The 102,879-nt window shown below is 45.8% G+C and overlaps 11 protein-coding genes across 19 annotated transcripts; 4 read left to right on the top strand and 7 right to left on the bottom strand.

The window, feature by feature from the left end:
• Positions 1-4,690: 4,690 nt before the first annotated feature.
• Positions 4,691-19,910, bottom strand: NDC1 (NDC1 transmembrane nucleoporin). 2 transcript variants are annotated; one of them, XM_039556174.1, is made up of 18 exons: positions 19,828-19,910; positions 19,035-19,155; positions 18,023-18,124; positions 17,639-17,813; positions 17,050-17,188; positions 15,531-15,639; positions 14,638-14,689; positions 13,874-14,006; positions 12,293-12,385; positions 10,976-11,057; positions 9,991-10,146; positions 8,780-9,034; positions 8,524-8,642; positions 8,249-8,299; positions 7,762-7,825; positions 6,822-6,922; positions 5,769-5,929; positions 4,691-4,942 (listed from the first exon to the last, which is right to left on the bottom strand). In XM_039556174.1, the coding sequence occupies exons 3-18, from the start codon at positions 18,072-18,074 to the stop codon at positions 4,879-4,881; spliced, it is 1,806 nt and encodes a 601-aa protein (XP_039412108.1). In that variant the 5' UTR covers positions 18,075-18,124; positions 19,035-19,155; positions 19,828-19,910; the 3' UTR covers positions 4,691-4,878. The 2 variants fall into 2 exon arrangements, with proteins under 2 accessions (XP_039412108.1, XP_039412107.1); XM_039556173.1 differs by lacking the exon at positions 19,828-19,910 and adding an exon at positions 19,474-19,549.
• Positions 19,911-19,953: 43 nt separating this feature from the next.
• On the bottom strand, positions 19,954-26,179 carry YIPF1 (Yip1 domain family member 1). Of its 2 annotated transcripts, none has more exons than XM_010408809.4 (10): positions 26,086-26,179; positions 25,903-25,976; positions 25,048-25,211; positions 24,538-24,618; positions 24,344-24,431; positions 24,105-24,221; positions 22,922-23,088; positions 22,229-22,411; positions 21,263-21,357; positions 19,954-20,299 (listed from the first exon to the last, which is right to left on the bottom strand). In XM_010408809.4, exons 2-9 carry the CDS (start codon positions 25,931-25,933, stop codon positions 21,268-21,270), a joined length of 921 nt encoding a protein of 306 aa, XP_010407111.2. In that variant the 5' UTR covers positions 25,934-25,976; positions 26,086-26,179; the 3' UTR covers positions 19,954-20,299; positions 21,263-21,267. The 2 variants fall into 2 exon arrangements, with proteins under 2 accessions (XP_010407111.2, XP_010407112.2); XM_010408810.4 differs by having other exon boundaries at positions 25,048-25,181.
• A 1,181-nt stretch (positions 26,180-27,360) lies between these two features.
• Positions 27,361-31,755, top strand: DIO1 (iodothyronine deiodinase 1). 2 transcript variants are annotated; one of them, XM_010408807.3, is made up of 4 exons: positions 27,424-27,754; positions 29,172-29,315; positions 30,412-30,611; positions 31,089-31,755. In XM_010408807.3, the coding sequence occupies exons 1-4, from the start codon at positions 27,424-27,426 to the stop codon at positions 31,152-31,154; spliced, it is 741 nt and encodes a 246-aa protein (XP_010407109.2). In that variant the 3' UTR covers positions 31,155-31,755. The 2 variants fall into 2 exon arrangements, with proteins under 2 accessions (XP_019147421.1, XP_010407109.2); XM_019291876.2 differs by lacking the exon at positions 31,089-31,755 and having other exon boundaries at positions 27,361-27,754; positions 30,412-30,716.
• On the bottom strand, positions 31,273-39,323 carry HSPB11 (heat shock protein family B (small) member 11). Its single transcript, XM_039556224.1, has 5 exons — positions 39,119-39,323; positions 38,575-38,681; positions 38,196-38,264; positions 32,926-32,969; positions 31,273-32,462 (listed from the first exon to the last, which is right to left on the bottom strand). The coding sequence occupies exons 1-5, from the start codon at positions 39,214-39,216 to the stop codon at positions 32,355-32,357; spliced, it is 426 nt and encodes a 141-aa protein (XP_039412158.1). The 5' UTR covers positions 39,217-39,323; the 3' UTR covers positions 31,273-32,354.
• An 80-nt stretch (positions 39,324-39,403) lies between these two features.
• LRRC42 (leucine rich repeat containing 42) lies at positions 39,404-45,997 on the top strand. Its single transcript, XM_039555767.1, has 8 exons — positions 39,404-39,479; positions 40,355-40,842; positions 42,963-43,094; positions 44,135-44,253; positions 44,608-44,696; positions 44,779-44,892; positions 45,038-45,122; positions 45,512-45,997. Exons 2-8 carry the CDS (start codon positions 40,370-40,372, stop codon positions 45,766-45,768), a joined length of 1,269 nt encoding a protein of 422 aa, XP_039411701.1. The 5' UTR covers positions 39,404-39,479; positions 40,355-40,369; the 3' UTR covers positions 45,769-45,997.
• On the bottom strand, positions 45,487-54,072 carry LDLRAD1 (low density lipoprotein receptor class A domain containing 1). Its single transcript, XM_019291711.3, has 6 exons — positions 52,905-54,072; positions 52,470-52,524; positions 50,768-50,899; positions 50,208-50,345; positions 49,581-49,709; positions 45,487-48,859 (listed from the first exon to the last, which is right to left on the bottom strand). The coding sequence occupies exons 1-6, from the start codon at positions 52,923-52,925 to the stop codon at positions 48,714-48,716; spliced, it is 621 nt and encodes a 206-aa protein (XP_019147256.3). The 5' UTR covers positions 52,926-54,072; the 3' UTR covers positions 45,487-48,713.
• A 2,314-nt stretch (positions 54,073-56,386) lies between these two features.
• On the bottom strand, positions 56,387-64,892 carry TMEM59 (transmembrane protein 59). Its single transcript, XM_039555768.1, has 8 exons — positions 64,458-64,892; positions 62,230-62,335; positions 59,997-60,091; positions 59,643-59,795; positions 59,298-59,382; positions 58,905-58,989; positions 58,079-58,187; positions 56,387-57,361 (listed from the first exon to the last, which is right to left on the bottom strand). Exons 1-8 carry the CDS (start codon positions 64,875-64,877, stop codon positions 57,206-57,208), a joined length of 1,209 nt encoding a protein of 402 aa, XP_039411702.1. The 5' UTR covers positions 64,878-64,892; the 3' UTR covers positions 56,387-57,205.
• Positions 64,846-70,301, top strand: TCEANC2 (transcription elongation factor A N-terminal and central domain containing 2). The gene is made up of 4 exons (XM_039555769.1): positions 64,846-65,060; positions 66,076-66,217; positions 67,442-67,635; positions 69,365-70,301. Exons 1-4 carry the CDS (start codon positions 64,959-64,961, stop codon positions 69,551-69,553), a joined length of 627 nt encoding a protein of 208 aa, XP_039411703.1. The 5' UTR covers positions 64,846-64,958; the 3' UTR covers positions 69,554-70,301.
• A 3,628-nt stretch (positions 70,302-73,929) lies between these two features.
• Positions 73,930-84,582, bottom strand: CDCP2 (CUB domain containing protein 2). 4 transcript variants are annotated; one of them, XR_005602542.1, is made up of 8 exons: positions 83,512-83,782; positions 83,032-83,165; positions 81,024-81,371; positions 80,595-80,939; positions 79,771-80,124; positions 77,701-77,879; positions 76,311-77,533; positions 73,930-74,194 (listed from the first exon to the last, which is right to left on the bottom strand). XR_005602542.1 is itself a non-coding variant. In XM_010408800.4 (8 exons), the coding sequence occupies exons 3-8, from the start codon at positions 83,105-83,107 to the stop codon at positions 77,219-77,221; spliced, it is 1,617 nt and encodes a 538-aa protein (XP_010407102.1). In that variant the 5' UTR covers positions 83,108-83,165; positions 83,512-83,586; positions 83,798-84,582; the 3' UTR covers positions 75,563-77,218. The 4 variants fall into 4 exon arrangements, 3 of the variants coding, with proteins under 3 accessions (XP_010407102.1, XP_010407104.1, XP_010407101.1); XM_010408800.4 differs by lacking the exon at positions 73,930-74,194 and adding an exon at positions 83,798-84,582 and having other exon boundaries at positions 75,563-77,533; positions 83,512-83,586; XM_010408802.4 differs by lacking the exons at positions 73,930-74,194; positions 83,512-83,782 and adding an exon at positions 83,798-84,582 and having other exon boundaries at positions 75,563-77,533.
• A 2,817-nt stretch (positions 84,583-87,399) lies between these two features.
• On the bottom strand, positions 87,400-98,299 carry LOC104695174 (NADH-cytochrome b5 reductase-like). Of its 3 annotated transcripts, none has more exons than XM_039556307.1 (7): positions 98,172-98,299; positions 96,695-96,874; positions 95,714-95,862; positions 94,502-94,589; positions 91,363-91,467; positions 90,055-90,258; positions 87,400-88,434 (listed from the first exon to the last, which is right to left on the bottom strand). In XM_039556307.1, the coding sequence occupies exons 2-7, from the start codon at positions 96,869-96,871 to the stop codon at positions 88,231-88,233; spliced, it is 927 nt and encodes a 308-aa protein (XP_039412241.1). In that variant the 5' UTR covers positions 96,872-96,874; positions 98,172-98,299; the 3' UTR covers positions 87,400-88,230. The 3 variants fall into 3 exon arrangements, with proteins under 3 accessions (XP_039412241.1, XP_039412243.1, XP_010407099.2); XM_039556309.1 differs by lacking the exon at positions 98,172-98,299 and adding an exon at positions 97,951-98,045; XM_010408797.4 differs by lacking the exon at positions 98,172-98,299 and adding an exon at positions 97,606-97,937.
• Positions 98,300-98,306: 7 nt separating this feature from the next.
• On the top strand, positions 98,307-102,284 carry MRPL37 (mitochondrial ribosomal protein L37). Its single transcript, XM_019291413.2, has 7 exons — positions 98,307-98,696; positions 98,921-99,104; positions 99,574-99,689; positions 100,184-100,369; positions 100,663-100,820; positions 101,290-101,493; positions 102,061-102,284. Exons 1-7 carry the CDS (start codon positions 98,321-98,323, stop codon positions 102,136-102,138), a joined length of 1,302 nt encoding a protein of 433 aa, XP_019146958.2. The 5' UTR covers positions 98,307-98,320; the 3' UTR covers positions 102,139-102,284.
• The last annotated feature ends 595 nt before the right edge of the window (positions 102,285-102,879 follow it).

The raw sequence follows: 102,879 nt of genomic DNA, 5'->3' as shown, positions 1-102,879 counted from the left end.
CCAGAATTGCTGGTACAAACTCTACTCATGCCTACTCTAAATGACTTACAGAACTGGAGTTATAACATGACCCCCAGTTATTTTGCCTGGAGTTCCATATATTCAATGCACTGAAGACAGTGATTGCTGAAAGAGCAGCTAGTTACTCTTCTTTCTGTTTTCTCTTCATTGGCACAGTGTCCGGGCCACACAGTGAATGTATTTACTGAATACCAGCCAAGCCCTGTGCAGAATACAGAATTATTCATTTACTCCAGGGCACTTCTTTGCTTTCCATTACTGTAGCAGCCTACTGATTTGGACACAGATGTTTCGTTATCATCACTGGAGGTGAGAGAGGGTGGGGTTAGGCTAAACCATTTTACAACAGGGGCCCAGAAGCCAAAATCTTCAGTTTGAGTGCTAAACTTGTGACAAAGATCGACTGTTTCCCTCACCCTTCGCTCCAGGTTATTTAGCATTTCCCATCATTGTCTATGGTAAAACTCATTTCCAGTTCCATCGGTTAAATTCAACCCTTAGTGTCCCAAACAGAGCATGCAGAATGTGGGAGACTTGCAAAGTGGCCACCTGTCAAGAGCTGAAGTGCTGCACACGATGTCTGTGCAAAGCACAAAGAGGACAAACCCATTTCTCCCTGGCAGTTTTCAGCTTGCACTAATTACAAGAGTGGACTTTCTCTTCCTAAAACACACCATGGTTGCTGATAAAGCTTTCCCAGAACTGATTGCCAGTGTCTGCAAAGACAAAAGCCCCTCAGTACCCAAATTTGAGATGCAGCCGTGCTCAACCCAAAACTTTGTACCACCCCTGACAAGGTCTTCAGCCTGGACCTGCTCCAAGCAATGACCTCTGCCAGTGAACAGACAGGGAACCCAGTGCTTTACAGAGCTGCTGTCCCATCTCCCTGGTGCTCAAAGCTTGCCCTGGAGGTAGGCACGCAGCCTGTCTCTTGAGCTGGAACTTCAAACACTAGTAAGCCCACAACTGGAACTTGCTGAGCAAGAGCAGAGAATGATGCTTACACATAACCCTCAACAATCTTTGACTCACAGGCAGCTATATATTCCCATTCCTAATTCCTGCAAAATTCCCTCCAGAGCTCTTGTCATACCTTTTCAGACCAGATGCAGTTATATACAACAGCCCATCTCAGCCCTGTGTTTTCAGAGTCAGATTTAAAAGCAGAGTTATTCAAGAAGTGAAAGGCAAAGCCTGTAATTTTTTGTGTGTTTTGGGCAGGGGCAGGAGAGGAACTGACAATACACCCAGCACTGGTTCCTTTGATGATTGCATGAGCACATACATGTGCTTAGGCCACAGTTTTCTCTGAAATTCTTCTTACTGTAGGAACTGACTCTTTAGGGAGATAGAAAAGGAAAATAAAAAAGGAGGAAATTCCTGTGCCATCACCAGTTATTCAAAGAATCAGCTTGCATAGCCAGCAGGGAACTATTCCCACTTGAATTTGTGTTTTGTTCTCATGGCAGGCTCCAGAGATACCATGTTTATCTGTCTCCTAACTGACTAGCTCTACTGTAGCTCAAAGATTTTTTTAAGGACAGAAAGATGAGGTCTTCTCTAGGTTATGTTTTTGTCCTCTGAAGTCAGAACATGGTGCAGGTTTTGCTCTCTCAAGCTGTTTTCTCAGACATGAGGGAGCTGTGCCATTTGTTTACTCTACAGGTTTGTCCAAAGCCAATCTGCCAGATGCAAATCTCTACCATGAGTCTGCAGCAAGGGAAAGCAACATTCTACATCCCCTTACAGCACAAGAGCGTGGCAAACCACATTCCAGGCATGTCCACAGCACCCAAATGCATTTAATCCACACAGCAAATACATTAACACAGTACTGGTGATGGAAAATATAAAAGACCACAGAGGGAGGAGGGTGTGTGGGTCATGGGGAAGATTCTCAACTTGCAGTGTCTGTGATGATTCCACACAGACCTTCACTGTTTTATTGCATCTTTGTGGAGAGGTGGTGATGGGCGTGGTGGGAGTGGCTGCCATCAGCATATGAAGCCCTGCAGCTACAACACACCTGCTTGAACACGGAAAGCACTGCAAGCTGCCATCATTCATCCCATGGGGAAGGGGGACAGCACTGTGTAAGGCGGGCACCTCCACAGCCGAGGAGGCTGTGTGCTCCTGGGGCCATCTCTTATGGATTCCATACACCCATGCTCCCAGTGCATCAGGCCCTCCCCAGGCAGGGCACCCATCCCACAGCTGGCCACATCCAGGAGGAGCTGGGAGAGGCCTGGCAAGCACAGAGCCTGCAGACTGCACCACTTGCCTGTGACTGAACAGGTACCAGAACATTCATCAGCAAGAGCCTGGCACTGCCCTAGCTGCCCTGGGAGCTGGAGGAGCATGGTGGGAGGTGGGAAGATGGCTGCTGCAGGCCTCAGGACACCGAGCACAGCATGCACAATGCGGCCTCTGTTCAAAGCACACAGTAACAGAATCAAAACCACTTCATTTCAAGGGGCATTCAGGCCCAGAGCCGCAACTGGCACTGGGACAATTCTCCAAAGTGGCAGTGCTCCTGTTGAGGGAACGAGTCCTGCCTGGCTCCTGTAGATACAGCAGTGTGCAAGAGCTTCAAGGACCAGGGCCTCTGCATTTGTCCACCCAGTCTGAATTTTCAAAGCTGTGTCTCAGAAAATGAAGCAGGATAGGGTTCTTTCAGATTTATAACTGATTGCTTAAGAACTTAAGCCTCTATTTCATTACTCCACTGTAACAGGAACACAGATCTGAACCATCAACCATGTACCTCTCCACAGCTGCAGTGGATATTATTTCAGGTACTCCTGACTGCAGCTCACCTGTGGGAGAGGCAGGTTGTTCACAGCGTTACCAGAATGCTGTTTCACTTGTGCATGCAGCAGGCAATCCAGCAACAAGATGCAGCTCAGCTTTGAGATGATTAAACAGATGAGAAGTACTATCAGCCTTGAGGGATCCAGTTTAGCTGCAGCTACAGAAACCAACAGTCAAAAGGCTTTTTTCATTACCCAGAATGCAGAATTGAACTCAAGAGATTCTTCCCCTACATCACAGAGGCTTCACAGACTGATTCTTTTTATGTTAAGACAAAAGTATACAAAGGGACTTGAAATACCAGCACAGTTTGCCAGGGGAATAGAATTATTCCCAAAGCCAAAACTAGAGTAAGATGTTATCCTTGCTGCAACACAAGGACAGACCTCAGCCACTTTGCCATCAAAAAGTTATCTACATTTTAAGCCTGTTGTTCACAACTGTAACACTTACTTACAAATTGCAGTTTATAGCTGCAAGAGTGTTGCAGAAAATACCACAGCAATAAAAATAAAAAAAATACTGCATCTGTTTAAAATCATGAAAAATTTATTTGAAACTTTCATCTGCAGTATTTGGGTCACCAGTTACACCTGAGGTACCAGCTAAAGCACCATTTAACTCCAGGTGCACATTGCAATGCCAAAAAATATGCAAATTAAATTATTTAATAAGTCAGGCAGGCAAGAGGCTTCTACCTGTGGTAGAAGTCAAGCTAGGGGAAGCTTTAGCTTAACCTTTAAACATTATGAAAGGCTATCTATCACCTTACCATGTTTGCTATGGGCCATCCCAAAGCAAAAAGAACAATATCATTCTCATTTCCACTACCAAATCTAACATCTGCAGTGTCTGCATTACAAAAAAATTACCTCTGTCTGTACTGAAGAAAGCAATATGCAGGTCTCACTGGAGATTCAGGGTTTTCTCTCTTACCCAAACCTTACAGACACCCTATTACTACACAGCCACATCACTCCAACATAACTAACACTATGGCCATCCTCAAATCTTGGGTCCTCTGTTAAAAAAAACCAAAAAACCCAACACAACAAAAACCATAGGATTAACAGCACTGAAGGAAAATTACAGTTTTGTTTCCCCTTATCAAACTAAATTCATTTGCAGAACCATTTAGCTTACTGTTCTTATCTTCATATTCCACACGTTTTTCACTATAGGTATCACAGTAACTGGAGTCTGTTTAAAAATTGAGTAGGTAATTTTTAAATTATTTAGACAGGTTTTCAGATAAAAAGCTTTAAAAAAAGTAGTATTTTTCACCAGAAGCTACCAATAATGTATATAATTTTGAAAAATTTGGATGTGCTGCAAACATCCTACCCCCGGAACAGAAAGCTGTTGATCTAAACTTTAATTCCCAGTATCTTTATTTGGGAGTTTTACTAAATGCAGTAAGGTTTCCTGTATGTTTCTGTATAGATCAGAACTTGGTTTCCTAAGTCACCTTAAAGATAAAATCTGAGCTGCTCACTTTCCAGGCAGTATTTGTGTGCTAATAATGCCTTTCTGCACACCCATTGTACTCTGAAGGAATATTTCCAGCTTACAGAGGGAGCAGCATGTTTTACTCCTGGGCACATCTGTTTCCTACACTTAAACTGCACTCTCAATCTAAAAATGTTATCGACTAAATTTATGAAGCACTTAAGCACTAAGTATCTACGTGAATCTCTCCTCAGCCCCTTAACAGAAGAGAGTAGGGAAAGAACACAGTCTGAAAAATAATGAAAGATCTGAGTGTCAAAGTAACTCTGACAACCTTAAATGTCATAGTCTTACCTAGAAGAAGAACTGGCACTTTCTCATTTGTAAGTGACATTAAAAGAAGGCAAGATGAATTTTACAAGTTTTATTATACAAAGATGATTCAAACCCATAAGGACTCTTCTACAGTTCTAAAAGTTTTGTTCTGCAACTTGTACTTCCATATGCTTTTCCAAAAAGCAAAGGTAAAAAGCCTCATTAGTCCCACTTTCTTCTTAGCAAGAGTCTAGAAAAAACCAACCGTAGCTGCATCACAATTTATTCTTTGTACTCCAGGAATTGCTGAAGTCTTTTCTTGTGTTCTGTAGCCACTTGTACAGCACTAGAAACAAATGCAGAACATTTTACATTAAAAGTAATATAGCACAAAACTAAAGTCTCATGCCAAAATTGAGTGTACATTGAAATCAATTACACTGAAGCTAAATTTTATGAAAAACCATCTATGTTCCAAGACAAAGAAGTATATTAACCCTTAAAACTGTCAATTCTTACCCTCAACAGCTTCTAAAAAATACCTATACCAGGAACCCTTGCCCATTTCCTTACCTTTAAACAGCAACTGATTAACTTACAAGGATGATTTAGGTAAGAAAGAACCTCTTAAAATGATCCCTTCTGTATACTGAGCACTTTTAAACCAAGGGACATTTCATCCCCAGAGGGAGAGATGGGCAGATACTACAGGATGTTTCAGTCCCACATATTCTGAGGCCAAGTATGGAAGTTTGCCTGCTGGGAGAGTGGTTGAGGAAGAGCTGTTGGACAACCAAGCAGCAATGGAATTTCATTATTTGGACCCTTCACAGGATTCTCTCTCTGCAGAACCATTGTCTCTAGTTGATTTATTTTCTTTTCAGCAGCTGAGATCTATTAAACAAGTGGTATTCATGAACTGCTTCTAAAGAGTTCGTGAAAAGTCACTAAGAAAAATTGCCTAGGAATCTATGAATAATAAATTTCTAAGGGGGACCATATATCTACACAGGAACTTTTTAAGGTTCCACAAATCAAAAAATACTAAAATACCAAGTTATAATAATGACCAGAAGCGATTTTTTTCCCCCAAAACTTCCCTTTTCACAAGTCCTAAAATAACATTAATTAGACTAAATTTAACAAGCAAGCAATCATGAGGAAATTCTTACTTCAAGTGTTCTCCAAAGACAGTAGTTATCCGGTATAAGGCTGTTTTCAGAGATGCTCTAAGTGCAAATCGTAGTGTTTTGTAGGATGTGTCCACCAGACTCCCTGAAATCCGGGGAGGTTTGCTAGAAACATGTGGTAGTTTGAAATGTCTGTCTACAACCTGATTGAGAAAAACAAACAGATTCCTGTCATATGTTCAATTATTTCATAATGTAACTAGTGACATGTTTGTGTCAAATAAAGCAAAAACAAAGTGCAAATTCAGAGATTCCACCAAAAATGTTTTGGAGACTGAGCATTTCCCAGCCATCAATAGGAATACAGAACCAGGCTCTGTGACATAAGATTCTCTGTTACTGAGTCTTAAGCTAAGGAGAAACACAATTCTATCCTGTATTATGACTTGTTTCTTTCACAAACAAGGGTATTGGCTTTATTTCCCTGCTGGTGCCTGTTCTTGGAATAGATGACTTACACTGAAGAACTTTAATAACCTCTAAATTCTTTCCAAGAATCTCCATTAGGGCAGTGTAAAATGGTAATGTTAAAAGGACACACATAGCCTTGGAAATAAATCTGGATTTTTTAAAACACACATTACACAAACATCAGTAATTTGAGAGTAGTGTGTTAGTATTAGCAGAGACACAGATTTTATCTCCTGAGATTTGCAATGTGTCCAAGTGCTCCGTGTTGCACCAGGAATTATGTGCAACCAAATAAAGATTAAGTTCTAACTCTGCAAAAGATACTGTATTAGAATTGCAGCATCCCTAAAATAAACTCTTCAACTGAGCACACAGTAGCCTTTATTTAAAATTAAACATTCCATATTTTCTCCTTCTACATTTTAAAACACCAACAGGGTTTTTATTCAGCTGTTTCATAGTGTACATAGTGGCAACCAGCTGTTTTGGTTAGATTAACTGCAGAAGAGCTGTTTTAGTGGCAACAACTTCAATGTTATGACTAGTCAGTAAGGTCATTACATAAAATCAGTAAGACTCCTCTTCTAAACTTGCCTTGCAGCAAGGCAAAGTTAATAGTTTTACCTCCTGAAGAGTCAGTAACGTGTTCAGGATAGCTGGCAGTGTAGTTTGGACAACTCCAAATTGGTCTTCAGTAAAGGAGGCTGCTACCAAGTGAGACAGACCTTAAAAAAAAAAGAAATCTGTTGTAATTAATGCTTCAAAAGGTGAGAATTCAATAACAAAGATCGTGGAATCTTCAGGCAACACCATTAGTGTGGTGGAATTCCTCAGGACTTGCTGCAGCCAGCTGACAGTCACCTCAGCTCTGGCTCAAGGACTAAACCACTCACTGGTTTGACAGGTGTTTAATAGCTTGATGTTGGTAAAGCAAGAGAGATTATACAAAAATTATGTGTGATTCCCATCTCCAAACTCTGTACATCCCAAGCCATCACCTTCAATCTGACACAGCATGGCACATCTGCCCATAAAACACATCACCAAGGAAACTGATACACTTTGCACAGACAAATGTAATAAAAGATTCTATCAATACTGGTATTTACTCATGGCTTTGAAAGAAACAAGAAAATCCAGAATGTAACTTCATACTGTCATTGTTCTTCTAATTCTCTGCAGACCATCTTTTTTGTTTATTTGCTGAGTTACTACCTGAGTATCTCCCTCAGCTCTCTGATGAACAGAGAAAGACCCAGAGCCTTTAGTCAGAAAAGCTGCTGTAAAAATAAATCTGTCACAAGAAAAAATGTAAAAGTGATATGTAGGTTCAAATGAGAGAGAACCACCAGAAATCAAGTTTAGGAATCTGTACAGAACATAAAGGAAGAGATCTCACGTGGGATCTCAAAACAAACAAGTGAATTAGACTTTAGTCATGTTGGTGTCTGAAATGCAGCTGGGTTTTTATCAAAAGCATTTCAAAGATTTTTTTCTGTTACATTTATAAAACAACAGAGCCCAGAGAGTTTTCCATGAATGGAATCACCTGGAAACCACTTACCTTCCAAAGCCCAGATGTGCATTTGGGCGTCAGAGAAAACAGCCTGGATGGAGGCCTCTGGGTGCTGAGAAGAAAGCAAAGTGTTGCAAGGGCACTTTGTAAATAATATCACCAAGCTTGCAGGTTTCAGAACAGACTTTCAAGGCCAAAGGATCTTGGGAAATAGCCAGAAAAATCTGATCTAAAGTAGTAAAATTCTTTTTGGACAGGAGCTGCCCACAATGCTACAGCTGTAACCGGGGAGGAAAAAAAGGGGAAGAAAAGGATATACCCAAGCTAGTTTTCAAGGGCTAAGAATGCTTTAAGCAAAATGCAGTTTCTAATAAGATGAGTTTAAACAAGCATTGATATTCTTATTTTCTGCAGGTATGGGACAATCCTGCTGTGAAACTCACAGCAAGCAAGAAGTTGTACTTATGGAAAGCCTTAGACGAAAATACAGGTTTTAGAACCGTAACCTGTGTCTCAAACACAGGAGCACCCTTACCTTGCTGAAGAAATACATTATCAGTGCCCGTTTGGACAAGAAGTTTTTCATCTGAAAAGAAACAAAAGATTAAACACATCATCTGCATTTAAGGCATGCACAGTTGGCCCTCCTAAACCCTACTATCTTCACACAGCATAGGGATAGAGAGTGGAGGGAAGGATTTGTTATATAAGCTAAGTGGACAAGGAAGTATTCATTCCATAAAGTGGAAAATTCTTCCAGAGAGATACCACCTAAGCTGCACCCCCCTATGCACTGCAATTTTACTCCACCTGTTCTTGCTTGTTCTGAAGCCACGTGTAAATAAATCTTGGCTGCACTGCCTCACTGCCAGTTCTTGCAGCAGAGACCACTGGGAAGGATTCATGATGGGAACCATTCATTTGCTGATCTGCAAGAAAAAAAAAATACAGTACCTTCAGAAAAACTGGTTGCTGCCACTTTAATCCTCACAATGCACTCTCCATTGACATTGTTACTACACTTATGGCTGCGAGGCTCAAGACAGTGCTGTGGAAAAATCTCTACCTGGAACTGATGTCCACAGCTTTGGTCCTCTTCTCATGACATGGGGACTTTGAACTGGTCCGTGCCAAGGGGACTTTACATCCACAACTCCCATCTTGTAACTTAAAGCAGGGGAGCTGAAAGGTGAACCAACATCAGAGCCAGGAGATGTCTTCACAGGCAGCAGGGATGGCTTAACCAGTGGAGACATGGAGGCTCTGAGAACAATGTTGGACCTCTGTGACTGGAATGCCATGTCTTCTATCCCAACAGCTCCTAGTGACAAAGAACACACTGCATGAAGACAACAGGCTGGCACAATGAAATAGGAGATGGGTTTGTTATTTGATTGCTATTTCAACAACTTCTGTATCAGAGCTTTTATTAAATGTCAAGATTAGCACTGTGGTCTTGCACATCAGCATAAGCATGGAGTGTTTTCAAAGTTCATCAGCTTAAAACCAGCAAGTGATGAGAAGGATCCTTGTGGATTTATTTCTTTTACTCCTTCTGCTAGCCAACATTACTACACCCTGTAAGTATGAGAAAAAAGGCTGCCTACAGAAGAATGAAAAGTTATTCTGATTGTGTGAGAAAAGGCATGTCCATCTCAAAAGCCAAGGATCAGCAGCACTAGAAGAAATTCACCTGTGACACACCAACAGTCCCTGCTGTTGCCAGGGCACTGCCTCCTAAGGGATTCCATTACCTGGCAGCCTTGTGATAACACAGCTGTGCTGCCAGGAATGATGCCCAAGTCTGGCATGTAAAACACTCGAAATGCCTGGAGGCTGCTCACAGCTCAGGAGTCAGACTGGGCTCTCCTCACTCTACAGTGATATTAGTGAATCACACAAACATAAACAAAACCTAATTTTACCATCTTACACTAATCATAAGAGCAGTTATGCAATTTACAGAGCATCTCTTGGCAAGACTTAAATTCTCCCTGTGCTATGTTGAACCACTTACTGAAACTGTGATAACCACTTTTTTTATTCATGCAAGTATGGAAAAAATACTGTATTGAACATAATATCATGCAAGTAAACAAACTCAGTAAACATGATAACCGCAAGTTTTCTAGCTATTTTGGGATTATTTCAACAAAAAGATCTTTTTTGTTTGGATTTATTTGCAGAAATGCCTCATTTTCCTCATAAAATTTGAGACTAAGGTATCTATTGGTACCTTCATGCTTTACAGACCTTTATGAGCATTTCCTCACATACCTGGAGTCTGTGGAGGTACCTTCAGCTCTCCCACTGGTGGCTTTGCTCTCCCATTTGCTGCTGCTGCTTCCTGCTGTGCCATCAGCCTCTGGGTAAGGTCACTCAGGAGACTCAAACACTCCCGGGATATTGCAGTCCAGTTGTGTGGGTGCCCACCTGGCAGTGCACACAAAGAGCAGGGTTTAACCCAGCTGCTCCTCCCTGTATCTGTTCTGACAATGCCCACGTGCTCTCAGCAGGAGCTTCACTGTGACAGGGCCACTCAGCTTCCGAAACGCCACAGGGCATTTCTACTGTGACAGCTTGTTTGTACTGAGAGAAGATGAAAACATGGACAGATTCTATGGATAACTCAGTGAAACCTGCTAAGCAAGCAGGAAACACAAGCAGTTCAGCCCATCAGATCTGAAATCACTGAACGGCCAAAATGAACAAATATCAGTGGTGATGGCAAAACAGTTTTGAAATAGTACAAATACTAGAATTTCTGGTAAGGTGCTACAAAAAGTTCCTGAAGGCTTCTAAGTAGTTTTAATTGACCTCCTCTGCCATATCTTTGAAAACAGCAAAAAGGCTGTGCACTAATTGAAGTTACAGCCACTGTTTGCTCTCATAGCTGCAGTGGTGATTCAGTATTTGTGCCTGATTTTCCCCCACTCCCACCTCAACATTCAGCTTCCATACATATCTGTTAGATTTTCCAGTCTGGACTATCTGACTGGTGGTGTGAAGTGGGCCCTGCTTTCAAAATCCTAAACTTGTGTTTCCTTTTGGCTGTCATTTAAATCCAACAGACACCAGAACTGGTTGAGTTTAGCAGGTGAAACAACATGATTATAGGTAATTGAGCATCCTTTTGGAAAAGGCACCACAGGCTAGAGGCTCCTGGCTTTGGTAGCATGCCTCACAGCATTACATAATTTCTAAGAGCATTTGACTGACAATTTTAAAAAAGGAATCAACAGAAAATAAATTTTATAATTACCTGGCTGGCTAAGGCTAAAGACTTCCTGTCGTCGAACAGGAGAATACTGGGAAAGTAACATCAAGTCTTGTAAGGCTAAAAACTACAAAGAAAGGAAAATGCTTTAGTGCATGCGAAGTCCAATGTATTTGCTTAAAAAATATGTAGTTATCCATACAAAATCAATCCCTGCCAGAGAATGAGATCACACAGGCTAAAACCAGCCATGTAACAGAAAGAGAATGGAGGCAGATCCCTAGAACCACTCTGGATGGAGCTGCTGAGCTATTAAGAGCTTTACTGATATGTCAGTTCTCTGCAGTTCAAGATCTAACACTGTTTTTTTTATTCTAACAGCTCAGGCAGAAAGATCTTAAGACACAAAAAAGTCTAAGAAGAGAAATGTTTTTGCAAACCAGATCTCAACTACAGCTTTAGGGTCAGTGCCTTATGGGACCAACCTACCACTGTTTTTTCATGGGATTAAGCAATTCGTGTGGCAAACTAAAAATAACCAGATTTTTCACAATATTCAAATCCTATTATAAATAGGACATTTTAATCACATCTGAGATCATAAATTAGATTTCCTGTTCCTTTAACTGTTCGTGGTCAACTCTTCCCCACTTATCCTCAGATAATGCAGCAAAGCTTAAAAAGGTATCTCCAGCCTTATCAGAAATCTGTAAAATCAGTAAAGGTAGATTTTGCATGTGCAAGAGAATATTCTTATCTTTATTTACATATTACCTCTTAAATAAGGTCTCCAATTTCTAAGTATTGTAATCAGTAAGTCCTATTAATGACTACCATAGACCAAAATTCCTCTTCTTTACTCACAGGTTCTAAGTAGCTTTTTACTATTGCCTTTTATAAAAAAGAAACCCAACTTCCAACGTAAATACAGATGTATTTTTAATTTCAAGAGAGAACACACATGTTAAGAGCTCAAATATATTTAGCAGGGACAAGATGTTGAGAGTACAAAGGTTTGAGAAAACACCTGCTTATGTGACAAGACTCAAAGTTGAGTTACAAAAACCTGAATGCCACTAAGCTGCTGTTTTTGCATCAGTACACACTATCACACTTCTGCTGCACACAGATCTTACCTTTGACTAAATGAATCTTCAGCTGAAAGTAACCGTGGTGAGCACCAGCAGATGTCACTACTAAACAAATTTTCACCATACAGTGTAACAGCCTGTGAGTGCTCTGAGGCAGCTTTTCAAGGAACACCTCAGTGAACAGAACTGGTACCTGTAAGATGTGACTGATTGCTCTGAAAAACATCTTTTTAGTACACACCTATCAGGGAAGAGGTAGGAGTTCAATTACCTTTATAAGGAGGGGAGGATTGCTGTTTAAGATTTTAGGCAGGCACTGGTCTGTCTCCTGAGCAAATGTTGGTTGAATGGGAAAATGATGACTCTAAATACAAACATCAAAAGTTGTATTATACAGAGGGAAGCACAAGAAAATCTTATGAAAGACCAGTAAACTGGCCTGGAATTTCTAACATAGAAACAAAAAGAGTTTACTCCTTTCATTTAAAATTGAGAAATCTTAGAAAATTCAGATATCTTTATCTTCAAATAAATGTGCTCATATAATTTGTGGCTAGGGGCATCACATCTTTATGTAAGAAATTCCTCTAACCACGTATCTGGGAAAAACTAATAACACCATATTCCAAAAAAAGACTGAAACCTAAACTGCAGTGCCTGTCTTTACACCTGGGTAACAACTCTAGTGAAGAACTGAGGGCTCTTTTAGCAAATAAGAAAATATTTTTGAAATTCTTCTTTTGTGCTGCTCCACTTCTAAACAGAAGAATTCTTATTTTTATCATCATGATATTCATATCCTGTGTTTTAATAGAATTTCTGTGGCTACAACATTTAAAATGTAAATAGCACTGCTTGAATTGTATCAAGCATTCCATTGTTTTAATGCTATTTCACATGGTTCAATTTGGGAACAGATTACCTGTTAGTTTTGTGTTACTGCACTTGTTTTACACATCATAGCCTTATTCTCCTGTTTCCAACTGCAACATTGAAACCTGAGGTAGCAATTGCTTTCAAGGGGTTAATAAATGAACTTCATGTGGCCTAATTTTACAATTTCTTTCCTGACTTTTCACTTAACACTATGCAAATATTTAAAAGCAGCTTAATGAACTTTTTAGCTCATTAAGAAAAACAAAATCATGTGAATAAAAAAATATTTTTCATCAGCCAAAAGGGCAAAGTCCATTTCATACTTTCACAGATGGATGTTTCTTTTGTCTTCCACAGTTTCATAAGCAATATAGTAATTAGAGATGTTGACACAGTGTTCACTGGTGCTTGTTATTATCCTTTGAGACAGGTTGCTCACACCTCAGAGCTGTTGTCATGCTTGACTCATTGTTGATCTTTTGTCCACATAGTCACAACAACTACACCTTTCTAATTAAAGCTAATTAAACACCCCAACACTGAATTTGCTGTTTAATTCCATGAGTACTTTGCACCAATACATTGACCCAGGATTTAAACCTAACTTTTCTTCTCTTTTATCAAGAGTCTCGTAGTGTTTTAATTTAAAAAAATTAAAATCAAGTTAGATGAACAATTTTTTCCTCTCTATTCTTACAAGGAAATATCTGGAAACAGAAGCAGAGGAGTAAGAGGAGGAGGTGGCAGTAACAAAACATTTTTTGTAAGGAGCACAGGTCTTGCTATGAGAAGAAAGGGAAAGGCAGTTAACGCCAGGCCTCTCTTCACTACTCAGTTATCAGTTACTATCTGTAGTGCATGCTGTGAAAATTCAAGAACTCACAGTGAGTTATTTCCTAGTAGAACTTCTTTTGAAATGAAAGAATCATCTGTGCCACGCTGATGTTCTAACTTGAGCACTGTCACAAGTACTGACCTCTGTGGCATAGATTTTGAAGAGCAGCCAAGCAATGTACCAGGTCATCAGGAGAAACACACCACTCAGCCAGGTATGGTAAAACAAGGAGAGATCCAGTAAGCCACTCAGAGTGTCAAGAGGATGTAATTTACTGCAGATAAAATAACCAAGAGGATATAAGTATTTTAGTATTTGTATTATGAAAGATGTCTGTAGCAAGCTGTTAAAGTAGCAACAATTGCAGAAATAAAGCTGCTCTTTTTTTTTTTTTTTAACAAAAAAAGTTTAAGTGTGTTTAAGATACCAGCTCTTTGATTTTTCAGTAACTGAGGAAATAAAGTTAAGAAAAATTAATGAAATTAAGGAGTAAGAAATATGAAATAAGTAATAATGACTACAGTTTTAGTCAATTAAGATATTAAGACTCCAGCTTCCCTATTTTAAAACAGCCATATAAAAATAAAGATTCCCCCCACCAAAAAAAAACCCCACCATAGAAAATCAGATAAAACTCATAGATGCAATTTGGAGGAATTAGCCTTTCTAATATTCTAAAGACTTACAGAGATGAAAAAAAAGGTAATTTCTTAATTACTATCTTAATGACAAGATGGTTCCTACAAGGGGACACTGGTTCCTTTAGGATTCATTGCAGAAGTGGCCAAAGCTCCCCATGTTCTATGTGGGGAGGCAAAGAACTGAGTCCTGCTAGCAAGCTGGATTTCCCCAGCAAGGCAGCTGTCAGCCACGATTCCAAGTTTCCAGCACAATGTCCTACCTACCTGTCTGTATGGAGATCCATCGTGGTACATATCCATACCTTTGGGATATAACCTAGGGAGTCAAAAAGAAACTCTGAAACAAATACAACACTACAAAACACACACACAGTAGGCCAAGAAGACGACAAAAAAAATAGAATTCATGCAGAGACAAGAGACAGGTCTTGTAACTCACATGGACAAGGAAACAATCTGCCTTTGGGGTTATTTTGTTTTAAGAAATAGAAAAAAGAGAAGGAAAAAAGGCTTCAGGCCAGCAGCTATGCACTGAGAGATGTAGACCTTCTCTTTTATTGCTGCTTCTCAGCAGTGAGTTAATTGTGTTTCCTCACTAACAAAAGAGGGTTAATAGTAATTTAATATTAATTTTCACTACAGCCCAGGCAGCAGCAAAGTGCTTTTAAAGACTTAATGGAATCTGATATAGAAGCACTATACTTCCAATTTATCCCCTGATGTAAATAAAGGGATAATAATTCTTGCATATTTTGACATCATCTAGGAGGATAATTACAACCCTAACAAAGCATTCCTGATTTTTAGAAAGTCTAGAGCAATTATCTTAATCAGCAGAGATTTTTTTTGCACCACAGACCAAACTCCATTTTCTTATGGGAGGGAGCCATCCTACCTTTGTTTCCCAAGCTCCCTCCAAATAATATACAGGGCACTTGAGAATAAAGCCAAAGTGCTAATCTTTGCCTAAAAAATAGGGAAGATAGAGAACATTACACACAGTGAAGTCCTGCCCACCGCTGGTGTGTCAAGTTCAGCTCTGGGACACTACATTTCCACTACCAGGCAGTGGAAGCAACAGTCCAAAGCCTGACTGATCAAAGTTTTCAAAATACAGGAATTACAAATTAAAGAGAGAGAATTTCAGGAGCCCTTACCAAAAAAGTAATATGTGACACAGAAGTTTCTAACAAAATATAACGATTCCACACAACTGTGTTTTATCAGGAGAGGCAAAGACCTTCTGAAACGTAAATACTTGTATTGCTAAAACCAAACAAAAGAAATAGTTTAGTATTCCACATTCAGAACAAATCAATGAAACAGTTAATAAAAATAATACAACAAAAAAAGGACAATGTACTTGGAAGCCTGTAGTCTAGATCAATTAAAAACTTAATTTAAGGTAATTCCAGGTGTTGCATTTATTATTTATGCTCCCAGTCTTTCCTGATATTTTATACTCATGTCTAGTTCTTATCCTTTTTCCTAGTTGTAGCAGTGAAAATTGAAGATGGGGTAGATTGACTCCATACACAAGAGAACAAAATAGAGTAGCTCTGTCTAATGCAAAATAAAGAAGAAAAAAAAAGGCATCTTTAATCTACTAGATTTCATTTAGATTCTCAATGTTCAATTAAAATACAGGGAAAATTTAGACAAGCCTGAGTTCCAGAGTCAGTAATCCTCCAGGCAGTGAAACCAACATAATACTGATGCTTTCCTCCAAATAAATGAACTCTATGCTTCCAAATGACAAAAGCAACCCAGCTGGCCATGAAACTATGAAAATGAAACTATGCAAATGTAACCAAAGTGATTTATTTTTTTATTTGACTAAGTTGCACTAGGAAAAAAAAAACAAAAAACAACAAAACAAAAAAAAGGAGAATTAACAACATTGGAATAGATTTTTTTTTTTTTTAATATTTCAGCTACAAAATGTTGCTTGGTTTGCTGATGAACTGAATGGTCAGCATAATGCAGCAAACATGTTTTTCACTAATACGACCAACCTTGTTTAAAGACAACTCTTGCCAAATTGGTTGGACTGTGTCAATCTGGGAATCAGGCAAAATTAATGGCTGCTGTGAGGCTGCAGCAACAGAAGTATTTTTAAGATGATGTTTCACACTGGTACAGATTTCTACAGGACTCCTCCAGAGGAATTAATGGAATTTCAGTTTCCATAGCGCTACGCACACAAAAAGGCTTTAGATGTTGAGCTCTAAGCAAGATTTAAGGTGCTATTTAGACTTGAACTGAGCTGGTACAGCTGGAGCTCAGTTATGACTGATAATATGCTGCCTTTTTTTTTTTTAACTGTCAAGATTTTCAGCTTTTAGGTGACCCTTGTTGTCAGTTCCAGGAACTGATACCCAGTTTGTGCACATTGTCCTGTAGTTCACCTGCCACCTCAGCCAGCTTTTAACACGCATCAGAGCAGTGTAGTCTAAATGCTAAAGAGTCACAGCATCCCAATTTCTGTGTCCATTTAAAAGGAGCTGAGCAGGAAGGAAGAGGATGAAGCCTGCTGGCATTTAAAGCTGTGTGTACACTTTATCTATCAGTGAAAGCAGCTGCCCACAGGCAACTCCTACTGCCACACTCAAATTATCCAGGCTATTTCACTGTTTAACTTATGTGTCTTTCTACAAAGGTGCTTAAACCTCTTACCTGTATGATTGGAAATGGCAAATAATTCATGTTGTTAATAAGATAGAAAAGACTGTAACTGTATCCCAAGAAAGCTCCAGAAAGTAGAAAGAAGAGGTGATACTCGTTTAGGCACATCTGAGGAACAGCATCTTCTAGGCTAAAATAGAAAACTTAGAATCAATTCTGAGTTCAAAACAAAAAGCTGTTCAAGCCTTAGGAAACTCAAATCAGAAGTTTGATTTTACTTTCCTGATCAGTACATCTGATGATATCTCAGTAAGTTTTTGCTAAAGTAGGAATCCCACCACCTGTTTTTGTAATTTATGCATGAAATATGTCCCATTAACCACAAGACCAAGACTTAGTTCAAGCGACAACTTTCCATTAAGAATCCTGGCAATTTAGTTTTTCTGGTCCAGTTATTTCTCTGTGCATTGTAACATTTACAAATGGGGGTATTTTTTGTCCTTTAATAAAGGAAATCAACATACAATTGCTGATTTTTGAGAAAACCCAAATTCCAGGGATTCCTTTTGAAAGAAACAATCAATAAATACTTTTTACAATAAAAGTTCTTTCTTTATCTTTGACACACACACACAATTACCTTTCTGAAGGTGTGCAGGACACAGCAAGAAACTGGAACCTGCCTTTTGTCATGACTGTAGCACACCAAGCAACCAGCATTCCCATGATAGCATGAACAAAGGAATGGATGACTTGATGAGGGTGAATAATTTTTCCTATCAGTGCTAATCGAGAGCATGGTATCGATGGCACAACTGTAAAAAAAAAAAAAGCAGAAAATTCATTTTCACTTACTACTAAAAAAACCTTTCATTAAAAAAAAAAAAAAAAAAAAAGAGAGAGAGAGAAAAACCCACCATTGTCAACAAAGAATTTTTCACAGTCAGGATCAGTCACTAAATTGTAAATGATCATCTTATTTAATACAGGTATCAAAGACAGTTCAACAGTTTACACAACCCACCTGCATAAAATTCAACATTGAAGATGCTTATTACTATTATCACCACAGACATCAGGAAGATACAAAAGATGACATAGGAAGTATACAAGTCATTGAAAGAATCTAAAAAAAAAAAAATATATATATATAGTTCAGAAAATTGCAATAACACAGCAGCGACACATTAAGTAACAGAAAAGAGCACTTAAGCAATTGACAATAATCCTCTAAGAGTTTAAAGAGAAGTAATGGTCAATGGACTCTAATCCCACATGAGGTCTGCCCAGCTACACAAAAGCATATGGAAGCTCCATAGAAACTATTTTACACCCTTATAGCTGATTTTCTTGTAAGTGAACACTCAGAAGTTTAAAACATTTTTTTTTCAAAGTGAATTAAACTATGGCTCAAATATCACATTTCTCTTCATTTAAGAAAAGCTGCAGCCATCCAGCCACACCAAAAAGGGAAGAAATTTCTTACAGAGTGGTTCTCTTGGGCTTTTCTGTTTTCAAAGGAGGAAGGAAGTCAACTCTCTCTGCCTGAAGCAGCTCAGTGACCACAGGCATTGAGCTTCCAGCTAAACACCTCTCAATTTTCATTGTAGGCACTCAGGGGAAGGTTATTCTCACCTGCAGAGTGGCTGCTTCAGGAATTTCTCTTAGGATTCAGTGCACCATAGAGAAAACTGAAGCTGTTTATGGAAACAACAGCTGCCCAGGGTGGAAGAGGAAGGGTGTCCAAGTACTCAGAACACATAACTAAAGCACTTAACCTGGTTTTTGTTCTTCTGTGAGGGATATACTCACATGAACTTGCAACACTTATTCCTGCCTAGGGTGCACCGTGGCTGCTGTGATTGTAACACAGAAACATTTCAAAGGCCAAAGACCATTCAAAACACTAGTGTAACACGATGCCACCGTCAGTTCCCGCTATCTGGGACTGGGCCCAAAACAACAGAATGGAGAAAAAAGCCCCAAAACCACAAACACGTGAGGGCAAAACCAGGAGAACACGGCCGGGCACCTACTCGAGATCCAGCGCACCGGGTGGAACAGGTCGAGGCCGCTGAGGACGATGAAGGCCGCGGTGCAGATGGGCAGCAGCAGCACGGACCAGGTGACGGCGGCGGCCACTCGCCAGCCCAGAACCTGCGGGGACACAGCGTGAGGGGACCAGGACCCGCCAACCCAGCGCCTGCACGGTGACAACAGGAGGGGACCCGGAGGGGGGACCGGGACCCGCCAGCCTAGCGCCTGAGGGGTGCACAGGGTGAGGGGACCAGGGCTTATCACCCCAGAACCTGAGGGAAGACAGCGTGAGGGGGCCGGGGACCGACACCATCCGCCAGCCCAGCACCTGCGGGGAGACAGCGTGATGGAACCGGGACCGGGGGGAGATGCGCCGCCACCCGCCAGCCCAGCGTCTGAGGAAGCGCAGCCTGAGGGGAGCGCAGCCCGAGGACCGACCTGCCGGAGCAGCGCCCGCTGCCCGCCCGCCGCCGCTGCTGCCGCCTCCATGGCCGCGGCCCGGCCGCCCGTTCAAAGCCGCCGCCCAACGGCCCCACGTGCCGGGCGCGCGACACTTCCGCCGCGCGCCCCGGCAGAAGCCAATGGGAAGGCGCGCACGCCGCTCTCCCCGCCCCCCGGGGGTGCGCACTGACGTCACGCGCACCGGGAACTACAAGTCCCGGCGTGCCCCGCGCGGCCACGGCCGCCTGAGGGAGCCAGGGGCGGCCTCCGCGTCTAACGGGGCAGAGCGCGGCCCGGGGCGGCGAAGAAATAAAATTATCACATTAGTCCACATTAAGTCTGTTTACTAACACTTTGAAAGCCTCGCTGGCGGCTCGAGGGGGTTCAGTCCTGTCACAACTCCACCATGCCTTGGACCAAACCCTCGCCCACAGCTTTAGAGCATTAAGATGCTTTGTGCACAAAATATGGATCACATCGCCTTCAGAACGCTTTATTCAGAGGCAAAACAGTGTAGTGAGCATAGACTGAATTAAAGAAAAAACCAAAATAAATTCCCTCCCCCCCCCAAAAAAAAAAAAAAAAAACAAAACATAAAAAAATCCCAACCAAACATAAAAACCCTTTCTGTTCTGGACTGGGATCAATGGTTCACTCTCCTCATGGAACCAGTCAGTATCCAGTGAGCATGGAGATGTCCATGGGACATCACTGTCCATCCTGCTGCAAAACACAGCCCCCGTCCTTGAAGTTTCCATGGTCTTCAGTGAAAAAAATCATCTAAACAAAACTACTGTATAGATGGAGGAAGTGGTGCTGTCATCTGAAAGAGACAAATAACTCCCGTGAATACTTCAGCTCCTCACCAGAGGACACAACAGCACACATATTTAGGTCTCAATACTAAAATTCATTACTGTCATATTGATTCTTATTAGGTATCTAGAATTAAAAACTGATTTTGCAGAAGGAAATGCCACTGAAGTTGACCTGGGTGACTGGATTGTGTAATTTTTTATGTGCCTTTTGCTAGGCACATTTGGCTATTTTTTGTATTATTTGTTTATTTTAAATCGAATATAGCTTCTATTCAGTAAATACCCTGATTTTCACAAACACACTTGTGGCTGGTGTACTTGGAGTGGCCTGGCCTTTACATGTCTATTAGCCTGCTTCTGGACCTGCTCCACAGAACTATCCAACAGAATTCAGATGTCATCTCCTGCTGGCAGCAGTCCCAGATACCAGGAAGCAAATCCTCAAGCTATCCCACAGAAGGAATGCAGTCCAGAGGGATGGATGGCTCAGGCTCTGAGTCAGCCCTGCCCAGAGCCCACATGGATGTCCCCACACACAGCCACTGCTCTGGAACGCTGTCTCAAACAGCAAGGGGAAAAATCCAATCTGCTTTTTACATTAAAAGGAAAGAAAAACTGGAGTGTAACAGTTTATTGCTTAAGTTTCACTCGTGCAGAATTCAAATAAATGCTTTCGGGTTTTTGTAAGGGGCTGAGTATATTATTTATTTAACTATGAGTCTCTTCACCAAGAGTAAACCTCAAAGAAAAGAAAGATAACCTATCTTTGCTCCTCAGTCTTCTCAGTCTTTACATCTGTACTTAAAACTTACAACTGAAACAAAGTTAATAGATGTTATTTATACATAGACCCCATTTAGCAAAATTAATCCGTTAAACCCCTTTCCATTCAACCACAGTGATGGAGAAAAGTTTCAAGATGTCTGTGATGACTGCAGAAAAAAACCACATTTAGATTGGGTTCTTACCTTATTTAGTGACTCTTTGCTATTACTGTGGTTCCATTGTGAGCAGGGATAATAGGTGCAGGAATATCCAGTTCAGGGGCATCAAAAAAGTATGCCTACATTATCAGAGGAGAAAAAAAATTAGAGAGAAACATACTGTGCTGCCTTATCCCAGCTCCTTCTTTCCATACCCACCAAACACAGCTACAAACACAGCACTGAAATGGCAAATTTGAATCTTTTTTTGTTTTTATCAATTAGAAAGAGTCAATTAAAACAGTACTCTGAACTGTACTTTTAAATTTAACTGTTAGCAGCCAAGGCCTTTGAAAAAGACCTGTAGTGGAAAGGGTTGGATTGCAGATCCAAGGACAGTTTTGTTTTGCTGTTGCCTCCCTGCACACTGAGCTGTGGGGAACCAAATCTGTCTACCCTGGAAGCTGTGGAAGCTGAGGCCTGGCTGATACCCTTCTACCTAGTGCAACAAGGAAACAAATAATTTAAGTGCTCATTGTGTATTTCAGTGGCATCAGGGTCTTCTGTTTCCTAACACTTACTGTGTATGAAAACATAAACCTGCCAAAGCCCATAAGCACATGCTTTATATTGAACATTTAATCCTTCTAAAGGACTAAGCATAGTACTCATTGGAATAAAGTGCCACTGGATACTATAAAGATTAATGCTTTGCTGATACTATGATGAATTCCAGGTACATTCAAGAGTGTTCTGTGGGGGTTGGACTCAATGACCATGATGGGTCCCCTCCATCTTGGGAGATGTTCTATGATTCCATAATTGATTACTGAATTTATTACCAGCATTGTCAGGGTCACATTGGCATCAATTTTTCGCTACATTTAAAATAACTGGAATTTTTACATCAGCGGTTTTCCAGTGACCAGCCAATCCTTCCTCCCCTGTCCCATAACATGCCACCTGTCCTAGGAAATAGGAGATTAGGGGAAAGGAATGGCAGTGTCCCACCAAACAGCCAACAGCCAGCAGGGCGTGAAGCAGCAGGATGGTGGCCACAGTGGCCACTGCGATCCTGCGGTTGTCGTCTCGGACCGCGGGCCAGAAGGTCATCACCAACACGGACCCCGAGAGGCACAGCGAGAACACCACCAGCACCCAGCGCACCACCTTCTGCGGAATGATCCACAAAATCTGGAAAAGGCAGGGAAAGGGCTGTCAAAGGGGCCGTGTGTTCTGTGACACGTCATCCCTTCCAGCTGATTCGTGCACAAATTAACTCATGCCTTTATCTGACACATCTCTGTTACTGGAGGAAAGAGTAAGAGCTTCATTCCCAGACACAACAAGAGCGAATCCCAAGTTATGCCACTCCCTCCAAGGCCTGTCCCCAGCCAGGGAAACTTGTCTTTGGAGCCATCAACATTGCCTATCTGTTCCCTGGGGACACACACATCCCAGTTCTTGAGGCTGTCTTCTGGGCTCACCAGCAGCACCTTGTTTGGGTTTGCTGCCTCTGGGGAAATGACCTGTCCTGGGCTTTTCCAGCACCCACAAGACACATTTACATTAGACAAGCTTCAAGAAAAAGAGCAAAAGATTCTCCCAGTCCCTGAAATTTCAACAAATATCAAAAATATTTTAAGAAACAGCAAATCTTCTCAAGCAGGACAGGTGAGAGGTGCACTCTTTAGCCATACGTACCGCGGTGGGAATGTAAATGAAGAGGGAGTAGCCATATACACAAACTATCTCCAGGAACGAGTAGGAGACAATGTTCATGACTTTACTGTTCCTCCACATCAGGAATCCCCAGAGAGCAAGGGGAACAAGCCAAGCGTATGCATAAATCGTTGTAGCTGCTATGGACACTGGAAACACAACAAAAGATTTAATTTTCTACTTTGAATCCTGTCAGAATCAAAGGTGTAGAAGCATTCAGCGTGAAAACTAAAAAGCTACCTGTGAAGATACTTCCAAAAGATGGAAGCCCGAATTATTAATAAACTGAGAACTTTGCATTTATATCTAGTTTACACTCACTACTCTGCCAGCACTTCAAGTTAGTTTAAAAGTAAAAACTTCAGAAAAAAAATCTCTTGGTATTTTCAATTTCTTTATTACACCTGTGTACAAAATGCTGTTGGTTTCAGTTGGAAAGGAAAAACCACAGAGGCAGGAAAAACTTCGTTAAAAATAGAAATTCAGCTACTAGCAGCTAGTGTCAAATCTGAAATTATTCAAGTGACTGCATTCCCAAGTGGCAGCGTTCTTCCCAGTACATTAAGGATTTTGGAAACAAAGAGAAGCTGTGTTCCTTTGGAGGGACAGCAGCCTCCCTCATAACACAAAGACAGATATCGAAAAACGGGCTCCTCACTCTGAGTTCTTTGGGGAACAGATCAGTGGAACATCTTTTGTTTATTTCTGCATTTGCCACAAGGTAACAACTTCCAGCCCTTGGCAGGTGGTATGAGTGATAATCTGATCTGGTAATTTTCTGCCTAAGGCCTGCAAGTTCCTGGGAGGCCACAGATCCAGGGAAGCACCCAGCAAAGCACCACGGTGGCCAGTGCTGGGCTTTCACTCTCTGTACAAGGAGACATTCACTAAGGCTAAAAAATAACTAATTATTCCTGCTTGCTCTTCTAAAACCCTGGAACTACTTTATGCTCTGGAGAAACAGGGTTCTGCCAGTGACAGCCCACCTTAAGGACTTGTTTCACATCTCTAAAAATTCAAAAACAGTAATCAATCAAAAGACTCTGCTAAATCAAAGGCGTGACCTGGTTTTATATTACTTCATTTGCACATTAAAAAAAAAAGCAAAAAACACCCCACAACAAAAAACCCAACCAAAAACCCCCACAAATGACTACTTGCAAACCTTTTCTGAACTCAGGCACGTAGTGGTACGTTGGTTTGCCCAGATGGATGAAGAAATTCGAGAGGTTGCCACTAACAGCAATGGTGAACACGAGTGTGGCACATATCCAAAATGGACCTTAAAAGGAAACAAAACCAATAGCACACCCTCTGCTCTCCTTTTTTAAGGCTAGCAAGTAAGAAGAAATATAAACTCAGAATATTTAGCACAGAAAATAACTTCTCACACCTCCTACCTACCATAAAGGTCGGGATTGCTGCGGATATACAGCCTTACAAAGTTCTTCCCTGGTACTGGGAACACTGACCCTTTGATTCTGTCCAGGACCTATGAAACGTAAGGATTTGTCTGACTGACAATGCAAGAAGGTAAAAAACCTCAATGGATAAGGCATAATTCAGACAACAGCTCTCCTCTGGAGCAGAGTATTAACCTGGTATGTGTCCACATCGAAGAAGGTCTGGTAGTACTCAAAAGTCCAGAAAGGGGCACTTTTCTTCTGTCCTGCAAGCAGCTGGGTGGTGGGAAAGGCAACATGGAAAGTGTTACAAGCAGACAATTTATACATTACTAGCTCATTTACACTGTAGTCACATGATTTTGGCACCAAAACAGCAAACAAACTTAACTGGGTGGTACTTCCTATGAATTATGTAATGGTTTCCTTTCCCCCTCCAGTATCTGTTAGCAGTCAGTCTCTTATCTCCCTGTAAGCAGAATTGTGGCCTGGGATTCTAAAGAGCAGCCTGTTACTACCTGCTGCCACATCATCTGTAACACACACCCTCAACACCATGACACGTTCCTTTTGCTGTCAGAATCACAATCTAAACCTCTTCTCTTTTAAAATCCATTCCTCCTTGTCCTGTTCTCTGCATGCTCTTGTAAGAAGTCCCTCTCCATCTTTCTCACAGGCCTCCACCAGCAGGTGTGAGAGCATTACCTCTGTTTTATCGGAGTCGTCAGTGCCCAGTAACTCATCATCCTCTTCCCTTCCTGGCTCCTGCAGGCGGCTGTGCTGATTCTTGGGGATTTCGACCGGCTCATCGATGCTTATGGTGGTGGCATCAGGATTTGCTGCAAGCAAATTAGCTGCATCATCAAATTCTGCAAATAAGTACATCACAAAACAGGCGATGATCAAAACACTAAAATTTTTGTTGTCATGGCTCAAAAAACCATATAAAGACCCTGAGACAGTGTAATCGCTAGCTTAGGCATGTTGGGTACGATCTGTTTCCTAAAGCCCAAACTGACACGGATCAAGCTGAACCTTTACTCACTTAATGAAGTGTGAGGCCACCTTTCCTGCCAGTCTGCCTGCAGGATGTTCCAATGGCCCCACCGGAGCCTGCCCTCCTTCCCTGCCAACAGCCCCGGCCCGAGGACAGCAGGTCTCTGCAAGGGGAGGGAAAAGCTGCCTCTCTGAAGAAATGGGCACTTTTAATATTCTCCAAAAACCGACAAGAAATTTTTTATCAAAAACTAAGGAAGTCTGAAACCGGGGCCTTTTGCAGGTTACAGAGCGCTCTGCCCCTTTCCAGCTGTCACTTTCCACCACACAGGATTTCAGTCCACGATTTCAGTCAACGCCGGTTGCATTTTTTAGCTCGCCAGCAGCACAATTTCACCTCAGAAAATTCAGGACACCTGACTCCCCATTCCTGACCCCACCTGCAAAACTCCCAGGACGTTTTTATTCTGCGAACGCTCAGAATCGCTGCCAAAGCCTCCAGCGCCTGACGGCTCCCCGAGCCGGGCCCCAGCCCCGCGTCCGCACCTGCGACATCGCCTTTACCTTGAAATTTGAGGTCGTCCGCCGTCGCCATTCATCCGTCTGGATGAGGATCAGCTCCCCGGGGCCCGACCCTCCTGCAAGAGGACAGGGACAGCGCTGGCACGAGTCCTGTCCCCCGCGCTGTGCCAGCGCTGCTGTGCCCCGCGGCCGCGCCCCCCGCCCGTGCCCCCGTCCCCGCCGCACCTCGGCTCCGCCACGGCCCCGCACCGCCGCTCCGCTCCCTTAAAGGGGCCGCGTCCGCCGCGCAGCCGCAGCCAATCAGCGGCGCCGCCGGGCGCCTCTGCCCCCCGCCCCTCGGGGCGCGACAGCCTCGACGGCGACGCGGCCAGCACCGGCCAATCAGAGCCCGCGCGGCGCTTCCGCGTGCGCGCTCGCCCGCCCCCTTAAAGGGCTCGCCGCGGCCCCAGCGCGGCTGGTCAGGGGTGGCGGGGGCTGGTGCTGCTGCTGCGTGCCACCGTCTGTGCACAAATACACACTGGGGCTGTAGCTAAGCATACGCTTATACATCTACGTACACTGCATGTTCTGATAACTGAGAGTTTTATCAGAGAGTCACGGAATGCTTTGGGTTGGAAGGGACATTAAAGATCATCCCGTTCATCCCCTGCCGTGGTGGACACCTCCCACCAGACCGGGTTGCTCCAAGCCCCGTCCAACCTGGCCTTGGACACTGCTGGGGATGGGGCAGCCACAGCTCCTCTGGGCACCCTGTGCCAGGGCCTCACCACCCTCACAGGAAAGAATTTCTTCTTCATACTTAATCTGAACCTGCTCTCTCTTTGTTTGAAGCATTTCCCCTTGACCTGTCACTCCAGGCCCGTGCCAATGGCCTCTCTCCATCTGTCCTGTCTCCCTTCAGGTGCCAGAAGGCCACAATTAGGTCACCACAAAGCCTTCTCCAGGCTGAACAATCCCAGTTGTCCCTGCATTTCCTGCTCCATCCCGCTGATCTTGGTGGCCTCTCGAGGCCTCACTCCCAACGGATCCACATCCTTCCTTTGCTGGGGGCCAGCTGGCTATTATATATAATGGAGTTGTTTGTTTGTTTGTTTGTTGGGGTTTTTTTATCTTTCAGCCCCAAAATGCCAAACCCTGGAGTGCAGCAGAGCCCCAGACCAGGCAGAGCAGGAGGAGCAGGACACTGTTTGCACAGCATCTGCATCACCCCAAGGCCTCAAGCATCAGCACCTTAGTCTTTAGTCCGGGATTCGGGGAGAACACCCTGATCCCGCTCCTCTCATTAGTAAAACACAGACCACATTTGTGGATGAGCCTCACAGCTCTGCAGTGAGCACCACACATCCACGCTGGCTGCAGAGGATGCCTTTTGGTGCAGCTGGAGGGAGCACAGCTGACAGGATCCTTGCTCACACAGCGACTGAAGTGCAGGCAGGGGACAGTGTGCAAGGCAAGGCAGAAACTCAACCAAACACGTGAACGTTTTCCCTCCCCCTCACCCTCTACCTTTGCCCCTACCTCGCATTGTGCTCCCATCGGGAGCAGCCAGACCTCTCCACCACGATGTTTGGCCCCAGGGTATTCCTACAGAAAATCCTGATTCTTCTGCAGGTTACTCTGTCTGTTGTTGTTGGCAAAACACTGATGATACTGTTCCCTAACGCCATGAAAAGGTACATCCTAAAGATGGGCGAGAAGAGCAGAATGAACCAGAATCCAAAGTTCAGCTACGAAAACTGGGGCCCAACCTTTTTCAGCTTCAAGTATTTGCTGTTTGTGCTGAAGGTGAAGTGGAAGAGGCTGGAGGATGAAGCCCATGAGGGACACCCAGCACCCAACACGCCGGTGGTGACCCTCGGCGGGGAAGTTCGTCACCTCCTGGATTTCATGGCAGGTCAGTACTTGAGCCGTGTAGCTGGGTTTGGTTTGCTGAGAGCATAAATGAGGAGATTCTGCTGAGGGAACAGGGACAGGCAGCTGGCACCTGAGTGCATCACGTGCACACCACCAGCACTCACTTCATGGAGAAGATGCAGCACATTTACTCCAGCTGCCTCTTGATTTTCTGCTGAAAGCCAAGGTAATAATTTGCTTTCAGGAGAGAAGGCCCAGAATTGAACCGTTTGCAATGATTCACAAGTGTTGGCTGTCGTTCCCTGTCCATACAGAAAATTCCACACCAACTCCCTTAGCCAGCCTAAAGCCTAGAAAGCACAGGGTGGGTTTTTCCAGATCCAAAGTGGCTGGGAATAAAGCAGAAGTAGCTGCTTTGTACTTTGTCCACTGCCTCCCACTGAGATCTCAGCAGAACATGGAATTAATAATTAAGCTGCAGCCTCCATCCCCATGGGAGGAATTACATCCTTCTCTCACTCTGCTTTCCTAATTATATAGAGATATTTATGTAGGAGATGGGACGCAAAATGGAAGAGAGATACACAGATCTACATGAAGGTACCACTGTTATTTAATTCTTTAGGATGTGGATCTGTGTTAGCAGCAGCTTTTAAGTTAACCCCAGCCAGAAAGATCTTGAACAAATTTCATGTAATTTAGCATAACCAGACTAAAAGAGGTGCTTAAAAATCCTGCAAGCTCTCTTACATCAAGGTCTTGCAAACAGATGCCAACACCAACACAATACTGTGTTAATTTGTAAGCAACTGCAGATACTTTTGCCAGTGTAAGGTTAGTTTAATAATAATATATAACCAGAGTTCTGTTTGGACAGGAAATTGCAGAAATACATTGAAAGCATGAAAGCCTGTGATGCATGACTGAAAAGTCTGCAGCTTCCCCTCAGCTCAGCTTGAACTGACACATCTAAAAAAATCTGGACATGAAAAGGCACTGGGACTCTGTCCTTAATGCCCACCCCTGAACCACTGTCCCTGGATAACCTTGCAGAAGGCCATGTTTAGTATTTTTGAAGTTGCTCCATACTAAAGATCCCTGGGAGGCTGAGATTTTGGATCAGTTCCCTATCCCAAAAACGTTGGTAGCTTGAAAATTGGCCCTTGTGATGAGGAAAAGAGAAGCTGTGTGACTGCAGGGTGCCTGCTGCCTGTACTGGGCAGGGCTCCTTGCTGGATGCGGCACAGATCAGAGCCAGGCTAGGAAAAGCACCTTTAAGCCTGCTTTGCAGAGATGCAGAGGTTCTGCTGCTGATTTTAATGACCTAGGAGAGGTTTATGGAATCAGTGACTTAGTGTTGCCCAGGAATCTCTGCACCAGAGGCTCAGTTCAGTGTATTTAGTTCTGTCCTTCCTCCCTTCGCTTAACCACAATTTTTTTTTTTTTTTCCCCCCCAGATAACCGACCTTTAATCCTGAATTTTGGAAGTTGCACCTGACCTTCATTTATGCTAAAATTTGATGAGTTCAACAAGCTCATCAAAGATTTCAGCTCAGTAGCAGATTTCCTTATCATCTACATTGAGGAAGCTCACGCAGTAGGTACAGTACAAACGCCACAGTGATGCCAACCACAGCTTCAGATGTGTCATTTCCTCTAGAAAAAAAAAGCGTGTTAGCAAAGGAGGGGGCTGAAAACAGGAGAGAAACCTTCAAATCAAGTGGCAACACCACATCGAGGGCCCAGTTTGTGTCCCTAATTCTCCTAAGATTTTACTCACACATCTGACTTTACACTGAGTTACTCCTGCTGAAGACACCCAGCTCTGTGAAGGACAGAGTTATATGTTTTAAAAATTGCATCTAAGTGTTAGTGCAGCTCCTTTTGGAAAGAGGAAGAAAAGACATTTCATAGAACAAAAGTTAAGTGTACAATGCCAGCATGTTATGTGTTAACAGAAAAATACCCTAGTTTTTAACATTTTGCAAGGACAAGACACAGACTCCAATTTGAAAAATTTAGCAAGCCAACAATGCACCCTTGTTTATCTACGCTGGATTCTAAGTAACACATTGGCACTGCTTTTATCCCAGGATTAAATGTTTTTCTAAAACCTAACATTTATAGTTTTCTAGCAATATGTCATTTTCAGCAGCTGAGAATCAGGTAATGACTAAGTCAGTCATCAAACCCTTTTAACTAGTTTTTACTTTATTAGGAGGAGTTGTGTGTAAATGTTTGTTTGCGTAGTTCTGAAAAACAAAGGTGTGTCCTGGCTCATGTGTTTAACTTCTCACAGACCTATAATTTTGGTTTATAGGCTTAATGAGTACAATCAAGTAGAATGAACAACACTGACAAAGCTTGCCCAAATAGAACATATATTCCCCTCCTGGTGTATTTCTATGGTCGATTTATGTGGGAAAATTTCAGCTAAAATCCATCAAATATTTCTGAATCCGGGGCAAGGGGAAAATACAGTTTGATGAAATGAAAAGGAAAAAAAAGTAGATCTTGGGACCACTTATTTGAAAAGCTCTAGTGCTCCCATAGTCTTTCATTTCATGGCAGGTTTTGGTATTAAGAATAAACTGCAAGATTCTTTTAACCTAGTTTTGGGATATGACACACAGTATATCTCCACCCTTGCACCTATTCAAAATGTTCCTTGCTAAATCCCTCCCTCATTTGTTTTAGATGGATGGGCTTTTAAAAACAATGTTGTTATTAAAAATCACAGAAGCCTTGAAGATCGAAAAATTGCAGCCCAATTTCTTCAGAAAAATCACCCTCTATGTCCAGTGGTTTTAGACACCATGGAAAACCTGAGCAGTTCAAAATATGCTGCGCTGCCAGAACGACTCTACCTGCTCCAAGGAGGGAAGGTCATCTACAAGGTAAAAAATATCCACAGCAATGAGCAGAATATAGAGATTTTAAAATTTCAAGGTAACTTGAGACTGCTTTACATTTAACAGTCAGTATTTCATTCTGTTTGAGAGCTAAACATTTCACAATGCACTGTAACTGTGGAGAGAAATGAACATGCAGCACAACCAGTCTGAGCCTTTATAATGTACATATTTGATGTACACCCCAGTCTTACTCAAACATTTATCTTTTGGCTCACTACTAACCCGAGGTACATCTAAGCTGTGAGATCCAGGAACACTTCCCACCTGCAGGATCCAGACACTGGCTCTGTCCCAGTGACACAGCAGGGTGTAACCAGTGCATAATCATCTCCAAGGGATGGCTCCAGTGGAAAGGGAGCCCAGGCACACCTGCCCACAGTTCTGGTGCAGCTGCTGTGCTCTGAAGGACTTCTGCTCTGTCTGCCTGAGCATCACTGTGTCATTTTATTGCCTTTGCAGGGAGGAGTGGGGCCTTGGAATTACCACCCCCAGGAGATACGTGCCATCCTGGAAAAACTGAAATAGAGAAAGAAGAGGACTTCGGAGTAAAGACTATTTGGATAAAGAAGTTCAAGAATAATTTTTCACAAACATAAGACTAAGGAATAAATAAAGAATTAAAAAACAGCCATAGAGACAAGAAGAAAAAAAAGAATGCTTTATGGCATCTAAGGAGCATCTGTAATGAGGTCCATTATGTCTGTCTAGAGGCTTTCAAGTGTCATCCTTGCAACACCAATTTCTGTTCTGTAGTAACTTACTACTCTTATACCACATGCAGTAATGTGGGAGCTGGGTCCACTGAGCTCTGGATACCAACATTTACACTTGCAAGGAATATCCTGCAGGACAAACTTCAGGGTGGTGACATTTGCAAGAGGCTACTGGCATGCAAAGCAACTGATTTCACATTACTAGACACATTGCACTTGTATATTTAAAATGTTCCCTTTCACTGACTTCAGGAGGCTTCTGAGCAAGACAATCTCTATCAACATCTGTTTCCATGAGTATTTGTTATGATGGTCCCAGCATAAAGCACCGGCGGCTGTGACCTGATTGTAGAAAATATTTATAGAAACAAGGGATTGAGCTACAATTATTAAAAGTCTATCAAAGCACTTCATATGGCTTCAGTTTATTTCCCTCCCTGCCCTGCCTCTCTCCCCAGGTTATTTCTAAGCATTAGCAGATATTTATATTCATTCTAATAATCTCTGAGTTTGAGCTGATCAGAAAGTTACCAATTTAAGGACCTTTGAAGGATTTGTTTGACAGTAGGAGGTAATACATCCCACTTGCGTAGTTCACACTTCTTTTCTATTTACCTCAGAGCACAAGGGAAGCATTTTACAGGAAATCGAGTTTTAATTCATGTATTATGAAAGCCTGATATAAACATACTAACTTAAATGGACTCAGTTATGCTCAAGTGTTCTAGGCTGACAGTTTAGGTTACAAAATGAGAAAGCTGTTACTACAATTAACAACAGCCCTGCGTTGTGGTTGGACTTGACGATCTTAACAGTCTTTTCCAACCTAAATGATTCTATATTCTCCTATTCTATTCCATACATTAAACCAGCAAGGAATACATACCACATCCATACCTTCAAAAAACCACTTTAATACAAGGGTCTAATAATAAACATGCTCTGCAGTGCAGCTATCAAAATGTAACTTCCTTATAAAAAAATTAAATGGAGGCCCAAATTTCAGCTGGACTCAAGTGTTCTCTGCCGTTCCCTCTGCCATCACCCGATGCACTGACACAAAATGATCAAAGGCAGATTTGATGACAAAACGCAAGTAAGTGGCTTGGAACTCAGGAAGCTGCAGAAGGAATAAAAATAATGTTATTGCATTCTCTGTAGTAACAAAAATACCAAACCACATTTGCAGAAGTTTGTTGGACACAAGGATCTGGATATTTTGGTGTCTGATTTTGAACGGCACATAAATCAAACTCTTTGACCTGCAATTCAAAAAACTCCTATCACCTCCTGAATTCTGCAGCCTTAAAGGCAGCAATTGAAGGAGGGAAGATTAGCACACTTCTGGAAAGGGCCCTTGCACATTGTCAGGAGCACTAGGCAGGTGCAATTTCATAGCATAATCTATAGAGGAGCAGCTGGGAAGTGCAGTTTCACACCACAATCTACAAATTCCTCTCTTTAACACCAACTGAGCAATAATTGTAAATAAAGACATGTTTGGGTTCTTTTATGGTTTCTCCCCACTTAGTCCAGACATCCCATATCATGAACCACTACTGATGTACACTCTAAATACTCACTGGAAATTCTTCCATTTGGAGCTGTCCTTCTGTGTGTTGCAAATCTAGAAAATATATTTTAAGGTAAATAACAAAGAATAATGTGCAATGCTGTGAAGTTTTCACTGACCCAGAGTTCAAATACTATGAATTTACACTGCACATAGACATTGTTCTTTTTTATTTTCACAAGGTGATTCAAGAGAATACTTTTTTGCAATATCCCACTGTGTGTATATATACCCTACTCATTACCGTGTTATAAAAGGTCACCCAAGAGGCACTAGAGAAAGCCAATCCCCAAACCAAACAATGCAGGAAATGGCACTCTATTACACTATGTAAGCCTGGTTTTAATTTTTGGAACATGAAGTGCACAAGTAGTGCTTTTAGCCCTTATACAGCATTTTACTCTCCAAAGTGCTGCAGAAACTAGCAGTGTTCACAACATTCACTTAAACATGACCGTTACATTAATGTCTAATAAAATAATCATCAAGCCACACTTTTGGATGTCATATGAGAGAGCAGTTGATGAGTTGAAGGTAACAAAGGGTAACTTCTTCAGGGCCAGAAATTACTTCAAAAATACAGACTTTTCAGAATCAGCAATCTAGCAAAGTTGTAAGACAACTGTGTGGTATGTTGAGCAGTCCTGGAAAAAAACAGACCACTGGAATATGTTTCACAGCAATGCTAAATTTATAAACTTCCTACAGCCTACTAAAATAACATTTCAAGATCTATTCAGCTTGTGATCTTACCATGTTACTCATGTTAGAGATAAAAGAAAATTAAATTCTACGTTTCTGAGGAATATGAACAGAATGACTGAATGATATTAAGCAGGACCTGCAGTGAGATCCTTTGTTGAAATCAGTTTTAAAATGAATGCAAAGAGATGGTTTCAAAGAATGTTATTATGGTCTATAATAGTTTCTGAAAATAAACTGTGTTTTCTATATAACTTTCATTACACCTCATTGCAGATATGGAATATTTGGTTGGATTTTTAATAATTCAAGAATTTATTTTCAAGTTTTCTTCTCTTTTGCTAAGTGTGAAAGAAAAGGTGTGGCAAAGTGATAATTTTGTATCAGATAGTAAAGGCTCCTGTTTATTTGAAGTTAGGTTGTTTTTAGAAAAACACATGGATTGTCTAACTGTCATCCTTTGACTGTAATTTGCAATTTTTAAAATAAGTTTATCTGTGATTTCCTATTAAGCAAAACATGCCAGTTTTCCTTTGTTTAGGGAGGCATCCAACCTTGCAGCTTCTCTGCCTTCTAGTCCAGCAGAAGAATCCCTTTCTCAGCAGCAAACCCTTCCACACACTGAATTCTAGTTTCCTAACAGCTTTAGGGCAATGGAGCCCAAATCCTGAGCTGGTATGAATTACACAGCCTCTAGCTGGGGCAGTGGAGCATAATAATCTTGGCTGAGAGAGTAGTTTAAACTTTTGGTATCCATCTTTCTCAGACTAAAGTAATCTCTAAGAACTAAATGCAAATCATCATTCAAAGCATGCCCTCATGTGAAAATGTTAATTGTAGACACTGGGAAACAAATTTTTAAAGTTAGTGAAGAAGGTGTAGAACCCATTCTAAAAATATTGGCCAATGAGAGAAGCAGAGAAGTCAAGAGAGGCAAGGGGCCAAACTTGTGATAATCTTCAGGGGGCTTATCTGAACCAAGTGTCCCTCTGACAATCCTTTAATAAATTAAAAAAGAAGTACAACCCATATTAATTTTGTTAGTCTGATCCTCCTTCAGATCTTGACCAGACATTTATCTGTGTCTGCAAATTAGCAAAAATAAAATTTAAAAAATAACAATTCTTTTAGGAAATAATAGAAACCCTTTTAGCTCAGTACTAAAGAAAACAAAAAAATGGATACAACATGGATAGCTTCAAGTTTCATCGAGGCAATTTTGTATTGTCATTCAAAATGTTATAAAATTCAGCAAAATGGCTAACTGATACAAGAATTACAAGAATTTTATGTCAACATACATGAAGAGAAAAAGCATTTAAAAACTGCTGTACATTTTCAGATTTCCCAGAATGGATTATTTTAATCAAAATTAATATGGGCATTCATGCCCTGTTTTTCCTGTTATATCACTTTTACACTGACATTTAATTAAGTTCAATGGAGTTATTTCTAATTTACAATATAGCATGTAAGAAGGATCAGATCCTGAGACTTTAATATAAAGTCTCACATCACAATATAAATAAGCATCCTTCACTGTGAATCAGAAACCTCTAAAATAGATAGAGAGCTTAGTACAGGAGTATCAAAATGTTAGGTAGGAGGGGCTTAGTACTTTTGGTCTTTAAAAACAAAACAAAACAAAACAAACCCACCAAAAAACCCAAAATGGCAACAACAAAACCCAAACTTCTACAATATTGTACATATTTGTATTAAGCTTTCTGGATTACTTCTTGGTATGCAGTTTTAATATCCTTCTCTCTTTGACAAGGTCAGGTCTGCTTTCTCTTTAAGGCAGCTCAAGAGATTCAAGTTATAGCTAATTGGTTTGATTATTTGTTCTGTAACCTCTAATTCCCTATGACCTTTTCCAAGCCCATTTTCAATTAAATGGGCCAAACTAGTAAAGCTTATACTGGGCTTTTGGTGAGACCTGTCAGAATGTCTTGACAAATTCAGTGTTCCACGTACTAGGTTGCTTTCAGACCAAATGCAACTGCGGAGTTAATGCTGTTTTTCTTTTAAGGTATATCATTTGTCTGTACAGAACCATTGATTTTCACAGGAAAAAAAACTACAACCAAACAAAAAATATTTATTTTTCTATACTATCCATACAGGCTGGTCCCTAAAGATTAAATGTGTGTATATATATATATATATATATGCATCCAACATTGTAACTTTAATCTTTTTCTTATCCACTTCCCTATTTGATTAAACTACATTGCCTTATACAAGAAGTCCACCTGTAATTGGGATAGAAATATCCTTACAGGGTACAAACATTTCTAGTTAAAAAAAATGGATTAAGAAAACCTGAACTTTTCCCTTAAGCTGAGCCATCATTATCAAGCATGATCATAACAAGAGAATTGTTAAAACAAGACAGGTGTAACTGGTGTTTTGATTTAGACTTTACAATTATTATAAATGGCATGACTGCCCTTTATAAGAAAACAAAAAATAAAGCTCCCTTGTCACACCCTGCCCCACGTTTGACAGTGGGATGTGGTGTTGACTTGTTTCAGGAAACCTGTTTTCTCTTTGGCTTCGAAAGACCTACATTTGTGCTTGTTTTTATAAAACTGTCACTCTGAAGTAAAGCCCAGCAATTATTCCATTATCTAGAACAATGAATGGTTGGGATATGCAAAATGGTAGGAGGAAAAAAGGGGGGGAGAAAAGTGCTTCAAGCAGCAAGTTAACACCTTCCGGAAGGGACTGAGTACCTTCCAATTGACCTTAGTTCATCTGCACCATTCTTCCTAGCACTTGCTTTTCCCACACCACAGTACAAAGCCTTTTCTGTGACGTCATCCCCTGCTAATCACGTGCGCTATCCCGCGAGTTCCTGCGGAGGCTTCTGAGTTTTGGGTCTGGAATTTCCCCGGAGTACGGAATGGATTCAGGGGAAAACCCGGACTGGATTTTTCCCGGAGTACGGAATGGATTCAGGGGAAAACCCGGACTGGATTTTTCCCGGAGTACGGAATGGATTCAGGGGAAAACCCGGACTGGATTTCTCCCGGAGTACGGAATGGATTCGGGAGAAAACCCGGACTGGATTTTTCCCGGAGTACGGAATGGATTCAGGGGAAAACCCGGACTGGATTTTTCCCGGAGTACGGAATGGATTCAGGGGAAAACCCGGACTGGATTTTTCCCGGAGTACGGAATGGATTTCAGGGGAAAACCGGACTGGATTTTTCCCGGAGTACGGAATGGATTCGGGGGAAAACCCGGACTGGATTTTTCCCGGAGTACGGAATGGATTCGGGAGAAAACCCGGACTGGATTTTTCCCGGAGTACGGAATGGGGGCAATCCAGACTGGATTTTTTCAGAGCAGTTAGTTATATTATAATTGGAATGAAAGGCAATTTGCTAGCTGAGATTATAAAATATTAAAGGACAAAAAGGTAGAAAAACCTCCCAAATGCTGACCTCTGGCCCAATAAAAGGAAAGTGATAGAGATATCCTTACACAGAAAGAAAGACAAGATCATTCCTGAGAAAGCAGACAAGAGAGAAAGATGAGAGTGTGCAAACTGGCAAGGACTAGCACTGTAAGAAATGCTAGTATTAAATCTTGAGGAGCTGTTAAAGCAGGTGGGGCAGTGCTCGTTATCTCCTACCATGACTCATCCTTGGTAACTCCCTCCAGGTGTTATCTCTGTTTAATGGGCAATCAAGGACCCACCACGTGACTCACAGAATTACGTCAAGCCATTGTTAGATGCTCCACCCAGGGGGAGGAGCCAAGTATCCCCACCTGGATCTAATCTGGGGTTTGGAACAAAGCACAAGCAGCCCTTAACTCCTGGATTCCCAGAGCTAGCACTGCACCTTCAGGTGAAGACCAAACTGTTTCTACAGGATCACTGCTTCAGCAGGACTTCATCTGGATTGCTACCACCACCCTGCCTAACAGGGTGTCAGGCTGCATCCTGACTCTGTCAGTGTTCTTGTGCTATTGTCTTCATTTCTTTTAATTTTCCTATTAAATTATAATTCTGACTTGTGATCTTCCTCTGGTTTGCTTACAAACTAGTACATATTTAAATCACTTAGTCAATATAAATAGCTTTCTTTTCAGATCAGATCAAAGATATGTAAACTTAAAGATCTTTTTTAAGAGTCAAAAATTATTTTGAAAATATCTTGAGATATAATAATTGCCAAGGGAAAAAAAACTCCAGTGCATTGTTTGCATACGAAAATCTCAACAAAGTTCCCTTTAACAAAATTCAAAACATAATCATCTGATAGTGCATATCTTCAAGGGTCAGATAAAAGTTTCATATATTTTTTATGAGGCTCTTCTTGTTCTTGTGTTGATAGCAATGGTACAGGCCTGCTCAACAGTGAAATACAAAGTTAGTTAAATAGTGTATTTGTGCAATACACAGGTTTCTTCTACTCCCAGCCTCCCTAAGATGGCCTGCTTTATTTCTATTCTTCAAGAAGAGAGGAAGCAAAATCCTACATAAAAATATATGAGGGGTTACAGTGATTCTTTGAAAAAGACCAACATTGTTACCACAAAACCACACAAACTCAGGAGTCTTACCTTTTTCAATGCACTGTTCAAAACCCACAGGGTCCTTAGATGTGCTTCTTTCAATCCTTAAGGTCCGCACTAAAATATATATAAATTTGAAATATCAACACAAGTTCTGATTCTTTATTGATAACTGTATTTATTCTATTACTTTACATCCACAAAGCACTTTCAAAGCACTAATTTATTTCTTCTCTAAGCTATGGAGATTGTGGACATGAAGGACAACTGGTTTGTGAAAATGAATCTTTATGTGAAGTTAAATGTTTATGAATCTGTTAAAAGTGGCTGCTTACAGACTATGAGACTACTGTGGGAGCTTTCATTAAGGCACAGACACACACTTTAATATAGCACGTATTACCTACTGTAAGACACAAAGTCTTACCCAAATAACACTGGATGGCGACTTTGCTGATTTTTACACATTTGGGAAAACCAATAATCAATTCCTGTGGGAACATGCCTGTTGTCGTCCAAAATGTTTTGGAACTTCTGTGGAGAGAACAGGACAAAACCCTCAACTGCAGCTTTCCATCTATAACCATCTTGAATTAAATTTATCACAGAAAAATATGGACGGGAAAGGAAGAGAGGAAAGGGAAAGGAGAGGGGTGGAAAAAGACGGTGGGGAAGAAGGGAAGGAGAGGGAGGAGAAAGGGGGGGGGCGGTAAGGAAGGGGGAGACATTTTTATTTGCGGTGCTTTCAGCAGTGCCCTGTACAACGATGGGGCCGCTCTCTGGAGGTGTTTACAACTCGCCGAGCAGGCTCTGTACCCTGGCGGCACCACACGAACCCCGCAATGGCGGTGGGCCCCGAGCAGTTCCACTCTGCGGCGACTGGAGCGTGAGGGCGAAGGGCCGACCCCGGCCCAGCCCCAGCGGGCTCCGTGCGGGAGGAGCCGCGCCCGCGCCCCCGCCCGGCCCCTCACCCGTCCGCCACGCTCTCGGCAGGGTGCTCGGCATCGCTGGACGTGGCCAGGACGAGAGCGGCCCCCGCCGAGCTCCGGCACCAGTCGGCGGCTTTCATCGCGCACGGCGGAGCTGCCGCTACCGGGCAACGGCGGCGGCCCCCCCCGCACGGCCGCTCCCGGTGCGGGAGGTGCGGGAACCCGGGGCCCTCCCCTGGCTGGGCGGGACCCGCCGCTCCCGCCGCTCCCGCCGTGCCCCGCTCCGCCCCGCCCGCTCCGCCCCGCCCCCCGCGGCCCCGCCCGCCGCCCGCGGGCGCTGCGGGACGGGCGGCGGGAGCGCGGAGCCCCGGCCCGGCTGACGGCGCGGCCCCTCCCGGGGCAGGTAGGTGGGGGCCGGGAGGATGGGGGAACGAGCGGGGCTCTGGCCTCCCTGCCCGGCGGGGCGAGGACCCTTCCCCCTGTGCCCTTCCCCTTATTCCGCCTCCCCTTGTGCCCCTTCCCCTGGCGCCCCTCGGGGCTGTGCCCGCTCACGGCGCGCTCACCCCCGGGCACAGTCCGATCCCTTCACGGACCCTTCCAGCGTGGCCCCCGACCCCGCTCCGGGCTGGACTCGATCCCTTTGCCCCCGCCTCCCCATCCCTTCGGTACCCCCGGCCCTCCTCGGGCAGGGCCCGATCTTCTCCCGCCCCTCAGGACCCGGTCCCCAGCCCCGCAGGGCAGGAGCTGAGAGGATCCCGTCCCTCTGCTGCCCCTCGCCATCGCAGCTCTGAGCTCTCCTGCCCCCCGCCAGGACCCCGCTCACGAACCAGAGCCCCCCGGGACCGGCTGGGCAGGGGGCACCGGGAGATGCCCACCCTCCCAGGGAGGGAGGTTCCAGCAGTCTCCATTGCCCTGCTGCAGTCAGACATGTGCCCTCTTCCTCCTCCTCCTGCTCCTGCCTGCAGCAGAGCCAGGCCTGGTTGTGGGGACACTTCCCACTCAACCCCAGCTCCTCTCCCGCTTCCCCTGCCTCCATCCCGGGCGTGGGATCCATCCTGGGCCTCTCAGCCAGCCCGGGGTCCAGTTCCCACTCGGATGGGGTGTGTGGTTTGGTGGCAGGCAGCTCACACCCCTGCTCCACACAGCCTGGCCTCCTTGCACCACAGGGTTACGTGGCCATGCTCAGGGCTCTAAGGGGAGCTGCCAGCTTTGGGGTCTTCCCTGGGTCGTGTTTTCCTCTGCGGCTGTTCTTCACCTGTCTGTGATTTGTTTTTACAGAGCTGGTCGAGGGGAATGTCGTACTGTCTCCACTCAGAAAGCCATTTGGATACTGGGCCAATATACGTGCGTGAAAATGGGAAGCTGCACGTGGTAAATCCGGGTGCAGGCGGCGTACAGAATGTCACTCCCAAAACAAGACCTTTTAGTCTGTTTTCCAGAAGTTTTTCAGTGGAGCTTTGCATGAACAGGGAGGACGATAGGGCAAGGAGGCAGAGGACTGATCATTTCATCTTCACATACACTAAGGAGGGGAACCTCCGCTACTCAGCCAAGTCCCTCTTCAGCCTAGTGCTGGGTTACATTTCTGACAATGTTGATCACATTGACTCGTTGATTGGTTTCCCAGAGCAGATTGCTGAAAAGCTCTTTTCAGCAGCAGAAGCAAGACAAAAGTTCACAGAGCCAGTGACGGGACTGAGAGCTCTGCAGAAGTTCACTGAAGCCTATGGCAGTTTGGTGCTGTGCTCACTGTGCTTGCGGAACAGGTAAGTGTGTCCCCTAACAAATCTTGTCACCTGCCAGGGCTTTCTGCTAGCACACTTCAAGCTTCTCCTAAATTAAATTAAATAAAAATATATTTTGGGCTTATAACACCACCTAATTTTAATGGAATGCCCTGAGCCTTATCTGATTCTTGTGCTTGCTGCCTTTTGTCCCATCCCTTTCCTACAAGTGCAGCTGCAGGTTTCATTTTAAGATACAAATCATAATACAGGTAACAGACTACATCTGTTTTAACCAACAGGGGATCTTACATGGAGGATTCAACCTGCAACTATTTTTTAACAATAATGATCAGCACTTCTGTGGAAATCCATGTGCTTAGTGCTTTCTCAGGCATTTCATGGGATGTTTCTGTAATTGCTGTTTAAAAGCTTTTTGACACACTTAGCTGACTGTACAGATAAAATACACCCTTGCAAATTATTTGGGTTTACTAAGTATAAGCTTGCTGTCCTGTCTCATTCTGGGGGCTCAGAAGAAGATACAGACTTGTGGGTAAGTTGCAGGTTTTGAAATCAGGCAGATTTTACCTTAATTTATTTTTGTTGCCATCCCCATATTGAGTGTACTTTAACAAGGTCCTGATTACAGTCCAGCACTAGTTTTTCCATCTTCTCAGTGTCCACATCTTTCACTGAAAGAGTCTTGCCAAGTTTAAAACTGGTTTATGGTTTTAAAGCCTTGCTCCTACTGAAGTCTTTCCCAATAATAGAGCCCGTCTCTTCCATCTCTGCCCTTGAAAAAGGGATGGTTTATCCAGTTTAAAATCAAAGTACTGGCATATTCATCTGAAGTGCCAAGGGTGTTCTGAGCACAGTAGGAATGTTTGAGTAGAAGTCAATTATCCTTTGTTTTATCCTTTAAACCTACTCCCTTTTTATCTCTAGCACAGATAATTTTATGGCCTTAATTTAGAAATTAAGCTACTTCTGGCATTTTTTGCCATTACAGAAAGCTGAGTTAAGTATCAAGTCTTTGAAATCCAGGAAGTGAGGCATTAAGGCATTTTCTGATGAATTTTATTTCTAAAAGAGCCCACTCTCCTCTCCAGAACCCCCCTGAGCTAGTAATCTCTCTCAAGAACTGGCTTGTGCTCTGACTGACTGTATGTAGTGCTTTTTGCAGAGCCAAATTGCACAGCAAAGGGTTTTGGGGGGTGGTTTGATGGGGAAACTTACACTGGGAGGATATTAAGGTCCCCTTATTTGCATGGACTAAGAGGTGTTCCTGGAGGGATCAAATTAATAATCACCCCCAGTTTATGCAGTGACGATGCTGACCTCGGGGTGTGTCTTGCCATGGGGAATATGAGGTAAATTCAGGAGAGATCAGTGAATTTTGAGCTTGTCTTGCCACAGGGGCAGCATGAGGTGACTGCAGGGGAGGTATTGAGGGCTACGTGCTCATTACTGCATACTCATGCCTGCCATTCTTCAGTGGTTTGTTCCCATCTCTAAACCTCCTACTGAATAGCTCCAGCACAGATGTTTGCGTGGCTGCTGAGTGAATCAGACCAGGGAACCAGCATAGCTAAAAAAATAACCCACTGAGGAAGTGCTGCCCGGGGTGTAGCCGCAGCTCTGGCCAGTCCTGGACTTTTACCACGATCATGTATTTTATTGACATATATAAAATGTAAAATTTTGCCACTGACAAGCTATCCTGTCCTGTTTAAAATCCACATTTGAGGTGGATTTTAAACCTGGATGAACGTGGATTTGTCTATACCCTTCCTAGACACTGAGGAAGAGCAGTTGGTGAAGCTGACTTAGGATAAACTGGGATATTTTCCATTATTCTGAAATAATACAACAGTAATCTCTAAAGAAGCTCCTAATAGTAATATTTGCAAGTTGAAGTCTTGTTAGTCCAATTTTTTGCATCAAAGCAAAACCATGACAGTGATTTAAGGAGAAGGCTGGGAATTCAGACATGTTGTGTGCCAGCTGCACGTAAAGAGGTACTTAGTGCAGCTGGGTAATTTCTGTCAATTTTCACATAGATCCTGAGCAGAAACGAGTACATTGTACTTATGACACTTGAGGATATAGACACCTTCTTATGTGCCTGAGCACTGATGGAGTTTTTTTTGCCTTTGCAGATACCTGGTTATCTCTGAAAAGCTTGAAGAAATTAAGTCTTTCCGGGAGCTGACGTGTTTGGATCTCTCCTGCTGTAAACTTGGAGATGAACATGAGCTGCTGGAACACCTCACCAAAGAGGCCCTGTCTAGGTACCAATTTCTTGAGCTAAAAATGACACTTTCTTTCCTACCACTAAGCAGTTCAAAGAATCAGGCTGAGACTTTAAAGGGAAGTTTCAAAGGCTGCAGAGTGTAAGGTTGAAGATTTTGGTTGTTCATAAAACCTGTTCTGGAGGTAAACAAAGTACAGAATTTATTGTACACAAGGCACATACTGAATCATGAAAAGTACTAAAAATACGCAAGATAATTTACTGTGTCATGTTTTTAAATCAACATTTTACAATTTTCATTGGCTGGGTAAAAAATATATCTTAGGCATTTGCAACAGTTTTACACTTACGTTTCCTTTTTCAAGGGGGAACTTTATCAGCCAAGTTTTTAACAAAACTAGTGTTCTAGACGAAGATTTCTGCAAGCAGGAGGTTGAATATTTGGTTAGTTAACATCTCAAACTGGTAAATTTTCTATTTTTGTTTGGTAGTAAAGAATGACAAGTTGAGGATTTTGGAAACCATAAGTAGGATGACTGCTGATTGAGGATGTTATGTTGCTGTAAGATTTTGGTGCATTTTGCATCAAGGTTTTGTCTTGAAGTGCTCTGAAGAGAGCACTTTAGTGTGATATTTTTTCCTGAGTTTTGTTAATCTATGTTATAATACCTCATTATTTTCTTAAAATCATTGCTGTATCACTTATCAAATCTGTCCTCTCTCATTTTGCCAAGCATTTTTCTTAGTTTTGAGTGCATTTCAGTTTGGCAGCCTTGGTATAAAGAACTTCAGGGTATAAAGAAGCTTATTGTCTCTGTTGGCAAATGTTTGGCTCTAGGATCAGTTTGTCACTGGAGCTGTGGGAATAGCTGCTCAAGTAGTGCTTCTGTTGAGCTAGCAGGGAAATATAAAGATATTTGTTACTCCTGCTAACCCAGGCTCCTTTGTCACTGCTTTTTACAGTGAGCCTGTAGGGGTTGGCATAAGATGACCCTTCTGACACAGAGTTTTAGGACATTTTGCAAAACTGTCTGAAAAAATGACCATAAACTACATGTTTGTGTCTCTTCCTGCCAGCGTGAAAAGGCTTCTCCTGAAGGACAACTCCCTGTCAGATGCTGGCCTGCGCAGGATGACAGCGCCCGTCCGTGTGCTGAAAAAGGGGCTTGACAATCTGCTGGTGCTGGACTTGTCCTGTAAGTGCTTCATGTTTCATAACAGAAAGAACCTGTGTCCTTTCTGATAAAGAGTTTGTCCTCCTTAGTACTGAAGCAATACAATTAATTTGTTGATTGCCGTGAGCCAAGTGCTCAACCCCAGATTTCACCAGCAACCTGCCAGAAGGCACAGGGCAGACATGAACTCTCAGGCTACTTACATAAATAGTTTTGGGAGTTTGAGAATTGGCATTGTAAATATTTGTATTTTGATAATTAGAGGGGAAAAGTCAGTCTTGTTCCAGTATTAGCTTTTGGAACAAATACTTCCTTGGTATTTTGATCATCTTTTTCCACATCATGCAGCTTAATTAACTTTACTTGGCCTCACAGGTAACCCTAAAATCACAGATGTGGGAATTGGATACCTTCTTTCTTTCAAGAAATTGAATTGTTTGGACATTTCTGGGACAGGTCTCAAGGTAAAAATAATGAGAAAAAGTTTATTGGACAAGTATAATAAAAGTTCTTGCCCTCTGACTGTGGTATTTCCCTTTTTCCCAGGATGTCAATGCTGTCATTAAGCGGCTCCAAATGCAGATAGGCCTGGTTCATTCAAAAGTGCCTCTGAAAGAATTTGATCACAGTAACTGTAAAACAGAGGGATGGGCAGAACAGGTAAGGGGGGGTTAAATCTGCTTTACTCTCTAAAAATTTGCCTCATAGAGCACGAAATCGCTGAATAGGAAAGAACAAGGGATGGAGTTGTTTCAAATGGTATTTCTGTAAATTTTTTTTTTAACTCCTTCATCTGTTCTTTCAGACAGTTCTGCAGTGGGAACAGGCAGTTATGGAGTCCATGAAGCCCCAGCACAACTTGAGATCCAGAGCAGCAGCTCTTCACTTCTGTATGTAACTGCATGGACACCACGGAGTTGATTTATTTTCTTTTCTGTGGGGAGTACTTCCATACTTTATGGGGTTTTAGTACAAATGGCATCTCAGCCGTGCAATTTTAGCCCTTTGTGTAACTGCATTACAATGTACTTGAGGTTTTTTTGTTTGTTAGACTGCTGGATAATTCAAGTACAGCACAGCAGCCTGCTTAGGGCAACATATAACAATTGATTTTTTTCCTTAAAAATCTGAGTCCAAAATATAAATTATATTTTTTCCTCTGGACATTTCCAAGTTGGCTTGGCCAAAACAATTTGTACCACAAAGTTATGCATTTTACAGGAGAATTCTGTTTTTCCCAAAATCTAAACTTGATTTTTTTTTTTTTTTTTGCTTGTAGATGGCAAGACACACAGAATAGAGGAAGTAGTCAAATGCACACTGGTGGAGCCAGAAACTAAAGCATCTGGAAACTTGCAGTTTTATAAGGATAAAGTTCAAAATTGCCATTTACCTTTGAAAAAGGAGGTTGCAGGCAGCCACGAATTAAAGAACAATAAAAAAAGAGCTTTGGCTGAACAAGAGAGAGAAAGGACTTCCAAACAGAAGCATCTGTGCCTCACTGTAGAGGACTGGGATTTGTTAAATACCTACTGAGTCAGAAAGAAGTGGGTCTTTTGTTTGTTATTCTCTTGCTGATGAGAGGATTTGGACATATTGAGAGGGAGTGACAAAGGAGACAAGTGCTGTTAAATCTGGTTGCTGTGCCATGCCTGTGGGGTAACCTGTGCTGGGGGAGGGATAGAGACAAGAAGGTTGGTAATACTACTGTATATTTTCAATACATAATAATTTTTTCAAATAAAGTTTTTGTTGTCATCCTTAACTTACTCTTCTGATGAAGGTATTTTTCGCCAGAACAGCTGGACCTATCCCTGCTCTCCTGCTTCTCAAGGGGCAGGACACGAATCACTGCAGCTCATCTGACATGAAGCTGCACTGGGCTTGTCAAGTGCCACAGGATGTTTACAGTGCTGCTAGAACAGAAACCTCAGCCTGAAAGCACCAGGCTGTGCTGATGGGGCTGTGGCAGAGGGAGGAAGCACAAAGGATAAGCACAGGCCTCTGGGGAGGGAGGCACGAGGCTGTAACACCTCACCACAGTCATTGCAGAAGCCCAAAGTGGAACACAAGTCCCCTTTCTTTCTCATTTTAGCCCAGGACATGAGAGCTGGAATGAGGTTACTGTAGAGATTATGCTCTGCAGTTGTAATATATTCTGCCTGACAAAAATTCACTGCATTTGAGATCATTCTGTGGTTTAAAACCCATTTTCAGTGTGCCTGCAATACACTTAACTGTACTTCCCCATCTGAAAACATTGAGGGGCATTTTGATTCAAATATGAATGATGCAGATCAGCTGTAAAACACCTTGACACTCAGACCTGTTTTGTGTTGGTCTGTGCAGCTGTAATGCTGCAGGTAACTTTGTCATTGAATTCCTGCCCTGAGTGTTTCCATCAAAACTGGCTGAGGTGCACAGTGCCCATCATTGTCCTCTTAGGCCTCATGAGGCCAAAGATTTTCTCCAGGTTTCCCCTACTAGTGCTTCTTCAGAGGGTATCTTCCTTTTTACACTGTTGTTTACCATAATTCATCACCAAGAAAAGCAGCACATCCTTGGAAACCATGAAGAGGCCAAGAAAATGAACTTCAGCTCAAAAATGCATAAAGAACAAAACCCCTTTGTCTTTCCCTTACTGCTGAATTTTCCTCAAAAAAAAGGACTACACACAAACAAAACAGGCACACTTGCATTCAAATCCTACTTTCTTTTCCCAGAACCTCAAAGCTATTAATAGCTTCCCCTGACAACTACATCAGCTCTCTGCTGAGACAAATAATGGCACAAATTGTGACTCAAAACAGCAGCTCAACGGGGAGGAAGATGTGCAATCTTCCCCCTCAAGCTGCTTCTGGTGCAATTGCCACCATGGAATTTTTGGCCAGCCCTCCCACCATTGGAGATCTGCTGATCTGACCACGGAGAGATGCACATTTTTTTACCAATCCCATTACCTGGGCCCTGTGCTGAGCATGAGGGTTCCTGTATTTTTTTTTTAAAAGCTGATTAGTTCAATCCTTACTGCACTGGGATAACATTTTACAGGCACAGAGAAAACAAACCCTGCACCCTGGCCAGGCCTGGAGAGGGACAGGTGAGTAAAAGCAGCTTTAACATTCCCCCATGCAGAGTTTTGCCATATTCCAGGTGAAGTGTGAGTCACAGAACTGTAAAGCTATTTATAAAAAGATCTTTCAGATTTCCGCCTGTATCCCAGTGACAAATTAGAAGCAACATTCACCATTGATCTGAGTTATGGTGACAGGCAGAGCTGCAGATCACAGGACAGAGCAGAAATGAGTGAACAGGGGTTTATTTTTAAATATCTATGACCTGGGGTGGCAATGGGAAAAAGATCACCTCATGTTTATTTTGGGCCTAGAAAAGTAAAAGTATTCACTGTAAATGTGGGGTTTTCCTCAGAGACAATGTTTTAGATACAGATGAGATTTTCAAAGGAGCAGAGAAAACTTCATCTTTCTTAAATTTCAGTGTCATGTCCATACCTGTATCCTGAGGACTGCTTTGAAGGCTTGGCTGCCTGATCCTGCCTTGCTGGCAGAGGAACAAAACAAGCAGCAAACAGATCCAGTGTCATCCCACACCGCCCTGGGAGCAGCACTTGATTTTCTGCTGCTCTCTGCTCTGAGGCTGCAACTTCTTTTTCCTCCTTTCTTTGCCAACTTCAGTGAAACCTATCCCAGCTCCATGGCTGTTCTCAACCTGCTGCTGCAAAACTGCACTGCCCTGCAGGTTATTTACTTGCTGGTTCCCTACCCTGGCTGTCAGGGACAGCTACTCTGTCCCCAAAACCCTGAAACTTCTCCAGTTTTCCTTGCCATTACACTCTCTGTGTAGTCCTTTATGGTTTGAGAAGAGAGCAGGAGGTGGTCTGAGCAGCAGCTCCCCACGGTGTCACCCCCAGCACAGCACTCCCAAGGAAGCGTCCCAGGAGCATCAACACAGAGCCCTCAAAGTCACTGCTGAAACCACCTGCAGATGTGTTTTGAACACAAATAGAAGCTTCTCCTCCTGCCAGTGAAGATCAGGACTGTGAAGATGTGTTGGAGGCTCACCTCACGCAGCTCTGCTCCTTGGGGCAGTTCTCAGTGTCCCTCACATGGCTGCCTGCAGAGGCCCCAGCACGTTCATAGAGGAGAAACCCCGGCCCAGGGCTGTGCCAGCAGTGGCTGGTGAAGCATCTCCAGCACAGCACAGCATCGAGTCAGTGCTGCCCATGCAGGAAGTGCTCACCTTCACACGGCAGCAGACTCCTGGGAGCTGTCCCACAGATGGTGTCCAGCCAAGGGCTGCCACGTGCCCTCGGTCCTTGGTCCCTGGTCGGTGTCACTGCACTGCTGGGGAGGATTTGCTTGGGCTGGAGCTTCCCAAGCAGGCAGCAGGGGAGGACCCCAAGGCTCCAGGGCGACATGTGGGAAGCACCGTGCTGTCCCCAGCAGGGTGGGTGCCAGGATTCAGGGTGTGCAGATGAACTCGTCGGACCAGCCCAGGCAGTGCTGGATGCCATCCCGGCACAGCCTCCTGGGGATGCAGGAGCAGAAGTCGTAGTGCACAGGGCTGCAGCTCCACCACTCCCACCCGCATGGCGGGCAGGCGGCCACTGGGAAGGATGGAAAACAGGGAACTGAAATGCTTCAGCTGCACTGACCCCCCCCCCCTCCTTCCTTACATGGGTTAAACCTTTTCATCCCCCAGCAGAAAAGCCACTGTGACAACCCTGCGACTGTGAGCCCACCAAAGAAGACACAGGTTTGGTGCTACTCATGGGAGACAACCAGAGTGTGACATTGCAATGACCTTCATGGCAGATAGGCCATCCTGGGAGGAACAACTAACCGTAATTCTTTTTTTCCCCCAAACTATGGAGCTTACTTCGGAGCAGACCTGCTGCTCATTTTAGCAAGAGGAGGATCTCGATGGCTTTGAAGCTGCTGAGACTCAGCTCCCGCCCAGCTCAGAGATGTGCCCATCTGCTGACCAGCTACCAAAGGCCAAAATGAATGGCCACTACTGACTACAGCTACACATCCTGACAAAACTGTTCCACATCAGCAAGCCACAGAGGAGGAGCAGCTTTTGGGTCTGGGAGCAAAGCATAAAACCTTTCCCCTCTCAGTTGCCACCAGGCTTTGATGCAGAAGCCTTGGCAGCTGGTGGGATTGAGTCTGCATGGTTCTTATTCACACCCTATCCCAGCTATTTTGTGTTTTAGTGGTGGATGCCAGTCTCCAGGCATTTCCAGCAGCATCCACAAGCACCACACCTGTACAACCTGTCTCAATCCATCAGCAGAAAAGGCAGGAGCCAGCAGACAGACTTACAGCTCCCTGTCTCGTCAGAGCAGTCCCCGCAGTCGTTCATCCCGTTACACCTCTGGTCAGCATAGACCCAGGATCTGGGGTTACTGCAGTGGAAAACCAGGTATTCTGGGAGGCTGTGGGGCAAGTCACCTGCAAGGACACACACAGAGGGCACGCTTAACTCCACCAGGCATAGACACGCTGGCTAAAATGGGGATGGCACACACCAAAGGCTGCTGTCAGGACACTTCCCCTGCAGTATCAAATGAACATGAACAAATGGGGAAGCTCTGTCACTGGACACAGGAAGTCTGCCCCAGGTTTCTGCTTTATTTAGTTTTTTTCCCCAGGGTGACTGAACAGTAAATTACCCATGTAGGCATACAGCTTCACTGATGGAGGAAAACTACAGCATGGTTTTAAAAAAAAACCCTGGGAAGGTCAGAGGAGCTTGGAGTCTTTGATTCCCGGCATTCCTGCTAGGTTTTGGGCAGTGCCATCTCTCAGCATCTGCCTTACAAAGGCTCTACCAGGCTTATCTGCTCGCTTAGGCAGCTGGAAGCACGGAACAGGATTAGAGAAACCGTGGCTGCTGTCTCACAGCTGGAAGACCAGTGCAGGGGGGATGCTTACAACAAAACCACTCACCACAGAGCTGCTCCTGCTCATCCTCTCCGTTCCTGCAGTTGCTGACCCTGTCACAGACCCAGCTGGCTGGGACACAGGTCACTCTGTCATCACACAAGAAGCCTGTCCGGTTATTGGGCGCTGTGCAGAAGCGGTTCACTGAGGGGAAAGCAAGAAGACCTTTATTTTCCAGCATTTTTATGATACAAGGAATAGATCAAGGGGAGTAAAGGGGGGGTTCTGAAATTAATTTTTTGTTCTGGAAATAACCAGGGGCCGGGATTAATCTCTAGTAGGTTCATGGCAGAGTCTGAAAAGCACACCAATAGTCTTAAGTGTGACAGTGCTACCCAGAATTATCCCAGCCCTATGGAGCAGGACAGCAGAGCCAGGGAATGGCTGGTGGCCATTTGGGCTGTGCAAAGCTGGCACAGCCCCCATCACCCTGCTTGTCCCTTTCCTTCCTCCTGGTCTATGCTGGAGAGCACCACTAAACACACAGTGATGGACATGAGGGCTGTGCTCATGCAGCATCTTTTTTGCCTCCCTTACCAAAACAATAACCACTCTTGGGATACAACCTGGTGCCCGTGGCAGGAGTGCCAGTGCCACTCCCAAGGCCAGGGCAGCCACAAGGACGAGCAGTGCCACGGCAGAGATGCAGAGGTGTCTCTGTGTGCAGCCAGTGCAGGGACCACGTGGATGGCAGTGGCCTGGAGGAGGAAAGAGAGAGAGGTGAGGGCCTGGGGAAGGGTCTGGGGTATCTCAGAGGGGAACAGTGCAAGGACACGAGGCTGATGTTTTGGGGTCTCTGCATGCGAGACTGGTATGGGCTGCTGGGCTTTAGGGGTTGATAGCTGAGTTTAAAGAGCCAAGCTCCAGCATTAAACACCCCCTCACAGGGCATTTTGCTGCTTGCAGTGTGGAAGAACCTGTGCTGCTGTTACAGAGCACCGGGATTGAATGGCACAAACGCTGTGTCTCCATCAGAGCTCATCCTGTGGACTCGGATGCAGAAGGATGAAGGCCAAGCCTCTGCCCAACCCTGTGGGACAGCAGTGACACCAAAACATGAGGCAAGTCCGTGTCAGGCTGGGGAAGGTGCCCTCCCAGAGCCCACAACAAAACTCCTCAAGAAGTAAGATTTCATTTTACAGCACTTCAGGCTTTCTGCCCCAACCAGGACTCACACCCCCATGGAATGAGGCTGGACTATCAGCACAAAATGTTGAGAAGGAACTGAAGAGCTGCCCTTTCCCTCCCTAACGACATCTCCACGACACAGCAACCTTCCAGGGACTCCAGCTTTCAGAAAGTCAGGTACATAAATCAAACCAACTGCAGCAGCTAAAGGCCAAACCCACAGTCATTGCAACACAAGGGCAGCACACATAGGAGCAACGCCAGGCACCCACCCTCACCTCAGCAACCTGCACCTGGAGCTTTGCCTCTAAACCAACTGGGTATTTTCCTCCATTCCTTCATATTCCCACACCAATAGCAAAAAATATTAGTGTGGTCATCTCAGAAACGTGTAACCAGTCACTTAAGAGAATCCTGCCTTTATAATTGATTTTGGTATATTGATTTTTGGTGTATCTGAACGTAAAAATCTTTAATTATAATTTTAAAAAGCTTTCAAGGAACTTAAAGAACTTTTAAGTTAGAATTTGTCTTAGCTGTGCTTTGTGTTTACTTAGTTGTTTCAGTGTTCAAACTCAAGGGAAGGCACAGCCTTTGCTCAACAGCAAAAGGATCCTGATTCCAGCAACCTCCCCCTCTGTCACACTCAAGCAGGAGCCAAACACAGAACATTTCAGCTCAGAAGAGAAATGGTGAATTACAGCATGTCTGTGTCTACAAAACACCTCTGACCAGAAAGCACAACAATTACAGATGGACTTGTGTATAAAATAATGGCAGTGATGAAATGTTGCAACCTGATCTACAGGATTGCTATTTGATTCTGTTTGATCCCACCTTGTCCTTCAGAGTATGGGCAAAATTTGCAGAAGTTTGCCTATTAAGACGTATGGGAAACCCACAGCAAGCTCATTATGACAGACAAGGATGACCTATCATACCACTATACATATGACTGCCAGCTCCAGGCCAACACAGAACAGGTGAAGTTTATTAATTTTATAGTCTGGATATTTCACTACAAAGAAAAGGAGGAAAATCAGTCCAAACAGCCCATAAATACTGGCTGTATGTTACATTACATCAATAGTTTCAATTGACTTATACTTTAATAATAGAACTCTGCATTTTATTCATTACCTCTTTCTCCAGAGAAGGACTGTGTTGAACCAAAAGTAGCTACATCACCGTTTCTCTAGAAGGAAAGGGATAAAAGGTTGTTTACAGAATCCCACAGCCACACAAACTTTGCCTTTCTAGTTCTCACACCATCTTACCCAGGAATACACCATGTACTCCTTTATTACATACAAGCAAAAGTTGCCTCAGTGGAAACACGGCCCAGCTTTAATTCCCAAAACAACCGATCACATCACCTTTTAAACCTTAATTACCCATTTGTAAAACAAACACTAACCAAGTCCAGTGCTTTATATCAACACTTCTCTTTTGTATCAAGTTAAGTAGAAGCAACTCAAAATCTCAGAGAAAGCAGTAATAAAGAGGTCAGGCAAATAGCACTATCAAGAACACAAGTACTTCAGAGAACAGCAGGATTTTTCTGAAGGACTGTACCTGGGGATGAGTTTTGTTCATGCTTCCCAGAACTCCAGGGGCCACAGGGAGTTCTCTGCACCTCAGCAGAAGCGATGTTACCGGGATACAAACCCAACAGAGGCAGGAGAGCAAGGAGAGCACTGCACAGGCAGGAGGGGACTGGCAGGGCGGTGGTGAGCCTCTGCTCCAGCCCTCAACGAAAGCCAACCACAACCTCTGTCATTCTTGTGTCACAGTGTTTCACAGCAGGGTTCAGACAAATCATAACGCAAACATTTAGGAAGCCAAGAGCCCTGCTGAGAGTCCAGAAGAGGAACACTCACCTCTAGCTCATCCTGACTGAATTAACCCCAGTGCCAGCTAGGGAAAAGCCCCTTTCACAATGAAAGCTTGAGGGAAGAGTCTGCTCATCTTCATGAAACTCTCCTTTCTCCACACCTCCTCCCCAAGACAAAGCTGTCACACTGCCCTTGTGGCAGCACCAGCCCAGACTCCTGCCAGATGATGAGATCTCAGGAGAGCTGTGCAGGATACAACCATCTGGAACAGCTTCCTTGCTTGGGCAATGAGTACAGGCTCAGGAAATCCTCCAGGGTCCTCTTTTGCTTGTGTGCTTGAATTTCCAGGCCTGCAGGAAGTTTTAGCAGCTCAGCCCACAGCAAACACGAAGTTACAAATACATTGCAGCCCTCTAAGCTGGCTGCAGGTCTTGGCACAGCACATGCAGAGGGGAGTTTTACAGCTTCAAGGATGAAATTTCATGAGCAGGCAGCTTTTCCATGGGGGTAGTGGGGAGAAAAAGCACCAGCATAAAGTCTTTGAGGAGCCCGGGTTGTTCTTGCAAGAGTTTACTAAAAGGCCTGTGTAAGAGCCAGGTCAAGCAGGCCAGCTATGCATACCCTGCAAAACAATCTACAATGAAGAGTTTAAAATGTGGAGTCAGCCCCCTCTTGGAGACAAATGTCCATCTGAGATGTCCAGAGAGGGACAACACAGCTGGGGAAGGGTCTGGAGCACAAGTGTAATTGAGGGAGGGAGCTGAGGGTTTTTAGCCTGGAGAGAAGGAGGTTCAGGGGGACCTTCTCACTCTCTTCAACTCCCTGAAAAGAGGTTGGAGCCAGGTGGGGGTTGGGCTCTTCTCCCAGTTGACAAGCAACAGGACAAGAGGAAACAGCCTCAAGTTGCACCAGAGAAGGTTTAGATTGGATAGCAGAAAAAAATTTCTTTACTGAAAGAGTTGTCAGGCATTGGATCAGGCTGCCCAGGGCAGTGGTGGAGTAATTACCCCTAAAGCCATGTGGATGTGGCACTTGGGGACATAGGTTACTGGTGGCATTGGCAGTACTGGGGGAATGGTTGGACTCATTCGTGGAGGTCTTTTCCGAGCTAAAAAATTCCGTGATTCTACAGCCTGACATCTACCACCATCTGTTTCCTGCTGCAGGATTATCAAAGTCAGCTGTAGCCAAGCAGGGTACAGTTGGATTTTAGAGCAGTTACCCACATCAAAGACTGCTTAGAGTTCAGAAAAATGAGTTCATGACAGCGAGGTAAGAAACATAAGCAAGCTTTTCTGAAATTTAAATTTTTTTTTTTTTTAATTGCTGAAGATCAGAAAAGCTGAAGACGCAGCAAATATTAAAGTATCCAATATGATAGGTTATTGTTAATTCTAGCACCTAAAAATCCCCCAATTTCCCCCAAATGTACCATGGCTATTTCTGCCAGCAGTGAATTGCACACACTAAAGAGGGTCACCTCATTTGTGTCCAGATGATTCCATTCTAAATCTGATACAGGCTCAGTTGAACACATGCCTAAAGAGAATATAAAATGCTTTCCACCTGCAATTTCAATAATTTAAGGCCCTTCATTTAAACAGTGGTTTTGAGCAGAGATCAAACCCAAATTGCAGCCTCTGAAAATTGAGATGTCGGTAAGTCAAACATTTGACAAAAAATGAATAGGAAATGACATTTTGCAAAGCCAAATGCCAAGATAGCTTAAAGAGTCCATTTAGATTAGAAGTCTTGAGAAACAGTTCAATTGCTTGCTAGTTATCTGATTTTACTGAGGGAAGATCTTTTGATAAGTTTACAACACTTACCAAATTCCTCAGGCTCTGGCTGGCTCTGGATACAGCAGTGCCAAGTGCCAGAGTGCCACAGGCACAGAGCTCTCTGTGACCCAAGAGCACAGTGCTGAATCACTGGCTGCACTGCACAGATCACTCAGCTGAAATGTCATTAAACAGCAAACAAAAGACAAAACACCCAATGAAAGCACAAGTTGTTTGCTTAACTCGAGCCCGGGGCTGTAAGCAATGGAGTTTTGAAGAGAAAGTTTTGTGAAATCAAGTCATCAGCCTAACAGAGGTTGTACTGTCCACGCTGGAACAAGCAAAGAGCCACGTCTGCACGGAGCTGCTCCCTCTGCAACCACGCTAATGGTAAAGAAAAACATTTTAACAGACTTGCAAACATTTCCATGAGCTGTTCAGTTAGAAAAATGGGGATTGCTGAAGTCTCTTCTGGAAATCCCAAACACCACAGTGCTAAGAAGATGGGCACTAATCCCTGAAGTAAAGCCAGCATTGGCAGAGTAATTGCTGAACAGGGTTGCACACAGCAGATCTGAGCTCTGGCATCCCCAGCACAGCGGGGCCGTGCTGGGCTTTGCTTGCGCCAGCAGAAACGCGGCTGAATCGCTGCTGCAGAATCACTGACGGGGATCTCCTGTCCCTGCCAAGCGAGCAGTGGCCCCAGACAGCACCCTGGCCCTTCTCACAGCAAACCCTCTGCAATGACACCTACACAGAGGGCAAAGGCTGCTACCACCCAAACTTCTGGGCTGTCCCACTGAAGAGTTCAGCATGAAGAGGTACTGCTAATTTAATTCAGATTGCAGTTGCTGCAGGCTGATAGAAACCGGCTTAAAACAAACATCCTTAATGGGCTGAAAGCTCCTGACAGCCACAGTTAAGAGTGCTGCTGGACTGGGGTCTGCACATTCCTGCCTGATGGCCCCTGCAAGGCCCCATCAGCTGCAGTCACACAACCATCTGCTCACAGCCAAGCTGGGAACCACCACCGAGCCAGGTTTAAGTAAGGGAACAAACACATCACTGAGTCACAGAGTCTTCACACTGCATCACACCCAGAATCTCCATAGTTCTTCAGTACATGGTTTTAAACCTTTGAGGGAATTCTGTCTAATCAACAAAAAGATGACAGTGAATTGGAGACCATGCATTCTAGCCAGCACTCACGTAGACACCCTAAAATAAATCACTGACACCCCCAACTTGCCAACAGTGTGGGAACCAGCATATAATAAGATCCATAAAAAACAGGTTAGACATGAGGGATACTGTTAGTTGCTGTTGCTGTGCTAGTGAATCACACAGCAAAATCAGGTCATGTTGCTCTTGAGAGGAAGGCTACAGACAGGCTTTCACACTGAGCCTGTTGTGGTCAATAATTAACCATACCAAAAAGCTATATAGTCAACATTTTCTATACAGTCAATTTTATTTGTCTGCTCTCATTTCTCAGGAATCAACTTGTTTCTGTAAATGAAGTTACAAGACCAGAATAGTTAATCAAGAACAGAAATTAGAAGTCTTCAAAAAACACAAGTGCTAACTTTACAAGCAATTTAAGACTTAAAGGCTACAGTTTGACAAAATAACTGACCATGTTATGTTCTGCACGTGAAGGGATATGTCTGTAAATTTTAACAAAGTTTCCATCTTTCACAAGCTGAGTTCTATCTTACAGTACCTCACAAATGCTTCCCACCTTGAATATCGCCACACGATAGAAAAAATAGATTTCTGTTTTTGGAGACAGGGTTGTTTGTGCATGGACATTAACAAGTACAAAAAAATTCAGCAGATAATTTTATAATATTTTCTCTTAACTACAACAGAAAGTGCAACACTAGAAAGGCATCTCCTGCCTACTTAAAATGTCTTAATACCTTTACAAAGCTAACTCTGACTGTACACATTACATCCTAGAACACACAAGTAAGTTTGAAAGTGTCCTGGCAGAAGTATGGAAAGCATGCTTACAACTTTTGTAAGCAAAAAGACACATAACAAACACCAGTGAGAAGTGATTATGCCTGGAAACAAATTCATGTCTGAATGTCTGAATCTTCTCTACTAGCTGAAAACAAAAATCCCATGACATTTGTTGATTCTGCAACTTTATTTGCATTTAAAGACTGGCTGCTAAGCTTCTCATCTGAAGAACCACCACAATCAATCAGGAGTTGCTAGCTCTGTTAGAATTAGTCTATCGGATCCAACAGATTTAAATTGCAGATTGATCCAGATTGACTTTTGTAGGAAGAGGTCCTGCTTCTTCATGTTCCTCAGTCTTGCATCTAACCACAACAAGTGCAGAGGGTGGGTATCTGTTGAGTTTTTGCTCATTCATGTATTCCAAATCTCCGTAGATGCTCAGCTTCTGAAATATTTAAACAAGTTACTTTAAGACAAAATACTGTGAATAAAATGAATTTCAGTATGCAGCTGCATTCCAGGCTCTGATGGCTGCAGCCCTGCAACACAAGCTAACCCAGGCTTTCTGCAACATCTGAAATTCATGACTAGAACTGGACTTGCATCCAGAAGAAATGCACGAAACCTGCCAGAAGAAGGGCGGATACAGCGTTTGTGTAACAGCTCCTTTGGTGTGCAAACACTGTGAGCCAGGACTCTCTGGGCACTGGGAGAGTGCCTGTGCCCCTTGATCAGACTCTGCACTCACCAATACTGTGCTGTCCCTCTGTTCTCACTGTTGATCCTCCTGCATTAAACCCATACTGGGTCCCCCCCTACACCACTCAACCCTTGGAATAGCTTCATTCCCAGAGAAATGAGAATCAGCCTCCATTTGTTCAGAGTAATCTGAAAGTTGTTGAGAGTAGAGCACTACAAACCAAAAGACATCATGTCTGAGTAAAGCTCAGAGCTGCTGTGAGCCACAGGAATGAGCAAGAATGCTCAGCTATAAAATCATCATTTAAATAAACAAAATTGGTTTGCCATCCACAGCCACAAAATAAAAAAACCCCTCTTTCTAACTGAACCTCCCCCAAATATTTCTTAGTCTCTAGACAGCTGTAACATAAAAGCAATATAATGAATAAATTCGAAATACTGCAGCTCTGAAATGCAGTACCTCAGATGGAACATACTGCTCTACAGCTGTAGCTACAGTTGCACAACAAATCCAGAGCAGCACCAGCACTGACAGGACGAGCGTAGTGGTTAAAATCCAACTGGAATTTCTGAAATGAGAAGAATGTTGATAAATTTTATAGCCTGAATACAAGACAATGGACTCTATAAAGTCTGGCTCATTTTTGACTGCCTTTCCTGCCAATTCATTTGTCTCTGGCTCTTCCAGCTACACAGCCCACTGCAGACTCCTGGGTACTCTAATGCCTCTTTGGTATCACAAAAGACTTACTGGATTCTGTTATTGGGCCCTTAGCATTCTCCTGTTTACAGATTTATAAACCAGTTTTTCTGTTATGCATCTGGGGACAACTCACTGATCCTGCATGTGTAAACTTTTAAGGACAAAGTAAAAAAGCTTTAATAAATACATACTGGGTATTTTCAGCCTGGAAACAAGACATAGCAGTGTGCTACATAACAATCCCAAACAAGTGCTTTGCCCTAAAACACATCCAGAGCTAATGAACAGGCAAAACACAGTATTGATTAAACAGTTCCCAGAACACACTCGAAAAACAGCGCAGGAAATTATCAGTGTGTTGTTCACTTGAAATGGAAAGGAAAAATCAAAGTTGGCAGGACAGCCTGCACAAAACACAGGTCCAGCACAGCAAAGCAGCACTAACAGTCAGATACAAAATTGTGATGCTGTGCATCCTGAGCCTACAGACTTGGAGACCTCGAGACCTCCCAAGAGTGCTGCACACACAGAGGAAAGGCCTTTATCCTCCTCAGTGGGCACAGACATCCCAGGCCATACGTACATGGAAAGACACTTGAAGAAGCTGTCGTTTGCTCGCTCCTCAAAGAGTCCCCGGAATGTCTGTGAGCTCCCTGGACGTCCGTCTGCTGAGGTACAAGAGCAAAACAGAGGTCAGGAGAGCAAGGACAGGGAAAACCCAAACCCCACACACTGTCTGTGTAGACAGCATAAAAGGAAGCTTTTAAACCAGCCCCAGCTTACAGGGTTCCATTTCCAGCAGACCTGGGTTTCTACCACAGTTTGCCAAGTGTACACGCTGCACTCTGCACAGTAAATAATTACATTGCAGCTTTACAAAAATTTGCTTTCATATGCCACCTGTAACTTCGTTTTTTAAATTTGCATGACAGGGAACATTTGCATTTACTCTTCCAAAACACAAAGAACAACTTACAGGCTGTTTTACTCAGCGACAAGGATCCTCTTGTATCTCCAGTTTCCTGATCAAGCTGTGGAACATACTGCACTTCTGGCTTTGACTAAAACAAAATAAGGAGTTAGGAGATCCTGCTAGAAAGCTTCCACTGATTTTGATAACTTACATTTTCAGAACTATTACAGAAATTAACCTTAAGACATGCTCCATTCTTTTAAGTTTGAATTTTTAAATGGCCTTAAAGGCAGTGAAAGACTAGGAAAAATGAAACACTTTTGATGGTGCTCCACAGTCTTTGGCTGGAAGGAGCAGAGTTGAAGTCAGCAGCCAGGACACCTTAATCTCAATGAAAAAAGGAAGCACCTGGAATATGACAATTTTGCCATCATCTGCTTGAAGGTAGAAAGTCCATGAAGATGTTATGAAGCTCTGAGCTGAGTCCATCATGTCACTCCAGAATGATCTCACCAGTGTCAGAGGAAAGAGGAGATGAATTCTTGGCATCAGGGACATTAACTGCAAGCACAACATTAACATTTTTTTCCATTGGTTTTTATTTGAAAAGGACAGAAGTTATGTTCTTGCTCACCCCTTGCCCCATGTCTAGATTTCAGTCTTCAGGAAGATTTATTTTCCATTGAAGAAGTTTAAAAATGAGAAGACACACAAGGAACAGAAACAAGTAGGTGGTATTTGAAAAACATGTCACCTACTTACTTGCTCTTGCCTTAACTCAGCAAATGGCAACTGGTTCTGGCATCCAAGATGGCAAGCATATTGTTCATCAGATTGGGAGTATGCTTCAGTACAGGCTGCAAGGGAGAATTTCCCCAAATGAGATGATAAATTCTGCATTTTAGTTAAGAAAACATTCCCAGTATAAGTTGGATCAGAAACAAAGCAGCAGTTGACAATCCCATTTGCAGAGTAAGATATGGCAATCCCAGGGTAGCATTTGCTCTGAGGTCTAATGACAGAATCAGAGCTTCAACAGGGGAGTTGAAATCTGGCTGCAATCAGAGCAAATGATCACCAACATTACCCTGGCTGAGCTCAGGGATGCAAGTTCTCATGGATCCTCCCACTGCCACTATAGCTTTCCTCTACATATCACATAAAGCATCAGAGAACAGAGATGGAATCCTAAAGAGAACAGAGGGACCATCAGTCCATTAAATCCCTTTGAGGTAACACAGAAGCCATGGTATCACAGGAATATCAAGGGAGTGTTTCCTGCTAATACAGAAACTGCACTGAAAGTACTATGGAATAATTTCTTATGAAAAAGGAAGCTAACTCGTTGTTTTACAGAGAGCTTCTATTAATTGCTCACTAGAGATCATAAAGACCAAGAAATCTAAAATATTTGGAGAGAATAATTTAGTTTATTCTGCCCATGGACAAATCAGGCAGATGATATACAGGCACAGCTCTCCTGAACAATTCTAAAGCTTACGTGGACAGTGTTGCAGTAGTGCCTGAACTAAAGAATCAAACCAAGAAGCAACACAGAGGACAGGTGCTCTCCCAATTTTCCAGAGGAGCAAATGGACCATCATAAAGACTAAGAAGCTGGCAGGAAGCATGGCAGCAGCAGCTAAACATTTGAGTGTTCAGCTCATGGCACCTGAGCAGCCATTCCACGCTACAACTGCCACAGAGTCAGTGTTTGCAGGAAGCACCAGAGACGGAATTGAGCAGATCAGCCAAGATGGATCTGCCAAGCACAGAACACTCACTCAGGGCACCCACCAGCAGATTACAGAACATAAGCCAGCAAAGACAACAGTCCCAGAAAGGGGAGTTAAACCAGAAGCAACTGTTCCATTACTCTACATGTGCTCTATTGCTACGTTACCCTGCTTTATGGCACTCTTTCGTGTGTGGTTTGACAACTGCACTGACAGGCTGTATCACAGCTACACATACAGTGTGACAGACTGGAGCATTAGCCCATTTCTGGAGTATTTAGTGCAGTTTTGTAACACATCAGCATCTTTCCATGTCAGGCTTCTGCTTCCCTACCTGAGCAGGCCACAAGCTCTCTTGCTTTCACAAGCCACTGAGAGGACAAAAGCCTTCCTTGAGTGCTGGCCTGGTGCTTACTGGCAGTAAAGATAGAGAGTTCCTACCCTTCATTTCTGAATAAAACATTGAATCAGCTTCCTCAATATTACTGAAAGAAGTTCTATACCATTCCAAAACCACTGTTAGTTAGCCTGTATCACACACCATCCCTGGAGGAATTTAAAGGTGTGGCACTTGGGGACATGGTTTAGTGGTGGGCTTGGCAGTGCTAGGGGAATGATGATCTTATAAGTCTTCTCCAACTTAAATGATTCTATATTTCATCTTCACTGTGAAATCTTTGCTCTAACACAGATAGCCTGAGAGAATTAGTAACCAGTACTTAAAGGTCTATTCCAAACAAAACACGTACTTCATTCCCAAGGGTTTAGCTGCAGGGAAAGCTTAGGATGTAGCCTAGGCCACAAGTTACAAGGCATATTAATATCTGTGTTCTTGCTCCACTTAAAAATTCACTTCTATACACAGATTTTTCAGGAATGACAAATGGGACTGATTGTCGCAGGGAATTATTAAAAGACAAGTGTTCATTTGCCTGGATTTTCCCCCAGGCATTTTGTGTTTTCTATGACAAACTGTTCATAATAAAATGAAGTATTTCTAATTTATTTACAGAGACTGATGATACTTGAGAAGTTCAGGAAATCAGCAACACTAAGGAGAAACTCACAGAAAACAACCTTCCCCTGAGATTTTTTTTTTTTTTTCAAATATCCTGTACATAGACTTTAAGAATCTGTTAAACAAACCCAAACCAACCGAAGGAATGCCACCAATTTAATACCACCCTTTCAGACATTGCAGCTCTCCCCTCCATTATGTCTTCATATGATGGGATGTGGAAGGGGCTCTGAGGGCTCACCAGAGTCGCATTCCTGTTTGGTCCGATTCAAATCGGCGCCATCGTCCACAAACTGACAGATGGAGAAGAGTCGGCAGCCCCGCTGGCAGGCGTACAGCTCCTCTTCCTGGGGAGGCACAAGGACAGGCTTGCATCCCTCCAGTCCACAATAAATTGTCAGAAAACAAGCGTTTTTTTGTTGTTTGGTTGGGTGTTTTTGTGCTTCTTCCCTCCATCAGACCTACAACCCAGCTCAATGTGACGACCCGAAATAAACCCAAGCCAAGCAGCGCTAACAACTTCCGGATTTATTTCAATCAGAGCTTTTCCTTCTGCAGTGGGCAAACCCGGAACAGCAAATGCTATTTTGTAATTCCAGGCACACAACTCACAAGCAAAATGAATTTTTTAGAAAGTGCTGTGTTTGAAATTAAGAGACAGCGCTGTAAAAGATTTATTGATGTTTAACCCTACAAAGAGTATCAAATCTCCATTCTCAGAACTGAAATGGTAAAACCCAGCAGGAAAGAACAGGAAACTTCTAATTTTTACAGTGTAATACAATGTATCTAATCAGACTAATGACTCTAATCACAACTACGACAGAACTATCAGAGAAAGAGATTATTTTCTAATGTCCTACACAGCATCCTGGTTATCTGCTTATTGCCAGACCAGCTCCACAAACACAAATGTTTATTTATTATATTGAACTGAATGGCAAAAGTGCTTCCTCACTGCCAACCACTAAAATTAAGCAAATATAGAAATCCTACACCTAGTATTTCTTCCATCCACAGCACCAAGGGGATGGATGTGAACCAAAACCTTTGTCACCGGACTGTCCCACCTCTGACCACACCCTGTCACTGACCCATGAATCAGAACTTCAAAGGCAGCAGCCACTCGAACTGCACAGGTGCAGAACAGGCTCTGAAGTAATTTAACAACAACCAAACACACGGCACCTCTTGTACAACCTGTTGTAAATGACCTGGCCATTGTAACTGAGTCCATGAGTTCACGTGCTTTAAAGGCACAAGAGTAGAAAATTGTGAATATAAATTAAAATTCAAGTCTCACACTGACAAAGTGGGTGTGCTGTCACAGAAAACATCTTCTGTACATTGATACCCAGATAAATCAGTTTACAAATATATCTCCATGACAGTCTCAATGAAGTTTATCTCATTTTCCAATCACAACAAAAACAACTTCCTTCAATTCCACCAGCAGTTTTGTGACAAACAGAACAAACACTAAATGTAAAGGAAGATGTGATTGTACTAGTGAACAGCTCCAACAACACATAACAAAATTAATATTCAAGAACTAAAGTAGCAAAATTCAAAAGTGCAATAAAAATCACAGAAATATCAGCCCTCCTTGAACTTCAAAAGGTCCTGCAAGAGAAACAAGAGCAACGCACCAAAACAAGCTGTAAGTACACATGTAAATTTACTTTTATTTCACACAACTCCCTGCTCCTTCTCTCCATGGTGACACCAGGATCAGCTACAAAATCCTACTGAATTCCATGGGGAAGCAGACAAAGCCCTGTTACCTGATCCTGGCACTGCTCCACTTGCCTGCAGCCTTCCTGTGAAATCCTAAATCTGGGATAAGAGTGCCACCTGCTACACAGCTGCAGCTGATAATGAAGTTTGTTGCCAAAAAAGAACAAGGAAAGATGAGATTTTTAATCCAAGATTTTCCAAATTTAAGCCCGTAGTTCAAAGCTGTACAAAGCAAGAACCAACAGCAAAACTCTGAGGTATGAAACTAAATTCCTATCAGACACTTTCGGTATTTTATCATGAGATAAGAATTTCCCATAAAGGCTCTGACGAGCTACTTGTTTGTCATCATTTATGTTTCATCCTTCAACATCCAGTGCCGCACTGGCACCCTGACTCAGGATCTCTGCGCTGCCACAAACGCAGCACTCTTTTAGTGCCCAAAATATGGAACACCCCAAGCCAAATTACAGTTGCCTTTTTAGGAACAGGAAGAAAAAACAAGAGCAGCAAAACGCCCAAAACCCACAAAAGCCGCAGCACTGACAAAGCTCTACTTTGACAACAGCGCTTCACTGGCAAGCGGCAGCCTGCCCATCTATTTCCATAACGAAGTATCTGTCTTTAGAGACGAGACGGAGCTGCAGGGGGAGAGGGGCAAAGGAGCGGCCGTGCCGGCCCCGGGGAAGGCGGAGGGAAGCGGCGCAGGTGCGGGGAACGGCCCGCCCGTACCTTGGGGTAGGTGTGCAGGGAGTAGGTCAGCTGGCAGGCGCGGTGACACGACGCCGTGTTGCCCAGCACGGAGTCGAAGGCCTCGGAGGAGGCGGCGGGGAGCGGCCCTGCGGCGGCTTCCGCCTGGATCACCAGGAACAGCGGCAGGAGCAGGAGGAGGACGGCGAGGCCTCCCCGCCGCACCGCCATCTTCGTCCCTCCGCCCCGGCACCGGCCGCCGGCAGCCTCTCGCGAGATGTGCCCACGCCCCGCGCGGGGCCTGCTGGGAGGTGTAGTCCGCGCAGCGAGGCACGCCCGCCCATTCCATAGAGCCTCGCCCCCGGTGGGCACTACCGTGCGGAAAGGACGAGGCAGCGGCACCGCCTCCCGCGCGGGGCCTGCTGGGAAGTGTTGTCCGCACCGCTGGGTACCCCCGGCCATCCCATAGGGCCTCGCCCTGGTGGGAACTACCGGGCGGAAATGGTGGGGCGGCGGCGGCGGCTTCCGTGAGGCCGGGCTAACATGGACCGGTTCGTGGTGCGCCGTGCCCGCGACCCGCAGAGCCCCCGCCGGGCCGCGCCCGGGCCTCGCGTCTGCCGGCAGGTCACCCTCGAGTCCCTCAAGGCAGGTCACCGGCGGGAGGGAGCGGGGGCACGGCCGGCCTCCCGGGGCCGAGGAGGGTCGTCAGCCCGCGGCACCGGGTGCGGCACGGGCGGGGCAGCGCGGGGCGGCGGCGGAGGAGCCGTGTGTGAACACCGGCCCTGCACCGAAATCTTTGCAGGGCTGAGGTGGGATCCTCGCAGGGAAGCGGTTATACAGGTGCAGAGGGCTCTGCTGCCTTGGAGGGGGTTCCATAACTCGGCGTGGTGCAGGGTCAGGCTGGGCACACGATTCTAGGATAGCCCGGTGGCACCGCCAGTATTTCCAGCTGGCTCTCTTCCCTCCCCAGCAAGGAAATCCCTTCAGTTCACTTCATGGATGTCTTGCGTGAGACCTGCACAAGAGCTGAACCTCTCTTGGTCACTTGCTTGTAGAAACACAACAGCAAAACATTAGCTGCACCAAAAAGTTCATCGATGTGTGGCAGAAATCAAAAGAATACTGCGTAAAGCACTGCAGTTGTCTGACCACTGCTGAATAAGATGCCTCACATCCAAAATACGAGACTTGAACTGTTTGCAGTCTGTTCTGTCAAGGTCTGTGGCAAAACCAGTGAAAAACGCTGCAGCTGTGCAGTGTACTCAGGTCTGCATTCGTGTTCCCTAATGCTTTGTTTCTCACCTTGCTGGCATTATTTTACTTTTGCAGTCAATCTGAGTGGGATTCTAAGGATAATCAGCCACCTCCCCCTTAATCCCTTTTCCTATTTAGAGGCATTTATACAATGGATTCCTTAAATTCACAACACTTCCAGGAGATGTTTGCTGTTACCTGCCCAGAGTTTGGCAGACCAAGGTGATGCCTCTCACTTTGCTTTCTGGTTACTAGAGTCTTGATTTGCAGGGGTTTTCTAATTCCAAGCAAGTACCCATCATGATCAATAATTCATGCATTGATAACAGCCCCATTAGCTGAAATGAAGGCAGTGTCCTTACTTATAACAATGTTCCACTTCCCTAATGGCTTTTCTCTTTCCCAGAGAGTTGTGGTTGTGGAAGACATAAAACGATGGAAGTCCATACTTGAGCTTCCTGGGCAACCAAAAGAGAACCTGATGGAAGCTTTGAAGGAGCTGAAGAAGAAAATACCTTCCAAAGAAGTGTTATGTTCCACTAAAATAGGTACATCTGGTCTATCTAAACTGTGAATATTAGGCTGTCTTGTGTCTGCTTGGCTTGTCAGTACACAAAGAGACTAGTCTGGAAGCTTTTTAAGAAATGAGGAAATTGCTGCCAATGAAATATTGTTGATATCAAGCCTGCAGTTTTCACAGCTTGCACTGAAAAAGTCAACTGTCCTCTGATTCCTCCCAGGAAATACTGCATCACCCCTTTTGTGGTCAGAGTTTTGAAGAGCTCTCCTTGGTACCTGTGTGTTTTATTCCTTCTGCTGTCTGTCAGTGCTCATTTATCTGATTTGGCTGAATCCTCTGAAGGTGTGAGAAAATCTCCTCAGACTGGCTTCCTGCATCCTCATCCTGAGGAATCCCCGGCAGATGGGCAGCTCCATGCAAATGGCACAGCCCGATGCCTGCCTCTTTTCTGTAGGACTTGGGGGAGGGATAATGTGTGACCGCATGGCCCCTGGCTTTCCTGAGCAGGGAGAGCATCCCGGCCTTTGTTTGCCATCAGAGCAGGCGGATCTGTATTCACAGAGCCCTGGAAAAAGAGATGTGATCCGCCCCTTTCCCCGTCCTTCTGATCTGTCGTTTCATTTGCTATCTTCAGCTTATTCAGGCTTTTCCCGGGATTTTTCCTGTCTGAATAGCGCCGGGCTGGAAGAGCCACTGAAGCCTAACACTGACATCTCCTGGCCGACAGCGCTCCTGGCCAGGGAAAAACACCCCTTTGGAAGCAGGAAGGTCCCTTTTGTCTCCTCGCAGGGGAAAGCCTCTTCTGCACTGCTAGGCCCTCTCGACAGGAAAGATTCTGCTTGGAGTCACCGTGGTGTTCACATGTTAAAGTGCTACAGCCATCACCAGTAACATCTGCGTCCTTAAAGGGGTTTCCAGTTAAAAAACAGCATTTTTTATAGGCCAAGCTTAAAAGCTTTCACCAGATCCAGAATCTGTGTAAAAAACTAGTGTAGCCCTCTGTTACATAAGTGTTGCTCCACACCTTGGTGACTTGGGAAGGTGATTTTCACAATTCCTTGCTTATTTCTCAGGCTCCATGCTTAGCTCCTAGTCATTTTGTATATATGTTTGTGTCAATGCTTTGGTTGTTTTGCTGAGACTGCCTGAGTTAAAAACATGTGTGGCTCCTTTGGCACAGATGTGATTTGGCTGGTGTCAGTTGTGTTTTTTCCCACCTGCCAGTCCCAAAAGAGCTGTTCCTGTTTTCCAGGTCACACCGTGAACAAGATGCGCAAACACCCCGACCCGGACGTGTCCGGCCTCGCCAAGGACATTTACAGGGAGTGGCGAACCTTCATCAGGGACCACTCCAACAGGCCCTCCATTGAGGTCAGGAGCGACCCCAAGACTGAGGCTTTCAGGAAGAATGCTCGGAAGCTGCTCTGTGAAGCCCTGGAATTAGAGGTACAATTCAGAGGCACTTGTCTGTGGCTCAAAAACTTCCTTCTTGTAGGAACAAGTTAAACCTTTTCCAGCCAGAGCTACTGCCAAGCAGAGTGGGGACAAGACCAGGTGATCTGTTCCTATTTTTAGGGATTCACAGCACATCCCTATTTATAAGTAACTCCATTTGCAAGCTAGATAATGTTTTTTGGTTGTTAACCAAGCGAACCTGCTAATTGTAAGCAAGGTGTATTTTGTCATTTCTATAACCTGTCAACAGATTACTTGTGTAGCCACTGCAGTTGGGCTGTACAAGAGAAGGGGGAAATTAATAGAGCATGAAGTTTTTCCTATTAAACAGCTGTGGAAGCAAGAGTGGGACTTTTTGGGTGTTTCCTAATTCAGTATTTGTAAATTTCAATCTATAGCAAAAACGGAGAGGTAAGGTTGACAGTATATAAAGTGGTGATAAATACCAGATCCCTCAGGTATGTTTAACTAAATGGACAAGGCTTTGCTGTAAGGCTTAATAATAGTTTCCTTGGTCTATGAAATGCCATAATAATTATCCTTTAAATGACGAGTCAAGTGTTAAACACTAAAGAATTTCAAAGTTTTGTGTTTGCTGGCTGTGAGAACAACCTCTCCAGCTTCCAGTCTGGTGCAGCATAGAAGGATGGTTTGCTGTAGGAATGCCTCAGAAAGGCAGGAACTTACCTTTGCTGGGTCAAGCTTAGATCTTAGCACAGCTATGCATGGTGTTAGACTGGTAGTAAAGTCTAAATCTGTGGGACATAAAGACTCTGGTACCACCCTAAAACAAGTAGAATTGGGTAAACAAGAATTGGGAAAAGCAGAATTGCCTCTGAACAGGACTCACCTGAAAACACCTGCAGCCACCACATGTACAAGCAGAGGTCACAGCAGTTGAACTGCTTATAAAGGCAGGGGAGCCACAGCTGCTGCACCAACACCTGAGAGACTGACAAAAAGGAGAAGGGAAGGTGGGGCTGAGTGGGTCCAAGGGGCTTTTTAGTGATGTGTAGCAAAACCTGTGTGGTGAAGGACTTGCTGGAATACTACTTGGCTCACTGGAATCTCCTGCATGCAAAGCATGGGAGATCCCCCATCACAAAAGGCAGAAGTGAAATTAAAACCATTTCTTGAAGGGTGGGGGATTTTTTCCTAAACTCTGCTGAATTACAGGTTTTGGCACATGTTGAAGCAATAACTACATAATTAACATTTAGCAAATCCCTTTCTGCGTTCTTAATTACACCTCCTTCTACACACAGAGAGCCCACATTTCCCTTTATAGCACCAGGCAGAGTTGCCAAGTGTTTGGCATGTCTTAGAGTTGCTGTTGGAATCAAGTTTAAAATAGTATCCAAGGTATCTTATGTCAGCAAGATCAAAAGTGAGCTTTATGGAGACACTACAGCATAGTTTATAATTGCAGTTGAGCTTGATACCCAAAGCTTGTCACAGATTAGTTTCCTGTTGTGATGGCAAAGTACTGCCACCCAGCTGGAGGTGGGGATATGTTCCCTGCCACTGACCACGTTGCCTTGTCCTTTAATTGCTAGGGTGGAATTAAATTGCTCTTCCTGTTACACTTGTGATGGGAAGCAGATTTCCTTGAATCTAAGCTGATTAATGAAGAAACACTGAAAAGCAGCAAACTCCAATTTCAATCAGCTGGCCTCCTTATTAAATGTAAAGATCTAATTTTATACTTTGCTGTTTTCAGATTGATCACCCACTGGCTGAAAATATTGAGCGCGAAGCTTTTCATCTCTGTTCCCGCCTCATTAGCGCTCCGTATCGCAGGGCCGTGCGAGCCCTTGTCTTCTCATTAAAGCACAAACCTGAGACCCGAGCAGGAGTCAAGGCTGGCACACTCACTGTCCCTGCCTTTGTACAGAGCCATAAAAAGTGAGGTGTTGAGAACTTCCTGTGCCTGCATTTCCCTGGAACTGGGAGCCCTCCCTGTCGTGAGGGGAGTGCAGGAGGGCTGACTGTGTGTGACTCCCTGGCACCACTCCATGAACTGGGCTGCTGGAGGGAAGAACTAATGATGGAATGGGTGCTATAAATCTGACTTGGTAAAAATCCATGTGGGCTTGTTGCAAGGAAAGTTTCTTCTACTCTGCTGTATATTTTCCATCCTTGCTGACTCACCTGTTTCTCTCTTCTGCACATTTGTCATAGCTCAGTTTAGCTCCATCCCTGATGTGGATCTTCTGGTGTAATCAGCTGAATAACCCTTTTAAAGGAGCAGCTCTGTGCTGTGCTGGTTGGAAATACTGGGAATTCAGGGTAATTGGTCCATGGGAGGGGATTCCTAGTGGATAATTGCAAACTCTGGTTAGCCCTAAGTCAGCCATGACTGCTGCAGGTGGGCCCTGCCTGTGGCAAGAGCTGTTTTGCCAAGGTGATTTCCCTTTGCTGCATTCCAGAACTGGATGCAAAATGGATTTCAGTAACTTCCATCATCTCAGCCATCCTGTGATTTGGGGCATTTTCTAAAGCCCCAGGGTATAGGTGCTATCTGATGCCTCTGTTCAAGGAGCAGCTCACTCAGCCTTCCAAACCTCACTCATGATGTAAACATGGTGCTTGTTCTTACTGTAATGTGAAAGAAAACATGTAATGAATTTTCTAAATAAAATGAAATACTCCTTTTACAGGCTTTTTTTTTCCTCCAAAAGGAACATGGTTCAGAATGTTTGCGTGAACAAATCTAAGCAACAAACTATTGTTTAAATTCTTTCTAGTTATTGAAAACTGGAAATCTTGTCGCTATATTTGCTCTGATTTCTTTCCTGCCACAAGTTGTCTCCTTCTCCATAAGCTATTACTGAGGCTGTTCCAGGCATGGTGTTCATGTCTTCACCTAAAAAATGACTGACTGCCATTACTTGGACCTGCTAGATACTTTTTTCTTCTGTAGACCCTTAGCAGAAACACCCAAAATTTACTTGAGGTGTTGAAATTTAATTAGATAATTGCAGGTTCTCTTAAAAATATCTACACTGTTTTGTTTGCTTGGGCCAGTCCAAGACCAGTTTTGCCTGTACACATTGAAGGTGTCCCCAAACAGCTGAACACAGAGGTTTTATTTGTAGGACGTTAAGGTTAGGTGTGTTGGAGGCAGAAACTGGCAGATCCTTGAGTGGTGATGGTGTGGGTAATATTCAGTAAGATGTAATACTTGTTGACCAAGCTATAGCAAGAAATGGGAAAACCCTCAATTTCTTACAAGCAATCAGCTCCATTCCCCACTTAAATAGCTTCAAACTGCACAGCTGTGATTGAATTTGTGTATCCTGGACTGTCAGGAGGGGTTCAGGATCAATGAATGACACAGGTTTTGCATCAGAGCTGCAACGCCAAGACCTGCAGTATTTAATTTTAGCTTCCTGTTCCTGGTGCTGGGCTGTGTTTTCTCTATTTGGGTAACATGTGAGAAGCAAAATTCCTGAAAAGGAGGAACTTCTGGTCTAAGGAAGGCCAGGCCAAGGAAGTTTCCCACACAGGTCAGATACAGTCTGGCTGTGCCAAATACTTTTCATTTAGAAAGTAACTTCAGGGATGCAGAGTTGCTGCACACGAGCAGAAAACTCTCCTATAAACTTCCTCTATTTAATGGTTGATGTTTTTGCCCAACTTGTTTCAAAGGAACCCAAGTGTAAAGCTCTGGGTCCAGTTCTTTTATCTTGATGTTAAAGCTGGCAGTAACATCTGGGCTGAGGATTCACAGACTCAGCTTTGCAGAAAACTGACTGGAGGAACTGGGAAAGAGTCCAGAGAGTTGGACTCAAGACCCACAGCACAGGAGGGATTCAGGGAACAGGGAATGAACGCTTTAAGGACAAAAACAGAAGGGAAGGTGGGGAAAGGAAACAAAAACAGAGATGGGAAAGCAGTAGGCCAAAAAGGGCTTCATTTTCCCAAAGGGTGATGCTGAGTATGACAACAGGATACTTGATACCTGCCACTAATGAAGTTTTTAATTAGTCTATAAAAACAGATTCCCTCCATGGAACAGTGTCACCTGCACACTGTTTATTTATGCCTTGGGTTACCTGCTGAATCAGTTTGCTGGTCCTTGGCTCTTCCTTCCCTCCCGTGGGTGATGCAGCCCAGTCTTCATGCTGGGGAAACCCGTCTAGATTAACATGGAGGATGAAGGGGCTTTGTGCTCAGTTTCTCTGGCATGGAGACTTTGAAATCGCTGGTTCCCTTTTTACAGGGGAGATGTTAAATGAGGGAGGCACCCAATCTAGAGAAAAGTTCTTATTTTTCCCTTTTTTCTTCCAGATTAAGCCTATCCCACAGATTCCTTTCAGCAAAGGGGTACATACATAAAGCTGGCAGACCTCTAGAGAGCTGTTGCACCCAGTGAAGAGAGGAGGGAAGCACCTTCTGGAGGTGTCACCTCCTGATCCCCCTCCCCATGCTTGGGGAATACAGGGTGGGCTCAAGGCAGCACCAGGAGGGATGGAAGAGGGAATTCACTCCTGCCAGAGCTGACTTCTGACCCTGCCTTCTGCAGAGTAGATTTGGGAAGGCAGTAGGTGACAGCTTGCTCTGTTCCCCATCAGCAGGCACAGCTCAGGAGAGCTTTGTCCTGCTGCAAATTACTTGGGTGAAAGAAGATGGGAGTAGACAAGACCCTCCCTGTCATTTGGAAAAGAGTGCGCAGCAGCTCACCAGCTTTCAAGAGGCTCTTCAAAGGTTTCTTCACAAAGAACTCAAACTTTTAGATCTCATTTGCTTCCCTGGCAGCTCTGTAATATGAAGGGTTGGCTAAACTGGCTCTGGATTAAGAGACATTAAGGCAAGGAGCAACCAAAAATGCCCTTTGGAGCCCAAAGGAGGCTCCAGGAACTTCCCTCCCAGGGTATGTTATGGAGCAGAAATTGGGGGCTGGAGCAGTGAAGGGACAGAGGGAAGCAGAAAAGAAGAGGTAGAGGGAGGGAAACACACGAGGGAATTCCCTAGCCCAGCTGACCACAACCAGCAAAGCCCTGCTCCTCCATGCAGGGCACAGCAACATTCAGGTGGATGGACTGGCACCTCACAGGAGGGGAAACTGAGGCACAAAGGAACTCTGACATGTCCCTGGAAGCAAAAAAAGGGAAGCCCACACCAGGGTTACACTGCAATTAATGATGCTCCAATTCTTGTGCTGGCAGTCCCCTGAACAACATCCATGGTCTCTGTCTATTAAACTAGATTATGGAATGATCATTGCTAATTATATATTATTATCTAGCAAGCAGTTATCTCACTATAAAGGGTGCTCCTATAATGGACAAACACCATTCCTCTAGCACAGCCAGCCCCAATGGCAAGGAAAACAAAAAAGCCAAAATAATTTCTGCTGTGGCCAATATTTTGCCTAAGCTGGAATGTTCACATTGCAAACACTGCACTCCTGTCCCAGACAGAGGGAAGAGGAGGAGAAGGGCTGCAACATGCAGAGCCAGCCAGAAGAAGAAGGCAGGATCAAATCTGTACCCTCCAAAGCTGCCACAGAGACATGACTGTAAGCTCAAAATCCAGCTGTGAACTCTCCCACCCATCACGGAGCACTCAGCCTCCACACACCAAAATCCCCACGAGCAGGGCCCTCACTGTCCCCGGGGCTGTGATGATCAGGAAACAGGGCTTAAAATAAGCTTGGAAAACAGCTCCCGGTAAATGCCGTCATTGCATTTTTAATTGTCCATATGCTTGATCCATTATGTTTTCCCAGATGGCTGGGCTGCCTGACTACTGCCTCCTCATCTGTGCCACTGTGGCCAGGGTCTCCAGAAGCTATCTGGATCCCCAAGGCAGTGACACCCTCATGGCAGGATCAGTGTCACTGTGGCCAGGGTCTCCAGCGGGTACCTGGAAAGCTTTGTCCTTCCCAGCACAAAACCACAAACACAGACCCATCCATGCCAAGCTCCTGGAGAGCCATGACTGGCTTGATCACAAAAGTAGCTGGTGGCCTCCTGGCCTTATACACCAACCCCCAAGAAAAACACCCTGAGGAGCAGCAAACCTGCCCCTGCTCCATCCCCTTGTGCTTTCCCAAGGGCCAGTCCCTGTTAAATTACCAAAAATGTTTGAGGAGAGGATGCAGAGGATGCACACCACCAGCATCCTCAGTCATGGGGCTCAGCTCCAGCACTGGCTCCCTGGGTGTCACAAGCATCCCATTCCCAGACTGTGGGATTAGAGTATAAAAACTGAAAAGACAAATAACACCCTGAGCAGAGGAATAGGGGAAGAGGGAAGAAATCACTGGAGGACCGTGGGTGTCTCCACAGAAAATTTATAGTGAACATTCCATAGAATAAATCGCCTGGGAAGGGGTGGATCACGACACCCTGTGCTTGCTGGGCCCCCCAGTGGGATGCCTGGTCCTGCCCAGTGCCCAGGGCCTCTGGGAAGAGGGAGCTTGTGCCAGCAGCAATGCTCATTTTGGGGCACTTCCATCATCATTGTCTTGTCCAGTGCAGCAGCACAAAAGCACATCCCGCAGCAGCACACCCTCACAGTGTGACACATCAGGAAAACCTTCCTGGTAAATAGAGAAAACACAGAGAGCATGGCTGAGATTTTTCGGATATTTTAGCACAGCTTCTCTGCAGCAGGAGCGATTTCCCCAGGGAAGGAGAGGAATGAACCAATTGATCCCCTGGGGGCTCTTGCAGTCCTGTTTTCTATGATCTACAATTTTCCAACAGTTCTTCACCGGATTCGCACGCAGATGTTTGCAGAGGGATAACAGAGCCTCTCCCTCCCGCACAACAGCCAAGCCTTTGTCTGCTCCAGAGAGACACGACTCCACGTCCATAAGCAAAGCCAGGAAATGGGGTGGCTGCATCCAGCCCGGCTCAATCCAATCATCATGCTCTAAATAAATAATCAGATGAGCAACGGGAGTGCTGCCCGTGCCCACCACTCTCCCGCTTGCTCGGGAAGCACCGGGCAAACGCTAAGGAGGGAAACTGAGGCCTGATGTGTGAGCACCACAAGCATGGTGGAGGGAAGGAGTGCTGGTGATGGATTCCTGGTATCCGTTCGCCACTCATCTGAGCAGCTCTTACATGAGAAGAAGGGTTTGTTTCAGGAAATTACCTGGGCAGTGCCCCTCCTCTGCTAGGCTCTGTCCCCAGCCGGCTTAACAGAGGATGCCATTCCTGCAGGGCAGAGAGAGATTGGATCCCTAAATCTAGTGGAGAGGCTGACACATGGTAGAGGATGATTGGAGGCTGAGGAGAGTGGGTGTTTGGTGAGGACCAGCGGCTTTCCTTGCTCCAAGTGTGATGACTGGCTCAAGTGGCTCACTGCTGGTGGCAGATGCAGCTGTGAATGCCATCAGAAACAAGTGGGCAAAGGGTTTTTGGAGGCATTCAAGTTGCATTAATCACCCTGTCCATGACTCCTGCAGGCCTGGGAGTGCTGGGGATCCCCTTGACTCAGGAGCAGAGCTGCTCCCACAGCTGCAGTCCTGCATCCGCAGAGATGTGTGCAGGCGAGCACTGCACCCAGGGATGCTCGAGTGGTTGTGAACTGGAGCCAGAAGTGGAAACCCTCCCTGGGGCAACCAGGTCCAACTCCTTATTTGAGTGCAACACCAACAGCTATCCAGTAAAGCCTTTTTTCCTGCAAACCACAGGGTTCTGGAGGCTCCAGCTGGGCGAGGAGGTGCCTGTCCTGCAGGCAAGGGCTGGATGCTGCTGGGTGCTGTGGGCTCCCCGCCAGGCACGAGCAGCCGCAGTGCTCACCTGTTTCAGCAAAATCTGGGCCACCAAGAAGGTTAATTATATCTTTAAGTTTCTTTCAGCTGTCAAATCTTGTAACTATGGTCTCAAGCTGACAGTTCTATACCCAGCAATTAAGCAGCAGCGAGGCTTTGCAGGCAGCGGGGGGGGTGGGGGGGGGGGGCTGGCCTTGTTTACCATCTCTGCACACAACAGGCTCTCAAAACATTCCCTTAATGGAGCTTAACCGTGCTGGCAAATATTTCCCTCGGAAATCTCACATTTGCCGATGTGTTGCACCAACAAACGCCAAATCAATCCAGGCTCCGATAACGAAGGCTCCTCATTAGGAGGCATGCGCAGCTCTGTGCCTTCTTCCCTCCCCAGACACTCTCTCAGGGCTGGTGCAATCCAGGAGGAAAAGCTGCTCGATCATCGTCCTATTCCTTTGCTGCTGCTTCCTCTGATGCTCTGATGTACAGAACTCTCCCAGAGGGAAGCAGGACATCAGTCAGGGCAGCCTTTCACTGACAGGACTCTCCTATCAGTCCCTGCTAAATGCTGGATTCAGCAGCACAAGGGGTTTGCTGTGCCCCTGAATGACCACACTGGGACACTTTAGGATCTCTCCATGCACTGCAGTGTGTTTCACACAGGCTGGAGGAGGAGGGGTGGCCTCTTTCCATAGCAAGATTTCATGTGGCTTTGACACATGCTGGCTCTGACCCACAGGGATGAACACAGGCTGCTCTGTGACAGCCACTCCCTCTTGGATGCCAAAGGGGAATGTCCTTTGTGCTGTGGTGGCAAAAGAGGCAGGCAGGGGTTATTCAGCCATCCATCAGGGCTCTTGGTGAGGATCCCCAGTTTTCTGGAGGGGCAGACAATCACAGGACTCTTTATTGTCCTGCTCTCAGGTGCTGAGCTCACCTTCTGCAGGAACCACGAGTGGAGGTCTGGTGTCACTGAGGTCCCAGGGGAGCCAGCCCCTCCTGCCAAGGTTGTCTTTACAGGGTTACCAAAACCTCCATGCTCCAACATCTCCCCAAGCCATAGCAGGATTTGCCCATATTTTCAGACTTCAGGAGTAATGCTGTAGAAAGTTTGCAGCCATGGACACTTGGATATGCTGTAAAGGAGGAAAACACAGAGGAGAAGAGGATTTTTCTCCTCCCCTCCAGCTGCTGGTGGCTGAGGCGCTCAGATGAGTCCTGCAAGAAGGTGAGACAACATGAGAAGATCAAACGAGGAGCTCCAGGGCACAGCGAATGCATCTCATCACATCACCCACAGATACCCAGAAACATCACCCGGGAGCACCTACATGAGCTACATCTGCGTGTGCCAGGTGGAGATCCCTATAACACAGCTCCACAGTTCTCCCCCAAGCACGGGCCGGGAGCACAGAGAACATTTGTTGGGAATATAGCTACATTTGGGGATGGTTTGTACCTCCAAGAACTCAGCTAGAAATAATTGACAGGAAGATTTGCAGCCATCGGCAAACAACGTTCCCTTCCTGAAAGCAGCAGCACTACAGGGAAAACAAATTGAAGCAGGTGCGGGAAGAGTTAGGGAGTGCAAGAATTGCATTCCTGAGCCAAATGGACAGATTGAGACAGAGGAAAACAAATTGGGAAGGGAAACGGCTGCCTATTGCCCAGATTTTTCAGGCACTTGGAGAACCTGGAGGTTGGGTTCACGCTCAGTTTCAGGGCCTGGGAGCTGTGTCTCTGTTTGGGCAGCTGTGTTAGGGCTCAGCCTGGGGTGAGGGTGGATTTTGGGGTGCCTTTCTGCCCCAGGCAGGACTGCAGTCCCTGGAGCCTGGAAGGAGCATCCTAGAGAAGCACCAGCCCCACCACTGCGATGACCATGAGGAGTCCAGCCAGGATGCAGATGCTGATGAAGACGATGTCGCTGGTGTCCTGGCTCTTGATTTCACGGGTGTCCATCGCTTCCCCCTCCCGCTGCTGGGCATCCACCAGGTTTTCTGCCTGGCTGAGCCTGGGTGGATCAGGGCCAGCGATAAGGGTCACTGAGGCTTCCTTCCTCTTTGGCTCACACTGCACCTCATACTGGTGGATGTCCTCCTGGTCTCCCACTGAAAAATCGAGGTAGAGGGTGCTGACGATGACAGATGTGTTGTTGCGTCTCTGCAAGACAAGGGACACGGCTCCTCAGGGTTTTGGAGGGGCTGGCCATGAATCAGGCCAGTATCTACTGGGAAAATGTGAGAGGGACCAGGAATACCTCTCTGCAGCCAGCACAAGGCTAACCATGTACACAGCTTGCTTTAAAGGAGGGTTTGCTGACTGCTTACCTGGGATTCACTGCCACAGGTGTCGAATCTGGTGTGTATTTTAAAGTTCCTGCCAACCACCTGGGCTGCACAGGAGGGGGTCCCCAAATAAATCCTACTCCTCTCCAGCTGGGCCAGGGACTGCACAGGGATCTGGATGTGGAAGTCTGTCCGGGTGCAGCTGACGTTCATGGGCACAACTATTGGGACAGAAAACAGGGTGCACATGTAGAGCAATGGTGACCCCAGTCCCTCTCCATCACTCCTTCTAGCACTGTGTTTGGCCTTTCTGGATGTAGAAAGGATCCACACAGGGAAAGAAGCAGGGAGGAAAAATACCCCCCTCTTTAAAGTGAATCCTTGCTCAGCTTGAACTAACCACTTGGGCAATATGAATTATTGAATTATTCCAGCTCCCTCTGAATCTCGGCCTTATGAAACTGGGAAGATGCAATAAAATCAATACGAAAAAATAGTGTCACTTTGCTTCGCTTAGTGCATTATAAAACCATTAGAAGATTTACCAAATAACTAAAGTGCATTAGATCAAGAGGGGAAAGTGGATCCTCTCTCCTGGTGTGAAGGCTTTCATTCAATGGCCATAAATCACACACGCCCTGCCCAAGCCATGCCTTTTGGTGGGCCTGAAAGGGAAATATCTGCATGGCTGAAGGGCTGTGGGTGTGGAGGAGAGAAGGAAAATATCTGCATGGCTGAAAGTCTGTGGGTGTGGATGCAGAGACTGAGGTGCCCCTCTGCATCTGCGGGCTCCTGAGGAAGCTGGTGGCAGGGAGAGGCTGGTGTGTCCGGTGGGAGCAGCTGCTCTCCTGGCAGTGCTGGCAGCTGGGTGTGCCACGCAGGATGTTAATCACAAGCAGATGCCGGAGTCACTGGGCAAACATAGCCGGCAGGCTCAGCTCTATGGAGGGAGGCTCAGTTTCACATCCAAGCCTTTGTCCTTCCCTAGCATGCATCTGGCAGTGTGTACCAGGGGATGCAGGAGCCTTGGGCAGCTGGGAGGTGTCACACCCCTCTCTGTGGTAGCACCCCATTTATCTGTCTGCAGGCTGCTCCCTCTGGAGCAGGGTTTCTCCATGACCAGTCACAGACACCAAGATACTCTCCCTGCACATGGCTGTAAACAGTGAGAAAACAGTGGGACAAGGACAGGGACAGACCTGCTGTGCACACTACAGCTCTACTAAATGTTCAGTACCACTGCTCTCCCTCCAGAGGCTGCAGAGGCTCAGGACAAAACTCTATCCCATCTCTAACTCCAAGAGCCACATACCTCCAAATCCTTTCTGCTACACTGGAAATAAGGAACAATTTTGCAGCTGAGGGATAAAACCTAGGCCAGTCCCTGCATTGCCTGTGCTGCCAGTCCAGCAGCCGTGCTCTGGCTGCAGCCCTCTGGAAAGGCTGCCCCTGGCTGAATCATCCCTGACCCACAGGTCAGCTTGGATGTAATTATCTTGAAATACAACAAACGCCATAAATTTGCTGGCGTTTGAGGTGCAAAGGTTGGCAAATAGAGGAGGAAGGTTACACACCACTCCTCCCACCAGCTGTGGACATGCTGGCTGGGACACAGGGCATGCCAGCAGCAGGGATGTGCCAGGCAGGGCTGGCCAGGTGGATTTGGGAATGCTGTGCCCTGGGTGTCCTGCCCTCCCGTGCTGCTGCCAATGGAGGAGGGGACATGGTTTATGTCTGCCTGCTCAGCTGTGTGCTGGCAAGGCCAGAGCATCCAGGGGAGCAGGAAACAAGGTTGTGATGTTTGAGCTGATCACCTTCTCTGGGGCTTTGGCCCATTAAAAACCCCCTGGTTTTCTCTCCCTCACACCCTGAGAGAGGAACAGGAGCACAACACTGGCAGACACACAGAATTCAAAGTTGGAAAGCATCTCCTGAATACTAAACATGAAGTGGAGCTCACTTGCCACATCTTCCTCCACCCCATCCCTAAGGAGCCATGGAGTCTGCTCCTGCAGACAGGAACCTTCACTGATGATCCTTCTGGAAATTACATGGTCTCAGGCATGTCCCAATGGAACTAAAGCACTGAGGAGCACCCAAGTGGGACCTTACCTCCCACATAGGAGATGGAGAAGCCCCTCTTGGCCGTGTTGCGGTCAGTGTGGAGGACCAGGAGCAGCCGGTTGCTGCGGGAGGTGATGGGAGCCAGGCTCTCCCGCCCACACCACCGTCCCAGCAGGGATCCATTCTCAGTGCCACCATCAAAGGCAGACAAGTGATCATAGTCACAGCCACCTGTCAGGCTGCTCTGGCCCTCCAGCTCCATGTCCAGGAAGAAGACCTTGATGCGGTAGCCTGGGGGTAGCTGGATGCTCCACTGGCACTTGAGGTTGTTGGGGTAGAAGTTGGGGTACTGAGGGCTGGAGAAATTCCCTTTGATGGTGCTGAACACCTCCTGGCACTCACCTGCTCAGGGAAAAAAGGGGAAAGGAAAAATCAAAAGCAAACCTGAAGCTCCCTGGGTGTGGATGAGTGATCACTTGTTTTACTGCTAAAGGATGCTCTGCCCTTCACCTCACTGCTCCCTGCCTTGCATTTGGCTGACGGACAACCAGCACTTCTGGGGGATGGAAATTCCCAAGGTAGCCAAAGTCATGTAGGAGCACATGGGAAAACCCATCTACCCAGGGAATGGCATGAATAACAGAGAAGGGTGGCTCTTGCTCAAGAGAAGGACAGCCCAGGGCTTGGAATAGCCACAATGATGCCATTTGCATTGTGTGATGGCTTACACTTCACACCATCATCTCATGGGATCTCCCCAAAGATCCCCCATATCATCTCCTCTTGCTGCTGGGAGGGAGAGAATCCCCACCCCAACCCAGTGCCTGTTCCCATGTCCTTCCCACTGCCCCACCACCCTGAGACCCCCGCACCCGAGTAGAAATGGGCCTTGAAGCCCCTGCCACCGATGTTGAAGTCCGACTTGAAGACGATGAGGAGGTGCGGGGTGGAGGAGATGGTGCGGGGCGGGCGGGTGCTGCCGCAGTAACGTCCCAGGCGGGGGGCAGTGACGGTGGGGCCATCAAAAAGGGCCACATAATCAAAGCCACAGCCTTGGCCCCCCTCCATCTGGAAGTCAGCAAACACCAGGGTGAGGGGGCCACCACTGCTGGCCCCCCCGATGCTCCAGCGGCACTCGGCATCGTTGGGGTAGCTCTCGGGGTAGCGGGGGCTGGTGATCTCCCCAGAGAGCCCCGTCAGCTGCCCACCGCAGGCATCTGCAAGGAGGCAAGGATGATGATGAGGGCAGTGGAAGAGAATGGATGGACGGATGCTCGGTGACCACCACCCCTCCCTGCTACCTTTCCTGTAGGCAGCGGCAAAGCCGTGCTTGGCCACGTGCCGGTCGGAGCGGAAGACCACTGCCATGATGTGCCAGGCGGAGGAGAAGGGTGGTGGGGGGCTGTGGCCACAGAAGGTGCCCAGAAGGTTGCCCCGGTCCCGGGCAGCCCCATTGTAGACCTGGAGGTAGTCGTAGGCACAGGTGTCATGGTACTCCAGCTCGAAGTGGCTGAAGGACAGCAGGACGGAGGAGCCCTCGGCCACCACGATGAGCCACGTGCACTCCGTCTCGTAGGGATACAGCCCCGGGAAGTTGGGGCTGGAGAAATTGCCAGAGGGTGCTGAAAGCACTCCCCCGCATTTGATGCCTGGGGGACACAGAGGTGGGTGTGATGTCCCCTTTCCAGGGGAAGCCCAAAAGAATGGAGACAGGATGCACAGCACCAGCTCCATCCCATCACCACACTACCAAAACACCAGAATCCTGCAGACCTCCACTGGGCTTGTCCACCCACTCTCCCTGGAGGATGCGTGTGCCCCCATCACCTTTCATCCCTCCATATAACCCCTTTGCCCCATGCTGCCCCTGTGGGGGCTGCAGCAGGGCTCAGCTGTGCCCTTGAGCTTGTCCTGCCAGTGACAGCACAGCATCCACACCTGTTTAGGGCAGGGAAAAAGGAAGCTGGGAGTGAGTTTTAAAGGCTCAGTGGGTTCCAGGCTCGCCAGTGCCCCAGTTGCCCAGCCCTTCAGCTTTGTGCCTCCCACTGACCACGCTCCCTCCATATAATGGTGGTATCAGAGAATTTGAGCTGGGAGAAACAGGGGTGAAGGGCTCGATCTGCTGAACAATGAGTTATGCATGTAGGGATCGATTTCCTAATGAAATCTTTATACTGAGACATGGTTATTATAAAATAAGGCTGAGAGGGGGCCGGCTGTCACTTGCCCCTGGGTCTGATTAGGGCTGGGGTGAAGAGGCTGATACAGGGGGCACATACATCATGTCTGGGAGGGATGCAGACCCTGCATAGCCCCCAGGAGACATGTGTGGGTTCCCAAACAAGGCTGGGCGCTCACTGCCATCAATCTGGGCCAAGTATATTGCAAATCAATAGTCAGCCTGTGCACATCGCTTTTCATCGTGCTCACTGGCATGGTGACCTTCCAGCAAGGGGGGTCCTGGGATGTGTGGGATGCAGCACCACGTGTGTGTGTCTGGCCAGATCTAAAATCACCTTGCTAATTGCTGGGGATAGGCAGTGAAGTAATATGGGGCTGGTACGGAAGGAATAACGCTGTTGAAATAAATACCCAAGAGGGGAGCCTGCGGGAGAAGTGAGTAGCCACGGTGCAGGCAGATGGATGGATGAAGGGCTGGGAGCCTTGGGGTGCTCTGGGAAGCCCAGGTGCGTGTAGGTGGGGGGTGAGCAGGCACCACAGGGCAGTGGTGTGGCCTCAGGAGCACCTGCACCAGGGCCAGGGATGGGTTTTGATTTCTGGCACAGCCCTTCTGTGATAAAGGCCCTGCTGTTTTTGGGATGGGGGATTGCTTGGCCCACCCTATCCCCTGAATTACTGTGTCATCTGCTAACCCTGCTCTGCATCCTGGGGGACGTTTCATCCAGATAAGGTGAGAGGTTTATTGCATGCCTGCCACACACACACACCTGTATACATATAAATCTGTAGGCGTATACAGATTTATATAGGCAAGTGCAACTCCAGAAGCTAACAAACCCTTCACCAAAGCACCTGTACACCACAACAGGACAACCCCTACCTGCAATCCTCAGTAAGGTAAGCATGAAGCAGAAAGCCAAGCACGGAGCAGTGTCCCACACTTGCTGCCACACACAGCGACTCTAGATCCCAGCTCCTTGCCCCTGGCCTGAGCCAGACCCTCTCCCTGCTGGAGAGCTGGAACCCACTGGCACCCCAGAGCCACTGTGGCACCTGCAAACGGCCCTCCCCTCCTCAGGGACCATGGATGCCCATCCAGCCCACTGGGAGCTGGGACCAGGCTCTTACCTCTGCTGGGAGCATCCTCGAGAGCCCCGCAGAGCACGGCCAGCACTGCCAGGCAGCCCAGCCCTGTGCACCCCATCCTCCAGCAGGCAAATCTCCCCTCACCAGTGCCTGAGCATCCTTTTGGAGCTGTCTATCTGGGAGGAAAAAAAAAATAAAGAGAGAAATAAATAAAAAGCAGGAGGACTGTAGAATTAATAGCGGAATGAATAATTCATCGCTTGTTTGAATTAAGAGCAGCAAGGTAACTTGATCTATTCCTCCCTTCCTTCACTCAGTTTTAATGATCTGGATCAAATGTCCCAAGGATTTACACTATACCAGATACCTTGTCAATACACTATATTTAGAAGAGATATTAATGTTTCAGAAATGGTGTATAACGGCAATAAGTCTGGGCTGACAATATGCCCTTAAGGGGCTATGAAAATAATTTAGCTCGCCAGGCAAGCCAGTGAACCAAAATGGGAATTTCAGACTTACCGCGGAAAAGCATCTCAGGAATTAACATGATTTATACTGCGGCACCCAGTGCACAAAGCCAGCTGGTGGTAAAGGCTAGAGAAACAGGGAACAGGATTGAAACGCGGCCGCGTCTCCGCGCCGGCTGCCCAGTCAGCATCCCTGCAGCAGGAGTCCAGGCTCAGCGGGATGCTCAGCCCGGGGAAGCGGCAGCCGTGAGCACTAAAGATAGCAAATCCCACCTCCCCCGAGGAAGATTAGAGATGAATTGTGACTCATGGGCAAAAAACATCGATTATTATAGAACCTGCTAAGGCCTTGGAGAATTGCCACGTTCTTCCACGCTGGCTCACGCTACTTCTTGCCCAGGCTCTTGGATGCACTCGGCTGAAGGTAATCAAGCCTTTGGGTTTGGTGGGAAAGATGTGCTCCTTGTGCTGTGCCACATTAGCTGGAGAAACCCCAAACCCAACAGCGGCTCAGTTCCTTCCCTCCCGCCCAGGAGAGAAAAGACTTTCCTGCTGCCACAGCCCACACCCACATGAATGCCAGGAAACAAAATCCCACGAGGGCCTCCCAGCATGAGGGACCTGTGCTAAAAAAGTCACCTTCAAAGCAGCAGGGAGAGAAGCAGTGAGTACCTCTAAATCTCAGGCAGGAGACAAGTTGCATTTATTAATTAAGCAATGAGGATCGATGCCTGAGACATTTCCTGTGGATTAATGATGGGCTGGGAGGTGCTGATGGCCTGAGGTGCAGCTAAAGACCATTAATACCAACTGGTCATGAATCCCCAGGAAATGCTCCATGCCAAGGTCGTTAAGTGCCTGCATATATTTATGGGGAATAATAACAACAATAATATTTGTACAGGCTCTCTCCCCACTGCCCAGCCTTGCTGGAGCCATGCCGAGGGCTGCTGGGAGCATTGGGACATCCCAGCCAGGAGCCTGCTATCCTAAGCCCAGCTGAGGCAGGGAACATTGGGTTCTGTCCTGGGGCCTTGGGCACTGCATCACCCCACCAGCACCAGGACTAAGTGCACAATGGAATGAGGAGGAGCAGGGCAGCTCCCCCTGTCCCTGGGCACTGTGTGAAGATCCTGCCCCAGTGCAGGCTCTGGGAGATGCTGTGATGCTGGCACATCTCCTGCTGACCTCCCAGGCACATTACAGACCTTAATTAGCTGCTTCCCTAATGGCTTGGAGAGGAGGTCTGTCCTTGTCAACACAGCAAAGATGCAGGAGAGGTCTGGCCATGGCACAGGGGTCTCTCCTGGTATTCTCCATTGCCAGAACCCTGGTTCATCCTGGAGGAGTGTTCAGCCCTCCCAGCCACCATCCCCTGGGCTCGGGGACAACATGCTCCCCAACTTCTGTGTCGCTGCACTATGGAGCAACACATTCATCCTCATCACATCCATCCTGGGCAACACCCTCTGTCTTCCAGCCTTTCCAGCACTGCCTCAGCACCGAGGCAGTGCCCAGGACGCTGGTACCTGCACAGCTGCTCCTCTCCCTCCCCTCAGCTGTACTCTGCATCCACGATCCCCAGGAGATGGGGGGCCAGGGCTGTGCAGCACAGCAGCTGTGCCCCACTCCCAGGAGACGGCATCCATCAACCACCAGCACATTCACCCTTCTCCTGACCCGGAGATGGCCATTCCCAGGGCCTGAGCCCAGGCAACCCGGTTGTCAGCTGCAGAGTGGGGTGGGAGGGCAGAGGGAGGGAGGCAGGCGGAGAGTGACATGCAGCAGGGAAGCAAAGGAGCCAGGCATGGAGGTCCGGCTGGAAGGGGCTCTGGAACAGCCCAGGGTACTTTGGCACCGGCCACAGACATGGTGGGTGATTTCAAGGTGTGCCATGTCAGGGCTGCCTCTGTTCCTCTGTGGGCAAATTTATAAATCATGAGTCAAAAAGGCATTTGATTCATTTAAACAGAAAGGACGTCATCAGGACTGTGAGACTTCAGAGAAGATCAAAGGTTTAAAAACGGTCCCCAGGAGAAACGGGAATTATTTAGGCAGGAAATAATGAGATGAAATTAAGAAGGTATTTAGGCTGCACATGAGGAAGAAGAAAGGAAGCGAAGTGAAGCCCCTTCCCCCGTCACAGCGCTGCACAGGTGGCAGGGGCTTCCTGGGGGCAGCCAGAGATCGGGAGCACCAGCAGCAGCCCCCCACCTGGAAGGAGAGGCAGGATGTGAGCCCCTGCCCCGGCTGGGCATCGGCTGCCCACCCGAGCTCACACACCTCCAGCTCCACAGATGCCCCAGTCACCAAGAGCACCGACACCGATTCCCCGTGAAACTGCACCATGGGGTGGTTCTGGGCCTCCGAAGGGAAGGAAACCTCTCATCTTCCCCCGGCAAGGAAAATTCTGTCCGAGAGCCTTTCCACTCCACGTCCCTGCGTTTGTTTGCAGGAATCCACGCCATCCTCTGAAAGGGGCTGTCCTCATGGGGGATGGTTGGGATGAGGGGACTCGTGTAAGAGCCAGCCTGAGAAACAACAAAAGGCGGGAGGGGGAAGGGAGAGCAGGGCAGAAAAATAGAGAACAAAGTGCCTGCGGGCGGTTTAAAGGCTCCTTCGAGTTCCTGCTTCCAAGGACATCATCTCCCCCATGGAGAATGTCTCGCAAAGCCCCTGTCCCCTCGGGCGGGACATGCCCCGCTCCTCCCGCTCGGCCGCAGCCCGCCCTCGCAGGATGGCAACCCGCAGCACTCACAGCTTGCTCCGTCTCTCACCACCCTCCCTTTGAGCCACGAACAAAGACGGAGCTGCGCGGCAGAACGGCCGGACCAGCTGGGTAGGGTTTAACCATCGTGGCCCATATGTGCTGAAATACCCAGACATATTGGGGTTGTGTTTAAAGGAACAGTCCCAGCTTTCACGCAGAAAGCCGGCGCTTTTCCAAGGCGAGCGTGAAGTTTTTTACCTTGGGCCTTGGCAAAAAGGTGGGGTGGGGGTTTAGCAAAATCTCGAAACGACATAATATTTAAAGCAAGAGGAATAGAAGTAAGATTTTCACATGCTTAATATTTGCAGAAATATTTTCTCCATGTTCCTAGCTAAGGCCAAAGTAGGGAAAGTAACTGGAGAAAGCATCTCATTATTTTATCAGCCTGCGCTGCAAAGAAGCACCTTCACTATGCAGTGACTTAGGGTGGCTGAAGCACATCATGGATTGGAGATGAGAGCTTGCCTTGGACTGACCATGGACAACTTCCCTGGATCTCCATGCCTTTAAAGCCAGAACCCGATTTTGGGTTAGGAAGATGGCTTTCTTGTCAGCCCTTGCTCTAAGGAAGTTAACATAAAAGCTGCAGCTACACTTGATTAATTCCACGCATTTGGTAACTGGAGACAAATCTCAGCAGTGCAAAGTGAACTTACACTCCCTCCCAAATGTGTGAATTGAGCTACCACTTCAGTGCACACTGTGTTTTTTGTGTAACAAACTACATCTCCTTTGTGTAAGGTGTAGTATTAGACACAGGTACAAAAGAAGGCATGAATGATAATGCAATAATCATCTGACACAGCCAGGAAAACCCCAACACAGGATGGACTGGGAATGAACAGAAAAACACAAGGTGTGCAGAGAAGCGGTATTTCCAGGCATAGATACTAAACACAGCAGTCTAAGAAGGTAAAAGAGTGGACAGCAGATACCTCAGAGGAAAAACAGCAGCATTTTGGACTGAAAAGAGAGGAAGGGGACCAGGTGCCCAGGCTGGGTGCTGTGCCAGGCTGCCTCCCGGGGCAGCTCCCTGGCTCTGCTCCGTGTCCCACAGGGAAGCACCCCAGCAGAGACCCACACAGCTTTCCCTCCTCAGGTGGTGTTCCTGTATGCTTACGGAACCTCCTCAGGCACCTGGGAGAGTCCTGTGACAACACCAAACAGCTGTTTATTTGAAAAGAGGTTCAGTTTAATGAGCCAGGGCTATGATACAACACTTAGGGGACATGGAAAGCAAACAACCATCCTCCCTGACAGACAGCAGCCACAACCTGGCCACACTCTCCCAGTTTTGGGACACGCTCTTTGTCTCCCCAGGCAGCATTTCAAGGGTTAAGCACAGGGTAGGTAGCACAGGCTGTGCCAGGGAAGCAGCTCAGCCTGCCTAAGATCTCACTAGCCATAATGTATCATTTCATCCTTATGGATAGCTCTTCCATATACAGTTGGAAAGGCTGTTTCCAGAGATCAGTGCCACCTTCTCTGTATTAGTGTACAGTGGGGAAACTGAGGCACAGTGAGGCTGAAGGGACTTGCCTGACATCAGCCTGCACATGACAGAACCAAAATTATCCAGACTCTGCCATTCTCTTGGCCTGGCAAGGATCCATGAGGATTCTGTCTCTCCTCTGGACACCTAGCAGGGCACAACACCACTGCAGAATAACACAGATTGCAAAGCAAGTCACCAATCTCTGTATTACAGCAGAGTTGTGTGCATGGTACAGTAAGTACCCCCTTAGGAGATCTCTCTCTCTTAAAATTGCACTTGAAGACTTCCATTAAAATTACCACACTGGTCCCTGAGGTGTGGGTGGCACACCATGTAGCAGCCACTCTGGAATGGCACCCATTCCTTAAAACATCCATGCATGAGGATCAACAAATAGCTGCTCCAAGGAGCTCAGTCTTCTGAGCAGGCCCATTTTGTGCAATGTCTGCAAAGAAACAAGGACATTCAAGGCTCAGCCTGAGGTTCCTCAGGTCAGGAATATCCTGCTAAAAGACAAAACAGGAATTTTCTTCAATTCCTGAAGCTTCCAAGTATCTACTCATATCTTCATTGAATGCAGAAGAGCCACAAATTAATACAAATGGCTTTCGTCGACAGGATTTTATTACTGTCTTCATCAAGTCTTCATTGAGACGACCAGTGTATGTGTTTTCCTGATAGCTCCAAGGAAGTTTTTCCAGTGAAGTTTCCTGGAAAGGTAAAAGGTTTGCTCTGTGTAATGTTAAAAAGGACAACATTGCTTAGAGCTGAATCTCCCTCCTCCCCTCAGAGTAGTACCCAGGATGATTTTCACCTTTGTGACACCTTGTGGGTGACACTGACCCTTCCTTAGAGCTGCATTCCTCTTTCCAAGCCCAGATGAAATCTTTCCCTGCCACAGGACCTGGCCACTTGCTCAGAGGGGACTGAACAAAACCTGAGTGTAACTATCACTAATAAATGCTGCAGACCCTTCTCCATCGAGAACCATCTCCCACGGCACCTTTCCTATCCCCAAGTCCCAAGTCTATTCCTCTCTATTGCCTCTCCCATTCCCAAGTCTCTTTCAGTCCCATCTCCCTTGACCAAAACTGAAAGAAGCCAGCTCTGCTCCAAATACAGCTCTGATCCCATGAGAAGTGTCAGATCCTGTGGTGCTGGATCCAGCAGGGACTCCCCTGCTGCAATTAATCAGGAGCAGAAGGTGCTCAGATGTGGTGGTGACAGGCAGCACAATGAAACACAGACAGATACATAATCCCAAGAGGGAGGATGCATGAACCAGCCTTGGACTACCACAAGCCTGCTAAGAGAGGAGGAAAAAGGGAGAGAGGAGGGGCAGACAGTGTTGACAGGGGTCAGGTGGGTTTCTTGCCCTTCGCTGATTGAATTTCAAGACCTCCTCATGCTCTTGAGACAGCCATCAAAGAGTTTAAACACCCTGAAAAGGGTATTTAAGCCATGTCACCAGAGACAATTATGGTTATGCTCCTACAGAGCAGCTGAGGGGGTGCCCAAGTCACCAGCACTTTTCCCCCTACCAAATCTCATCTTGCCGAGGCCGCATGTGGAACAGAATGTATGAGGCAGTTCCACTGTGAGAGATACAAAAAATGATTCATCTGAGAAACTAAAAATGCAATGGGATTCATTCCCTTAGCATAAATAATTCTTTCTATATCCTCCCTGCAATGAATCCTCATTTCTGAAGGACATAATTTTTAACCACCAAATCCATGCAGAACACAGGCAACTTTGGGACCAAATGGAAATGAAAAAGACTGCTCAAAATATAAGACCACTGAGAGGTATGCCCTCCTCCCATGAATGTGGCAGAAAAGTAATTTTACAGAGGGGGAAACAACTTTTAGAAGTTTAAAAATGGATCAGCAAGGAAAAATAATTGCTGGGAAGTTGGTGCTAGCACACCAGAGGAGAGTTCTAGCTGTGAGCAATGAATGGAGGGATAAGGACAGATTAAGGCACTGGTATCAGGAAGAAAAAAACAGCTTATTTGCTGTATAGGTGCAGCAACAACTGTCTGAAATGGGGGGGAATAATCAACAGTGACTATGGAACAGCAGGTCCATCCCAATAGAACAGCTCTCAGGGAAGCAGAGAGGGACAGTGATGGTCACTTCCCCAAAATTCTCCAGACTAGGAGCAGTATGAGTACATGCAGCAGATTTAAGAACAGCAGCTACTGGATCACAGATTAGGCTGAATGAGGAAAAGAATTAAGATCATGTTCATGGAAAAGTGGAAGAAGCAGAGGCTCATTCAGCACACAGAACCCTCACACAAACACACTTCATAATCCATTTATTTACCTGGCTTAGGACATAAAATATTCTAATGTTCCAGTACCGAGCCAAATCCTGCAGAAGAGGTTTCAAATAAATTTTGTCAAAGGTAGGGAAGCAGCCAACAAGAGTTACAAAGGTTTCATCCTCTTCATCATCTGTTATGGACTGGAGAATGGGAATCATTGGTGCAAGGCCGGTGCCAGAGGCCAGCATGAGGAGTTCTCCATGCTAACAACAGAACAGAGAATTTGGAATGAGCTGTGATGGCTGGAAATGGGTGTGCTCATGGTCAGTTCCTCTTGCTGCCACACTGGTAAAGGATCTCTTGAGAAACAACATATCAGAAGGTCATGAACTGCTAAATTCACATCTCCAAATGTATTTTTCTGAAAAGGATTACAGAAAGCACTTAAAGGGTTTACATATCAAATCTAACAAAACTAGGTTTTACCCAAGTGTAATAATCTATCCTAACTTTACCCTTGATTTCAATTAATTCACATTCCAGTTTCAATTCTGCAGGATGCTTTACTGACCCACTGTGTGTTTTCTTCCACTGGAAATGCTCCCTGGGTTTCTTCTGGTTGCTGCAAAGTAAAATCCTGAATGTCCTCTGGAGGAAACAAGTATGTCAGGAAGCAGGACACAATTGCTCTGCATAGAGCTTGGCCACTCAGATTTTGCTTATTTTTGTTGGGGGGGGGGGGGGAACCCCACCAAAACAAACCCACCAAAACCCCCACAAAGCTTTGGGATCTTAATGACGAGTGTTTCAATTCTGCTCCTCATTTGAAAGGTCAGAATTAAGTAACTGAATTAGTGTGTGTGAGAAGCCTCCCCCTGAAACCAGATCTGCCTTTCCCTGCAGCCAGCCTGGTATTGGCAGGTGGGATCAGCGTTTGGGAAGTGACCTGACACCTCAACAGCTCAGGGAATACCCAAGGGAGGAGCAGATTAACACCTCCCCTTCGCCTGTGCTCAGTCACAACACAGAGATGTGGGTCAAACCAGGCAAAAACCCATCCACACTCATTGCTGGTGCAAAGAAAGATGTGCCCTTTGTTAGGCACATCACGAACTTCTACTGCAAGTGATGAACACAGAGCCTTGCTAATATGTTCCTGTCTCCCATCCACCTCCTCTTCCCTCTTAAATATTCTGCAGTTCAAGAAGGTGTTCCAACTGACTGCTAATGCTGTCACACTGCACAGTAACCCAGGAAGTCTCTAAAATAATCATGAAAACAGTAATCAAATTGAAGTCTTCCCTTCAGAGTATTGAACAAAGCTTGCTGCCACAGGCTGAAGCATCCTATGTCTCTTAGGAACTAACCTTATTAGGTCGATATGGGAACCCTCCAAATGGCCCACGCCAAAAGACCACGTCTCCTCTTTTCCACGTTTTTATGTATTGTGACATTAGCCCAGCTTCATAGCACTAATAGAAAACATTGCACAAAAGAAAAGAATAATTATACTCCATTGGAAAGTTTCCCAGCTTAAAGTCAATTATAAAGTTAGCTACATTTAAACGAAAAGGGGACAAAAAAACATTTCGTGTGTTTAAAAAAGAAAAAAAGAAAGATCTTTCTGTTTGAAAAATAACTCAAAGTTATACCCAAAACAAAGACATTTAAATTAAATCATATTGGAACCACTCCAGCTTGACTATAATGTAAACACAACCCCCCCCTCACGCAGCCTGAATTTCCAAAACTGGAAAAAGCTTATCAGAGTTCTTGCTTACAAAGCACACAGAGAAGACTGTGTTGAATGCAAAGCAAAATGCAGGCCTTCAAGTGTTCTCCAAATCTCCGGGTATGGGGTCTGGGAATGCCCTCTGGGTACTATTAGTTACATAAACACCACACAGCTCTTGCTTTGTTTCAGTCTCTCAGATGCTGTGCTGATACAATTAGTGACCCAAAGCCAGGTTTCTCATTTGTAAAACTCTTGTTTTCAGAACAGATCATCTGGATGCTGAGGGATGCCTCCACAATTCCAAAAGAATATGTTAATATTGGCCCCATGGAAGAAAAACACGAGCAAAAAATCCTGCTTTACTTTCTACCAAGCACAAACAACATTATCCAGGCTGTTGCCTGCAGGAATGCTGATCTCACTCATGACTGATGAGAAGGGAGGAGAGGCTGGAAAATGAAGGGCTTGTCCAAGTAGTCTTGTTGCCATCCATGCCCTAAATGTGTGTCCACTGTGTGGTTAAAGAGAACAGAAGTGAGCAAAAGACCGGCCACAGTCCGAGACATGGCCAGAGAACCAGAACTGGCCCGAGCAGCAAGAGCAGAGAAGCCCAAAGCTGCAGCACACAATGGATCTCGCCAGGATAAGCCTGGGGAAGAGCAACACAACCAGGGGCCAGAAGATGGGATGTGGTACAAGCCCTTGGCAACTCCAGCCCACACAAAAGAAGCGTATTTGGGGGTATTTCCTGCACAGGCATTGGAGAGAAGCCCAGCTCCACACCCCGGTGCCTTGGCTGGCCACCAAGCTGCACTGCAGGCAAACAAAATTGGTGAACCACAAAGCAGCTCAGAAAAAGCGAGTGAGGGAGCCTGTGCTTGTGCTTGCAAGCAGTGTTAGCTAAGAAAGAACACAGATGCTCCTCCCCTTCCAGCCCCTCACTTAAACCTGAAATATTAAGAAGTATTAGCACCAGTTGTTACATTCAAAAGGTAAATCACACACACATCCAGGCTCTGAGTTATTGTCAGAATCATTTTATGTTCAGAGGGCTCTGGGCAGGTGCTAAGTCTCGTGCAAAGAGTGTGCAGTTGCATCAAAGAAGCAAATTTTATACCTCCCTTCTTCAAATACATCTGGAAACCCAAGGCAAGAGCAGAGAAGTCAGGCCCACTTACTGCCTATTCCCAAAGGACCAGGATAATGGAAACTAAAACAATCCTTCTTTCACCAAAATTATTTCCAAAAAATTGAAGTGAAAAGTCATTGAGTGGGTTTAAAATGAGTTTTTCTAAATAAAAAGAAAAAAAAAAAAACCACAATTCCTGGGGGAAAACTTCCACACCCCATTTTACATGGAGAGAAACCCTAACATTATAAAATCACTCAAAAAGAGGGTTATGCTCTGTAAATGGCAACTCCCTCACTCTTAACTGTAGTATCACAAATGCAATGCTGTAATAACAGGAGACAGAAGGGTTTGAACAGTGCTTGGATTGCATAGTAATAATAATATACTACTTTCCAAAATTGCCTCAATAGTGTGAAATATACCACAACCTACAGAGTGAGTTATAAAAATGGCTGCTTTACACTGGGTGTTACCAACCTCTTTTGTCACTGCCAGAGAATAACTATAGCCCCTTTTGGGATGAAAGGTTCTATATAAAGGAAAGGTATCATTACAATCATTACTATTATTATTGAAATGCAAAACCTGTGAGTAATGAGCCGCTATACATGAAATTTCACAGTCATCCTGTGAATATATCCTATTAATGCAACTCAAATGCAACATTTCTCTCCCCTACCACACACCAATTGCCACAAGAATGGGGAAATGACCCTCCCACAGGTGTCCTAGAGAAGCTGTTCACTCTTCTAAAGAGCAGGGTTTGTGTTCGAACACACAATGCATAATAAACCCCACAAACATGAAATCCTGGAAGACAGGCAGAGGACAAGTGGCCCTTCTCTGCAAGCCACCTGGGATACCCAGCACTCTGAATTTCACACCTGTACTCAAATCTGTGTCTGCCCTGGGGAATCACTAGTGACATACAGATACAGTATTGGAAAAACGTTCAAGCTGGTATTTGCCACACAAAGTAATCATTTACGAGGGCCCTACAAACTTATATGAGACAAATTTCCAGCCAAATCTCCTATAAAATCCTTTTGAACTCAAACAGCATTTTGTGGTTGTCTCCAGAAAGGCAAGGGCACTTGAACAAAATGGGTTCTGCCACCCTGTCCACTCTGACAGATGCAGCCTGTGCCCATGGGACACCTCTCTGCCCCGTGGGCAGAGTCCCTCTCAGGCTGCTGCTCCAGAGCCCTGTCTGCACACCAGGAACAGCTGCCCACTGACAGAGGGGTGTTCTTCAAGTAAATACAAGGGGGAGATAAGGGCAAACATGTCCCAAAATCAGTGGTTCAGCTGGGCTGACAACTGGGTGCGATTTCAAAGACAGCCTGAAAAAGCAAATGGAAAGGCGGGAAGTGGAATGGACACCTCTTTCCACCCGAGGGGCTCTCCCAAGTGCTCCAAGGGCTTCTGCTGCAAAGCATTTGTTTGTGTGTCAACTTCTTCTGCTTTCAGTTTTGTGGGAAAAACCGCAATTTTTATCAACAAAGCACAACTGCTTCGAAACAACGGAGGAACCGGTCCATGAGGGATTTGAGACAGTCTCACTTGAAGCACTGACAGCTCGCTTGGTTCCTAAAGAAAACACCTTATACTCTAATCCATATTGTCCAGGCTTACTTACTTTAATTAGAACTTCAAAGTAACCTTCTGCATTCCCAGGGCTAATTGGAGTATAGGCTCTCTGGACCTCCAAACCATTCACCACTCCTCTGAGAAGAGAGACAGGAACCCATTGTGACTTGGGTCAGCTGGGATTACCAAACTCCTGCAGCTCTCTGGGAAGATTGGGCAGGCAGTAGGTCCTCTTTGCAGCAGCCCAGCCTGTGCACAGGTACAAAACATTTCCCTTCCAGAGGCAGAAATCTAGGGGGAATACAAGAGCTAACAGCATCTTTTGTTTTCCTGGTGGCAGCCTCAGCTGTACCACATCCAGCTCTTGGACACACCCCTGAAAGGGATTTTGTGAGAACATGCAAGAGTGGCAAAGGGGAGAGAAAACACTTCAGTTTGCTGTTCCTTTTGAGCTGGGGTCACTTTCTGCATCCAGTCAGCACCTGGTAATCAAATAAAAGCCAAGGCACAGCCTTGACCTCAGGCCTTGTCAATATAGACTGCATTTTCCTGTAAGTCTTCCCTTTCCATGGAATTATCCACCCTGCTCTATGCTACTGACCACGGGAATTGATTGAAGTGACCAAACTTTTTCTGAGCTGTGTGATGAGCCAGGGCTGAAGGGAGGAGCCTGTGCTGTCAGCAGAGCCAGCTGCACACACCAGCCCTGAACATACCAGGGACGTCAAGAGATGCCCATCAGTGGCATCCTAACAGGACTTTCTCTATCTGGCAATAATCACCACAGATGGCTGAGAGACAGAAACTTTCCCCAAGTGGCCCCTTTCTGGCAAGCAACAAACTACACAGGAGGGTTGTTTTGCTAGAAATCAGTCAGGCAGTGCCTGGGTACTGGGGTGCTGAGTTACCCCAAGATATAGGACCTAAAATACTGAGCTCTGGGGCAAGCACAGCTCATTGTCTTCATTCCAACACACTGGAGTAAATCATCTGCTGTAACATCTATTCTGTAAGTCCTTCTTTCTGCAAATGGATTTTCTTAATCACACCTAGTTCTTTCTGACCCACCAACGCAGGGATAATGCTGAACAAAACTACAGCTTTTACCTTAGAATTAGTAGGGGCAGTGAGCTCTTTCATCTGTGTCATTGTGGAGGTACAGAAATCATGATTTGCCTGCTATGAAGCCTTTGTCTATTGACAAAACCCTACGTGTTAGGTTACATAATGCAGACTGTTTAACTAGCATAGAGAACAATACCTTAACACAATATGTTGTCCTAAACTCAATCGCAGGCTGCTATTTCCCGGTAATTCAAATTTGTACTGGTAGGTGTCCTCTGTCAGCTGCTCCACCGAGCTCACGCTGAATGCAGTGAATGTATCTGGATTCAGCTCTGAATTATTGCTCTGCAAGAACAACAATAAATAATTACTTGGTTAGATGGTGTCTTTTATGATTTCATTTTTCTCTGGAAGCAAACGTATGTGCTAATTTAGCGCCAGAGATACTCAGGACGTGTATTAAACGCTGAGGCCTGGTGCAAATTCCAGCTCTCTGCTGATTCATTATCATGTTCTGCAGCGTGCACTTTGGGATCTTGCATTTCTCCCCACCACCACCTTTTTAAATTACACTTTTTTACACCTTACAGCAAGGTCATCCTATTATGACTCACGGCAATCATTTTCTCATGTCTGGAAACAAACAGAAATAATTCTGCTCAAAGAGCCACACGCTGCTTTGGAGGCAACTTTGCAACCTGCTGATGGCCACAGTGACCAGAAAATATTGTCAGTTGTTTCAGCTGATCTTTTTTGCTTGACCCAGCATAGTTAATCTTATGTAAAAGGGCACTGACAGGCTTAAAAATTACACTCTGAAGACAACTGCTCCACCACACACAATGCAGCTTTTTTCAGCATCAAAACACAAGCCTAAGGATCAGGAAAAGATGAGAAAGGTGAGGAAAACAAAGCTTCTCGGAGGAAACTCGGAGAGGAGAAGCTGCAGAGCCAGGGCTGTAATGTGACACCAGGGAGAACTCTACACTTGGAAAATCACATTACAGCAGGGAGAGAGCGGCCAAGGGGGAGGGTGAAGGCTGAGTTTGGGGAACTGCATTTACAGCCATCTCTTAAGGCAGCACTTGAATTTATTGCTGCACCCATCACCACAACCCCACACCCGAACAAGTACGATCAAAGCACAGGCTCCAGGATGCACTGAAGATAAATCAACCTGCTCCTTCTTTCCAACGAGAAGGCTTTTGTCTTGCAGTGCTTTGGCTCTCTCCCACTGTGCAAGCTCCTTCTCGTACACATCGTAGATGCAGGGCTTGCAGCCGCTGCCGCAGCACTGGGATGGAGAAGGTTCCTGGGGCCTCAGAGCCAGCCAGTCCTGCTCGTTGCCACTCATTGCCTGCAAAACACAAGCCCTGCATCAAACCCAGCACGCTGAAAAGCAGCGCGTGCTCATCAGCTGGGTGCTTTTGGAGAAGGACTGAGAAAATCTCTCTCGAGCATCTTGCACGTGTATCAAACTGAAAACCTGGAGCTGATCTGTGTCTGCAACACCCCATTTTTGCTCGAGTGCTCAATGCGTGGTGCAGAAATGCCAGACCTCACAGCCACCAGAGCAGAGCAGAGCCTTAGCCCAGCCTCAGGCCCTCCTCCCCAGCCAAAGTTACACCCTTTAATCCTGCTCGTTCTGCCTTGGTGATCTTCAAAACAGCAGCTTGGTCACCCGGAGCAGAAACATCTTAAAAACCTGCTGCTAGGTCCAGGAGAAAGGGTGACAAACCCAACCACCAAGACAATGGTAACAAACCCAACCACCAGATGTGACCTGAGTTTTGTGCAGCTTTGGAACATGGGAGGGCAGTGAGCTGAAAGCAGCATTTAAGAGCCAAGAGACTTGAGGCAAACAGGGCAAAGTCTGAGGCAAACAACCACTTTGGTTATGGGCTTTGAATATGGCTTTAAACGCACAGGTAGGGGAGGGCAAGAAGCACAGGATTTTATCCCTTGCTCCCACTGCTTCCGAATGAGTTGTACCCATTGAACACTCCTCAGGTCAAAATCATGCTGCACACCTCGCGGGGACCCTGCTATTTTTACCCATCGGCTGAGTTAAGGCTGTTCACAACGCACTTGTCCGCATCCTTTGAACACAAAGCGGTCCACAGGAAGTTATGGAGCCACGGGTGACGAAGCGGAGGAAGCGAACATTTATTAGCGCTTCTAGCAGTTTCATTGTCAAGGTCAATTAATTAACTAACCTTCACCCCTATAACAGAACACACTTATTTTAAGGAGGGGGGTGGGGAACGGAAGAGAGAGCCAAGGGCCGCTGGTCCAGCTTCTCACCGCGCCCGCTCTGTCCGGAGACCCGGCGCACCCACGGGCTATGAACGGGGATAACCCGCCGTGGCCGCGGGTGAGGCCGAGACGCCCAGGCTCGGGGCTGCGCAAATTTACAGAGTTTCGAGCACTTACTGTGCGCGCCCGAGAGCTCAGACACACCGACCCGGGGGAGCGCAGCCCCGACCTCTCCTGCCCCGGGACACGAGCGCTAACCCCGCCGGCACCCGTCCGGGGATGGTCCCTCAAGTGCCCCCCGCCCCACAGGCGATGAGGCGCCTCTCCCCGCCCACTTCCCCATTTATCAGCCCAGCACCTGCCCTCACCCGCCAGGCAATTTGCCGACCCTCCCTTACCGCGGGGCGCGCCTGCCCGCCATTGGCCGCCGCCGCTGTCAGTCACCGGGGGTGACGGTGGGGGAAGAGCTCTCGCCAAGATGGCGGCGGGCGGGCGCTGAGGCGGCGGCGGGAGGAGGAGGAGGAGGAGGAGGAGGAGGAGGAGGAGGATGGCGGTGGGGCCGATGGCGCTGAGGCGGGCGGTGGCGGCGGCGCGGGGCCTCACCCGTGGCTTCGTCACCCGCGCGGGGCGGCCCCGCCACCGCGCGCCGGTGCCGCGCACGCCCTGGACCGTGCGCGGGCCGCCGCCGGAGGTGCTGGCGGAGATGGCGGAGCGGCGGCCGGTGCGGGAGCAGGTGGAGCTGGACACCATCACATACGCGGGACGGCTGCATTACATGCCCGGCCTGGCCCGGCCGCGCTTCCCGGCCTGGGACCGCGGCTGGCGTGACCCCTGGCACTCGCCGGGGCCGCGCTACGAGGAGATGCCGCTGTACAAGGAGCGCGGGTGCTACATCTGCCATCAGGGTGTCCGCATGCTGGAAGGTACCACACACCCCGCGCTGTCCGCAGCGCTGCCCCTTCCCAGACACTTGCCCTTCTCTGCCTGCCAAGGGTTCTCCTCGCACAGAGTGTAAAACACGGGCTGTGAAGAGCCTGCCCAGCCCCATGAGCTGCCAGGCATAACATATAGAATGGCTTGGGTTGGAAAGGAGCCTTGAGGATCACCTCTGTCACCTGTGATAGATCGTGTTGGGTTTTGTTTCCAGGAGTGCGGCAGGCGCAGTGGCTCACCAAGACGAAGCTGGTGGAAGGTTTGCCCCCAGCCGTGCAGGGCATTGTGGATGACCCGGTACACGGGCTCCAGGAGCTCGAGGAGAGGGCGAAACACGCGGTGTCCCACGCGCGGCTCTGGGACACGGCAGAAGTTGCTCCCAGGAGGGAACAATATTGGTGAGTCCTCAGCTGTAGGGGAGGTTTTAAACGCTACAAAGAAATTCATACATAGGTCTGTTGTTGAAAGAGGGTCTGCTGTGCAGGACCCTTTGCGTCAGATTGTCAGACAAAAAACCCAACAACCAAAGCAACAAATAAAACCTAATTCTGAATATTGACAGTAGTACTGGCATAAACACTACACTAGATTAAAGCTTCTTTCAGGCCAATGTCTCCGTTTCAACTCAAGATCTACTTCTAGCTGATGCAGAATATCAGTTTTTAAAATAATTGTAAGCATTACCTCTGCCAACTTAAAACAGGACTGGTGTGTGTGATACCAATCTGCAATCTCTGTTAACTGTTTGGGAGTGTTATGCCATCATATGTTTTACATACAGTAATTTTACAGCATTTGCGCCCCAGAAGCATCTGCCTGCTATTATGATCTCATTTTTATGTAACTGTTTCTTTTCTCATTTTACAGCCCAGTGCTGTTTGAAAACCTGATGCATATATGCCGGTTAATGTCTGGGAAGTATCCTTCTCTGAGTAAAAGGATGTTGGCTAGAAACTGCAGGATAGCAGCTACGTGGGAAAGAGGTCAGTTGCTGCCGTGGTGGAAGAATTTAGCTCTGTAAGATAAGAGGGGTAGCAAAGCTCCTGGCTTTAAGGCTGAGGGCTTGGAGAAAATTAAACAATTTCTGGAGCCAGGTGATTCTGGTTTCGATAGTACTGTTGGCATGGGCAGCCTTGGATGATGGCAGGATGCTGTCTCTGAGGAGATTATTAGGTGTTAATCAATATTGACAAGATGGTGGCAGAAGGGAACCATTGTCTCAGGCCTGATTGTTTATTTTCGTGTGTCCTAAATCACTGCTGTTGTTTTTCTAAGGATGTTTAGTTAAGAACCCTAGCAATTAACACTGGCATTTTAGAAGAAGAACCTATAGCTGAGCTACTATTTAAAATGGATTTGGAGGTGAGGGGGAGAGAGTGAGCCTTGCAGAACAGACTTGCAGAGAAGCAAATGTATGTACATCTTTCCCTAATGTTATTTCACCAGTGTTTGACTGTAGCCTAATTTCCCTCCCCAGAATCCATCCTCCTTCAGGTCCGTGGCCTGAGTGGAATACTCATGAACTCTATGACCCCAATACCACCAGTAGCCTCCAAGGAGGAGATACTGGCCACCAAAGAACATGTTCTGGAGACCTTCTATCCCATTGCACCTACAATCGATCTTCAGGAGGTGAATGTGTACAAAGAGCTCAATGATACAGGTCAGTGTTGATGATAATTATCTGTCTGTGTACAGGTTAACCTGGGGCCCTTGTCCTTCTGGGGGGCAGCTGAGAGTAGGGAGTGTGTGGGAATGAAGGGACAGAGGAATGGGCACAGGTTTGCAGTGCAAGTGCTCCAGACCTGTGGTGAGTACACTGTTGCCTAAGCAGGACCGAGGAGAAGAACTTAAACCCCAGCAAACTACTTGAGCAGTTCCTGAAGATAATGGGAGAAAACCTTGGCTGCGTAGTGTCTTCCTGAGCGGTTTCTGACATGATTACATGCCCTTTAGGTTTTGCAGATGGTTATCCTTACTCTCATCCTCACACCCTGTTCTTCCTGGAGTCGGCCAACGTTCGCACTGACAGGTTCAGACCAGAACAGCTCCGTGCTAAAATGCTGATGTTTGCTTTTGGCAACGCGCTGGCCAAGGCCAAGGCGCTCCACGGGGTACGTATGGGAGGCCGTGCTGGGCCTCTCTTCTTCCTCTAGTGCTGCAGCCAGTGGAGAGGGGCCTGAAAGCCCCTCACAGTAGTTGTCACATCCAGGCTTCCCTGTCCAGAGGTCAAAACCCAACCTTCAGAAATCCACCGCTCAGCGTGTTTGTGATGTAACACGCACCGGGGTGGCATGGGCAGGAACCAGGGGGTGAGTTCAGCTGTAAAACTCTAACCCATCCCACAGCTCAGTATGTAAATTGACACTTCATTGCTGGCTGAAGGAGGCATTTTAATTAAAATACAAAATCTACATTCAAAACTTGTTTGACTAGGGTAATTTTCTGGGCAAGGTAACAATATATTTATTTAAATCCTGGCTTTAAACCAACCCAAAGATGCAGAATCAGCAAATACTTACACAATTTCTGTTGTAACTAGCTTTTAAAACATTCTCCCCCACATGCCCCTTCTTTTCCTAGAGTGATCCCAGGGTTTTGGAGCAGCCAGTAGTGGTGCAAAGCATTGGCACAGATGGCCAGCTCTTCCAGTTCATGGTGTTCCAGTTAAATACAACAGACCTTGTCTCTAGTGATGGTGTGAAAAATCTAGTCTGGATTGACTCTGATCAGAACCTGTATGAGAAAGCCCAGTGTGTCCCAGAAGTCAAGAAGAGAGTTGTTACGGTAAGGAAAACTTGGGAAATGGTCATAGAAATGCTGCCCTTTCACCTCAGCTGGGGGTCTGGGAGCTGGCACAGAGCTGCAGCAGGTTTTAAACCAGCTGGAGGGACCTGAAGTGGGCATTTGCCTCATTTTTACCTGAGCAGGTGTTTCTGAGGGGACCAGTTCCTGAGTATTTGTAGTGCTGATGTGCCACATGCCAAGCTTAACGTGAACTCCAGCATATAGATATCCCCAGCTGTAATCCACCATCTCGTAATGTGCTTGTTTAAAACCAGCTCTGATGAAGGGAGCGCTCACATGCGACCATCAGCCTTGCTGGGGAGTAAATAGAGCACAGGGCTGCCAGTACTGGTTATACTGGGAGGGCATCTCACTGATGGGCAAAGGGGCGCTGCCCTCTGAGACTGGCACCAGTGGAAGTACCCCCACGCAAACCCTTCTGGGGAGGGAGAGCATGATTTGGAAGCTGCCATGCCTGAAAGTCTTATTCAAGCATGTTTAAAGCCGTTGTTTGTCTACATTAATCACTTCACTGCAAACTGAGCATCCGTGTCTTTTTCTCTGCAGAAGCCCGCTGGAATTTCTGGCTTTCAGCCAGACACATTCAAGAAGTTTCTGGCACTATATCTGCATGGAACTGTGTGAAATTCAGCTCAAATGAAAATACTTCACCAACTGTACCTGCTGCTTCCCTTTGCCAGAACTGTCGTATAATTAAAGAAAGGTGGATTAATTTACTTTAAAAAATAAATTATATTGTTACTGAAAGTAAAAATTTTTTTAAAACTAAATAGTGCATGAAGAAACTCTTTCATTTTAGGGGCTCACCTCTGGATTTGGGTTAAGAGAAGTCATCAGATGCATCATCCTGCACTCTTCCTCCATTGCCTGGGAAGAACATAAGCCAGTCATTATTCCTCTGCGCAGGCTCTGCTCTCAGTGTGCATCTGCACAGAGCCAGACTCAAACCTATTCCCGAGGTTGCTTTGAGTCCCTCTGAATGCAGAAGAGACTTAAAAAGCTTCAAGGGGAAAGCCTGAGCCACGAGCCTTTTTCATTCTGCCTGGCTTTGACTTTGTTTTACTCCTGGCTGCTGTGGGATGCGTCGTGCTGCCCTGTGCTTAGTTCCCAAAGCACTTAATCGGAGGGATTGCTTTGTTGGATCTGTAGAACCACAGTCCTTTTATCCCCCAATCCTGGATGAAGAGACCTGTGCATTTGGGGAAAGTGGTGTAGAATGTAGCGGGAAACTTTGGTGCCTGTAGCTGGTATTTGCTGCTAAAAATACAAAGGAAGAATTTCTTCCTGCCACACAGAGTTAACTGAGCAGGAAGCGTATTCTTTTTAACATGGGGGGATTAGTGTGGGTTTTGTATGAAAGCTAAA

Source organism: Corvus cornix, chromosome 8, assembly GCF_000738735.6.
Source record: "Corvus cornix cornix isolate S_Up_H32 chromosome 8, ASM73873v5, whole genome shotgun sequence".
NCBI classification, from domain to species: Eukaryota; Metazoa; Chordata; class Aves; order Passeriformes; family Corvidae; genus Corvus; species Corvus cornix.
The sequence above is the reverse complement of the archived record's forward strand: the minus strand, read 5'-3'. Positions and strand labels throughout refer to the sequence as shown.

Excerpts from the sequence above, each read along its gene's own strand:
- NDC1 (XM_039556173.1), bottom strand. The coding sequence starts at position 19,524 with ATGGAGGCGGCAGCAGCGGCGGCGGGCGGGCAGCGGGCGCTGCTCCGG. Across the intron at positions 14,007-14,637 it reads ATGGATCTCCATACAGACAG|TAAATTACATCCTCTTGACA; the intron begins GTAGGTAGGACA and ends TTTTATCTGCAG. Across the intron at positions 10,147-10,975 it reads CTTTAGCCTTAGCCAGCCAG|GTGGGCACCCACACAACTGG; the intron begins GTAATTATAAAA and ends GTGCACTGCCAG.
- YIPF1 (XM_010408809.4), bottom strand. The coding sequence starts at position 25,933 with ATGGCGACGGCGGACGACCTCAAATTTCAAG. Across the intron at positions 25,212-25,902 it reads GGACGACCTCAAATTTCAAG|AATTTGATGATGCAGCTAAT; the intron begins GTAAAGGCGATG and ends ACTTATTTGCAG. Across the intron at positions 22,412-22,921 it reads TCATTTACATTCCCACCGCG|ATTTTGTGGATCATTCCGCA; the intron begins GTACGTATGGCT and ends TGCCTTTTCCAG.
- HSPB11 (XM_039556224.1), bottom strand. The coding sequence starts at position 39,216 with ATGAAAGCCGCCGACTGGTGCCGGAGCTCGGCGGGGGCCGCTCTCGTC. Across the intron at positions 32,970-38,195 it reads TGAACAGTGCATTGAAAAAG|ATTTGCAACACACAGAAGGA; the intron begins GTAAGACTCCTG and ends TATATTTTCTAG. Across the intron at positions 32,463-32,925 it reads TCCAAATGGAAGAATTTCCA|CTTCCTGAGTTCCAAGCCAC; the intron begins GTGAGTATTTAG and ends TTCCTTCTGCAG.
- LRRC42 (XM_039555767.1), top strand. The coding sequence starts at position 40,370 with ATGTCGTACTGTCTCCACTCAGAAAGCCATTTGGATACTGGGCCAATA. Across the intron at positions 40,843-42,962 it reads TCACTGTGCTTGCGGAACAG|ATACCTGGTTATCTCTGAAA; the intron begins GTAAGTGTGTCC and ends TTGCCTTTGCAG. Across the intron at positions 44,893-45,037 it reads CAGAGGGATGGGCAGAACAG|ACAGTTCTGCAGTGGGAACA; the intron begins GTAAGGGGGGGT and ends CTGTTCTTTCAG.
- LDLRAD1 (XM_019291711.3), bottom strand. The coding sequence starts at position 52,925 with ATGAACAAAACTCATCCCCAG. Across the intron at positions 50,900-52,469 it reads GTCCTTCTCTGGAGAAAGAG|GCCACTGCCATCCACGTGGT; the intron begins GTAATGAATAAA and ends TTCCTCCTCCAG. Across the intron at positions 50,346-50,767 it reads ACTCCTGCCACGGGCACCAG|TGAACCGCTTCTGCACAGCG; the intron begins GTTGTATCCCAA and ends CTTTCCCCTCAG.
- TMEM59 (XM_039555768.1), bottom strand. The coding sequence starts at position 64,877 with ATGGCCGGGGGTACCCAGCGGTGCGGACAACACTTCCCAGCAGGCCCC. Across the intron at positions 62,336-64,457 it reads CCCTGCACACCTACCCCAAG|GAAGAGGAGCTGTACGCCTG; the intron begins GTACGGGCGGGC and ends GTGCCTCCCCAG. Across the intron at positions 59,383-59,642 it reads GCAAAATTGTCATATTCCAG|TCAAAGCCAGAAGTGCAGTA; the intron begins GTGCTTCCTTTT and ends ATTTTGTTTTAG.
- TCEANC2 (XM_039555769.1), top strand. The coding sequence starts at position 64,959 with ATGGACCGGTTCGTGGTGCGCCGTGCCCGCGACCCGCAGAGCCCCCGC. Across the intron at positions 65,061-66,075 it reads TCACCCTCGAGTCCCTCAAG|AGAGTTGTGGTTGTGGAAGA; the intron begins GCAGGTCACCGG and ends TCTCTTTCCCAG. Across the intron at positions 66,218-67,441 it reads GTTATGTTCCACTAAAATAG|GTCACACCGTGAACAAGATG; the intron begins GTACATCTGGTC and ends CCTGTTTTCCAG.
- CDCP2 (XM_010408800.4), bottom strand. The coding sequence starts at position 83,107 with ATGGGGTGCACAGGGCTGGGCTGCCTGGCAGTGCTGGCCGTGCTCTGC. Across the intron at positions 80,940-81,023 it reads TGCCGCTGCCTACAGGAAAG|ATGCCTGCGGTGGGCAGCTG; the intron begins GTAGCAGGGAGG and ends GCCTCCTTGCAG. Across the intron at positions 77,534-77,700 it reads CCTGTGGCAGTGAATCCCAG|AGACGCAACAACACATCTGT; the intron begins GTAAGCAGTCAG and ends CTTGTCTTGCAG.
- LOC104695174 (XM_039556307.1), bottom strand. The coding sequence starts at position 96,871 with ATGAGTGGCAACGAGCAGGACTGGCTGGCTCTGAGGCCCCAGGAACCT. Across the intron at positions 94,590-95,713 it reads GGACAACATATTGTGTTAAG|AGGAGTGGTGAATGGTTTGG; the intron begins GTATTGTTCTCT and ends CTCTCTTCTCAG. Across the intron at positions 88,435-90,054 it reads TATTTTATGTCCTAAGCCAG|GAAACTTCACTGGAAAAACT; the intron begins GTAAATAAATGG and ends TTACCTTTCCAG.
- MRPL37 (XM_019291413.2), top strand. The coding sequence starts at position 98,321 with ATGGCGGTGGGGCCGATGGCGCTGAGGCGGGCGGTGGCGGCGGCGCGG. Across the intron at positions 99,105-99,573 it reads CCCAGGAGGGAACAATATTG|CCCAGTGCTGTTTGAAAACC; the intron begins GTGAGTCCTCAG and ends CTCATTTTACAG. Across the intron at positions 101,494-102,060 it reads TCAAGAAGAGAGTTGTTACG|AAGCCCGCTGGAATTTCTGG; the intron begins GTAAGGAAAACT and ends TTTTCTCTGCAG.